General features: G+C 38.7%; 7 protein-coding genes and 1 long non-coding RNA gene across 11 annotated transcripts; 2 read left to right on the forward strand and 6 right to left on the reverse strand.

Annotated features, from left to right (window-relative positions):
- Positions 1 to 713: 713 nt before the first annotated feature.
- LOC131973284 (troponin I, fast skeletal muscle-like) lies at positions 714 to 29,790 on the reverse strand. 2 transcript variants are annotated; one of them, XM_059335245.1, is made up of 7 exons: positions 28,464 to 29,790; positions 5,080 to 5,112; positions 4,628 to 4,664; positions 4,358 to 4,486; positions 3,537 to 3,626; positions 1,737 to 1,913; positions 714 to 955 (listed from the first exon to the last, which is right to left on the reverse strand). In XM_059335245.1, exons 2-7 carry the CDS (start codon positions 5,085 to 5,087, stop codon positions 860 to 862), a joined length of 537 nt encoding a protein of 178 aa, XP_059191228.1. In that variant the 5' UTR covers positions 5,088 to 5,112; positions 28,464 to 29,790; the 3' UTR covers positions 714 to 859. The 2 variants fall into 2 exon arrangements, with proteins under 2 accessions (XP_059191228.1, XP_059191227.1); XM_059335244.1 differs by lacking the exons at positions 5,080 to 5,112; positions 28,464 to 29,790 and having other exon boundaries at positions 4,628 to 4,764.
- LOC131973276 (uncharacterized) lies at positions 14,297 to 24,518 on the reverse strand. Its single transcript, XM_059335235.1, has 4 exons — positions 23,958 to 24,518; positions 23,784 to 23,864; positions 20,707 to 20,891; positions 14,297 to 19,934 (listed from the first exon to the last, which is right to left on the reverse strand). The coding sequence occupies exons 1-4, from the start codon at positions 24,043 to 24,045 to the stop codon at positions 19,053 to 19,055; spliced, it is 1,236 nt and encodes a 411-aa protein (XP_059191218.1). The 5' UTR covers positions 24,046 to 24,518; the 3' UTR covers positions 14,297 to 19,052.
- Positions 29,791 to 30,520: 730 nt separating the features above from the next.
- On the reverse strand, positions 30,521 to 43,667 carry syt8 (synaptotagmin VIII). Of its 2 annotated transcripts, XM_059335233.1 has the most exons (9): positions 43,631 to 43,667; positions 40,106 to 40,303; positions 39,820 to 39,992; positions 39,463 to 39,558; positions 38,297 to 38,464; positions 38,033 to 38,200; positions 37,278 to 37,395; positions 36,005 to 36,138; positions 30,521 to 32,050 (listed from the first exon to the last, which is right to left on the reverse strand). In XM_059335233.1, exons 2-9 carry the CDS (start codon positions 40,278 to 40,280, stop codon positions 31,814 to 31,816), a joined length of 1,269 nt encoding a protein of 422 aa, XP_059191216.1. In that variant the 5' UTR covers positions 40,281 to 40,303; positions 43,631 to 43,667; the 3' UTR covers positions 30,521 to 31,813. The 2 variants fall into 2 exon arrangements, with proteins under 2 accessions (XP_059191216.1, XP_059191215.1); XM_059335232.1 differs by lacking the exon at positions 43,631 to 43,667 and having other exon boundaries at positions 40,106 to 40,451.
- Positions 35,179 to 38,753, forward strand: LOC131973310 (uncharacterized). Of its 2 annotated transcripts, XR_009394554.1 has the most exons (4): positions 35,179 to 35,276; positions 35,417 to 35,448; positions 37,309 to 37,386; positions 38,047 to 38,753. It is a non-coding gene; the product is annotated as an uncharacterized LOC131973310 (long non-coding RNA). The 2 variants fall into 2 exon arrangements; XR_009394553.1 differs by lacking the exon at positions 38,047 to 38,753 and having other exon boundaries at positions 37,309 to 37,613.
- Positions 43,668 to 49,060: 5,393 nt separating the features above from the next.
- dldh (dihydrolipoamide dehydrogenase) lies at positions 49,061 to 65,311 on the reverse strand. Its single transcript, XM_059336129.1, has 14 exons — positions 65,161 to 65,311; positions 61,076 to 61,151; positions 59,736 to 59,815; positions 56,733 to 56,801; positions 56,438 to 56,507; positions 54,773 to 54,873; positions 54,538 to 54,681; positions 53,107 to 53,208; positions 52,448 to 52,638; positions 52,194 to 52,364; positions 51,373 to 51,562; positions 50,392 to 50,529; positions 50,014 to 50,103; positions 49,061 to 49,307 (listed from the first exon to the last, which is right to left on the reverse strand). Exons 1-14 carry the CDS (start codon positions 65,197 to 65,199, stop codon positions 49,242 to 49,244), a joined length of 1,527 nt encoding a protein of 508 aa, XP_059192112.1. The 5' UTR covers positions 65,200 to 65,311; the 3' UTR covers positions 49,061 to 49,241.
- Positions 65,312 to 70,446: 5,135 nt separating this feature from the next.
- On the forward strand, positions 70,447 to 77,709 carry gpr37a (G protein-coupled receptor 37a). Its single transcript, XM_059335383.1, has 2 exons — positions 70,447 to 71,737; positions 76,876 to 77,709. The coding sequence occupies exons 1-2, from the start codon at positions 70,841 to 70,843 to the stop codon at positions 77,707 to 77,709; spliced, it is 1,731 nt and encodes a 576-aa protein (XP_059191366.1). The 5' UTR covers positions 70,447 to 70,840.
- Positions 77,710 to 114,275: 36,566 nt separating this feature from the next.
- Positions 114,276 to 119,287, reverse strand: LOC131973523 (hyaluronidase-5-like). Its single transcript, XM_059335538.1, has 4 exons — positions 119,195 to 119,287; positions 117,207 to 118,167; positions 117,016 to 117,105; positions 114,276 to 114,859 (listed from the first exon to the last, which is right to left on the reverse strand). The coding sequence occupies exons 2-4, from the start codon at positions 118,146 to 118,148 to the stop codon at positions 114,440 to 114,442; spliced, it is 1,452 nt and encodes a 483-aa protein (XP_059191521.1). The 5' UTR covers positions 118,149 to 118,167; positions 119,195 to 119,287; the 3' UTR covers positions 114,276 to 114,439.
- A 16,992-nt stretch (positions 119,288 to 136,279) lies between these two features.
- On the reverse strand, positions 136,280 to 142,478 carry LOC131973702 (hyaluronidase-5-like). The gene is made up of 3 exons (XM_059335766.1): positions 141,564 to 142,478; positions 139,138 to 139,227; positions 136,280 to 136,819 (listed from the first exon to the last, which is right to left on the reverse strand). Exons 1-3 carry the CDS (start codon positions 142,476 to 142,478, stop codon positions 136,490 to 136,492), a joined length of 1,335 nt encoding a protein of 444 aa, XP_059191749.1. The 3' UTR covers positions 136,280 to 136,489.
- Between the last annotated feature and the right edge of the window lie 1,701 nt (positions 142,479 to 144,179).

Consider the following 144,179-nt stretch of genomic DNA (forward strand, 5'->3'; position numbering starts at 1 on the left):
GAAGAGTTCTGGGTCTTCCCCAGGGCCTCCTACCAGTTGGACATGCCCAGAACATCTCGAACGGGCGCCCAAGAGGATCCTTACTAGATGCCCAAACCACCTCAGCTGGCTCCTTTCTACGTGAAGGAGCAGCAGCTCTACTCTGAGCTCCCTCCGGATGTCTGATCTCCTCGCCCTATCTCTAAGGCTGAGCCCAGCCACCCTACGGAGGAAGCTCATTTCAGCCGCTTGTATCTGTGATCTCGTTCTTTCAGTCACTACCCAAAGCTCATGACCATAGGTGAGGGTTGGAACATAGATGGACCGGTAAATCGAGAGCGTTGCATTCCAGCTCAGCTCCTTCTTCACCACAACGGTCCGGTACAACGCCCACATCACTGCTGACGCTGCACCAAACCGCCTGTCCATCTCACGCTCTGTTCTACCTTCATATATACGTATAATATAAATAAAATTCTGTATTGTGCATGAACGTGCCAAAAAACATTTTTTTAACATCAACAACAATCATTGATGAATTGAATGATATTGCAACAAATAAACAAGAATATAATTTACTCCCAAAACAGTTAATGTCTCTCTCTTATGTGTCTCTTGAAAAGTTCCTTGTATTTTCAAATCTATTACTATTTCACCAGCATGCTTTGATAGTTTTTATGACCGATATGTGCAAATTCAAGGAACCAAGACTAAAACGGCTCCTTCAGTTTCTTTATTCAGTTGAAGTTTTTGCAGCTCACAAGGTAGTTTAATAAATATTTAATGTATTTATTATTTTTCTAACAGTCTGTGTAATGATCGAGTCAAAGAAAATGAAGGACTATAAACATTGCAGCTTTAAAGCAGGTAAGACTTAGAGTTAGGCCTCAGCCTCAAACATCTTCTTCCTTCCGTCCATGCCAGCTTTGTCTTCAATGTTTTTACGCCAGTCACCGACGTCTCGCAGTTCCTTATCCTGGAAACACCAAGACAAAGTTTCAGATATCTGACGACATGAGAGTTGATTTCATAGTCATTCTTTCCTTTTGCCTTTGCCCCAGACCAGTCTTTGTAGAATGATGTGTAGATGTGTTTCAATGGCAGTATGAAAAATAATATTATCTCATGATAAAACTACTTGTGATTAGATTTTGTTTATTACTGCTTGACTGAATTTAATTGACTAAAACCTGTACTTATATGTAAAAAGTTATGTTGGTGAAGGCAGGTGGAGCAAAAATATTGATTAATTATACAGTGTGTTGAGTGTGTTTGTTGTAAAATAAGGATTGATCACAAAACAAAACACATAAACGAATGAAGAAAAAAAAGATCACATGTAATAGTAGCATATGTAATTCAGAATTAATTGGTCAAATCATTGAAGACATAAAAATGACATTTCAAACTCTCTACAGTGTGTAAAGCTTTCACTCAAGATGTTTTTAACGTTTTAAGGTGGAATAAAAATATGATTTTAACTGACAAAGAAGTCTTTAAGAAAGAACAACTTACAACTGTGAGTACACCAACTTTTATGCTGCATCCGATTTCAAAAAAACTTTTTTGCAATTTTTTTTTAGGTTGTTTTTCTTCTTTTCTCAAATTTTCTGCATTTCCACTGATTGGTGCATGAAAAAAAATGCACAGCTGAACTTCACATCATGCACAGTTCTGTGTGTCGCCTAACTCATTATATTTATCAGCTACTTCAGTCAAGAAAGGTGCGTCTCTAAAAAACGAGGCCACCTCCTCACCTCCTCTTTGACCTCCTTCTTGACCTGCTTCAGGTTGGCCCTCAGGTCCAGGTTGACCGTGTGTTTGGAGCCCAGCAGAGCCTTCAGCATGGCGTCAGCAGACATACGCACTTTCCTCAGGACGGGCTTCTTGAACTTGCCCATGAGGTCCTGAACTTTGATCTTCAGGTCGTCGATCTGGAGAGTGTGGACAGTATGGAGGGCACGTTGGTTGAAAATTAAGATTTACAACAAACAGCTTCAGGACATAATTGAACAATATTTAAAATAGTACAGCCCGCAAAGAATATAAACACTGAATAGTAGCAACTTTATTAGGGCCACGGGGCCCACCGAGCACTGTTATTGTTATACTGTGGGTTTTTTTGTTCTCCCTCTGGACACAATTTCGTCCCGCTAGTTATATATCCCGAGTTATATATCAAAACGTGCGGTTTGATCTGGATCGGTGTGCTATTACTTTTCTCTACGGAATACAAATTTTTCGCTATGTAAGTTTTTTTTGCATTGAAGTGAATGAGAAGGCCCCCCCCAAAAATTGGAGATTTTTAAACGTTTACTTCTCCGGCATAATTTCACCTAGAGACTCCATTTAAGCTTTAAACAGTAGACACAAGTCTTGTGTATTAATCCACGTTTCGATAGGTCATATAGTTTTTTATCAATCCCTGTTCAATGACCATGATCATTTTTGGAGAAATTCTGAGATTATAATGGGTGTGTATTGCACGGAATGTTCGTGTCACAGTGTGTGACATCATCGCTCAGAGTGTAGAGGGAGAGAAAAAATTGTCAAAAAATAAATTTGAAAACTGCGCTCCAGCCCGCAAATTCCACTCTAAAGAAATAATTTATACATTTATATCCCGTGGCCCTTTCAGAATTTCTCCAGAGGAAATTTTCTAGTTGAGACTATGATCTTGTTTTTAGATCCCAAAACTTGAGAACTGACAAGTTAAGCAATAATTTTAGCAATTTTTAAACATGTTTTTTTTTTGTATATTTGTCTTTCATTGGTACAATTTAATTACACTGCAAAAAGAGTAGTTCTTAAAAGCCATAACAGTGAAAAATGGAGTGGGACCAGAGCAGGTTATGGGCTCGTAAAAATCTAAAAACTCTGGAACCTATATTAGGTTTTAAAATAAGTTAAATAAGTCTGGACAAGGGCTACACGGTGGTGTAGTGGTTAGCACTCTCCATCACAGTAAGATGGTAAATGGTAAATGGACCTGCACTTATATATCGCTTTTCTCGTCTCTTTGCGACCGCTCAAAGCGTTTTACACTACAGACTGCACTCATTCGCCCGTTCACACACACACATTCATACTGGTGGCAGAGGCTACCCTAAACGGTGCCACCTGGCACCATTGGGAATTCATTCACACATCAAACCACCAGCCCTCCAACCAACGGGCAACCACTCTACCAACTGAGCCACAGCCGCAAGAGGGTCGCTGGTTTGACTCTGGCCTGCGGCTCTTCTGTGTGGAGTTTGCATGTTCTCCCTGTGTCAGCGTGGGTTCTCACCGGGTCCTCCAATTTCCTCCCAGAGTCCAAAAACATGCAGCTTAGGTTTAATTGGTGACTCTAAATTGCCCGTAGGAGTGAATGAGAGCATGATTGTCTGTATTTATATGTCAGCTCTGTGATAGCCTGGAGACCTGAATCCACCCCCCGCAACCCGAGTGTGGATAAGTGGTTAAGGATACTGAATGAATGAAAGACTGAACAATGTTTGGGAGCATAGCATTAGTCTGAAGGTTCTACAGGGGTTAAAAAATGTCAAATAATCTACCTCCTTGTTGGATTTATTGACTTTCATGTCCAGGTCATATCGCTCCTCGTCAATCTTGTCAATCTTGTGGTTGATCTCTCTGCACAGCTCCTGAACACAAACATCAGCAATGCTGTCATCAGACCAAACAGATCCACTGTGGACTTTAAAACATAAAGTATTTTCTGAAATAAAGGCCAGTTCAATCGTTTTATTTTGATAATTTCCGACATATAATCATGCTATTTGCAGTACTTTTTTGTTCTGGATTTCCAAAAATTTTATTGTCCTCTTTTAATTTCCCAGCCAAACTGAATTTTATAGTAATGCACAACTACCACAATATGGAAGTAGCTACAATGTTCCTGCAAATGTTTCACAATAAAAGCTTTGTTAAGAAATAAAGAGATTATGCCCACTGAAACAATGCAGGATCTTTTATTTTGAAAAACAAACAAGAAGTTTGTATTAACAGCATAATGCCATAACAAAAACTGAACCTGGAGGGGCATTGGTAGCATATCAGAAAAACAGAGAGGTTTCATATTAAAATATGACGAAATATACTTAGAATAAGAATAATAAATAACAGCCTCGTCCCCTCTGCAGTTAATTAAAGACCCCAGACAATATTTAAATGAATTATAATCAATCACAATATCTACTAAAACAAATCAGTTTTGATATTTACTGGATTTCTTTAAACACCAGAAAAAGTTAAATTGCATATTTACATTGATTCAAGTAGGATTTCATTTATGTGCATCTTTCTTCAAACTTTACAACACATAAACCCTGCATCATGCCTCATAATGAACTCTGAGCTGCTCTACAGAATGTACCTGCAGCTCCTGCATGTTTCTGGGCATGTTGACAGGAGGACAGTTCTCTGCCATGTACCTCTCCCTCTCCTCCTCTCGCTCCCTCTCCTCGTCCTCCAGTAAACCTTTGGCGATGGACAGCATCAAACTCTGCCGGACGACAGCCACATAGCATCAGATATCCATGTGACTTAACAGTGTGAAGATTGTGAACATTCAATAATCAATATCTCACAAAAAGTTTTCTTTTTTTAGTCAGTTTGGCTGTAAAAGATGTAAAAATAAATGTACCTTAAGATGATGCTTTCGACTAGATGACATCTTTTTCCTAAAGGGTTGAAAAAATATATTTGACATACATACAGGATGCATATTCTCTTGTTGTACAAGATTAATGTTTTATTGTGCGCTGTCCCTGTTTTGAAATAAATAAATTACAAAATTAGAGAATTTATATTCTGAATTAACCCAATGAGGATTATTGGATGTATTGAAAAAATAGATGGTTTTGCGAAACAATATATATATATATATATATATATATATATATATATATATATATATATATATATATAGTTTTTTTTTTTTTTTTTTTGAACAATGTTTCTGTAACACAGAAGTTGTTGGTTGATAGGATACTGAAAAAATTGACATGAGTTTGACATATTGCAGTTCAACTTCAGAGTTATTGGTCCAAAATAAAATGTACATGATATAGAATAATAAAACCCATAATTACTCACTCCGACATCTTGGCGTTTGTTTGGCTTCAAATCCTGTAAAGAAATATAATTTTCCATTTTTAAATACTATATAAAACATAAGAAAAGTATCTCATAAACAAGAAAAAGTCATTAAGTATGAGGTGTAAAAGGGATCAGGTGACGGTGGGGTCAGGCTGAGAAAGAACAAGACTGGAATATTCAATCAAATAATCAATTAAAATTACTTCATTTATCCCTGAGGGTAAATTCAGTTAGTCTGGTAGACTCTCTGTTATAAATGAGACAGCCTGATGGCTGTAGGAGAGAAGGATCTTTTGAATCTCTCTGTCCTGCAACAGAGAGAGAGGAGCCGTCCACTGCAGTTTTTTTGCTCCATAAAGGTTTTGTGTAGCAGATGATCTGGGTATTTCAGGATGGACTAGAACATGTTGACAGGTCATCTCTCCACCACCTCCTCCAGTGTGTCCAACCTGGCTCCAACCACAGAACCAGCTCTTTAGACCAGTCTGTCCAACCGCCTTCATCTCTGTGTGTGATGCTGCCTCCCCAGCAGACTGCAGCATAAAACAACACACCACCACCACAGACTGATAAAACATCTGCAGCATCGCATGTCCCGAGATCTGAGCTTCAAGAAGAAAAAGAGGCGGCTCTGCCCCTTTTTGTAGAGAGTGTCTGTGTTTAGGGACCAGTCCAACTTATTATCCAGGTATACACCTAGATACTTAGAACACCACCTCCATGTCCACCCCAGAGGTATTCACTGGCTGAAGAGGGGGCTTGAACCTGAGGAAATCTCTGATCATTTCCTTATTCTTTGAGGTGTTCAGTAGGAGATAGTTCTTGTGACTCCAGTCACTGAGACAAGTCTCCAGAAGAACTAAGTTGTGATCTGACCTGACAAGTGGTGGCAAGGCAGTAGCTCTGTAAGATTCTTTGACATTAGCATACAGCAGATCAAGAGTTTTATTTTCTCTGGTGGGACAATTAAAAAACTGTGTAAAGCCAGTCAGGTGAGAGGTGAGGGAAACATGATTGAAGTCTCCTGATATTATCAAAAATGCTTCTGGATGTATGTAGAACTTTACATGGAACTTCAGCAGTTGCCTTGGGTGGATGTAAAAACATCTCTTCAACTCAGCTGGAATAGGGTGATGGTGTCCTTCAGACTTGCTCCGTTTCAATGAAAAAAGCTCTTCTCTTGAATAAACTCTTCTCTCCACAGAAGTATTTAATCAAAAATACAACAAAAACACACACAATAAAAATACATAAAAATTCAGCAAAATTGAGCAAGATTACAGAGCCACCAGACTATGCTGCTCCTTGATGAAGCGCATTCCGGTAATAAAGACTTTATTTCTTAAAGTCTTTGTAGTCTATAAAAAATAATAACTCCACTTAGAATAAACTTGACACCAACTGGGAGCATTAGGGCAGGAAAGACCTCCGGGCTAAATTAGGACAGGGATCTGGGGTCCAGTTGTCCCCTCCTGGGCATCCCTGTCATGACAGGTCTGTCTTCTGGAAGATTATCAGGAAACACCCGACACCTCCTCTGTTGGTACAAACATCTCTGACGTGACTGAGAAAGTAGAAGTGCTTTCTCTAAATAGAGACCGGAGAGAACCAGCCAGATCCACAATCGCAATGGAAAATGAAAGGCTCTCTAAAAGTCACAAAATGTCTAAGACAGTATAATTCTCACTTCAGGGTCCTTCATCTGAGAAGATTTTGGTTCATAGACATAATAAGACTAGAATTTTAAGGTTGTCGGCTAAAGTTGAGGAGATATACATAAAGTATATTAAACCTGTAATCAGAATAGTCACTATTATGACTCTAACTCAAATTGAGCTCCATTATATAGTGAATTAAAAAGTGAAAATAAATAAACTATTCCACATTCTCTCTTGTAACCCCTGGAATTCCCTCAAGGACCCCAAGAAGGTAATGTTTTCGGTAAAGGAGAACAGAAAAATTACTGCCCGATTTTTTTTTACAATTGCAAGGTCCATATGATATCAGAATAATCTGAAAAATGAGGTAAAAACTGGGGAAATTAATGTTAATGCCCCCTCTAGTGGGAACAACTCCAACTGCACATTTCATACGAATTTTGGTGAATTCATTTCATGTGATAGCTATGACAAGAAGAGCATTACTTTTTGTCAAAATAACTACAGACCATCCTTTAGAACAGCCTGTCCATGTTGTTTCTACCATCATTTATTATATATTATATATTTATTTGAAGCTGTAATTAGTAAGTAGAAATCAGGCGTGTCACAATCATATTTTCTCTTTAACACAGATTATCTGACAATTCCAATACAGAGTCTGATTAAATTATTTTCTTACAACATTGTGTGGATCAGAAATTTTTAATAACCAACACTGATCAATCAAACAACTACAATCTGCAATGATCCTGTTTCTGCAGATTGATAATGACATTCTTTCTCCCCTAAAACACTGAATATCTTCCAATTCAGCATTGTGTGGATCTAGATTTTAGCAGAAAAACAAACAAAAAACAATCATGAATATGATCACTCAAAAAATGACAGAATCAGTACTGATCCGGCTTCTGGAGATCAACTTGGGACATCCTGACCATAAACCACATCGGTTAAACTGACTTCACTGAACCACAACAAAGTTCACTGAATTTGGTTAGTGTAAAAGTGCTTCCAAATCCCTAAATTTCCATAACCAACATTGATGTTTTGATGCTCAACCATCTTTCAAAACAAAATGTAACAAACAATGTAACAATGTGTGTATCGCTTATAAACAGTTTTTACAAAGGGACATTTTCTTGAATACCCTTTGATATTTTAATATAGTCTTATTGTGTTTTAATCTAAAATATGCAATGAAGTCAATATTAATATATTAATATTTTGTTAAATCAACTGCACAGTTTAAACTTTTAGGTTAAGTAGTTTGTTTTAAAATCATCAAACTGGGATTTACAACAAAAGTTATTGTTTTTTAATTCACATACCAATTAATATAAATATCCATATGTAGGTTCTATGTTGCTCATTAAAACGTGTTATAATTTTAAAGCAGACATATAATGACCTTTATATTGTAGCACACTCCAATTCGACCAAATAATCATCAAATGCCATTACGACTCAGTCTGTAACACAGCCACACTAGTTTTCAATCAGTACCACAAACTGTAAAATAAGTTAGAGGAAATAATTAATATGTTGTTTCTTTATCCTACAATAAACAAAATTGTTATGTTATATATGTTATAGATTTGATAGATCATGCATATATTTATATGGTTAGATGTGAACATTCTGCACTTTTAGCTTTTATGTATTCTTGGACTCTTGACTGTCTGCAGACTATTGTGAACCCAACTCTTTAAAACATTTTAATAAACAAAGCTGTCAGATTAATAACTAAGCCAGTCTGAGCTTTGACATGTAAATCTATTCAAACAGTCTGTGATGACACAGCCATAAACACTGGGACTATCACTTTACAGCTCCAATTTCCAGACTCCATCTACACGAACGCTTCATCCTCAAAATGAACCACACTAACATCCAAAAACTTCTTAGTTGAGATCATCACCTTCATCATCATACAGCAACACAGCAGTTAAAACAACATCTTTGTTTTCACAAGAGCTCAAAGAAAACAACAACACAACTTATTTACTAAACTGTATGATGGCAGGGGCAAAATCTGAATCAAATTTGTGCAAAAACGGAGAAGAGAATAAGATGTCTTACCTTTGAGGACAAAAACAGGATGGAGTGAGGGATTTTGGAAGCAGCTCAGTTTTGACATTATAACTTGGTATATATTGCATTCCCCAAAGGCAAAGGGAACCCCGTCTTTCTCTTTATGGAAGTCAATTTTCTCACAGACCAATGGGCTAACCAGCACCTGAAATATTATATCTGACCCTCCCTTCACCCTCAAATCTCCTCCCTATCTGACCATTATAAATAACTCCTTCTAAATTATTTCTCTGATTGGATTAGTCCCCTATGACCCCCCTACCCTCCACCCCCCAAACCAAAGCTGTTTAAGACTGGGAAAACAAAGAGGAGACATCCACAAGATATATGAACAATGCCAATGAATAAAACTGTATAAAAAGGTTATTATGGAAATCAGGGAGCGACAGTGATGAAAGCTAAGGGGAAAGCAGCTGGGAGGGCATTAAAAGGTCAGAGTGGAGTCTCAAAGGTGGTCATTTAAGACACGCTAAAGTGGATGCTATTAAGAAACTGTTAACAGGAGATGGCCAGCAGAGAAGGAAGGAGAGGAGTGAGGAGGCGGAGGGAAACTCCACGGATGAAGATGACGCAGGATAAAAAACAGAAACAGTCAGAGCTATGGGAATAAAAAGAAAATAATAAAGATAATTAACAGAAAAGACTGATGCTGAAGATCTGTTTAACCCTCTGGAGTGCATCTATTTATTGAAAATACACGTTTTATTTACAGTAATAACTTTATTGACATATGATATGTAGACAAGCTGAGAAAGCTAGTTGAAAGTGCAATCATAGGAGCTTTCACAGTGTGCCATTTATGTTTCTAAACCATTTTTAAAATTTTCTTTCTACAATGAAAAATATTACTTTTTTTAAATTTACATGCAAATAGACGGTTTTGTAGTTTAGAAAGAGATAAATCTGACTGATTGCCAAGTTTGTAGGGAGAAAAAGGAGCCATGCATGTGATGTGAGGACAGACTGAAAGATGCTAAACAGAGACAGAAATGAATGCATAGGAAGTTGACAATTTGAACCAAAATCTCCTGGACTTCAGAGGTTGAAAGGCTTGTAAGAATAACTACAGGACTTAATCGTTCACACAACAGCAATTTGTTTAGTTTGAAAATAATATGACTGACAGCAGCAGAGCCTCTCTCAATAAATTTTGTTTATATTTATCGGCTGAAGTTACTGGCTGAAGGATAAATGAGGCAACATGGACAGAAATACAGCAAATAGTAGTAGCAACAGTGTCTTAGAAACACTCATAAACCATAGAAGTGTTTGTTGGTTGCTTAAATTGAAGTTGCATAAATAATGTAGGAAAGTTTCTTCCGTCATGGGAAAAATGCAACAAATACATAAAATGAACTAGAGGAAACTTCCAGAGTGCAGGCCTCCACCAAAACCATGCACTATCTTGTAGAATAATTAAAGTTATATTAAGTTAAATTAAATTAAAGTAACTAATTTGTGTATCTGCCCCGTGATTGGGATCTGCTCCAAATTGTAACAATCCGTTTTTTTCCTTGGCCAATAATACAAAATTCAATAAAATTGGGTCAGTGGTTTTTCGTTGATCCTGCTGACAAAACTGAAATCATTAATCTTGATGGAGGTAATACAAATATACATATATAGCATAAGAACATAAATAAATACAAAAAAAGGAACAAAAGTAAAATAAAGAAATAGCACTGGCAATTAATTTCAAGATTCTTAATATCTGAGCAAAAGCAGGAAATAAACTTTGTGTTTTAGTGCTCAAGTGATGATCCAAATATGTTTTTTTTTATACATATATATTATCATATTACTCTAATGTATGCCTGGTGGGAGTAAGAGCAGAAAAGCATTTGCTCAGTTGTTTCTCTAAGAGGGGCGAGTTAAACAGATGGAGGGTTCGGTAATGGCTGCTGGTGACAGACAAACTGCAGCATGTGAAGCCACAAATACATAAATGACAAGGGGAAGAACGATAGACCCTTAAACCACAACCACAGTTTATCTTGAAATTAAAATAGTTCCATTAAACTGGAATCTGTTGCTACTTACACAAAGCATGAACTACTATCTTATTTTTGCTACATGTGGTTTGGTTTTTATGGCTTTTGAGGGCAATTAATCAGAGAAAAATGTGTGAAAATTTAGAGTTAGAGTTATGATAAAAAAACATTTAACAGCATTTCAACCGTAGCTCAGGGCTAAAGCTAACGAGTGTGGTTACAGAGACATGGTGAGAGGATGCGACCAAAACTAGAAAGAAAAGACGTTACCTAATGAAGTGGATGGCAAATTATAGTGATGACAGTATCAAAGCAGAACTCTACTAGCCTGGGTATACCCATACTGCCTTGCATACTCGAATTTCATTTCAAACCTCCACACAGTCTGGCAACTACAGCCGTTTCTTAGCCCTGTTTTAGGGATCCAATCACAGAGCGGGGAGGGACGGCAAGACGATGACACTTACTACTCAGCAGACGGAAGCTTGTAGTTTTGTAGTTTTCTTACAGATCCAACATGGCTGCAGCAGACGCAAAGCTCTCTTTAGCTGTAGACGGCGTTTTAAATAGTTTAAAGTGAAAGTTGATTTTAAAAGAAGAACAACGTTTGGCTTTAAACTCCTGTTTCACCACAAAAAAGGATGTTTTAGCCTTGCTTCCGACAGGATTTGGTAAAAGCCTAATCTACCAACTAGCCCCGCTACCGCTCGCTGCTGTAACGGCGTGATCTCGCTACGAGCCGGGGGACAGCGGAGCCGCAGAGAGACCCGCAGCAGCTCGTCTATTGACCATAAAATCAGTGGATGTGTGTGGCTGAATGACATGAGGGGGAATAAGGTGTAACAATAAAGAATCTTGCAGAAAGCGAGAACTGGAGAAGCAAAGCAGCAGCAACACTCTCTCACAGACACTGACACTGACACCGACACACACACACACACACACACACACACACACACACACACACACACACAGACAGACAGACAGACAGACACAGACACAGACACAGACACACAGACACACAGACACAGACACAGACACACAGACACAGACACAGACACAGACACAGACACACACACACACACACACACACTGCCAGTAGACTGTGAGCTGAAACTATAGAGCAGCCAGAGCCAGAACATGCTGCAGAAAAATGTTGCAGAAGCAGAATTGAGCATTTTAGTCTCAAAGTAGAGATGGGCTAGTCCGGCTATGTAAACATCAATTTCTGTCACTCTACATACGTCATCTGGTATAACTGATACGATTGGCTAAGAGCTACTTACAGACGCTTTTGATAGACATTCTTAGAGCCCAATAAACGGCTCCGGAGGATCGTAAACCACGACTCCTCTACGGAGAAATGAACGGCTGGTTTCTAGACTAATCTCATTTGTGATTAGTCTGGTGTTAGCCAGGCTAGAACTCTACAGCACTCAGATACAATTTGAGGGTTTGGGGACATTTCCACATACGGTATCAAACTCAGGGAGACTCATTATTTCTTCTTTAAAAAACATCCCGAACTGATAGTCACATGGTGTCACTGGGGGAGGAAAAGGGAAAGGAAGTCTACAAACATGCAGAAAAAGGGAAAACGCCGGACACGGACGGAAACTCTCCCACTAGTCGTGTTTTTCAGTGCTCTTGCGGATTGTAAACTATGTTAATAAACAATTTATTAAGCTATGGTTTTAGCTACCTTGTCAAAACCGCTGGTTAGCTTGAGACCGTCTGAAACTAGAGTAGAGTCTGGAGTAGTTGCTTTGGCATAATGTTGGCTTTTTACTTCTGTCGGTTGCATTAACCCTCTGGAGTCTGTCATGAAGTCATGAAGCACCAAATCATGACTTCGTCATCACATACAGACTAGAAAACAAAGCAGCGTGGAGCCCTACTGTAAATTCACCTCTAAAGTTCTGGCTGTAAACTCCATGAGGCCAGTTTCAGTTTGATGATGATATACCAAGTAAAACTGGAGACAAGGTCAAATAGATTTAGTATAAAATGATAGAACTGGATGTAACCCTCTTATATGTTAGATTTGCAACATTTGTTCACATTTGCAACATTTAAAATTCTTCATTGAGCATGATAGTGTTTTGAAAGTTAAAAAAAAGGATCCAAAATCACATTTTATGTTGGACTAAAGGACTAAAAAAGACACAAAATGAATAAAAAGACACAAAATGAGAAGACAGAATAGCCAAAAAAACCCCACAAAAGACACAAAATGACTATAAAAAAGACACAATATGAATAAAAAAGACACAAAATGAGAAGACAGAATAACAAAAAAAACCCCACAAAAGACACAAAATGACAAAAAAAAGACACAAAATGACAAAAAAAAGACACAATATGACTAAAAAAGACACAAAATGAGAAGACAGAATGACCAAAAAAAACACAGAAGACACAAAATGACTACAAAAGACCCACAAAAACACGTCATTTTGTTTGCTTTCTATAGTTTCATTATATTCGAGAAAAGGGAGACATCTCTCTCTCTCCCTCTTCCTCCCTTTCCTTCCTCAAGCAGAATTACTACCAAATATTTTATTCACCAATTAGGTGTCGCAAAAAATATACGTTCTGTAGTGGGGTAGAACATCAGCTTTCCGTTTGCAAACAGTTTCTTAACCCAACAAAACTCTCAGATCCTTTGCCAACGACCATTTTTGGTTGACTTAGTGCAAGGTTATAATAGTTTTGGATTTTTCATTAGTTTTAGTTTTAATTTCGTTGTCAATTTTTGTTTTCAAATTCAGTTAGTTTTTTTTATTAGTTTTTAGAGTTTGTTTTGCTAGTTTTAATTTTTAATTTATTTATTTTTTGAAAACGCTGAGTTTAGTTTAGTTTTTATTAGTTCTAGTGTTAGTTTGTTTTTTTGTAATGGGCTAATGGTGCCAGATTTAATAAGGTCATAATAAATGTTGCCTTTATTTACTTTGTCTGATCCATCTCAACTCCAATAAGTTTACTAAGTCATAAAACCAAATATATGAAATAGATTTCATATCAACCCAAAGGTTTACGTATGAAAAAAGTTGACGAAGACGAAAATGAAGGACATTTTCACTATAATTTTAGTTAGTTTCAGTTAGTTTTGTAACCACACAATACAGTTTGTTAGTTATCTCTTTTTTTAAAAACTCATTTTATTTCAGTTAACGAAAATGTTTTTTCAATTCTAGTTTTCGTTATTTCGTTAGTTTTCATTAACTATAATAACCTTGACCGGGTGGCAGGTGAAACAAATGTCCGGCAGTGTATTTAGTACAGTAAGTGAGACAACGCATTCGGAGTGTAGTTGGCACCAAAACAACTGTTATGTACATCCTATTCTTTAATATTTCAGCAGTACAAATTAAATCTGACTTAAGAAACATGACATGAGCAATACATCGCTTCACATTTCTGAATATCATATTCATTGAGAACATTCTGGGCCACTGAGAAATCACCTGAGAGAACGAGTTAGAAAACCTATTGAGCTGGATATAACGACTGACTTTTTACAACAAAAGATAAACCAAAATATGCTGATACTTTGTCTACTACAGTGCCACGTATGAACATATGTAGAGAGATATATCCTCTTTTTCAGTCTTATCAACAGCTGTATTAGTGAAACACCGGTACTGTACACTATGACATAGCAAATATATTACAGCAACAACCACTTTGCACAAATGTCATGTTCATACTTTTTTTGCTCAAAATGAAACATCAAAAATATTCAACATTTCCATACATATTGAGATAAGTTAAAGTCATACAAAGTGTGCAAATGTCACCGTACGGTCACAAGACAAGTCCAAATGAAGGCACCATACTTTTAGTTTCCACTCCGATACCACAGCGCTCACAGGATGACTCAACTGTGCTGCTGGGCTTAATGTCACCAATGTTACAAATGTCCTGTACAACTGATTCTCACTGAGGCTGCCCATGAACTAAAAAAACATACAAATGAAAATGTAATTTAAATAACTGTATTATACCGTTTGTCCTTTTAGGAAATCATTTCAACATTTGCGTGATCTTTGTGGTCTGGTTTTGTCACACATTAAAATCCTTGTCTTCCAAATTGTTTAATTGATTTTACTGAAATAGTTCAGTTCAGGAGAAAAACAGTGGAGTAATATGCGTCTGGCTCAGGTTTGCGTTGAAAATATCTTAAACTATTAACTGAACCAAATTCTAACTTTAAGCCACTATAATGAACTGTTAGCTACCCATTAACCAAACTCAGCTGCTTAACGTAGCTATTACTGGATAATTTATCTAATTTTAAACTGCTCAACTTTATCATCAGCCTTCCAGAACTTTTTTTGTTATTAAATTGTAGGACTCAATAGGATTAAATAAGTCAAAGCGAAATTCATAATGTTGATATTTGACTTTGGCTTGTGAAAAAATCTATTAGCATGTCTGTAAGTTTTCTTTAAATCTGATATTTCTGCACAGTAGATGAAGATTAAGCTACACTAACATTAGTAGTTGTATAGTATTTGTAGAATTAGATTACAGTTGTGATTGCATAGGATAGTTTCCAGCTCATGTGGTCCAAACTGTTGTTCATTACTCCGGAGCTGCTTAACAACTGGCTAACCAGAACTAAACTTCTAGTCGCTTAAATGAACCATTAGATAATCAGAACAAAACTTTTAGATGCTAAACCGTGAGCTAATCACAGGGTTCGTACCCTTTAGCAGTGGTCAAATTCAAGCATTTTTCAAGGACTTTTAGGGTCCATTTTCAAGCTTTTCCAGTATCTTACACCTGTTGTAAATTGCATGTTTTAGATGAGTACTTACATACTAAAAGGGGGAGATTTCACTTAACCATACCAACAGCGATGGTATAACACTTTTAGGAGGAACAGTCTTCATTTCAGATAGGCTACTCATTATTTTTACATTGAACATGTGATTATCTATAGTCAGACTGCAAGAGAAATACAGTAAGTATTTCAAGCATTTACAACCACTTTATCCAAAATCCAAGCACTTCTTGAACCTTGAAAATACATTTAAATTCAAGCATTTTCAAGGATTTCAAGCACCCGTACGAACCCTGTTATCAGAACAAAACTTTTAGATGCTCAACTGAATTGTTAGCTAGTTCGATCCAAACTAACTGCTAAACTAAGTCATTAGCTTGCCTGACATGTATAATGGCTAGCCTGAACCATTGGATTGCTTCCTATAACTGGTTTGGATTATTCTGACTGTCATCTAAATGGACTTCAGGCTTCTCAGCACCACATGTTCCAGAGTATTCAAATTGCATTTACCTCTATGCAATTTCCTTTGCATAATGAGGCCATATCATAAATTGCAGGGAGCTGGATGCATACAATGAAGCTCTCCTTAAAACCCTCCCGTAAATTAGAGAACAAGCTCATGAAGCTAACCTGACCAGCAGCTAATAACAGCATCCAAGTTGTCATTTAAAAGGGGATTTACCTTCCAACTGTGGAAACTGAGGAAAAATATAGTGAAAACACTGATCCTCTTCACATCCAGAATCATGCTGCCCATTGTCTCACTTCCATTATTTGGTACCATCAGTGACATTGTGCTCACCTGGACAAACAGAAATTAAGCAGAGGAAGAAATGCTGCAGAGTTCAGATAATCGGATGTGAAAATAAACCTGACGTCCTCAAACAGCTGGTTTTAGATCATCAGATTAAATGAAAAGGAAAAATAAAATAAAAATAAAACTAGGTTAGGTGGGTAAGTAAATACAGGGAAAATATTTAACCTCAATACTTTTCTCTGTAATGACTGAATTATCTGTCATGTATCGAATGATGGCACTACTGCTGAAACTAATAGTTCATCTATTATTATTATTTAGTCAATAGACTATTAATTAATCTTTCAAGTGATTTATTAAAGCAGACATACCAAAGGATTGGCTGATTTCCTGTTCAAGATCAACTAAGTTAAATATTTTAGAGGTTCAGACTTTTGGCATTACATTACTAGACCCTTGAACACATCACTTGAAACTGTGAGGGGCATTTTTCACCATCATCATTTTACAGACTAATGAAGTCATTAAAATAACAATCAATAGCTACAGTTGGGACTGTTGAAATTGTTATGTTTTCGATTATACAATCACTGATTTAAACGTTATATTTTCTACAGTAAGGTTGCAAAATGGGTTCTGTGAACAGTAGTTGAAAAAATATTATTTAAGATATTTGAAAAGGATCATGTCGAAATTGATGGTAAATGTTAAAAGATTGAAAACAATAAAAGATAATAAAATAATGTAAACTTATCAGAGAAAATAAAATAGTGTGAACAATGTAAACACTTTAATTGAACCATTACCTTAACCAGGATGTTTTAATGAGCATGTAAACATCCCCCTCATATGTGAAATGTCATCAGCCACACTCCAAAAATAACAATAATTCAAACTCTATTAAAACAAAAAGGCAATAATTTGCATTTTGGACAACCCTGTGAGTAGTGCAAAATCCTCCCTTGCAGTGTAAACCCTGGATTGCAGTTTAGTGGCACCGATACAACAATACTGATGATTCACAGAGATGCACATCACCCAGCTTAATACACTACGGTTCAAATTTACGCCACAGTGTGAGCACCACCGAAGAGATTTAACCAAAACTGTGGCTGGAAATGGGGCTACAGTCTTCCTCACAGAGGACAGGTCGGGCTGTTCATCTTCCATCAAGTATGACCTTGGAAAACGCAAAAATAAAAAAAGGTAAAAGAACAGAGGCAGTTCAGATTTAAAACGTGTGTCCGTGTGCAAATTTCCCTCTTGCAATAGAAGCACATTTATAAGTAATGCAATCCAGTCAGTGGTGACAAATCACGCGTACGTCCTCCAGTCTTCAGAGTATCAGCAGCAACTTTGAGCTGCAGTTTTAACAGGAAAATTAAACTCCTACAAAAGCCAGTACATCCAAACAACCATTTCACCAGCAAAATTGATTTTTAGGAGGAAAAACAAAAGCTCCAAACGAATGGTCAACTTCCTTGTCAGATCTTTGCAGATTGTGTCGTAATCTGTGTGAAACTGATTGCAGTTCACACCTGGCATCAGATATATTCCTAAAACGCATCTCCAGTGGCTGCAAGTGGGGTGTTTTTTTTTCTCCAATTTCACAAGTGAAACCGCACCAATAAAGCCAGAGAGCAAGATTAGCAGGCTTGAGAACTCACCGCAGGTACAAACTCAAGGTACTCTGTGGTGTTTTTGACCATTAGGGGTGCCCTGTCCCTGTTTTGTTTGCACATGGAGACACAGTAAAAATTGTCTTTGAAGAAAAGTCCAAAAGGCTCACTTAAAAAAAACTTGTCTTGGTTATTTAGCATCTCAACTTGTTTCTCTTGATTTATTAAGGATGGCTAATAGGATGAATACCCTGTATATTAGCAACAGTAATAAAATCTAAAATACATACATGCCTCCTTTGATGAATGTAAGTCCAATATTCACCCTGTTTTTGGTTTCTACAAACTGAGAGAAGTATCCGTCTCTTTAGCTGCTAATTGCTTCACTATGTTCACCAGCTAGTCTTTAGCTGTGTCTGAGCGGATCACGTTCTGAACCAAAACATTAAAGTTAAGGCCAGACAGCCGAAGAATGAGCTGAAAATCATTCTGTGTATAACCTAGACTGACAGTGGCCCTTCCAACCCTCTTGGATATATTGCACGAAGCTTATGTGCTACACACACTGATAACCAGGATGCATTTTAATGCCAGGTGTGGACGGAGTCGCAGACTAACCTAATGAGTAATTTCCCACTCTGTACTGGAATGACATCAATAATCTCCTGAGATCTCCCGTTAAGAAATTCCCCTGATATAAAACACCACCATGACAGCATAGCACAGAACTGAAGCAGGACTATATCAACTATACAGCAAACACTATTACATTGTTATACCAAGAGTCTGTGTATATTACAGCAAAGTCTACGGTGGGTCTCCTGTTTTGAGAGCAGGAGGAGGGGGCATCACAGCCAGGTCACATTTACAGGTTTGAAGAAGAAATACATCAAATTCATAACTGTTACAACCACTGAACTCAAGTGCAGACAATAATATCCAGATGACCAGTCTACAGGGGAAAGTACAGCTGCCCTTGGTGGCTTTTGGAAAATATCTAAAGGGAGGGTGGAGGAATAAAGAGTCTTGAGCAGCAGCCAAGCATGTGGGGAAACGGAGTCAGGTCCATGCCACTTTGCGTGAGATGGCCTGTTTGAAGCACTCAGGGTCAACGTTGCCTCCGGGCCGCAGCACCCTCTCCAGGCTCACCAGCACATTTTGGTGGCACTCCCTGATGTTGACTGGGTACTTGGCCCTCAGCAGCTCGTAAGCGGTGATCAGCCTCATGTTCTGCTTCACCATCAGGTACTGGATGATGCATGTCGGCGCCAGAGAGAAACCGTCTCGACAGTGGACCAGGACGCGCTTCCTCTTCTCCGTGGAGGCGTCGATGCACTCGTTGATGTCCTCGAAGCAGCACTGCTTCATGGCTGGGCCGTCTCCCAGATCATCCAGCACATCTCCGATGTCCACCTTGAGGCGGGACCAGCTGTGGCGGGCGCCACGGGAGCAGGTGCACGGTATGAGGTTGAGGCCGGGGCCCGGTTCTCCCGGCACGCTGCTCATATCGATGATGCTGTCGATGTTGTTTCTACACAGGGTGCGCCCGTTGTACGCCGCGTTGAGGTTGCCCACATAGATGTAGTCCGTTACTTTGGAGATGACAGGTTCAGAGTACTGGAAGTGTTCGGGGCCGCTGGGTTTGGGCTCAGGTGTATCAGGGCCCCTGGCGCCAGCCGGGCCCGTGGCAGCTCTTCTACTGTAGTTACGCAGCTTCTTGGAGCCTGAGCGGGACGGAGGGTTGGAGTCAGACTCAGAACTGCTGTTCCAGGGCGGAGAGAAGAGGGAGAAGCGGCTGGAGGATTTGCTCTTGTTGAGGATCTCCACTGGGCTGGACAGGCCTGAGTTGGATGCTGTGGTGGAAGCAGAAGCGCAGAACAGGGACGCTCGCTCAAGAGATCCTGTGCTGCTGGCAGCCCCTGCACTGTGGGCCTGCTCCATCTGCAACACACCAAGGTTATCATAGTTAACCAAATAACCAAAACTAGAATTGAAAAAACATTTTTGTTAACTGAAATTTCAAGAGAGAAGCACAAGTGAAATTATCGGTGCCGGCACAGCACTGTAAACTTTCGATGTTGTGCTTTCAGTGTGTTCAAGTGAAAGTCTTCAATTCGTGATTCCAAATCACATTTTTTTTGCAGTGGCGCTGCAGAATACAAATAGGGGAAACACTGCATAATCCTATTTGGTTGATATGAACTAATAAAAGCTAAACCTAAGAATTTTCAAAAAATAAAAATATACTAAAGCAGAAACTATTATGACATCTCAAGTGTTTGACGTCCTGGCAGTTAAAAAAATAAAACAATCTCCTTTAATGAAGTAGCGGCGGACATAATATAGCTACTCAATGAATATAGCAGAAACTTCCAAACCTCAGCTTACAATGTTGATGCTTGGCACAGAGTTTGCTCTCTGTGGCTTCCGTTGCGGTCTTTTGGATGGTGCTGCTGCTAACACTTAGCGGCGGATGGTTCGAACATTGAATACCTCTTTAGATGACATTTATTACTTTTTAATGGCCTTATTTACATCTCAACTTCTTTGGAATCAGCATTTTATGTGCTCCAACAGTATTGAATTAAATTTCACGCCATGTATTTTTAACAATAACCTGTATCCCCTCAATAAATAACATATGTAGATTTAGTCTTTAAAAGCTCCTACAACCCCATCCATAAGTCTTGACCCGAAGTTTGTCTGGACATACCTGAGCTTTGAGGTTGTTCTTCCACTCCTGCGTCTCCAGAGCTTTAAAGCGTCCGCTGCTGTCGGAGGAGACCGACATGCAGAGGGGCCGGTGAGCTCTGGGGGGAAGCTGGGGGGTGAGGGCCACAGGGGCGGGCCTCACGTCGGCGTGCTCGCTCCTACTCATCATCAGATTTGGACAGGAGCCTGGGTCACACAGGAGAACATGTCTGAGATCAACAGAGCTGAGATCTGTCCTTAAATCAGTGAGGGCTGATCAGGTCTAATTAAAACATTTAAATGGGGTATTCGAACCTTGCTTGTTTTAGAATTGTTTGGAATTATCATTACACTAACTGAGGTCGCTTTCACACCCATCTCCTTTGGTCCGGACTTTAGGACTTTTCAGTTTGATCCGAACCTAAATTCCAGGTGTGAAAGGTGCCGCGGACCAAAGGACCAAAGTTTGGTCCGACCAAAAGAGGTGGTCTCGGTCCGGACCAAATGAACCAAGGTCCGAACCTTTTGCAGTGTGAAAACAACTTTTTTTATAATTCGGACCTTCGTATCAATGACAGGAAGTTTTTTTTTTTTACTTTGCCATAACCGTCAGGATTGCGAGAAGTTTTCTCCTCCTCTCCTGTCGACGGTGATACAGTTTTCGCATGATGAGGAGGCTCATCTTGCGAATAGAAAGCACTCTCACGTATTGCTCATTAAGCTGGTGTTGCTGGTAGCAAAAGACCAGCAAAAGTATTACCAAAGGTAAAAGGTGGCTCGCTGGATTCATTTTGTGTAAACACGTTAAGGAAGTAACACTGATGTCGGATGCCAGCCGGCCGGCCTAACAATGCAGCGTAACCAAAAAAAATGAGCAACAGGACCAAATGTATACAATGTAACAGAACACGGACCTTGGTTCGGACCTTCAGGTGTGAAAACGCCCTGAGCCTGCCCTTATGTATTTTTTATGTATATTCCGACATAAAACTTAAAACGGAGCGTTCCCCAGCCCTTTCACATCTATTTCTTTACAAGTCTGGTAAAGCTGCTTTAAACTAACTAAACAACAGAAGCCTGTGATGAAAAATCAGATGAGCGCTGGAAGCAACGTGTGTTTTCTCAATTTTTACAGTGTGAACCAGAATAAAAAAACTTTATTAATTAGCCAATTTGTTTATTTTTCACAGAAAATCTCACTTAAAAGGTCCTCATACTAGCTGAAGAAAATGTTTCTCATACAAAGGGTACGAGGAATCTTGAAGAATTTTACAAACCTTCACGATAGTGTTATGTAGAATGTTATTAATAGGCCTTCAAAAAAAAAAAAAAAAAGATTGCCCAGAATAACTCTTTCAGAAATAAACTCATCCTTGGCTCTGTGAATTGAATGAAACACGTTAGAAAAGAAGATGAGACTTCTATAGATACTTGCAGTTCAGAGATTATTTTACAAAAGAGATCAAATGAAACTATAAATAAAGTGATTGGTGTTTTTATCGATTCATACAAACAGAAGGGATCTTGGCCCATCTCGGCTTTCAATCAAGCTTTGGATGTGCAGGAAGGAATCAACACTTAATATAAAAGCAAAATGGGAAACAGAACTAAAAATCCAAATACAAGAGGAGTGGTACTACATGTGTGAGACACAATGTACATCTACAAATTCATTAACATGGAGGGAGTTCTGCTGGAAAAACCTAACTCACTATTTTATAACACCAAAGATAAAATCTAGGCAACTCGCTGTACAACAGGACTGCTGGAGATTATGTGGACCATGCACACATCTTCTGGAATTGTATAAAAATGAGGACATACTGGCAAAATGTTAACTCAGTTGTAAAAAAATGTCTTGGGTTATGAAATTCCAAATACTTGTCCAGTGATGTATCTTGGGAATATTGAGAAGGTTGTAATGAAAGATCTGTACTTGACTAAAGTATTACTCGCAGCAAGTAAGAAAGCGGTCACTAGAAACTGGCTCAATGTGAACACTCCAAAACAGGAGCAGTGGTTGGAAATTGTCCAGGAAATCCTTGTTATTGAATGTGTTTGAAAAAACTGGGAGTAATGGAGACATGACACCATCTGAACAAATACTAAATGGATCAGTGGACTGAATAGTAGCATCTGCAGACAGTTTGTTAGTGTTATTGTTTATTGTTATTATTCTCACTTTAACCTGTTTGCTGTATTGTTTTCGTCTATATACACATGTCAAAACTCAATACAAATTTAAGTTATAAAAAAAAGAAAAGAAGATGAGATTAGTCGGACTGAAATGTTCTGTCAGAGATAGGCCTCAGTTCATAGGATGCTGCATTTAGTAGCTTTCTGCATAAGGTCCCCATTCTAGCTTAATCATTAGATTTAACCCATAAGAATATACTCAACACCCTGGTGTGGTGGTCATGTGACTTTGACAAGAAGTGACTTCTCCAAAATGTGTGTGTGTGACTGGAAACAGAAATTTGAAAAAGTTGCTAATTTCAAAAATGTTATTGTTACAAGGCTAAGTTTAAACCCATTCAAAAATTCTAATCCGTCAATAGGCTGTCCTGTATTGCATTTAACTTGTTCTGACCATATTTCCTGAACAAATTAAAGTCACAATTTTGATATATGTTATGGAGATGCAAACAAAAAGGCAAATGGTTGTTTTTATTTATTAACAATTTATAATTATTTTGTTACTTAAAAACAAATCTGAAAAATAATGTTTTGTTAAACAGCACTATTAATGTCACAATTTTGATATATGTTGTGGAGATGCAAGGAAAAAGGCAAATTTGTGTTTCTGTAAGCAGAAAGGGTGTCTAGTTTTATTTTAAAATAAGAAATATAAACATGAATACGCCCAATGTGACACATATGTCACATCACAGCTCTTTGACATTTAGGGGTAGTATTTTTGTATAAACATCAGAAATGTGTTCTATCTGGTCCACTTGGTCCGTGGTATACCCCCATAATTTTCCTTTAAGGATTACTGGGTCTGGGTTCTTATGGGTTAATAACATCTTTTAAATCCCGAACAAGATTATATAAGAGGATGTAAATAACACTTTATGTTCCATGGATGGTTTCACCTACCAGCACATTCTGACCGGTTGATGCACTGAATCTGCAGTGTGTTGTGGGTTTTCAACAGGCTGTGGAGAGTTCTCACTATACCTGCACACACAGAGGTCACCTTGCAGTAAACTCAAGAAATGATAATGTTTGTCATTTTCTAGAGAACAAAAAAAAGAAAAATCAATAACTTACCAATTCTTCCATTCTGCTTGCAGAGCACCTTTTTATCCAGCAGTTTGTGTGCACTCGGGTCTTTGGTCCACACTTCCTCGGGTTCCATGTTCCGCCCTCTGCTGACAGAGGCACAAAAACGGGCTCAGGCGGCTCGTCATCTTGGGCAAGCCGAGCAACACTTCAGCTCCATGGGACGGACATGGCTTCAGCGGCCGGGGCGTGATGGACGCTGCTCTTAGCATCAGTTAGCCGCTAACGGGCAGGCTAACTTAGCCAAGAAGCCAGCTAGCTCACTGTGGGTGAGTCATGTTGTGGAGCTGGTGGAGGGGCGCTAACCGTCCGTTGTTTCTGCCCCCGAGGGTCGGAGTAAGGCCGCGGCACACTAAAGCATCCACACCGGAGCACAGGGCGAACATGACCCGTTAAACTGTTTGCGAGCTAACCAACCGCCAGTACCGGTTCACCCAATACGCACACTACGCACGTTGCGTAGGGCCCCGCAAACTAATAAAGGCCGCGTGAAGAAAAAAAAACGTGACGACGTGACCGTCCGTCGCGCTGCTCGCGCACGTCACATTCCCAGTGCATGTGCATCAACCTAGCAAGAAGAAGCGGAGTTATCTCTCGGGGAATGAGAGAAGGAGAAAGAAACAGCACGAAAATGAAAAACAGCAGTCAGGTAACTCTCCTCTCCGGCTGGGAGAGTGGGAGGGACGGGACTAGTCCGTGTTTGACCTACATTAACAGGGCGGTGAGCCCTGGGGAACCCCAGTCTCCGTGTGCATCTTGCTGGCTTCTATCATTTTAGCTGTAGTGTAGTTACAACTGCACTTACACAAAATGGAAAGTAATGGATAGATATTGACTAAGATTTAATTATGTTTGCTTGGATAGCCCACAGGCAAATAGATGCAGATATCTTAGTGAATAAATAAATGTGAAATATTATGACAATGGTGCTAAATAGGCTTAATAATAATAATAATAATAATAATAATAATAATAATAATAATCTAAATCGCCTACATTTGAAGTATGTGAAAGTAAAACAAGTGCAGCCAACTTGATGGAGCTGAATTAATAGTAGCCTTATCTATATTTTACAGGTGCTATGCTTAAGTTGGTAAGCAGTGAGCAGTAAGCAGTGAAGGGACAGAGCCAGAGGACAGACACAGATGAGCCATTTACACCTTCAACCGGCACAGATGAGTCAGATGCAGCCGCCTCAGGCTTTTTGATTCAATTTCATTTTTCTTTGCTTGTGACCCCTGGCAATCTGTATATGGATGTGTGTGTGTGTGTGTGTGTGTGTGTGTGTGTGTGTGTGTGTGTGTGTGTTATATATATATATATATATATATATATATATATATATATATATATATATATATATATAAATATTATTATTTTACTACTATTGTTATTATTTTCATTTTCTATTTATGCATTTATTTTTATATTATTTAGATGTTTCTCAAATATTATCAATGTAATGTCTACCCTGCTACTTCTGTTACTACACTACTGCTGTATATGTTCAATAAATGAACGTGAAAAAGAAAAAAAATGCAGCCGCCTCAGGCAGTACAAGCAGCACAGGTCCAGCACAGCCACCGTTGTCAAGTACAGACAGGGGATGAACAGGCAGCCTCGGCTACTAGTCACATAACCACGTGTGCACAGCAAGCATCATCATTGTGGCGTTCAGTTAGGAGGGCCCTTAGCAGAGTTTTGCCGAGGGCCCAATGGAGGTCTGAACCGGCTCTGCCAGCCGCCGCTGGTTATCATCACTACCCGCTGTCCGCTGCTCCTCTGCGGCCACTGCAACTCATTGAGCTTAAACACAAACTACCGCCGCATTTTGTGGCCGTCCAGCAGCTTTGCAACACCGGCAACTGTCGGTGACAAAGAGCCTAAAATGTTTTTTTTGTTTTTTCAAAAGCTCCGGTGACTAGATGGCCGGCTAACAAACGGCTTCACCAGCCCAGCAGCAGCCAGCCCCCTGCCGCGCGGACTCGAATGCGGTTAAAAGTGTGAGCTCTTTTTTCCCCCTGAGCTCAGCCTTTCAGGTTGTGTTAGGCCTCATTTACAGTTTCTAACACAGGGGTCTCAAATTAAAATTACCAGGGGGCCGCTGGAGGCAGTATCAAAATGACCCAAAAAAGACACAAAATTACCAAAAATTACATAAAATGATCAAAAAAGACAAAAAAAATGACCAAAAAAAAGACACAAAATTACAAAAAAAAAAAAAAGACAAAGTTATCGAAAAAGGCACAAATTTACAAAAAAAAAAAAAAAAAAAACCACAAAATCACCAAAGAAAGACACAGAATCACCAAAAAGGACACAAAATTATTTAAAAAGACACATTTTTTTTTTTTTTTTAAAAGACAAAGAATTACCACAAAAAGCAAAATTACAATGTCCTCATGTCACCTCAAGCTCAACCCGGGAAAGACTGAGCTACTTTTCCTCCCAGGGAAGGGCTCTCCTGAAACAGTAATTAAAGGGACCTTCCACACACAAAATGAAGTGCCATTCATATAAAACTCACGGGCCGCACTAACATTAAACTTTCATAACAAAGATAGGGGCCCACAAAATATCGTCACGAGGGCCGCAATTGGCCCGCGGGCCGCGAGATTGAGACCCATGTTCTAACGCTTCGACAGCTAGTGACACAAAAATACCATTAAAAAAAAAAAGACACAAAACAACTACAAAATGGCTCAAAAAGTCTCAGCATTACTAGAGACACAAATATAAAACAAATCAAACGCAAAAGGCACAAAATTACTAATAAGAGACACAAAATGACTACAAATATAAAAAAAATAATTATCCAAAAAATTGAATAAAATAACAGAACTATCAAAAAAGACACAAAACGACCAAAAGACACAAAATTACTGAAAAAAAGATTTTTAAAAAATGTATAAAAAAGACAAATCTATTGCAAAAGACACACAATTACCAAAACCCCCACAAAATTACTAAAAAGAGACTATCAAAAAAAGTCTACAAAAGTACACAAAATGACTAAAAATATATAAAATGACAAAAAAGAGACACAAAACTATATATATAAAAAGACACAAAACAATGACAAAATGACCTCAAAAAAGCAGTTTAACTTCATCCATTAAAAGTGTGTTATGGTAATTTACAGGGGATAACAAAACAAGGGGTCTCAGCCCATCTCTGCTCTCTATCTAGCTCATTTTTGCCCTGAGCTCAGCCTTTCAGGTTGTGTTAAGCATCATTTACTCTTTATAGCACTTCGACAGCTGGTGTGAATAAGTTAATGAAATTTTCTTAGGCATGGGTTGTGAATTACAGTTAAAGAGAGAACGATTTGTATGCACTTATTGAGAGGAAAACCACCTTGAAGGCTAAAATCAAAATTAAAAGTCCCTTGATATGATCACGGGCATCTTCCAGAAGAGCGGAGCTAGTTAGCTTCTCAATGAATCCAGTTTCAACTGAGCTGAACCAAAACTAACATCTCTTATGTTTCAAGCAAATTTGAAGAATATTATACAAATAATAATACTGAAATGTAAAATTCAGTTCGAAATAAATATGTTTAATATGATGCTATATTTAAGTCAAGATTAGTTTGAAAATAATATATCATACAACTATTAATTTAAAAATATAAAATTATAAAAATAAAAAAATCCATATTTATAAGGAAAAACATGGTCAGGAACCATGCCAACTTCCCTGCATTTTATTTGAAAATGTATACAATATAGGACCATCTCATCTAATGTTTCAAACTAAAAAAGGTATTCAGACCTCTAAGTTATTTTAACTATTACAATTTGACGCATATGACACAAATTCTGGCATTGAAAAATGTAAATGTATTTATTTTTATTTAAAGTTTTGTTTTTGCTTTTTTTCCCTAATGTGTATGTATGTTTGTACCCGTCTATAAACATTATCTACAATTTTTAGAATTAATAATTATTACCTCCAACAATAACAACTAACATTTAGAGAGTGTGACTTATTAAAATATAATGCATATAATAAGCTAGCCAGGGGAACAGATGAACACAAATCTATACCCTACACCCTTATTGTTTTGGCTGCACCAACAAGACAACCAACCTGCCACATTTCATCCTATCCAAGTTCTGGGACCATGAGTTTGTTTTCCTGTTTTATCGTTGCTCTAACAATCCACATTATCTGGAACCAGTCAAAAGTGATGATTTAATGGATATTTGTAGCAACGATGCAATAACATTTGTTCACTGACTGATCATATTTAAAGAGCCCAAGATGTGAAACCTTACTTGTTTAATTTTACCTGACTTCGCCCTATTTACAAAAGCCATTTCCTTTAAATCCAAAGTCTAATCTAAATAAAATACAGTAACATTTAAGTTAAAAAGCGTGTTACATAAAGGTTACATGAAGAAATCATTTGACATACAGGTCACACATTCATCTTAAAAAGCTTAGACACATTTAATATAACCTCATCATCAGCGTGTTAAATACACTCACTGTGTGTGTTGTAGTTTTCCAGCTGTTTCTCAGAGTGTCAGCAGACCGACTGAAGCAACAGCAGCTCCGTCTGAAAACAATTAATCTGGCAGCTGATCTGGAGCCTGTTTCTTTTTCTTCTTCTTGTGTCTAATTGGATGGACGCTGCCTCTCTCCAGGTATCCTGGTAACCCACCGACTCGCTGATGTCACTGCTCTCCATAATGAAGTGTGAGTGTATCTAGCTGCCTTTGTCAATAAGCAGGCAGGGAAATTCACAGGAGATAACACCGACAGTGAAGGCCATGTCTAAGGACACATTCAGCCTCCTCAACAGCCTCGGAACAGATTATTAGCTAAATTAAATTACTTATACTCATATGAATGAAATCAAATGAAATCCCTGAAAGAGACACAAAAAAAAAAACACAAAATGACAACAAAATCACATTAAATTACCACAAAAAACACAAACTGGCCAAAAAGAGATACAAAATGATCAAAAAAGACACAAAAATACCATAAAAAGACACAAAACAACTACAAAATGACCCAAAAAGGCACAACATTACATGACACAAATCAACTGCAGAAGGCACTAAATTACTAAAAACAGACACAAAATGAATACAAAAGGACACAAATTTACCAAAAACAATTGAATAAAATAACAGCGCTATCAAAAAAGGCACAAAATGACCAAAATACACAAAATAACTGAAAAAAGAGATTATTTTTTTTAATTTATAAAAAAGACAAATCTACTGCAAAAGACACACAATTACTAAAACCATTTTTTTTTAAAGAGACTCAAAACTATCAAAAAAACTACAAAAGTATACAAAATGACTAAAATATATAAAATGACAAAAAAGACACTATACTATAGACACTATACTGTAGTCAAAAAAGACTACAGACCTGTCTCTCTCCTGCCATTCCTCTCCAAAACTCTGGAACGGTCTGTCTTTAATCAACTATCCTCCTATCTGCATGGGAACAAGCTCCTTGACCCCCACCAGTGTGGTTTTAAGAAGGGCTACTCAACAGAGACTGCCCTTCCCGCTGTGACTGAACAGCTTCACAAGGCGAAAGCAGCTTCTCTCTCACCTGTGGTGGTTCTACTTGACCTTTCTGTGGCTTTTGACACTGTGGATCACCAGATCCTCAAGGATTCTCAAGGACCGAACCTTTCGTGTAACTTGGAGGGGTTCTGTATCAGCTCTGTCCTGGCTCCCAAATGGTGGAACGAGCACCCCATCAACATCAGACAGCCTAGACATCTTCCACCGCAGGCTGAAGACCTACCTCTTCCAACAATACCTCGGTTAAGTCATGGTCACCTAACATATTAAAAAAAAAATGCTCTTCTTCTTTTCTCTTCGTCTCTTCTTTAACATAAAGCACTCCTGTAGCAATGTGTTGGCTCTTAAAGTTATGTACTTACTTGATTCCTGTGGTCTAAGTCTAGTACCTTCAGGTTAAATGCACTTATTGTAAGTCACTTTGGACAAAAGCATCAGTTAAATGACATGTAATGTAATGTAATATAAATCTTGAAAAATATTTTTCGTTTTTAAAATCTGCCTTAATGTCAATAAAGGTTCATCTTTTGTTTTTGTTTCTGGTTTGTCTTGAAAAAATGTTGGTCAATGTCATATATATTTCTAATTTCAAAGAGTGAAAAGTGTTGCAGGGAAGTACAACAGTTAGTATTGTGAGTGACTCCTGTGACCACGGTTATTTCCTTTCCAGGTAAGATGAGATCACATGTCAGCACCAGGTGCAGACAGTAAGTAGCTCAGGAAGTGTTTAATGAGTCTGATCTCTGGAGGCCTGAAGCAGCAGGAACACACACCTGCTGAACTCAGCTTGATTGGTTTCTGATCTTAATTTAAAACCTCCATGTATCTGGGGAAAATCAGCAAACGCAGAGCTCCTAACTTCAGCGCGCTGTTGGCCCTAACGAAGCAGTGTACAATAACCGTTGCTTACCAGGAACTAAACAGCTACAACGACTACAAAAAAATACAAATTGACCAAAAGAGACACAAAATGACCCAAAAAGAGGCAAAAAAGCTATTTAAAAAAATACAAAAAAATGACGACATAAAATTATACAAAAAAAGATATAAAACGCCTAAAAAGAGACAAAAAAACATTATAAAAAAATCACAAAATGTCCCGAAAGAAAGACCAAAAATAGCTACAAAAAGACTACGAAGAGGCACAAAACTATCAAAAAAGACATGACATAAGACATTAAACAACAATAAAAACACAAAATGATGAAACAAAAAGATACAATATGACTAAAAAGGTGCACACAAAACCACCAAAAAGTCACAAAATGATCAGAAAGAAAGACAGTTGTTTGCCAAAAAAGAAAACAAAATGACTAAAAAGAGACACAAAACTATCAAAAACGACAGAAAACTACTAAAAAACACAAAAAGACCAAAATAGACACAAAATGACCACAAGACACAAAATGACCTAAAAACAACGACAAAAAGACATAAAATATATATATATTTTTTAAAACATACACACACACAAAACTACCAAAGAAACACAATTTGACCACAAAAAGACACAGAATGACCCTTAAACGACCCCAAAACAGACACAACACTACCAAAAAGTCACAAAATGACCACAGAATTCATAAACTGACAAGAGTTTATGACGAGTTCAGTGATTCACCTCGCTCTTTTGTCCACATGGGGCACTTCAGTATCACTTTAAAGTCCAAAATGCTGATATTTATTTTGTGTACAGCTGAAAATAAAAAATCCTTTCCATGTCTGAAAGTCTAAAACTTGCATAAAATAGAAATACTCAAGTCAAGTACAAGCACCTCAAATTTGAAATAAAGTACAGTTTTTAAATAAATGTGCTTAGATACACCGACTGAGCAGCAGGTCGAGAAATAAGCGTGAACAGACAGAGAGGTAATTTAGTTAAATTAAAAAATGTTTTTTTCTTTTAATGGGAAATATCATTACAAAAATTCCAATAATAACAATTTTTAAAAATGTGTTTTTTTTGTTGTAATATATTAAGTTGTAGCTTGTCAAAGTACTTCAAATCCTATGCAAACAATCGTCACTTTGCCAACAGCCTGATTGTGTAAGAAGATATCCTGATATTAAACACATTATCACAATTTAACACAAGTTTAAAGGGATGAAATGTTTTCTGTGTGATACAGTTCTCACAGGACAAGTGCTCAGGTTGGACATTAAAATATGATTTAGAACTTAAATGTATACTAAAATATAATTATTAATGTGAAATACAAAGCAATCATCAAGGTTTAGGAGAAAATGATAATTTAAACGTCCTCGTAATGATGCAGTTTGTTGCCATCAGAAGGGCAGTTTGTGCTGGAGGGGGATCTTCTTCTTCAGGGTCAGGGTGGAGTTCACCTGCTGGGCCAACAGCAGGTTGTGCCACTGAGCGACCGGCCGCCGCGGGTTGGACAACATGTCAGCCCAGTGCCGCAGCTGGTTCCCTGAGGCGTCGCAGCCCAGGAAGATCTTCCCCATGGCGTCGTTTCGGGTCACGGCGTCGTGGTCCCACACGGAGATCACCAGGTTCACCCTCTGTGGATGACAGCAGTGGTACATGACCATACTCAGTGTGTTTACATACACAGTTTAATCGAGCTATGCTTAAAATTCGATTTTGTCTTCTAATCTGACTTCTGTCCTTCTCCCAGTTTACATGCAACTGAGAAAATGGAATAACTGACGGGAACGTGTCCTCCTCCTCAACACTGGGTGGTGATATGCGTCGTTTCAGCGGGTTAATACTAGAGATAGGCTCGGTGCAACATCAGCCATTCTCTGGTGAGCTGCTGCTGATACCAGAAAAAAGAAAAACACATCAAATATGTGGATCATCTGAGGCGCCACCACTTCCAGGCCTAGAACAACATACACATTGTTTGATATCCAACTGTTAATATGTTTTGTTTGTTTTGTTAATAAATGTTTCTTATTTGTTTAAATTGAGACTTGTGTAACATTTGTTTTCATTGTGTCATTTTTATCATGTAAATGGAGGGAGAAAGGGCAATATCGGCTTCAAGAATCAGCCCAAAAAAATCGGCAGCACTTATCGGGGATCGGTTAAGACGGATGTCAAAATAATCGGTATCGGCCTTAAAAAACCCGTATCGGTCAACCACTAGTTAATACGGCCCCCTTTCCAGTTGACCCATTATGTCATAATGAACAAGTAGAGAAAGGTCGGCATTTTCGAACAACAAGAAGGGGCAGACACTCCGTCAGTAAGGTTAGCATGAGCACAGCCTTGTCGTCTGTCCAAAAATGAGCATTCCTCAGAGCTTCCATGTTGTTGTTCTGGTGGATCTTCTCTTCTCCTGGCTTTCTTGAATGTTTTTGTTCCGGGGTCATACGTCAGCACGGGGGGTGGGGCATGTGGAGCATGCGGATGGAGCACATGCGTTGTCTTGTCATATATGCCAGCAAAAATCGCACTCCAATCGCATTATCCGGGTGTCCTAATCAGAGTTGGAGAACTCCAACAATAGTCGGACTAACACGTTCACATGCACTTCAGTTGTCCAGTTATAGTCGGATTAAGGCAATAATTCAGCTTTTCTTCAAGTGTCATGTAACCATGGGACTATGTTTTTATCACATTTACAACATAAACTTCCATAAAGTTGGGATTTTGTCTAAAATGTAAATGAATTCATTACAATTGTTCAACTGAAAATTGTGCATAGAATATATTAAATGTTCAAACTGATAAGCGTTGTTGTGTAAATATACACTCACTCTGAATTTGATGCCTGCAATACATTAAAATAACGTTGAGACAAAAAAATGACTACAAAGAAATAAAATATCCAAAAAGGGACAAAATGGGGGAAAAAAAACAATACAAAAAAGAGACATTAAACTACCAAAAAAAAACATAATGACTAAAAGAAGACTCAAAATGATTACAAAGAGACACAACATGACCAAAAAAGACATATCATGACCGAACAAGGACGCAGAATTATTATAAAGAGACATAACACTATCATAAGAGGCGTGTTTCCATTGGGGTAAAAAGTGGCTGCTGGGAAAGTCTCAGGCCACGCCCTCTCAAATGTACTCTCACTCTGCCTGTCTCCATCAGGGTTGTCAAAAGTATCGATACTCAAAAAAGTATCAATACTAAACCGTTGTATCCGGATACAATACTCATTTTCAAAAGTATCGAGTATCTGAAGCTTGTTATCATAGTTGCAGTTTCTTTTTGCACAACTGTTTTTTATTATAAATATTTAACCTGTGGTTCTGTTCATTTTTACATGTTGCATTTTTCTTGTTAATAAAAATATTTCTGTTAAATGTAATTATCCTGACAACCCCAGTCTCCATTAGAAAAAAGCCCCCAGAGGGATTTACGAGACTCTGGAGGTGACTTATTTTTCCGATCGTTGCTAGTCGCTTAGCGACAGTCTCAAAACAACAACAACAACAACAATTGAAAGTGTCTTTGAGTTCATTTTACCATGTACTTAATGGCTTTTCTACTACTGATGCGCAGGAGGTCAGAGGTGTCTGTGACTAAATTTTAATTTGCACTCGGATAAGAGCAATATAACTTTTTACACAGATTACATATATCCCCTCACTGCAGACGTTTCTTCAACCGCGCTTTCTCCCCTCTGTGTCTCAAGTGTAAAGCTGAAGTGGGAACTTTAACTCATTGTTTCTGGTCTTGTCATGAGAATTTTTCATATTGATATAGAAATTAACCCCATTTTCCTGATTCTAGGTCTTCCAAGTGACTATTTGAAAACAGCAGTCAACAAAAGATTGTATAATATTCTAACGTTTGCAGCTAGGAAAAATATCCTTCTGCAGTGTGTTGATCTGATCCCTTTAGAATATTTTACCAACGTCATACATCACAGTGTAGATTAATTCTACAGTGTGGCGCCCATTTTTGGACTATATCGGACCGGGCCTTTCCTCCACTCTATGAAAAGGACTGAGGTGCACTTGAACAACATTTGTGTAATGTAAGACTGATCCACCACCTTGTGTATAATGCCATATGTTCATCTCTTATGTAAGTCATGTTTGTCATGTTTTGTTTGTTTTGTTGTGTGTCTAGTTTTGTAGACAATGTTTGTTTTGTTGAATGGAAACAAAAACTGCAATAAAAACAATGGAAAAAAAAGACACAAACTACAACAAAAAATACAGAATAACTAAAAAGAGACACAAAAACTACTAAAAAGGCACAAAAGCACTGCATAAAGACAAAAGAAATGACAAAAAAGACATGAAATGCAGGCAGGGGGAAGAAAAGACTGGGAAAATGCTGGAACGTTCTAAAAACAACTGTTGGGAACAAGCCACAGGTCGGTCTATAATAGTATCGTGATTGGGGGTAAAAGGCGTGTCTTTGAAAAGCTTGCAGGTATTTCATTCAAAATAAGTGCACATTTACAAGCAAATAAGTTATTAAGATAAAACATTAAATATGCAAGGACAACATTTCCTGATGCTGTTTCACATTAAAGCATTTAACTGGTGAACACGGGGTGGCTTTTATTGTGAAACAATACCAGTTAAAATGTTTTACTTGCACATATCTGAGTCTCTTCACTAAATAGATTCTTATTTAAAAAATCAACTATGTAATGTGTGTAGCAGTAGGTCACCAGGAAGCAGCAGAGACCAATCAGAGGAGGAGCTGGAGGAGAGGCTGATTAACAGCAGGTGTGACTATCACAGTCACTCTCTGGAAATCCTTTGTATGTGCACATGGCTGTGACTGGTGACTCTCTGTTCTGTGGTAAGGTGGACTTTTGGGTTTTTTAGCATTGTTTTAGAATCAGGATAGCATTTTATTTATAAGTGTAATGTAGGGGTGCATGCACCCTGAGGTATTTGTATTTTAATGATTCTAATTGTGGGTCTGTCATTTGTTTGTAGGACTGAAACACTGACTGTCTTAAAGTGCAGAGGTATGCAAAATATCAGCATTTAAACCTTGTACTATATGTCCCACAAACTAACAGTGCTTTGTTTGTTCTTAGGCATAGCACTGACTGCCATTTATTTTATTTTAGTATTTTATATTTTAGCCATATAGATTTTATTGTTTTTATTTTAGATTTGAGTTGCTTAGTTTTAGGATTTTAACGTTCTGTCTTTCACTTTAGATGGTGATATGGTTTGTGGTTGCACATTGAATTAGTGTGGTGTTTTTATTTGAAGTGTGTTGGGTTTATATTTCTTTTGAATATCTAGTATACTCCCAGTGTCCTAGGCAGTGGGTGGTGGGTTTCCCAGCCGTGATATGACTGTCTGTCCTCTTGCCTTTTCTTGACTGTTTTTAGAGTTTTAGTTATTGTAAAATAAATGGCATGTGTTTGACCCACACTGACTGTTGTGGCCTCCTTAATTGAAGCCCCTGTGTGTTAGATCAATCCGTAAGGTTACATGTGTTTATTCAAAACACGAAGATTAAGTAATTTAATCGAAATTTAAATCCAGTATGTGTCAGGTTGCATTTCTCACCTGGATTTGTTCAAATGTGACGTCAAAGGTGAACGACTCGTTGTAATAAGGGTTCAGCGTCTTCTTCTTAATGGACGTCTTCCTCTTCTTCCACTTTCTTTTGTCCAGAGCCAGCTGCACTTTCACATAAGGATCTATAAACACCAGCCACAAGTTAAATTGATGCACATAAAGTGGGAGCAAAGAAAAATTGATTTTTTCTTTAATTAAAAAAAGGTGAAATATGTCTTTACTTCTCTGAGGAGTGTCTGAAACTACAATGGAAAACAGAAAATACATATTAAAATATGTATAAAAATGATCAAAAATGTTGCAGTGTTGAATTAATTGAAAATATTTGGGGGATTTTCACCAAATGTATGATTAATCTTTGATCACTGGCCAGACTTTTATTTGAATTTAATTTAAATATGTTACCTGAAAGGTTTTGAAGATATAAAATTAAAAACATTTTTAAAAAAATCTGGTTGGAGAAAGTAAAGATTTGTCTTTGCTGTAATCCACCACTGTTGGACCTCCAACATAACCACCACCGACAGCAAAAATTAAGAGTTAATTTGCAAAAAAAAACAGATTATTGAAAATTAAAAAACCAACACCAGCTTGATTAATATTCCCTGAATTGAACAATTACAAAATTACATTTTTTTTTAGATATCAAATTAAGTCAACCCATCACCAGTTCGATTGATGTTCCATAGATTGCACAAAAAATAAATGATTTATGATTTTAATGGTAACCAGGTGTGGCCGGTGATGAATTACCTGGTTTGGCTACTGAGACTTCTCCTCACACACTAACATGTTGTTGTCTAGTTTGTTGCATTAAGCTTCAACTTTAGAAGATTGTTAATGTTACATTTACTAAACAAATTAATTAAAACAATTCAACAATGGAAGAAGGAGGGCAAGGCCAAGTGTCTTCAACTTGCATTCTATCCGATGGCCAGCAGGGGGCAACTCTCCCGGTTACAGAAAGAACTGTATTTAAGTCAATTTAAAAATTACCCTGTTTCTCACTTGATTTATTACCTCAGGAAACATTCTCATAATGCTTTTCTGGTCTCAATCTTAAGTCTTCTTTAATACAACATGATGTTTATTTTGTCTCTATGTCTGTGTGTGTAACCTCATTAGATGAAATTTTTACATTCTAATATAGTAAAAACTAGTTCATTATTGCCCTCTGACTGATGACAACCCTGACCTAACTGTTGGGACATCTTTTGTTTAGCTGAATGATTTCAATTTTGAGATCTTGTGTCAGTCTGACCTGAACTTCCTCCAATGTCCATGCTCTTCAGGTTTTTGGCCTCCAGGATCACCACTGTCAGTTTGCTGGCGGTGGGAACATAACGCAGGGAGAAGCAGATCTCGCCCAGGTTTTCTTCCTGCAGCACACAGACATCTTTACAGCAAAGATCATCAAACAATTCAACAAAAAAGAATATATATTTCTCTCTATGGAGAGGTTTAATTGAAAAATAAAACAGATATCTCTACAGAAGATAACTGACTTTAGCTCCACTGACAAACTCACATATAAACAGTGAGGCTTTGATTTTATTTGTAAAATAATAAAGCCTTAAATTTTTTACGATAAAGTTCAGTCATTTCTATTGGTTGTGTTTTTTTTGTAATAAAAGACTGTGGGGTTGTTAAACAGCACCATAGAAACTATTTTTAGCCCGTTTCCAAACTCGTCGCTCCATTTCCCAACCTAGAAACTGAAAAATAAAAAACATTCATTGTAAACCCTTCAGATCTATTTTCTTTCTGTAGTTGTGTTTTTTTGTAAAACACAACTACAAATCAAACAGCTATATATATATAGATAGATATAGATATAGAGATATATATAGATAGATATATAGATATATATATATAGATATATATATATATCTATATATATAGAGATATAGAGATATATATATATATAGATAGATCATTAAGGAATATCTTATCTTTCTAGCTGCTGTAACTCGCTGCTGTAACTCGCTATAGTGTGAAAAAGGGAACAGTAAAAACCTCAAACTTTGCAGGCTCTGCGAGATCCTGCCACTCCTCGATGACGTGGTTCCAGTCAACGTTGCAGAGCTGCACCCTGAGCTCACCGATGATGTCGTGTTTGGTAAATCTGTTGAAGTCAAAAACCTTCATCACTACCGTCGACTTCAGGAGGGAAGACTTGGATATCTGGGGAACAGATGACCAAGCAAACAAACCCGGTTTCGCTTTAAACTGAAATCAAACAAGGCAGAGACTTAGGAGACTTATCACAACAACTCATACCTGGAACTTAAAATGTTCGTTGAAGGCTGGGTTCAGCGTGCTTCTGAATACTTTGGTCTCAACGGTTTTAGATTTGTCTGGGAGGAGGTAGACTTTAACATACGGGTCCGAAGTTCCTCCCAGGTCCATGGCCTTTAGGCTGTCAGCTTGTTTGATCCCAACTGTGAGCTGTAAGCACAGACAGTACAGTTACAAACAGGAACTAATGTCAATAGTCTGTAGAGGGAGCTGTGTGAAGTCTGATGTAACAAGATTTTGCAACTTTTCAGACACATTTAAAAAACTTTAATCATTTTTTCTTTTTTTTCTTTTAGCAACTTCTGAAAAGCGTCTCAAACACAAAAATGCACATATTTGCCCTGTAAATGAGATAAAAACGATTTTTTTCTGTCACACAGTAGTTTTTCCATCAATAAATTTCTCTGCGCATTTTCAAGATTTGCTGAAGAAAAAAAGCTTGATGGAAACACCAAAATTCGATAAAGCTTTGCAAATAAAAGTTTTTACGCCAGCTTGAGGTATTTTTTTTTTGTCTTTTTGGAAAAAAAGTTAATGCGCTAAAGGGGACATGGAAAGGATTTTTCCGAATTATTAATAATTAACTCACGTGACTGATCAGTTGTTTCCTCTGACATGAAAGAACAATTATAAGTTTCCCAGTTGGATCAAATTCCTAAAGACTTCTCTCTAGTGGGACCTCTTTTTTGTTCTTGTTTTCTCTTTTCTTCCTCTCCTGTTTACTGATGGATTAGCCTACAGCAACACAGTACACTGCCATCTTCTGACCAAAGTACGTTAACGCAGCTCTGTTTATTTGCTCTAAACCAGTTGGTGGAAACATCCATATCCCATTTCTTCAATGCGACATTTCAAAATTCTCTTCAAAATTTGTTTCAACTTTAATGTAAACACTGCTAGTGAGTCAATGTTTATTACATTACATTATGTTTACCTCTTGTAGGTATTAAATTCAAACCGTGATTCTTTTGAACTAAACTGCTTAGTGTAGCCGATTTAATGATCATTCAATGAGCAGATAACAACCTTCTGGACCTACTTAAGGTGGAGGAGGCTCCTACTAGGACTTACCTATGAGGATAAAAACATCTGATAACACAGATTTAACCTTCAGAATGGGTCAACGTGTCAACGAATGGTTAAATCACCTCAGACTGAGCAGCGTTGTACTCCAGAGAGTAGAGCAGCTTTCCTCTCCGCTGTTTGGTCGAGCCGTAGTCCACATCCGACACGTCTGGCTGAACCTGCCGGAGCAGAGAAAACACATCCAGGTCAGATCAGGTACAAACCTTTTTAGGGGTCGATTAGAACCATCAGATTTAACTCCATACTTTTTTAATTTATAGGTAACGATAAATTGCAAGACCTCACACTAGTTACAGAGCAACGATGTCTTAATGTCACCTGAGGGGAACTGCAGATTAATCTGATGATACTCATACTTTTCAAGTTGTAATTAACGTTTTTTAGGTGATAATTCGCCTCCGGAGGGCGCTGTCACTCACCAGAGCTGTAGTGGTTTTCCCGTTCACCCCATTGAGGTCGATATTCTCCTTCTTATTCTTCTGCCGCTTCTTCTTGTCCCCTTTGCAGCAGCACTTGACGCAGATGCACAGACAACAGAGAAGAATCAGCAGAATGCCGACCGCAAAAATGGTGTAAATCGCCCATCGAGGCACTGCAGGAGACGAGATGTGATATTTATTATCCAACTCAAATGCAGTGGTGGAGGAAACATTTAAATCCTAAATTATTTTCTTATAAAAAGACTGTTTTGTAAAGGTTACTCACGGGGGATCTTGTCCAGAATGCTGTTGATCCAGTGGGAGACGGCGGCGGCTGCCGGGTTGAGGGTGGTGTTAGTGTGGATATGGGTGGTGAGGAGAGGGGGCAGGGTAGTGGTGGCGTGAGGAGTCGCATGAGGTGACGGATGAGATGAATTTGATGTATGGTTTATGGACGGCATGATGAGGGGGATGGAGAGAAGAGCTGCGGGAGCAAGAGGATAGAAAAGAGTCTGACGCAGCAGCTTTATACACAAATAAATGAAAAACATGTCATGTAACGCCAGCAATTCACCACAACACACCAGCAATTCACCACAACACGCCAGCAATTCACCACAACACGCCAGCAATTCACCACAACACACCAGCAATTCACCACAACACACCAGCAATTCACCACAACACACCAGCAATTCACCACAACACGCCAGCAATTCACACAACACACCAGCAATTCACCACAACACACCAGCAATTCACACAACACACCAGCAATTCACCACAACACACCAGCAATTCACACAACACACCAGCAATTCACCACAACACACCAGCAATTCACCACAACATGCCAGCAATTCACACAACACACCAGCAATTCACACAACACACCAGCAATTCATTAAAACAAGCCATCAATTCATCACAACACACCAGCAATTCACCACAACAATCACTTTTATCCAAAGCGACGTACAAATGAAAGTAATACAACACAAGCAAGGATGAAGTCAAGAAACATAGCAAGACTAAGTGCCATGGGTTAAGTTTGAGTCCATTAGGACTCAGATCGGGCAATTGAGGACACATGAACCTTGAAGGTCAGTTTTTTTTAATGTGTGTTTTTTGTAAATTTGTGTGTGTGTTTTTTTTGTGTTCAAAATAAAAAAAGAAAGAAAAATGAAAAAAATAATCAGGTCATATAGGTGAGGATGTCTTGAAAACAATGATACCAACATGGCATGGTAAACCTTTTGAGTGGTTTATACAGGCAGAATGAAAAAGAGTCCAAAACCCACAAAATAGCCCCAGACTCCAAAGGGTTAAGTCATGTGAATGCTTAGACTTCTAAGGATTAACACAATGTCTACAATTAGTCCTTACGGCCACAAAACAGCATGAAACCTAGTCAACCTGGAACGAAAATACCACAAAACCTTACTGACCTGTCTCTGTCTCTAACATACAACACAGTCCTTAAATATATTATGAATATAATATATATTATTTAAGTAACATTTTGAATTAAGTACTTTTTTACACTGCGGTATTTCTACTTAAAGTATTTGAGTACTTCTTCCACAAAACCCAGTGTTGGAATGTATCTTGGTACATTTAGTCAAGAACTGAACTGAAATTTTGATGTACTTCAATTGAGTTTTTCCACATTAACCAACGTTATACTTCTACTTCACAACACTTTGGAACCAAATATTATACTTTTTAGTTTTATCTGATAACTAACAAAATAAAAGCAACTTATTAATTACAATGTATTATTGTATATAAATTAAGCTATCCAGCTGAATATAGAGTAATTTAAACGAGCTTCACTTTTTACCTGATGGACACATTAACACGTCTATAATTATAATCCATTAATATAATTTAAACATTGTTCTGAAAAGATCCATTTTGCATAATGACAATTTTGGGAGCTTAAATATATTTTGATTTTAATAATTCATTGTTAGCCTCATCCATTTTTACTTCAGTAAAGTTTTAAACTGATATTTTTAATTTCACTACAGAGTATTTTTATTTTTACTGTAGTAGCGTCAGACACTAGAGTCAATAGACTGAACCCCAACTTTTTATCATGTCAGCATCTCACACCTTAATTGATTATAATTTACTGTCACCTGTCAGCTGCTTACTTGAATATTATCTTAAGTCTGTAAAATGTAGCTATTATTCTACTCTTAGAAAGAAGAAGGTGGCAAAGAAATGTAGTGAAAATTCCCATCCTAAAAGCCTTCTTTGTCACACTGTGTTGCTCAGAGTTTTCCTGGAGGTTTCTCAACAACAGTGACGTCTAAAACCAAACAAACATCAGAGCCGTCAACTCTGAACATGACTGAGTGGAAACTCCACCTTCAGGCCTCCACCATGAACAAACAGCAGTAGCACATTAACATCGGTCTGATTCACCGTCTGATAACAACAACAAAGCTTCGACACTGTTAGGAATCCTTCTCATAAAGTCTGGAAGAAATATTTCTTCAGAAGCCTTGATACTATTCTTAACTTTAAGACCAAGTCCTGACACTCAAGCCACCCATTGAAGAAGTAAAGACCAGGTGAAAAAGTCCTCTAATTATAAGAAAAATGAGAAAATGATCCTCTATATTAAACAAAATAAAACTTCTTTAAACAATCTTTATTCAGGCTATTATCAGTGGTGGACTGTAACTAAGTACATCTACTCAAGTACTTTACTTAAGTACAATGTTGAGGTACTTGTACTTCACTTATGTATTCCAATTTTATGCCCCTTTATACTACATTTTAAAGGCAAATTTTGTACTTAGCTGACAGCTTTAGTTACTTTTCAGGTCAAGATTTAACATAAAAACCTGATAAATTAAAAGTGATTAAACCGTAAACAGTATATTAAGTTGATAAAAATGAACCCTTTCTTGAGAAAATGAAAACAATTCTTACATAAATGCATCAATACAAATAATCTAATAATATATTTAGAATATATAAAACAATTTGGCAATTTTTTATCACAGTAAAGGATCTGAATATTTTTCCTCCACTGTGTTACATTTCCTATTAAAAAGTTATTCACTGGAATTCAAAAGGTATTCAATGAATTTTGTTCAACATATTGTTAAAAGGCATACATGTCTAGGTCTGAGTTTATGTAGATATAGCTCTTTTCTTTCTCCTAACCTTAAAGAAGTTTTTTTTGGTGGCTAAACCAAACCGTTTAGAGCATTAAAAAACGTGTCACATATGTTAGGATATCACACAAATTAAGATTCAAAAGTTTTCATAGGAAATCATACAAACCCCGTCATGAGAATATCTTTAAATCCAGACAAAGACAAAAACTTTAACAGACAACATCTTGGAAATAAATGTTTCCTCCTGACTGCACCAGTCTCTGTGTTCTTATTGTTTTTTTTGTTTTTGTTTTTACAAAAATCAGCTTTTGAGGAAAGTATTTTAAAGTATTTCTTAATGATCTTCTGGGTTTTTAAAAAAATCAAAACTGGTTAATTATCTTTTAGGGAAACTGACAATTTCCTCTTTACACTGTTACATAAGAGGCACAAACTGGAGCTAGAAAGCAGCAAGCTGTCTTTAAAAAAGGATCAACAGTTAATCAGAAAAGTGCAGGAAGATCCTCCAAGTTGCACTCAAACCCCCCAAAATTAAATTCATTAAAAAAAATAATCAAATCCTCCTGAAAACAAAGAAATTATAACAAAATGCAACTTATTAGCTTTTAAATCTGCATCGACAAAAAGACAAAACACCCACTGAGCACCTCATAAATAAACTATATTTTACTCACTAATGATGAGTTTTACAGAAATGTCGACATGTCTGCTCGCCGGCTGATGTGTTTCTGGTCTGAACAGCTCAGAATAAAAAGCAGGAGAATGAGTGAAGAGGAAGGAGGTGACGTACAACAGAGACTTTCTCCTGAAAACAACAAACTGCTTAATCAGAAAAGGGAAATGTCTCCTCCCTCCATCTCCATACAAACTGGTTTTTACTGTAATCAGCAGCGAAAAAACATCAACAACAGAGTCCAAACATCTCTCTGTCTGCTCAAACAACCAACAAGGCAGAGAGGGATAGAAGGAATAATCTGATCTTTTGCTACTTTAAGGAGTATACTCATTTACCTGCATTCAAAATATTATAGTAAAAGGAAAAAAGGTTTAAAATCAAAATAAAGTACAAAAAGTAAAAGTAGTAATTTTTCAGGCTCATTCCAGGATAATGCATTATGTATTTATTTTTATTATTTTGCATTATAATTATTGACGAATTGCTTGTAAAGGTGGATCAGATTTTAATTACTTATTAGTGCATGTATATTTTCTTTTAATTTATAATCTCTAATGCTAACAGACTAGACTTTTAATGTATAAACTCTAAATGGACTAAAGCTTTAAAAATGTAGAGGAGAAAATACAGCATTTATTTCTACACTGGGGTTTCTGTTGCATGTAAACCCAATCATTACATTGTTTGATAATAATAATTGTCTTTTCAGACACCTTTTTGATGTTTACTCAACAATTACAATCACTCATGTGTAAACACTAGTGCAAATTATGAGTGTCTTCCAGGCGAAACTGTATAAAAAATTTAAACAATACACAGTTTTACCTCTCACATTCATAGTTTTACCTCTCACATTCACCGTTTTACCTCTCACATTCACAGTTTTACCTCTCGCATTCACAGTTTTACCTCTCACATTCACAATTTCACCTCTAAAATTCATAATTTTACCTCTCACATTCACAGTTTTACCTCTCACACAATTAAATTTTATCTCTCACATACACAATGTGTGTGTGGGTGGGGTGGGGTGGGGGGTGTAAATGTATTACATGAGAGGAGAGAAGGAAAGAAAAAGGAAGTTAGGAAAGACAAATAACTGGGAAAGACAAATAACTGGAAGACAGAGAAGACAGAAGGGAAGATGATATAATTCAGGAAAAAAGAAAGAAAGAAAAGGAAGGAAATGGAGGAGGGAAACATTTGAAAAAGCTGGAACAAGTGAGAAGGTTGATGGCTAAAGAAAGACTGACAGACCAGTGAAAGTGGATGTTGTCTTTTTTGGGATTAAACCACTACGAAAAAACAAGTTGCTGCAGTTCAAACAACCAGAACCAGTTTCCACATCAACACACACAAACAAAAAAAACAGACACCAAGAAAACAACATTTAACTATTTCCTTTACAGACACACAAGCAGATAAGAAAGTAAAAAAAGAGTAAACAAAAAGTACCTGAGAGTAACGATGAGAGTTTCCGCCCTTATATTTAAATATCATTTCTTCCTTTTTTGTTCAGTCTGCTTTTTTTCCTGTGTTTTGTTGTTTTTCTGTCCTGCTGAGTGTCACTCAGCCATCTTCGACTCTTAAAGTGTGTCGACTTCAACCTGCAGCAGCCACCACACCTGCTGAACACACACATTAACACTAACACACACTGCATACAGTCGATAGTTTAAACAGAGGTGGAGTCAATGCTACTAGAATACCAGTTATTCAAATATGTGTCATCTCATGAAACAAGAATCCAGTGCCGAGGCCTGCAAAGGGAGAAGTGCACATTTAATATAAGAAGAATCAAAAATGACTTATGTATCATGAACTTTTTCAGTCAGAAAGAAACTGTTAAAACAGACATTATCATCACAATTAGAACAAAGTTTAAAATTTAGATTTTTCTGTCAAAATCACTTTATTCTACATGTCTCATTTAAACATTGTAAAATAAATTAAAGAGTGTGGAATAATTAGATCCTGTTAAAAAAAACATTACATTCTTATTAAAAGCGAATTCTTAATGAAAGAAGACTCCAAAATGTTTTATATATCATGGACTTTTTCAGAATTTGTGTGTTGACATGTTTTAATGCTCTGGAAAGAAAAAAAAGCTAGTAGGTTGACTTCAAAAACGTTTAGATTTTGTGAACTTTTTTGTGCACCTATTTCCACCTCAAATGGGATCTATACATCATAACTTTCTTCCTATTTTTTGTTAACAATGTGAATATGTAAACGCTGGGTGGGATATAATACATTTGCACTTCTTCCAGCTACGTTTTTAGACATGTAAACACATTTATGTGCCATTTTATTATTTCTACTGTACTATGCTTTTCATTATTTTAAAAGCCTTGTTTGCATGATAATCTTTTCCTTTTACAAATTCAAAATGAAATTTTAAAATGCCAAAAAAGTATCAAAAGTAAAAGTATTGTTGATTTTAACCAGATAATACACTGTTATGTGGCTTAATTAATAACAATAATAATAATAATAATAAAAGTGTATTGTTTTTTTATGTGAAATTTCAACCTGAAAAGTAAATAAAGCTGGCAGATAAATGTAGTGGAGTAAAAAGTTCAATATTTACCTCTAAAATGTAGTGGAGTCAAAGTATAAAATTACATAAAATGGAAATAATCAAATATCCAGAGAAAATTGTAATATTTACTGTATATTCTAATGTAGTTGAGGCCGCTTGGCCAAGTATTCAGAAATGTAGTGGAGCTATTTTAAGGTACAAATGTTGGACTTTTACTTTGAAATATCTTTAAACATTTAGAACAAACATTTGGAACATCATTCATTCATTCATCTTTGAATTGATGAACTGAAAATGCTTAATTTTGTGTCTGTATGTAGTCAGAGAAGTGTTCAACTCATATGCATGAGTCAATGTTGCTTTATTTTCTGCTTTGTCTTTCAGAGCACTTTGTGAACGCTGTTTTTAAGGTGTTATATAAATAGTTATTGCCAGGATTTTTGCTTTTGCCCGAGCAACACAAAACTTGGAGAATTTCTGTAACATTTCCTTATTTTATATGATCCATTTAATCGCATCTCCATCGATGCATTTTGAATATACAGTAAACATTTTATTTTGTAAACCGGTTGTAGTCACACTTGTGTCCTTCAAATAACTTCAAATACTTCACCAAGTTTGTCAACCTTGACTGTTTGGAAGCTTTTACTAAAGGCTGAGACTTCTTTTGAAGTAAGTCAATCATCTTGTTTTCTTGAAATAATGGCAAAACTAACTTGCGATCCTGAGATAATGGCATGAAATAAATTGCAACCACTGCTGTTCCTGGCTTCCTTATATTTCTGCTGTGAACAAGAGGGACTAGAGCACTGGGGTTAACTTGTGAACCGGGCCTCAAGTGGCCATGTGAGGAACTGATGTTATTGGCACTTCCATGAAATCCCGGCTTGTTTTCTAGCCATGTTATCAGCCTCTTCAAGGATGGAAATGTTTGTCCAACACTGGTCCAGACTCAATGTTTTCTTTTTTTTTAAAAGCACATTCAAGACCTACTTGTTTAGTCGAGCTTTTAACCCGTAGATCCTCCTGAAATAAAACCCTGAGTTCTTCAAATACACAAAAACGTGCGCAAAAAAAACAAGCTATAAATATATTATAAAACTTAAAAAATATACACTTTTATCAGCTTTTGTTCTTACCAAACATATTTTTTTAAAGAATTCTAACATCTAATTCTAACATTTTTCACCCTAAATTACCATGTTTTTACCATGAACGACTCCATTTTATGATCTAAAAAACACAATAAATGATTTATTTTCAATATACTTCATGTAAACTGGATTTTTTTATGGTTTAATTATTGGAACTGATCATAGGTGAAAGATTAGCAGCAAAAAAAATGTATATGCATAATTATTTTTGTTGCAGTAATATTTCATAAAATACTCACGTTGGTACTCCGAGTACATTAATGTGCGCACAAAAAAACAAGCCATTAAAATATTATAAAACATTAATAAAAAAAACATTTTTTTAACAAGCTACTGTTAACACAGTAACACACATTATAAAATTATGAACTTCTAACATTTTTAACTGAGATTTCTTTTTATTTATAGTATTTTACTTTACAGTGTAGTCTTTAACTAGCTTTCGTAATTATTTTTAAATTTCTATTTTCTGTAGTTTTTGATCTGAGCGAATAGCTGCAGAAAAATGGTCACCTTCAATCAGTAAAAGAAAAGTTTCAAACTGCCATCTTATTCAACTGATAACTGCATTTATTGGTTTAAATGGTGAGAAAAGCAAGAGCAGGCCAGAGCCAATCACAGCGAAGCAACCAGAGCAGGAAAACAACTACCCGGTAACTACTAAACTGAATCTACAGATCTGCCTTTAAAGGGTAAATCGAAGCTGAAATTCTGCACAAATCAATTCAACACAGCAGGTGTAAACATATACTGTGGAGTGTGTAAGGTTTGTCCTTGAGCTCAGATAGATATTCAGCATACTTCCCTTCCTTATAAAAGAGTTTACATGTTTTAAATCCTGCATTGTGTATATTCATGTTTTACCAGCATGAAGTCCTCTTCTTCTTCGCTGCTTTTTGTTGATGCACTGCTGCAAAGAACAGCATAAATAAAAACCTGATGGATCTAAAACTCCACAAAGGAACCTTTAAGTTGTCAAAACCATGTTGCATTCAATAAAGTCAAACGTCATAATTCCCAAACTAGTCAAATTAAAATGAAGCTTCTCTGAATAAATGTTATTTTTGTTTTGTCCGCAACTTTTTTGTGCACCTCTTTCCACCTCAAATGGGACTTACCTTGCCAATTACAGCTTTATAGAAAAAAAAATACTGATTTGGGGCAATAAATCATGTCATTTTAAAAGACATGATCATATACATTTGTTGTAAATTTCTCAAAAAGGTACTGATTTTTATACCAAATATCCTGACGCTCCAGATTTATAACAGCTCCTGTGAAACCAGTAATGTGTTTGTTTTGACCCACAAAAAGCAACTTTAAGCATCGATTTAACCTTTAACTCTTAAAAGCTGCTACAGTTTCCTGCTCTGGTTACACATTATAGTTGTGGTGTTGAAGTCTGTAAAAAACAGAGAAAAAAAACTTCCTTTACAAGAGAAAGCGCAGCCACCCAGCCATAAAATATCTATATATCTATATATAGATATATATATATATATCTATATATCTATATATAGATATATATATATATATATAAATATATATCTATATATAGATATATATAAATATATATCTATATATATATAGATATAAATATATATCTAAATATATAAATATATATTTATATCTTTATCTATATCTATATATATATATATGTTTGTAAATGAGTGAATAATATGTTCTCCTAGTATTCGTTTCGGAAAGCAAAAAGACTGATCTGCAGTGAGCATTTGTTTACCGCCCAAAGCCTCTTTTCTCGTTTTATTGAGAACATTTAAATAACATTAGGACTAAATGTGGTACAGTGTGGATGTACATGGGGGATCCCAGTGGGCTGGATGAAGGACACACACAGCTTTCTGCTTCTCTTCTTGTTATGTACACTAAAAGGTGGGACAGCAGCTGGTGGATCAGAAGTTGATGGCTTTGCCGAAGGAGGCGGCCAGGTTTGCTTCTCTGAAGGCTTCTGAAACCGTCTGCAGGAGGAAGAAAGACACAGTTTGAGTTTTAATTTAGGGCATTTCTGCTTTTCTTTTACTCATTTTCTGCAGATTGAGCCTTTACTCTCTTCACTACTACTTTTTCACCGACATTTTACTCAACCCCTGCATTTAGCATTTAAAAGCAGCATATGAACATTTAATAAATGAACTATAATATGCGTGTTAAGCATATATAAGTATATAAGTGTTAAGTATTGCATCTGTCAACAACAACTGCAGGCACTGATAAGCAGAGGCTGCTGTATAGACAGATACTGGATGCCGTAATGTGAGATTTGTTGACAAAAACTGTATATTTTATCAGTTTACAGCTATATTATACTGTGTTATAAACCATCAATTAAATGTTTATTTAATGCTAAATTCTTGCCCCCTGCTAGGCTGTAACTTCAAGCCAGATTTAAATATAGATCTCAAACAATTAGTACATTAATCGATCAACAGAAAATCAACTATTTACAATTAGAATTACTTGTTTGTCTTTTTATACAGCTAAATTATCAACTGTGAGGGTTTGCTGCTTTTCTTTGACTTATGTAACAGTAAGTTCAATACAGAAATGTGGTTTTATAGAATCTGTGACATAGTTATTCTCCTTGATTTTACTGTCATGTTATAGAAAAGCTGCAGCACTGTATGTGTATGTGTGTGTGTGTGTGTGTGTGGTGACAGGACATACAGGATGGGCGTGGCAGACTCTGGCGACGTCCTCACAGGAAGCCCCGTACTCCATGGCCAAAGCAGCTTCATTGATCATCTCTCCTGCCCCCTGCAGGGAAACACGCAAACAAACCGATATAAACAAAAACCACAGGAGAAGCATTCCAGCAATAAATGAGCCTCCTGCCCAGTCGTCACTGCACCTTTGTGGCAACCAGGAATAAAATGGGATTCATTACTTTGTTTACTTTCTTTTTTGTGATAACAATTTGGGTAACGGGAATCATTGTATTTCTCTGGTATTGATGACTAGCGTTTACTAAAATCCTTGGTATCTAACGGCTGATCCTCTGTTGGTGACTAAAATACATTCACTGTGTGTTCTTTCTCTGCTTACAGATCCGAGGATGTGAGCTCCCATCATCCTGTCCGTCTCCTTGTGGCTGAGGATCTTCACCATGCCGTCAGTGTCGTTGTTGGTCTTGGCTCGGCTGTTGGCTGCGAAGGGGAACTTGCCGACTCTGTACGGGACGCCCTGAGGAGGAGAGAGGAGTGGGACTGTGAAAACACTGCCAGACACTTTGGATATCAGTGATCCTAACAGCTTCAAAATACCCTCTTTTGATCATGCATGTTGCTTTAGCTTAGCTACAAGAATCTTGTATGTGACATTTGTTCCCTTGTCACCTCTGAATAATCATCTGTTTCATCAGGCATGCAAACATGCAAATAAAGGGATAGGGGAGGGGTTGAGGGGGTAGGTAGCACAGATTGATGTGGATTTTACTTTTTGCAACAAGTTATTTCAACTCAACTTCTGTCATTTCCCCCTTCTCAAGTAACATAATCAGACTACTGTAACATGCATCATTTTACACTTCATCAAATGTAACTCAGATCCGTTTATACCTTTGCCTAGAACACCAAGTCCTTTTTCCTAGAAGCTGTTTACTCCTGTTTTTTCCTATGCTGAGGGTTTCCCTGTACAGCAGGTTCTCTGAATAAGGCAGGTCTCAGACCTACAGTTGTAAACTTGATTTTTACTGTGGTGTGCTTTTATGAAATGATGTACTTGAATGGGTGATGTACAGTACAGTACGGTTATTGCTGTATGCTATTTTATATTTTTCCATCCTTGAAATGTTTTTTTCTTTATTGTCTCACTATTTATTCTGTTGTTTTGAGACATGTCTATGGTGAAACCAAAGAGGAATTTCCACTCAGTGGATAATAAAGTTTTAATAATCGTAACCATGTTTGACAGTCGTAGCCTTGCTGTTATTATTTTAGGCAGGCGAGGATCTGCACAGCGTTGTCTGGAGACACCTAATGCAGTTTACACATGCAGCTGTATTATTCTCATCCTCCCCACTCTCACCTCCTCTTTCAGCTGCTCCTCTGTCTTGCCAACCCAGGCCACCTCGGGGTGTGTGTAGATGACAGAAGGAACACAGTTGTAGTCGATGTGCACGGCGCCACCGGCCATGCCCTCCACACAGATGATGCCCTCGTCCTCGGCCTTATGGGCCAACATCGGCCCAGCGACCACGTCACCGATGGCATAAATACTGAGGGAGCAGAGGCAGAAGCAAAGGTTAAAGGAATGGATGCTCGGAGATGGTGAGAATGAAAAGTAAAGATGAATAAAGAAGAACATCTTAAAAAAGTGTTGACATCACTTGAAGAAGAACAGAGAAACTAGACTAACAGTAACTGCTTTTTGTTTATTCTAGTTTCATGTGCCTCTTTTTTTATTTTTATTGTTCTATCAGAATTACATCAACCATGACCAAGTTATTTTGCGATAATTATCTCTATCGCTTTGATACCCAGCCCTATATGCAGATTTGATCTTTTTCTTCATTTTTATCTCAACATTGTGTCATTTTTTTATTGCATTTGTGTTGTTATTGATTCTAAGTTTAGTTGTAATTAATCAAGTTAGTACATTTGTTTTTTAGCGGCCCACACGTAACACATAGCACGCTAATTTTTTTTCTTTAACAAATTTAAAAGGATCCTTATCTTGGCCTTTATAGCTTCATCAAGCTTAAATTAACACAAATGTTAATTGGCCTTACAGATTTGAGATTAGATTCTACTGATGTTAAAAGGAGAATTACAGCAAAAAATGTGCAGGATGAACATATTAAGAAATTCAATAAGCTGTACACAGGTTTTGTGTGGACTCGGTGGTACCTGGGGACTTTGGTCTGGAAGCGGTTGTTGATGGGGATGCGGCCTCTGTTGTCCAGCTCGATGCCGACAGAATCCAGACCCAGGTTCTCTGTGAAAGGTCGTCTGCCGATACAGACCAGCAGCACGTCACATGTCAGAGTCTCATTCTTCCCTCCGGCCGCTGCCTCCACTCTGAAACACAAACACAGCTGCAATTAACACTTAAACCTCTGATATCTAAACATGATCCGAAGAGTCAGAGCCGTTTTACTCACGCCACATCGATCTTCCCGTCGGGCCTCTTGGTGGCTCCCATGACTTTGGTGCCGAGCTTGAACTTGACGCCCTGCTTCTGCAGGATGCGCTGGAAGTTCTTGGAGATCTCCATGTCGATGCCCATGCCGCCCACGTGGCCCAGGAACTCCACCGCTGTGACTTTAGAGCCCAGACGCTGCCACACTGACCCCTGCAGGACGCGAGGACAAACACTTTTGAGAGGCCAGAAAAAGTGGATTGATAACAGTGAGTAGTCAAATTTCTATCAAATGTTGCAGATTGGCAGGAGAGTCTATCTGGAGACACCAGATAGACGTTGTTTTTGTGCACTAAACGAGATACTGAAACATTTTTTCTTCTTCTAAGACAAGCTGACATGAAAGACCAACTATAAGTTAAACTATAAGCTGATTCCAATTCCTGAAGACTTTTCTCCATTTTCTCTCGTGGGTGGCCAAAGTTGTCTGACTAGCAACCTCTCATTTTATTGTTGTTTTGTTGAGGCTATTTTTATTTGATGATTTATTTAAAGTGCTGATTTTGAGCTCCATGAAAGCTGAGCTACTTTTATGACAATTGGGTGAGTTTTAGGGTTTGATTGGGCAACTTTTTGTCAGTCAGATGTTGCAACAGCGAAGGCGAGTGAAGAGATGCTGACCAGCTCCACTCCGATGACTCCGGCTCCGATCACAATCAACTCCTCTGGAACTTTCTTCAGGGACAGAGCTCCTGTTGACGACACAACGCTTTCCTCATCAATCTGAAAAGACAAAGAAGAAATATCAAGACTTTAAACATGTTGAAACACACTTACACATTTTATTTTCACATATGTTGTTTCAGTATGTTGAGAGAAAAAGTGCTCTTTATACATTTAAGACTTTAAGACAAATGCATGTTGGTTAAACTTGTTTTTTTTTTGGGTCAAAGTTTAATAAAATGTGTCATTGTTAATGTTTAAATAATAGCAGTTAAAAAATAAGCCTCCTGACCTGTACAGTTCCTAGTGTTTATAAAGAACAATGACTAAAATTGTTAGTGTAAATTAACACAACCTTAAAATCTAAAGCAGTAATGCAAATATTAATATAAATTCAGCAGTTATATGAACCCAATAAACAATGAATATGTTTATTTTAAGAACTTTATATATAGATATTTGGCTGATAATACTTTACTTAAGTAAAGTTTTGAATGCAGGACTTTTACTTGTAATGAAGTATATTTACAGTAGTGCTGGGACTTTAACGCGTTAATTAAGATTAATTAATTACACAAAAATGAACGCGTTAAAAAAATTGACGCATTTTAATCGCAGGTATTTTTGCACCGTGGAACGTTTCTCACTGGATGAGTTTCAGGGGGAACGATTATACTGGAGCACCAACTAGCGTTCATGAGTTCAGACAACAACAAACCACAGTGAACATGAAGGAAGAAGCTGATGAGACGCTTTGGTTGGCCCCGTGGATGATGGGACATTTAGTTAAAAACCAACTAAACTAAAAACCAACGGATGGAAGCGTCGATAAGAGCATGGTTGTGTTGCTATGCAACAAGGAATTCACATAACACCGCAGCACATCCAGCCTCAAGTATCACCTCAATGCAAAACATATAGCAGCTAGCGGCTAGTGTGCTAGCTAGCGTGGATTGTGTTTTACTTCAAAAACCAAAGTATTATAGTTTACAGAAGGTCTACCTACCTATAGGCTACCTGAATTTCTGAAATGTACTATATTTCTAAATATGCTATTGCTACACTTAATGGCAAAAATTGCACTGGTCTGTTGGACTTGAACAAAAATAAACAATATTTTTGTTGCTTAAGCTTATGTATTCAGTCATTATTCAATGGTATACTAAAAATCCATGTGAAAAAAATTACTTCTCACTGTTCTAATATGTATTTTAATCGCATATTTAATATGCGATTAAAATGCGATTAATTAGATTAATTAATTACAAAGCCTCTAATTAAATAGATTAATTTTTTCAATCGAGTCCCGGCCCTAATATTTACACCATACTATTTTCATTGAATCCTTCTTCAATTTGCTAGAATATTTCTGATTTGAGGAAGCTGTACCTGGATCCCGGGGAAGGGCGTGACCTCGGAGCCTGTGGCGAGGAGGATGTTCTTGGTGTTGATGACCTGCTCGCTGCCGTCTGCTGCTACGGCCGTCACCTGGTTCTTACCGGTCACCCTCCCTAACCCGTTGACGTGAGTCACCTGAGGGGAGCGGCGATCAGTTTACATTCTTATAAAGTAACGAGTGAACAACCATTAAAGTTACAGACAGGGAGAGAGAAAGAGGCCTGACTTTGTTCTGTTTGAATAGATGTGCGATTCCTCCAGTCAGCGCTTTCACAGCTCCGCTTTTCTGAGCCATCATCTTCTCCAGGTTCAACGAGATCCCTGAAACTGAGAGACAAGCACTTCAATCAGCCACAGAAAAGGGCAGTGTTTGCAGGAATATAAGCGTATAATAATTACTGAGAAACAGAGCACCAACTACTAGAGTTGAAAATTAATCCTAAGCCCCCATTTTTGGTTTCTAGTCCTATTGAAAGATATGACTATTTGTTCTTTTGTACCGGGCATAAAGTGTGTTCCACTATTAAGTAAAAACTTCCTTGGTTATTACATAAAAAAACAAATAACAGAGTTTTGTTAAACAATAAATTATGATTATGGGACAAATCAACAATTCAAACTGGCATTTTATATGTTTTTACATTGTTCCCCCCTCTTTTTTGCATTTTATTTTCGTTATCTTACTTTTTGGTCTTTATCTCCTAGTTTTTTTTTTCTGAAAAGCACTTTGAATCCTTGTTGGTGAAAATGCAACCCAAGTAGTTCATAAAGCCAAAAGTTGGCTAAAAGTTCTTCAGCCTCTCAAATGTGGGAATTGCTGCTCTTCTTTTTCATATTAAAATTAATATTTTTAGGATTTATAATACAGATCAGACGAAAGAAGACATAAAAAATCTTAATTTCACCCATTTAAACCGGGAAAGCTTTACCGCATTTCTACCATTAAAACCGGGGGCACTGTTGCGTTATTCTACCATTAAAGCGGATACGTCGTTTTGTAGGTTTTTTTTCACCTATTTTCGATCTCTTGGCAAATTAAATGCATCAGAATACATGTGGGAGTGTCGCAATGCAAAATTGGACTTTTCCAGAACTTTGAAATCATGTCGGAAGACGACTATAGTGGAAGGAGCTCAGAAGTAAGTGACGGAAGCGATCTTGATGAAAAGAGCACCAATGATTTCCTGTCTCTTTCAACTCTCCTGTTCAATAAAAGGCGAAAAGGCCTTTTTTTCCTCTATTTGCTGAGTTTGTTGATTTTTGAAAAAAACTTTATTGAAGGTTTGGACAAATAAACTCAACTTCTCATGAAAGCCACAGGTATAAGTTCTCAGATACTTTTTAAATTTCATTTCTATCTGCTACAGAGGCTGAAAAATCTATTATTTAGTAAGCGTTGACACTTCTGTTGAATTTCCAGAAAAAGGTTCAGGTTTTAGGGGGTTACTTTAAAATCGCCCAGAGGTTTTACAGGGATTTTTTCCAGGCGTTTTAGGCCTTAATGGGTTAAAAGCTTAAAAACCAAAGCCATTTTTGGTTTGTAGACCAATTGAAAAATATGACTATTTGCTAATAAATCATTTTACATTTTCTGCACGCAATTAATGGTATTCCGCATTAAAGTATTTTATCATAAAAATGTAAAACTTCAGGATAAAAAAAAAATCAGCTTCAAATAGTTTTGTAAAACAATTGAAATTTGATTATCATCATGATGCAATTTCATGATTCAAATTGCCAATTTAATTCATTTTTTTACTCAAGTATTTTTGTTCTAGCATTTATACATTTACACGCATGTTAAATGTTCCAAACCTGTCAGCCACGTCAGAGCCTGAACTCACCTACTGAACTACAAAAAAATGATTCAAAGTTGAGTGAAGTTTCTTACTTTCGATGCCTCTGCTTTCAAAGTCCTTGCCGTGAGCCATGTGATACAAGTAGGAGTTGTTCAGCAGAGCCTGCACACACAATATATCTATTAACACAGCTGGTAGAAAGCTTGTTTTATTCTTTTATATATGTGTTTTATTGCTTATGTTCAACTAGGTTTCAATTTTCTGTAAGATCTAGACAATAAACATCCCTTAAATGGCACCAACTGCCTGCAGTTTGTAGGGTTTGTATATGTACTAGTTTATACAACGGATGAAATATTTTGATTAGGAATAAAACCAGTTTATTACCTTGGAGGGGATGCAGCCGACATTCAGACAGGTCCCGCCCAGTGTGGGATTTTTCTCAACACACACTGTCTGTCAAAGAAAGAAGGTACAGTAGATGTTTATAGTCAAATATAGAAAATACATTGTGCATTAGTTGGTTTTGGACCATTTAGGATGCAGAGAAAAACATGGCGTAGGTGAAGTGTCCAGGAAGAAATAAACAGATTATAGATGTCCTGTTGTAAAGATGAAAATTATTCTATTAAATTTAAACACAAACTACAGACTAAAACATAATCAAACTTTAGCTGCAGTTCAATGAGTGTGTGCAACATATCCTGCCATCAGTTGTGTGCAACATCATTTTTTTTTAAATTACTTTGCAATGACCATATAGGACATCAGCAACTAGAAAATTTCCTCTGGGGAAATTCTGAAAGGGCCACGGGGGCAACTGCCGGTGTGTGCACACTGATGAGATTATTCAGAGATTTCAAACTATGCCCTTTAACCTCAAAACGTGTGTGTGTGAAACGTGTATCTGGAGGAGTGTGCGCGCTTATGCGCACATTTGTGTGTGCGAAAATCGCATAAAGTTACCTGTGTGTGTGTGTGTGTGTGTGTGTGTGCGCGTGTGTTTGAAGCATGTGTATGCATGTGTGAGGAGTGTGCGCGCTTACGCGCATGTGTGTGTGTGTATCTGTAACTGTAATCACATCAAAGATCAAAGGCAATCAGAGCAGAGCAATCAACAGAATTAACCCATTAACGCCTAAAGCGCCTGGAAAACCTATGGGCGATTTTCAAATGACCCCCTAAAACCTGAAGTTTTTCTGGAAATTCAACACCTACTAAATAATAGATTTTTCAGCCTCTGTAGCAGATAAAAATGAAATTCAAAAAGTATTTGAGAGCTTATACCCGTGGCTTTCATACGAAGTTTGATTTGTCCAAACCTTCAATACATTTTTTTTTAAAAATCAACAAACTCAGCAAATGTTACATTTGACTGAATAAAAAATCCTATGCATAATACTAATACATGCCCATTAGCAAGATGCAAACATGATATGACCACTGGAAGAACAAGACATAGTTCTCATTAGCCTACTCTAATAAAAAAAATATATATAATAATAATAATAATAATGATAATAAATAATAATAATACATTTTATATATTGCACTTTTCAGGGTACTCAACGACGCATAAAGTAATATAAGACATAAACAGTCATGATTTCTTATATCATCATCACAATCAATTAGCCTATTATTATTATTATTATTAATATTAATATATTAATAATATTATTATCTCCAGATGGCCACAAATCTGTCTGTTCTTTGGTGAAAATATGTCGTCTAAAAACATATTCCTCATCCATAAATCCCGGTCGATTGGTTCCGAGGGTTCAAAGTCCGGATCAGCAATTAAATGATCGGCGCTGTTTTAATCAGATCTCTTCCGTCACTTACTGCTGAGCTCCTCCGCTACAGTCGTCCTCCACCATGATTTCAAAGTTCTGGAAAAGTCCGATGTTGCATTGCGACACTCCCGCATTCTGATCATGTTCTGATGCATTACATTGGCCAAGAGACCGAAAATAGGTGGAAAAAATACAAATACTACAAAATGACATATCCGCTGTCCCGGCCTTAATGGTAGAGTGACGCAACATCGCTCCCGACTTTAATGGTAGAAATGCGATAATGCTTTCCCGGCGTCAATGGGTTAACTGCCACCTGAATGTTTCGGAAAGTGACAGCATCCAGAGGTGGACAGACTGTAATTTCTGGCCTTGAACAGAAAGCATTTTTGGCAAAACCATAATACCTATCATTGATCCGACTTCACTTTGAGCGTCTGAGTTCTTCCTCAACGTCTACATATGTTGTTGTTTTTTTAAGAAAAATGAAAAAATAGCTTTGTTAGAGCGATCTGAAAAAAACTGTTACATCTCCTTTTCAGAAATCTTCCTGCATTTTTAATATGGGAGCCAATGAGGCTGTCGGTGCATTGGTCCTACGCCCAAACTATAACTCTGAAAGCTTTACCAGAGGATTGTGAGTGAGAAGACAAATTTTCCTACGTTTCTATGTATAAATTATTTCTGTAGAGTGGAATTTGCGGCCCGGAGCGCAGTTTTCAAATTTATTTTTTGACATTTTTTTCTCTCCCTCTACACTCTGGCAATGATGTCACACACTGTGACACGAACATTCCGTGCAATACACACCCATTATAATCTCAGAATTTCTCCAAAAATGATCATGGTCATTGAACAGGGATTGATAAAAAACTATATGACCTATTGAAACGCGGATTAATACACCTATATATAAGACTTGTGTCTACTGTTTAAAGTTTAAATGGAGTCACTAGGTGAAATTATGCCGGAGAAGTAGACATTTAAAAATCTCCAATTATTGTTCTTTTTCGCTCATTTTTTTTCGGCCATCCAAGTCATTTCAATGCAAGATTTTGGGCAGTTTTTCGCGATTTACGTCGCGAAAAATTCATATTCTGTAGAGAAAAGTAATCACACCGATCCTGATCAAACCGCACGTTTTGATATATAATTTGTCCTGCAACTCTTCAAGTTGTAGAACTAGTAGCGGGACGAAATTGCGTCCGGAAGAGGAAGAAGAAAAAATCCACAGTATTGCTGTATGGGACCAGTGCTCGTGCGATTGCCCCGTGGCCCTAATTACCAAGCAAGCTCAAGGACATTTTTCTACCACTGAAGAAGCTTCATCAAGTCTTCATTTAGAATCTAATAGAATCTATAGAATCTAATGAGACAGTATTTCATGGATCCATGTGCTAACATAAACCAAGTTTCCAAGTTTAGACAAAAAAAAAATTCCAAGCAAACAAGATGCACAAACTGATATTCTGCAACATGGAAGCTGCACAAGAACAGAATCTCTTATTCTGAATCAATCCAAGAAATCATTAACATCTTTTGCAACATTATTTCAGCATTATGCAGAGTTTACACCAAAGTAATGGAAGCTTACCTTGAAGCCAAGCTGTGCGGCTTTGATGGCGGCGACGTAGCCGCCTGGACCGGAGCCCACCACCGTGACGTCTGCATCAACTACAGACAGAGAGGCAACACAGAAACTTTTATCATGAGTTCAAAACTGTAGCTCAGGGCATACAGATAAGACACTGGCCTATTAGACGTCTGTAAAGAAACACAGAATACAGCAGTAGTAGTTTTGAAGATGTGGGCTGAAGTAGGAGTAGAAGTCTACTGCTACAAGGCTTTTATTGTGAAGGAACCACAGGAAATAGGTAATAGTGGTGAAGAGTTGAAACCTACGTTTGAAGAACTCTACATAATACATTCAAACAGGGGATTGGAATTTATTAACATTTATTATTAACTTATTTCATCTTTTGTTGCACTTATACCCCACTATTCCCCCATCACTCTACAGTAGGTTATCAATAAAAAAAATGAAAAAAAATACCTTAAAATAATTTAAAAAAAGTAACTGTCATGATATTAAATTCGCCTACACTGGCAGACAGTGGGTATTATGCACATTTTTATATCTTTACCTTGTATTACCTTTTTCTGTGGAGTTTGTTTCAAGTTATATTCAGCATTTGTTAGATTTGATTATTAGCAAAACTAAAGCTATATAAGGTGACCTGATCTGCTCCATTCCTTGGCAAGTTGTATTCACAAAACTGTCGCAAGTGTGAAAAGAAAAATCAGCAGACGAAAATATAGAAAATCTGAAAAAAAGGAAAGAAAATATTACTATATGTTAAATACTAAAAAAAAGAAGAAAGAAAGAAAGGGGCCTTCGCAAAAAATGAAGGTGGTGAAGTCAATGTGACATGTAGTTAGGTGGTCGCTTTATTCATACCATTAAACATTTTTAAAAAGTCACACTGCTATGGTTAACAGAGTGTTGATTTAACATCAACTTTTATTTTATTTAAACTATTTAAGTATCAAACTTAGACTCTAATTAATTTAGATTACAGCATTAAAACTATTATTCAATTTAGCTCTAACAGCTGTTTTTCCTTGTGTGAAGAAAGGCAAAGCCTCTGTACATGACTCACATAATCATCATTATTATCATCATCTGAAACACCTCTGAATTTTGTTTGTACTTGCATGAGGTGTAAATGTGAAAAACAAGCAATGCACATCCGGCTTAAGTTCATAAGAGAATGGAATTGACAAATAAAGAGCTTGCACACTGCAAGGCCCCAATGAGCATGTATACATTAGACATAGGTGATGTTTCGACACACAACTGCTTCATCAGACTAAAGTTCATTAGAGAACACAGCACTAATGAAGATAGATGATAAGATTTACAAGTTATCTTACTTGCTGCTTTGTCAGCGTAGGTTCTGACGGACAACGCTGTGGCGCCATGCAGCTTGCAGGGAAGTTGGTGGCTCCGCTGTGAGTCAAAACGAGAGTAAATTAGTAAGGAAAACTTTTAATAAGACAGGGTCATGAGCCAAAACTAAAGGCTCTACAAGAAACAGGTGGGCTTAAAATAAGCAGCAAGTGAAAATGTGTTTTCCCAAATAAAATTTGTCTAATTTGAAAAAAAAAAAAGTTTTTCTATCCGTGGTTTATCGTACCAAAAAAACAGTTTAAGAATAACGAACGACTTCAGAGAATGAAAGCAAGACTACAGTGTAAAAACACTGTTACAAGTTTGAAAAAATGACTTCAGGAAAAGTACAAAAGTATTGGTATCAAAAAAACCTTAAGTCCCAAAAGTAAAAAATACTAGCTATGCAGAATGGCCCATTTCAAAATTATATTTTTCTACTCTCCTGCACAATATAATGTGTTTTATGTGTTCCCTGTTGAATTAGATTCAATATTTTGTCTTCAAATAGTAATTTCCATTAAGATTTATGAAATCTTAAAAGGCTGTCTTTTTAAAATGTTTTTTGTTCTTATAAATCTCAACTTCAGCTATACTTACAGCTCACCAAACTTGAAAGGGGTTTGTCTATATATCATACATACCCAGATTTATATAACATGTTGTTCCTAAAACATGACGATTATTTTTTATGGCATTTGTATTTTCTGATTTATGAAATTACAAAAGGAGATATCACAATTTCCTTCTGTAAAAATGTTCAATCCCATACATCAACAAAGTCAAATCATTTTTAAATTTACTTTATTAAATGTTCAGATTTATGTCCTGGAAATATATGCAAATGAGTGCATATTTAATGAGTTAACGCTTCATTTAGATATCTAAACATAACATTTAAAAAATGTTATATTGCAAAAAAAAGTATTCTTAATGTAAACAACAAACTGGGGACGTTTCGTGATGATATTGATAAGTTAAAAAACAAACAAATAATTAGGGCTGCAACTAACGATTATTTTCATTATCGATTAATCTGTCGATTATTTAAACGATTAATCGATTAGTTGTTTGGTCAATGAAATGTTGAAAAATATCAATCAGTGTTTCCCAAATCACAAGATGACATCATCAAATCTCTTGTTCTGTCCACAAACCAAATAGATATTCAGTTTATTGTCATAAAAGGAACAAAGAAACCAGAAATATTCACATTGAAGAAGCTGAAATCAGAGAATTTGGACTTACTGGGCCTCATTCATGAAACGTGAGCAGAACGAATTTGTGTGTAAACCGTTCGCAGACGGAAATTTACGTGCATCTCCGCATTCATCAATATTTTAGTAGCTCCGATCTTTTCGTAGCTACTAACGAAATCTACACATGCTGCTGACCACACGTAGTGCTTGTGTAAATTTAAGAACGCATATAAATAATGCTCGTCACTGTTGGAAATTACAATTTTAATTCATAATGCGTTCTGTTATGTACACAATACGCAGATGCCTTTGAAACATGTGATATAAACATGACAAACGATTAAAAATATAACATATTTAGTTAAATTAGTTGGCAATTGGCGGGATTAAGATTCAGATTAAACTCATAATTGTGAATTATCTATAAATTGACTCAATAGATTACGCGTTATTTTCTACATGTTAAATGATGATAATAAAAATATAGGCTAATAATAAAATCACAAAAAGGATGTAAACCATTACCATATCTGGATCAATTCTAATTAAACCTCCCACAGTATAAAAGGCCCTCAGTCCTAGTTAATGGTAACCATGGCTGAACTTGCACTTCTACATGAGTTGGCGCAAGGCGCTATTTGGAGAGAGCGGTACTTCAGGGATCGGGCAGATCTGTTGGCTGAGAATGATGAATGGTTGATTAGTCGTTTCAGACTACCGAGACCAATTCTGTTGCATTTATGCAACATTATGGAGCCTAATCTGACGAGGCCAACAAAACGCAGCCATGCCATCCCTGCACAACTACAAGTGCTATCTGTGCTTGGCTTCCTAGCCACAGGGACGTTCCAGCGGGAGATAGGTGACAGGTCCGGCATTTCGCAACCATCCATGAGCCGCATCCTGCCTGCAGTTCTCAGAGGTATCATTAAATTAATGCCAGAGTATATCCAATTTCCATACGGCGCACAACGGCAGACAGAAGTAATGCAGGGGTTCAGTGCAGTTGCAAACATGCCAGGTGTTATCGGTGCCATAGACTGCACACACGTACGCATCAAGGCTCCATCCGGTGATGCATTTGCTTACATTAACCGGAAAAACTTTCATTCCGTGAATGTGCAACTGATCTGTGACGCAAAGTGTGTGTTGTTAAGCGTTGTGGCACGGTGGCCCGGTGGGACGCATGACGCATTCATCCTGCGTAATTGCGCAGTTGGCACGCGTTTGGAGGATGGAGCTGTGAGAGACGGCTGGCTCATTGGTAAGAATATAGCCTGCATAATCACATGTGTGTGTTATATATGGACTTACCCTTCTATATCCATAGGGGATAGGGGTTACCCACTGACGCCGTGGCTTATGACCCCACTGGCCAGCCCGCAGACACCACAGGAGCTGTCACACCACTACTAACAGATGAAAATAAAAATTTTTTTTGGACTCCACTTCTCCCAAAATAATTTCAATCTCCGCTTCGGAAAAATTCTTTTTTCTTTCTCGTTCTTTTTTTCTTTGTGCCATGACTGACAGGTCGACAGGATGCCTCTACACACCTCCTTATATGGTGGTCATTAGCAATTCATGGGCGGGGTTCATGCTAATTGCTGATTATCGGGAGCGCGCTGCCACCTTACGATGGATTGGCATTCATGATCATACACACGTGTTTACGATCAGATCTGAGTTTCCCGCGGCGTTCATGAATCCGGAGTAGGTTTTTAGTAGCGTAGGCTTTTATGTGCAAATCTACGCACAAATCTACTAACGTTTCATGAATGAGGCCCATTGTCTTTAAAAAACTGCTCAAACCAATTATTCGATTATCAAAATAGTTGACGATTAATTTAATAATCGATTTATCGATTAATTGTTGCAGCTCTACAAATAATCACCTGTAGTGTCATCACTATAATGTGCAGCTGGTAAACGTTAATGTTGTCTGTTTGATTTGTTTGTAGACTTCTAGATGGTTTAATCTATAATACTACTACTAATAACAACAACATATTATACTGTATTAGTTGGTATAGAATTTGTAATAAAAATCTGAATCTGAAGTGTAACTAAAGCTGTCATTTATTGAACACTGTACATATTATGAACACATTCATCCATCAGTGCTGCGTATTGAATCAGCAACCACTTTGCAGCTAGCTAGTTTATAAGTTTTCAATATGTGATCTAGAGACGACAAGAAGGAATACAGCTTCTCAAAGCAGCAGAATAATTAGGAATAGTGTTTAATTTAGGTGGAGAAAGATGTGTGCCGAAAAAGTTGCTGAGCCTCTGACATAAGCAACCCTGAGAGTTAACGTCAGGTCACCGTTGCTAACAGCATTAGCCTGCTAACATGGCAGCGGGGAGAGAGCTGTCAACAGTAGCACCACTTACTTGTGTTTGTGATTTACATTTATCAAGACAAACAAAGGTAGACACCTTTAACTTAAGCATACAAATATCACTTAACGCGCTCTCAAAACACGTATTTGTAGACGATATATGTTAGCTAACTTTGACACGGAGAACATTCACATACAAAAAATGGTAATTTATATTGAATGTGTGCCTTTTTTGGAATTCTACTCATGCCGAATTATAAACAGACCACTCTAAAATACGATGCTATATCAGAAATATGTCAAGCAACGTTATATTTGGCCAATAACAACAACAACTCTGAAACGCTCTGTTTTCGGGTAGAGTCTGGCGTGAGGCTCTCTCCATAGCTGTTAGCTCACCCACTAGCCAGGCCCGGGCCGTCTGTCTGGAAATACCAGTACTCCCAGCACCCAGCAGTCACTGGGACCAGTTAGATGTCCCTCCGGACAACACATGTAGGTTAGTGGATAAATGTTATCCCTCCTTACCGTGGCCAGAGAGCGGTATAACTGTGTCCAGCTCTGCATTTTGTCAGTGTCTCCTCACCGGATCTGTAACCTACAGCAGGCCGACCAGCCAAGGACTCCTCTCATTGCGCATGCGTAGTATCAGTCCATAAAAACACGCCTGTGAGTCGCCGAGAAATGACGTTTCATGTTGACAGCTAGAAAGGAATGGAAGGAATTCTCCAGACTTGAACTGGAAGAAAATATGGTGCCTTCCTTGTAAATATCTGATTACAAATAAGATTTTAAAAGTGTCTTTTAAAATGATTCATAGGTTAAGTATCTCTGGGTCTTGTTCACGAGTGAGGGTAGAACGGAGTGTGAGATGGACAGGCAGTTTGGTGCGGCATCAGCAGTGATGCAGGCGTTGTACCGGACCGTCGTGGTGAAGAAGGAGCTGAGCCTGAAGGCAAGCTCTCGATTTACCGGTCCATCTATGTTCCAACCCTCACCTATGGTCATGAGCTTTGGGTAGTGACCGAAAGAACGAGATCGCGGATACAATCGGCTGAAATGAGCTTCCTCCGTAGGGTGGCTGGGCTCAGCCTTCGAGATAGGGTGAGGAGCTCAGACATCCAGAGGGAGCTCGGAGTAGAGCTGCTGTTCCTTCGCTTCGAAAGGAGCCAGCTGAGGTGGTTTGGGCATCTGGTAAGGATCCTTCCGGGCGCCTCCCGTTAAAGATGTTCCGGGCACGTCCAACTGGTAGGAGGCCCCGGGGAAGACCCAGAACACGTTGGAGGGATTATATCTCTCTCCTGGCCTTGGAACGCCTTGCAGTCCCCCAGAAGGAGCTGGACGTTGTGGCTGGGGAGAGGGACGTCTGGAATGTCCTGCTGCCCCCGCAACCCGGCCCCGGATAAGCGGACGAGAATGGATGGATGGATGGATGGATTATCAACCTTATTGTTCTTCTTGCAAAATACCATACACACAAATCCAAATTCTCTAATCACAAACCATTTTTTTTTTTTTTTTGAGAAGGAGCTCAAACAGTACATCACAACAATCAGACATTCAGCAAACAAAAAAGCCATCAAAACACTGAGCTCTGCACTCTTTATAACATACTTACGAACTAATTCATCATTATTTTATATACTGTGACCCCCTGGCATTGTTTTTGTTTTGTATCAATGTTCTGTGTTTTTGCTGTTTGTAATACCTGACTTTCAATAAAGTTTTACAAAAAAAAAGAATGGAAGGAATTTGCAATAGTTAATGTGTAATATGATACCATTACACTGGGAACCTTTTAGACATGTAGTTAGGCCTGTATGGAGCTAGTCAATCGTTTTGTACTTGAAAACATAAAATCTGAAACTGAAATTTCAAATTTTGATCTTGAATTTTGAGGGAAAAAAAGAAAAGAAAAGAAAAGCTTTATGTGTTGGAAATGCTGCCATTGACACCTAGTGGACTAGAGTGGTAGTGTCTGGTTTCTCAGTCAGTGGCTGAGAGGAGTGGATGGTTAATGGACAATTTATTGCTGATGTTAATGCTAAATTAAGTTTTATTTGTTGAGGACACACCATGTTTGATGAGCAGTTTATTGTACCAATTCACTGTTCATGGTTAATGGTTAATTGTCACGATGCAGCAGGTAATTTCCAGCCTGTTTCAGACAGTTTTTATCTTCAGCTGCATACCTGACATTTTTCTGACATTATTTAGTTTCAGTAGTCAAACATACACATTTTTAACATAGTGTTTATTGTATTTAGTTGGTGGTTTAATGTCAGTGAGTTTGTGCCTCATTAACATTACATTCAAGTCACAAAGTAAGCATCTGAATTTCCCAAAAATAAACATATGATTCTTTAAAAGTAATTTAACACTTGAATTTCCAAAATCATCAAAGATTTTTTTTTTTTAAAAGGTGGTAATAAATTTCCCTTTTTTTTTTACATAAAGATAGCAAGGGCATGTATCATTAGGAAACACAATTTCTTGTTTGGTCTACAATGTTCACATTTATTTCATTACTTGCTGTAGAAATGACTGACATGTTGATCGATCACCTCTCAAATTGTTTGTGTTTAAGGCTTCTTGCGTCAATTCAATAGCTATGGGTAGGTTTTTAGTTAAATTAGAGTGTGCTTTCTATCATTTAATGTCAAAGAATTGTATTGTCCCAGAGATACTTCAGGCAAAAGCAGGAGCCTGAACGTTTAGAGACACAGGTCCAATCTGTCAATCTAATAAACATGGTGGAATGGTGATGGTGGGAATAGGTGAAAGGATATAAAGAGGCCGATAAATGGGAATGTAACTTTTTAAATCTTAAGATAAAATAAAAACAATGAAAAAGCCCAATCTAAATATAACACAGAACAAAGACTAACTGGCGTATCAAAACATCTTAAAAAGAAAAAATGAAAATCAGCATATGAAGAAAACAAAAATACACAGAATACGCTTAAAATCTAAATTTTATTTGCATAAAAAGACAAATAGTTTTCTAGAAAATCAAATGGTTGTTTCTGCTCAGTGGAAACACCTGAAACGTGCAGCATGGACACATCATCAGTGATGAACCCAGGGTCAAAGGGTGTTTCAGGTCTTTGATCATCAGACACCCTCACCTGGGCGACCCAGCCGGGTTGATCATTCCGCAGCGCGCTACACCAAAGATCCCCTCTCTTGATCCACAACCACCTTGAGGCTTTTTCTGCTGCTTCACTGATGTTCTTGGTGGCCTTTCTCTCTAGCAACCCACGAATGCAAGGAGCCTGAGTGCTCTATGCAAAGATTGGCCAGGAAACCCCCTACAGCCCACCTTGATTGGCATGCAGCGGACCCTCCAACCGTTCTCTCTGCAAGTCCCTACCAATTCCAGGTATCATGACGTCCCAAGGGACTGTCAATTCTAGGAGCACCACTTGCTTTGAGGAGTCTGACGATGGAACCACATCTGGTCTGAGCGACGTCCTTGCAGTGTGCTCCAGGAACTTGAGCTGCAGATCCACCTTAAGCTGCCAGTCGTGAGCTGCAGCTAGCAGCCCGGATGCGACCTTGCATGCTGCTTGGGGTTTCTCACCAGCCTTGTTGAAGGTGATATGCCTTTTCACTGGGAGGTGTTGTTTACTTTGTTGGATCCCTCTGCAGATGGTGTCGGCTATTGCTCTCAGCACCTGGTCATGGCGCCATGTACAGAATATCTCCCCTCTCCCAGGGCTTTTGGGCAGCAGCTCAAGATGTGTTCCAAGGAGCCTCGTGCTGAACACAGCAAGCATGCTGGTGTCTCTGCTAGTCCCCAGCTATGCAGGTTGGAAGGGCTTGGGAGGACATCGTACACTGGATCAGAAACTTGAGTCTTGCTGGTTGCGACTTCCAGATTTCTGACCAGGTGATCTTCCGTGTAGATGCATGCCCCCAGTTTGTCCAAGCTCCTTGCTGGCCACTGTTCTCTTCTTGGAACATCTCTCAGGGCTTTGTCGTAGCGGGGCCTTGTGATGCTGCCTAGTCTCGCACGGCCGGTTGCGAAAGAGCATACCAGGATGCTGTGCCTCAGCCCCTCTTCTGCATGATGGACTGCACCCTGAGCCTGCCACTTCCTTACTCTTTTAACTACAATGCGGAGGGTACATTGATGAAACTCTGTGGTGTTTTGTTTTTTAATGGTGACAAACCAAAGCATGTTTAGGCTACATAATTTATCACAAAATCATCATTAAACATAATACAACCTGCGACTGTGAAATTCTTTAACCAGAATGCTAGCCCAGGATATTAAATGTTGTTGTCTTCTGCTGTTTACCGTTGTTGTTGTTATTATTATTATTATTATTATTATTATTATTATTGGACACCGGAGCGTCAGCGTCTCCTTCACCAGCGGTTCTGACCCAATAGAAACATTTCCAATCAGCGCTGCCACACACTCCTCTGAATGGGACAGAATTATTACTAAATGTAAAGAAGTGAATAGTATCTTTCCATAATAATAATAATAATAATAATTGCATATTATAAAGGCTATTAGGCTTAATATATCAGGATGTATAAATGAAATATTCCAACCTCACCAGGAGTTTAATGCTCCACTGCTACTCTGCTGACAGCACCACTGATTTCCTTCCTTTTCACTTTTTATGCTGCCAAACAAAACCAGTTTGTTGTGTTGCAGCTGTTGGACGTCAGCGTTTCACTTTCTGACTCTGAGAAATTCCTCTTTTTTTTTTGAATAAAACTTACTTTAAAACATTGTTTACCTCCTTCAACCAAAAAGCTGTGAACACTTTTAAGTCTGTGGTCAAAATGTAAAATATTTACCGAACTTGTTTGAGTATATAACCACTTTTATTTCATAAACCTCCGTCGCTGCGTATTTCTGTAATGTGTCTATTACCTCCTGTTGTTATTTGTAACGGTGCACTTTGCTAATAAAAATGCACACCTTCTTGCCATGCGCAAGCCAATTACGAAATTTTAGGTAAGAGCGCGCGCGCGCTTCTTGCTTTTATAGATAAATGTTGCAGATCAGAGAAGTGCAGAAAGAGAGTGTCGCTGTAATCCCCAGACTTCCAGCTAGATGGCACACAAGACCTGTAACTATTTGCTCTGACGTTGAACTCAACGTTTACTGTATTTCTTGGACTTTTCTTTAAACTGCAGAGGCATGCTGGGACATTTCTGCTGTTTGATTCAAACTCTTAAAAGTAATTAAATAATACACTCTGTAGGGAAATTATACAAATCCCATAAATTCACAATGAATTCCTGCGGGATTATTTAGAAATGTGTGATTTCCCCCCCCTGTAAACGTATAACGTATTCCTATAATATTAAGTCTGTTTTTTATAAAATATTACTAATACTTATAATATCAATAAAAGTTTACAATAGCCTACTTTAACTGAATTTTCTTAAATATGAAAATGTGGCTATATTAAGCGTTTTTAACATACATCAATATACTAGTTATGCGCAAAAAAATGCAATTAGTTTCAAAAGAGTAACGTTTTTCTTTGTTTTATTTATTTAGTTTAGCTCGTTTTTTATTTATTTTCCCAAGTAGAGAAAGCATCTACCCAAGAGAGAAAAAAATAAGGAAAGTCAGTGTCACTTTATAATTTCTGTAATTCCTGATAATCCAACACAGTGTACTACAGTATGTGTTCAGTTTATTATGAGAGCAGCTTCGACAGATGACTACTCTCTCCTCCTCCCTCCCACCTCCCTCCTCCTTCTCTCGGATCCTCTTCTCTCAGACGGAGCTTGGTGTCTCCACCGGCCACATCTCACCGCGCTCTACCCCGGTATCCGAGCGCTCTGGAGCGGATATCCGCGCAGAAACTTCTAGGCAGGGAGGTGAAGCTGCTCCTCCACCCTCAGTTGACGAGGATCAGAAGGGTTGGTTAACTTTTCCAGCCCAGTTTGAGGGATTTTTTGTGTGTTTCTGCTGTGGATTTTGGTCTCTCTGGTGATGCCTCCAGACCGGAGCCGCTCTGGGACGCACCCAAACCCGACAGGTGCAACTCTTAAAAACATCCAAAGACTTTGTGGAAGCTGGTTGCACGTATAGATGACGGATAACGGATAGTCTGTGGCAGTTTAAAGTTAAATATGTCTTCTTTTTGGACTGTTGATCAGACACTAGAGATGGATCGATCATTTCGGAAAACGCATCAGTTTGAAGGTACGGGTTGAATAGAAACACACGATGCTGCTTCCATTCTCGAGGTTACTGTGCTTGTGGTTGTGCAGCGAGGCCGCCGCGACTCAGCTCCACTGGCAGAAAACAAAGACGACTTTCAGTCCTCATCATGAATCCACCGCCGGTGTCAGGAATGTGCAGGGCTGGAGATGGCGTACAGTCGTCGGGGAGGACAATGGGGGGTCGCATGGGGCGAGTGCGCAGGCCTCGTTGCTGCATACTGTAAATCCATCATCCTCTGGCCTACTGGGGACGCAGAAACCCCGGCGCGCTGCGCGTAAACGCGACGCACAAAATGGAACGCGGCGCACCCAAAAGGCTCCCGGAGACGAAGCTTTACGCACGGATTTATACCAGAAAGAAGTGCTAAAACCAACCGCGCATGGACGCTCATGTAGCCCCGGGAGGACCAGGCACAACTCGCGGCAGGGACGGACCGCAAAACCCAGCAGGAGGAAGCGGAGCGAGCCGCTGCAGGACGGAGCCGCCATGGCGCAGGAACAAGGTGCCGGACCCCCATTGGGACTCAACGCCAGTGATTATGAGGAGTACTCCCTGACGGAATTTCCCGACACCACGCCGTTTATGCCGGTGAACCCGCGGACCAGGCGGAAGCAGGTGAAGAACCCGTTCTACCCGGTCACCGCTGAGTCGTACGGGGCGTACGCGGTCATGATCGTCGCCGCCGTCATCTTCAGCGTGGGCATCATCGGGAACGTGTCGGTCATGTGCATCGTGTGTCACAACTACTACATGAGGAGCATCTCCAACTCGCTGCTGGCCAACCTCGCGCTCTGGGATTTCGTCATCATCTTCTTCTGCCTGCCGCTCGTGGTGTTCCACGAGCTCACCAAGGACTGGCTGCTGGGGGAGTTCTCGTGCAGGATCATCCCCTACCTGGAGGTGAGATGGGAGGAGGAGGGGGGGTTCTGGGTCTGGGGTCGATGCTGCTGATGGTACAGACAGAAACTGACTGAATGAGTGTGCATCAGTGGAGAGGTGAGCGCAGGTCTGGCCAGGGCTGGAAGATGTATTCAGATCATTTAGTTCAGTAAAAGTACTAATACCAAACTGTCGAATGACTCAACGACAACTAAAAGTCCTGCATTCAAAACTTACTGAAGTAAAAGAAAAAGTTCCAGCATCAAAATGTACTTAAGTAAAAGTAAAAGTAGGCCTGTAAACAAAACAAACAATAGCTACTCAATAAAATTGAGGAAACAGTTTGCACGCAATATTATTTAATAAATCTAACACGTTACAACTGTCATTTAAAACCTGTCATTTAAAAATGGACTAATTCTATTGTGTTGGATTCATTCAAATTTCTCTTGATTTAGAATTACATACACATAAAGATGATATTTAATGTGATCAAAATAAGTAGATTCTATCTCAAACATTGTTATATTTAAGTTACTTAAACAACTGCCTCAAAATCAAAGACGCATTTATATTTAATACATTTTATCAGATATATTAAGTAAAATGAAATGACTACAGAATAATTTATTACAGTGTACTCGTTATGCAGAATGTTATTATAAATGTATTATTGGATTATTTGTTTTGATGCATCTATGTAAGCATTTTAAATTGACCATGTTTTTCAAGGTAAATATCGACTTGAAAATGAAATAAAGCTGTCAGCTAAATGTAGTGGAGTAAAAGTATAAAGTTACATTAAAAAAATTATACTTATGTACTTTACTTGAGTAAATAGTAACATTCCACTGCTTGGTCTGCGACTAAAGGCTAAATTTCAACCAAAGTTGAAATGTTTGGTTCAAATATATAGGCTATTTCAACCAGGCATCAATTATATAAGTCAGAGGACTAATATGTTGTTTTGCAAGTGACAAGAAAGTCTAGTCCCATGCCAAAACAGGCAATTAACTAATAAGTAACAAGCCAATATACACTCCCTGGCCACTTTATTAATGAGCAAGGTGTACCTAATAAAGTGGTGTGGTCACTGGATATTTCCTCTTTATTGGACCATTCTCTGTAAACCCTAGAGATGGTTGTTAGATCAGCAGTTACTAAAACATTCAGGCCACGTTCAAAGTCACCTAAATCTCCCCATTCTGATGCTCACTTTGAACTCCAGCAGCTTGTCTTCATCATGTCTACATGCCTAAATACATTGAGCTGCTACCGTGCACTCCAAAAAAGGTGTGTCTAAAAACAAGATAAAAACACTAAATCTGAGGGAAATGATCTTGCTGCATGGACAGATAATTTACCTTGACAAGATGTCTTAAATTAAGATTATTAAATCTAGAAGTAAGCATGTTGTATGCTTAAAATAAGAAATTAACTCTTAAAACAAGATAAATTAAAGCTGCAAGCAGCGATGAACTGGCCCGAGCAGAGTGACCTGACAATTATTTGTTACTTACCAACTTACTAATTTCTTATTTTAAGCGTTCAACATGCTTATTTCTAGATTTAATAATCTTAATTTAAGAAATCTTGTCAAGTGAAATTATCTGTCCATTCAGCGAGATAATTTCCCTCAGATTTAGTGTTTTTATCTTGTTTTTAGACACACCTTTTTTGCAGTGTGTGATTGGCTGTGATTTGTGTTAACCAGCAGTTGAACAGGTGTACATAATATAATTGTCAGTGAGTGTGATTTGAGGGTTTTTTTTAGCCCTCTGCAGACTCAGTGTTTAGATTAAACAGGTTCAAACCGTGATTTCTCACTTCATTGCATGTTCAGCTGATTGTCATAAAAAATAACATCCATTTGTAAAGAGGATCAAAAATTAGGATTAATAGAGTCGTTCCCTCAGACATCTCACTGGATCCGGTCTAGATTTTGCAGCATGAGGTTATTAACACTCTGGTGTCACCATTTTACTTCTTCAGACTTCACGATGTAAAAAAAACCCCAAAGCAGAATGTGTCCTTCTTTCAACTTGATGATGATTGGCCAAATAAATCCAGGGATTAGGTCAAATATATTTAGTTTAAAAATATAAAACTAGATGTTATCCTTGTTTTACCTCTTATATGTTATATTCTAAATTCTTCATTGAGCATGATTGCGTTTTAAACATTTAAAAAAAAAAGTAATTTTTCATTTCTGATTTTATGTTTTTTTCCTGTGTTTTATGTGTTAAAAAGTCAATTCAGTAAGTCAAAGTGAAAATAATAACCATCAGGTCAAATAGGTGAGGTTGTGCTGAAACAATGATACCAACATGGCATGGTAAACATTTTTTTAAAGTGGTATATACAAGCAGAATAAAAAGTAAAAAAAACATCCAAAATAGCTCAAAAGTCTAAAGGGTTAGGAAAAGACTTGGGAGTGTAACTCTCACCTTAACTTTATAATAATAATATTATTTAATAAATGTAGCACTTTTCTTTACAATTTTATGATTTATAGAAAGAAAGAAAAAAACAGCGGAAACAAACAACACAGGGATTATAACCCCTGAGATGATATTTATAAGTGCAGGTTCACTTTATATGGTTTTCATGTTCAACCTTCATGTTCAGATTCAGAGAATTGGGAGGAGTGGCTCCAGACTGCATTCAGGGTTTAAATAATCAGGTTTAATGTCACCGAATGTGGAAACTCTTTAATCTGATCGGTGTCAACAAGACGACACCTGCTACACATGTGACATCATGGCGTCCAATCAGAGTGAAGATCAGGATTAATGAAGAGTCTCTCAGACTGAGATTAGACGGCGGCGACCCCTCACCCACCCGCCCACATTAAAGCAGGATATTAAGACTTTTGTCCATTTTTGAATCATTTTCGCTCTGCCTGTATACACCACTTAATATGTTCACCATGCCGCATTGGTATCATTTTTTAAATTCTAACATATAAGAGGTAAAATGAGGATAACATCTATTTTTTATTCATATATTTTACTACATCTCGTTTTATTTTGCCTATCATCATCAAACAAAATGGCAAGGAGTTTCAGCCAATACTTAAGAAAAAAGCTGAATCAGGGTGTTAGAGCTATTTTGTATATTGTGGAGAAGCTGATAAATAATTCAGATTTGAATCATAGTTCTTTATTGAGGTTGTAGGAATGCCTATTGGTTAGTAGTAATTGCACTCTTCTTATTGGCTGAGACGTGTGTAACGTCATAATTGCGTACTTTGTTTTAATTAGGATTATGGAGACGAGGAGAGCACACTAGTTTTTGACCGTAGTCATAATTATTATTATTTTTTGGATTGCTGCAGTTTATTGTTTGTCATGCTCAAACGAAAGGTTTTCAATAAACCAAAAGAAAAAATTTTCGGCTTAAGACACGCGTCAACTACATCCTCACGCTCCATAATTGAAGTGTGCGTTTTAAAGTAAAAATAGACGGAGCCACACTAACACAGGGTTCAGAGTTGCTTAATTTTTACGTCATGAATAAGTCATGTTATTTCATCACACAGGCAAGATCAGCGATCAAGATTATTTATTTATTTTAATTATTAATTTTGAAAATGAATATCGATCACAATGCCGTCCACATCCTTTACTGTATTTTTACTCAGGGGCTGTTCTCCCTGGATCGCTTTAGGCCCACTAAAAATCTTTAAGCGTCAGTATACAATGTTTTTTTTTTACAGCATGACATTGTTCACATGCATAACTCCAGGTCCATAGAGGAAAGGTTATCCCAGTTTGGTTTGGAAGAACCTGACTGGTCTTTACAGAGTCCTGATCTCAACCCTGTTGAGCTCTTTCAGCTGAACTGGAACACTGACTGTGAGCAAAATCTGATCAGCCAACATCAGTACTGGCCATTATGAATAGTGGACGCTGGATCAACATTCATGTTGATCCAGCGGTGTAGGTAGACAGGAAGTGACATCATGTTGTTTATAACAGGCACCCAACAGCCCACCACACACAAACAACTGGTTTTCTTGTCTGTTTCCCTTCAGACACTGAAAAGTGTTTACAGCTGCTCGGACACTGTGTGTGTGTGTGTGTGTTGTTGCACAAGTATATTTCACATTGGACAAACCACAGCTGAAAAAAAATTCATGAAAACTAGTTTTGACACAAACTGTCAATGTAAATAAGGCTGCAATCGAAAATATTTTCAAACAATGAGATCAATGCATTTAGTATAATGATCAAAAATGCTTTGTAATATGTGGACATCGAAAGTTGAACATCATTTGAACTGTCTCTACTCAATATTATTTTTGTCCATCCATCATTTTCGTTGTTTTATGTAAAAGTAGGTCCCCATTAGTCACCAGATAAACTGTGTAAAATATGCTAATTCATGTAAATGATGTACCCTAAAAGCATGTTTACTGGTTTTTCCGGATGTCCCCATAAAGCCTGATTAAAACATCACTTCCATCATTTGAGAGGTTTGAAGGCGTGTATATGCTAAATAAGCTATGGCAAGTTTACTCTTTTTTTTTTCAGCTCTCTACAACCTCTAGAAAGGATGGTCCCCACAAGTGATGATTTAAACTGGCGTCCCCATGATTTATGAAAACCAGTATGTGTGTGTGTGTGTGTGTGTGTGTGTGCTTTACTTCAGTATTTTTATTTATTTATTTATCCTTTATTTAACAAGGAAATATCCCATTGAGATTAAGAACCTCTTTTTCTAGGGAGCCCTGGCCAAGAGGCAGCAAACACAAAATACAGTTACATATTTACATAAGACACAGACCTTAAACGTTTATGAGAAACAAGTGTATATTGTGGAATTGGCCTCAATAACTCACAGTTTGGATTTAAAAGTGCTCAAAGAAATGAAGTCAGTTAGTTTCCAGTCTTTCTGCAGCATATTCCAGCATAAGGTGCAGAGTAAACAAATGAAACTCTTTTACCCAACTCTGTACGAGCAGAAGGGACAGAAAGCAACAGTTGATCTTGAGAACGAAGAGAATAAGATCCAGCCTTTCTCACAGTAATTAAAGTGCAAATGTATGAAGGTGGCAGTCCCAATATTGCCTTATAAATGAAAGTATAGCAATGAGTAGCCCAGTAAAAGTTTTCTGTGAGAAGTGAAACATTCCCTTCTCTTCTTCCTCTTCCCAGGTGTCCTCTCTCGGGGTCACAACCTTCACGCTCTGCGCTCTGTGCATCGATCGGTTCCGCGCCGCCACCAACGTGCAGATGTACTACGAGATGATCGAGAACTGGGCGTCCACCACGGCCAAGCTCGCCGTCATCTGGGTGGGCGCTCTGCTGCTGGCGCTGCCCGAGCTGCTGATCCGACAGCTGGTCACGGAGGACGATGACCCGCCGGACGTGACGCCGTGCGAGCGCTGCGTGGTGCGGATCTCCACCGACCTCCCGGACACCCTCTACGTCCTGGGACTCACCTACGACGGCGCTCGCCTCTGGTGGTACTTCGGCTGCTACTTTTGCCTGCCAACGCTGTTCACCATCTGCAGCTCGCTGGTCACAGCCCGCAAGATCCGCCTTGCCGAGAGAAGCTGCGTCCGCGGCAGCAAGAAGCAGATCCAGCTGGAGAGCCAGATGAACTGCGCCGTGGTGGCATTGGCCATCCTCTACGGCTTCTGCATCATTCCAGAGAACATCTGCAACATCATCACCATATACATGGCGGCCGGCGTTCCCCGGAGAACCCTGGACATCCTGCAGCTGGTCAGCCAGATGCTGCTCTTCTGTAAGTCGGCCGTGACGCCAGTGCTGCTGTTCTGCCTGTGCCAGCCGTTCACCAGAGCCTTCCTGGACTGTTGCTGCTGCTGCTGCGATGAGTGCGGCCCTCCCCGATCCGCCGCCGCCGCCACCAGCGAAGTTGACAACGAATGCAACACCACCGAACTGGAGCTGTCCCCGTTCAGCACCATCCACAGGGAGCCATCCACCTCGGCGGGCTACAGCGTTGTGGGGACACACTGCTGAGGTCAAAGGTCAACAGCTATTCCTCCAATGATGGTCCAATGCGATCAGGAGTTTGATTGGCGGACGCGTTGACACATCAGGCTGTAATTTCAAGAGTTTTTAAGAAAAAATGTTTACCGACGAACAGACTGAAGACGTCCCTGTTCGTCCATTCACTGTTTACAGAGTTTATATATGAAAGAACACACAGTCAGTATTAGTTCATAGCATTTATTTGTTTAGTTCTTTTTAATTAACTAACCAGAATTTTTCACTGAATCTGCACTCAGTCTTACTTTTTGTTCACTGTCACTGATTTTAAACAGAAGCTGAGAGCAGACATGGAGCGGTCCCATCACATGATCCTGGTCACAAACAAATGTTTCCACGTCTTGAGATACGTGATAATGCAATTGCTTTATTCGACTACAATTGTTTATAATATCGTTATGCAATTAAAAAATAGGGCTGAACAATTGAAAAATGATTTTGAGTGATTTTTGCGTCACTTTACCAATTTTCAATGAAAAAATATATTTAAAAAATAATCATGGAGTGATTTTGTTTTTTGGAGGATCGCCACTAAACAAAGGATTTTGTCTGCAGGATATCATTTGTAGGGCGGGACATCTCTGCAGCAACACACACTTGGACACATATTTTGCCTTTAACAAATATTGCATGCCCCTTCAGTTTGAATATTGCACCAGTCCATTTTGTGATTTTATTAACATTTTGACTAATTGCCCAGCCCTATAAGAAATTTGTTTTATTTTAGTTTTAGTTTAGTTGAATGTGTTTAATTTAACAGCAGCTGTGAACTTTCCTGTAAAAAACTGCTCCATTTAAACCCCAAATACAAATGTATCATTCACTTTTTGTCAGGAATGTTGTTCCCCATACATGTTTAAGGTTTTTGCACGTTCAGCGGACTGCTGTACTGTGCTAACTAATGGATTTATTAATTTGGCATGTAGCATTCACACTGTCTCCATTTTCCCTGTTAATAGTGCCAAATGACTTTGTTGTTTTTCGAGGAAACTTTCCAGAAGTTACGCACTCCTAAAGTAAAGTGTTGTGTTGGGGAAAAAGGGCATGAAACATGGTCGGCCATGTCTGCTATTAGCTCCTGCAGTTTCGTTTGTTTCTTTCTTTGTGTGAGTGAGTCGTGTCGAACAGTAATATATTGAAAAAGGCTGTTGATGCTGTTATGCGTTTGCTGATGATGTTGAGAACACTAGGTGTTTGATAGCAGAAAACCTGTATTCTGCTCAGTATGTAATGTGACAGTTATTGTTTCTGTTTCTATTGTTTTTTGTTAGCCAAGAGAAGTGTCACCATAATTAAAAAAATATTTTAAAATAGATGTTTCTGAAACCCTGTTTTGCATTTAGACAGTGGATTTATCTGTGCAGCTTAGTTCCTTTAGTTGAGAAGCTAAACTGGAGCTGTCACATCACAAATTTGAAAAACTGTTTAAATTTTAAATAAAAAAGGCAGCGCCGGGCCTTTTACACAGAATTTTCCACCATTGATCAGTGGCGGAAATAGTATTCAGATCCCTAACTGCAGTAAAAGTACAAATACCACACTGTAATATCAAAATAGTTTTATGTATCAAAAGTAAAAGTACTTGTTATGCAGAATGGTCCCACTCAGATTATTTATATTTTAAATATATTATTAGACTATTTGTATTGATGCGTTTATGAAAGCAGCATTCTAATAATCTCAAGAGAGTACTCATTTTAACTAAATATACTGTTATGAGGTTAAATAATAATAAAAAAGGTTAAAAAAAAAAAAAAAAGTCCAATTACTTTAAATTGATGGTTTTTATGTTAAATATTGTCCTGAAAAGTGACTTAAGCTGTCAGCTAAATGTAGTGTCGTAAAAGGTACAATATTTACTGCTAAAATGTAGGGAAGTATAAAGTTACATAAAATGTACTTCGAAATTGTACTTAAGTACAGCGAGTAAATGTACATAGTTAGATTCCACCACTTCTGTTGATTAATAGCAAATCTTCCTGTAAGTCGCTTTGGATAAAAGCGTCTGCTAAATGACAAAATGTAAATGTAAATCTGTAATTAGATGTTTCTTGCAGAAGCACGCTGGGAGCTTAACTTGCCCCCCAAAGTAATTCATGTTCACATCTTTTACCTTCTGACTTTTTATCAAAGAACCAGATATGTTCTCAAACAATAAGTAGTTATCTTTAGTACAGGGGATTCAAGATCATTAAAGGTAATCAAAGACATCAATGTGAGTCACATAAAACTATCTATAGCATGAAATCGGACATCAGACACTAGCAGTTGTCTAGTTTCCTACAGCTACACTATGAACTATGAGTTTTAAGTATTGAATTTGGAGATAGAGCAACTTTCTTTATGCAAAATCATAATCGTTGCTTCAAAAAGTAAAATATACAGTGCTTAACAAATGTATTAGACCACCTGTCATAAAAACATAAATATTTTAGAAATCTTTCAAAGGCTTGTTTAAAAATAAAAAAAAATATTGTTATATATTTGGCAAATAACAAACTGAATTTACCTTTTTATTCACAAATTTGAGCATTCAAGCAGTAAATCTCTTTTTTTTCTTTCAGAAAGTAAATAACTATAATTTGACATCTTAATCAAGAAATAATAATGTGCTTCACTTGTTACAGGGTTTTTTTGTAAAACAGTATATTTGAAAATTCATGGATAACAATAATAATTATATTTTAGCATTAAAAATATCATTTGGGTTAAAGGGCTTCTACATACTGCTGTATTAACCATACAGAAACATAAAACATGATTTTGGTAATTACTAATGCTGTTAATTTAGGACAGCTGTGGTCCAGTTCATTTGTTAAACACGGTATGTACAGAAGAAAACATGTTAATCAAGTAAAAAGAAGCAGAGAGAGAGTCTCCATCATCGTCCATCCAAAGACAGAGCAGCCATTGTTTGTACAGTTCAGACTCAACACAACATGTCCTCATCTACTCACAGTTACAGTCCAACAGCTGAACTCTCATCATGCACGGACAGAAATCAGAAACATGTCAATGCAAGAACATCATTTGTCATGCACAGTATTATTTTCCCGAAACGACAAAGAAAAAAGGCATCAAAACAAATGTTGCAGTTGCAGTTTATTTGCTGTGTCACGCTCTGCACAAGTCTCAGCTGGTTTTCCTCTCGCCATCGCCTCGTCATCAACAACGCTGCCCAGCCAGCGAGGACACAGCACGCCATTGTCCTCGCCTCCCGCTGTCGTAACGACGGAGGGAGTCTGCCTCTCAGCTGGCCGCCACAGTGAACAGCACCACAGTACCACAGGCAACCCTTTAAAGCTTATTGATTCTGAAAGAAGTTGTCTCTGATGGTTTCTGGCCTGATCCGGTGCAGTCCGGCCTCTGCAGAGTCCTGTTCAGGGCCGTGCACAGGGTTTCAGAAATACAGACGTGCAAAAACTGAGCCTGTGAAGAGGATTAACTGGGAGGAGAGCAGCACACCTCTCCCTGTAGATTGTGGGTTTAATACTGTTATTGGCTGCAGATTTACACAAACTCTATCTTTTCAGGTAAACCTTCACTGCATCCTGTGCCTAAAACAGTGTTTTTGTAGTGCTTTGCTCTACAGTAGAATGATAACAGGTCCACACTCTTGGTCTGGCTATTGTCCCTTTCAGAGCGCCGTTTCAAGCCACGATATTTACACCTCTGTGACGTTTGTCCTTCAGTCTGAACGTCCCAGAGACGTAACAGGGGGACCAAGTCATCCCGGCTTTGTTCACAGTTCATAAGAGAGGTGTTAAAACTGACATGCACAATAGGGGTGTTTCCACTACAGTCCAATACCCGGAATGAGGCGGGTCTCACTCGCCAAAACGCCTCTAATTTGAGCCGTCCGGAGCGGTCTTTTGACGGGACTTTTTTTGTCCCTGTAGAAGAGCAGGGCCATTTTTCTCCCCTGAAAAAAACAGGTTTCTGATTGGATAGAACGCTAAGCAGGATGGGACGTAGTACTCGACGCCACAACAACACGTGTCATTTGTGAAAGCCGGCGAAGCAGTGTTGCCAACTTAGCCACTTTGTTGCTATATTTAGCGACTTTTCAGACCCCTTAGCAACTATTTTTCAAAAAAGCGACTAGCAACAAATCTATCTACTATTTTTGGTGTCATTGGAGACTTTAGGAGATTCGTTCTTACTCTTTTTAACGAGCTGGGGGGGCCGGCAACTCATTAAGAAGAGTAAGAACGAGTCGAAGTGGCACAGTCCTCCTGCAGCAGTCTCTCCCAGCTGCAGTCACAGAGCTGGAGGGGGTGTTAACCCCTTAGGGTCCAGTCTGCAAATTGCCAATAGGCTAACAGTTACCTCTGTAGCAGTACAGTGTGTATGTGCTGCTGCTGTAGGAGGTATTCACTTAGTGATCTCTGTTTGTTTACAACAAGCATGGGACAATCTGTGCACATCTGTCACTATGTTTATGATCAGCGGAGACTCTGTGCATAATTAGCCATGCTGCTTTGTTTATGATCAGCTGCTGATGTTGTGCATAGTTAGCGACGGCGGCCACAGTTGCCTCTCTCGTGTTTAATCCGTCATGTATGTGATAACGGATCACAGTGAAAACTGTAGTTAAGTGATTAAGCTACGGTCGAAAAACCATACGTACCTTCCAGAGTCTCTAAATCCCTCTGGGGGCCTTTTTGTAATGGAGACAAGCAGAGTGAGCGGACTTTTGAGAGGTCGTGGCCTGGGACTTTCCCGGGGGCCACTCTTCCCCCTAAAGGAAACACGGCTAATATTTGTGTGACCATCACTCAGGTAATAAGAAGGAAGTGGAGTGTATCATCAGAAACACGCCTCTCACTTGAGAAACAGCACAATGAGAAGTTCTTCCATCACTGTTTTGAATGCTGTATTGTTCTTCTATTGACTCTGTTTTGCTGTCTTTAGGTCCTACATCATTTTATTTTTTATTTTTACCAGAACCAAGTTAATGATGCTGACAAGTTCTGTTTACTTTATATACATTTCATTGAAGCCCTCTGAGCTCCCTCTCTGGCTGCTGCTAAGGGTGCAACATTGTCGACAAAAATCGTTGATAAAATTAGTTGCTGAAGAATTAAAGTGTTGATTATTTTTGTAAGAGGATTGGGGCCAGGTAGGAGAAAAAAATAATGAGAGGAGCATTTTTTTTATTATGCAGTTCTAGAAAAAGTAGAAATGTTGGGAATAAAGTCAGCTTTTTGTGTAATGCGAGCTACCACCTGATTTTCATCAGTGTCATAAAATGAGCAATAACCACAATATTTAAGGGTGTTGTGAACTAAAATTCCCCGAGATATAAATGAGCTATTATTGGTAGTAGCTACCACACCTATTGTTTTGAGAATATCTGATTTTATGTCATTTATGTCAATTTTTAAACATATTTTTTAGAGGAAAATCAGATTGTAGCTTGCAGTCTTTACTTTACAGACCTAAAAAACTGACTTTATTCTCGTCAAAATTAATTTTTCTCCCTCTGCATTTTTTTCCTCCCACCTGGCCCTAATCCTCTGTCCCATCCGACAATTACTCGGTTACATCATCAAGCATGTTTTTCACCTGACATAATTTTCTGGACCTGAGTTCTGAGGGGTAAGACATCTTACGTCATCACTATCTTTGCCGAGAGTTGTGATTGGGAAGCAACAGGAAGACAAACAATGAAGAAAACACCATCACGTCCCAAATCTTCAAAAGTATGGGAGTCACCCTAGACCCCAAAAGAGAAGATGGCTGTGGCTCAGTTGGGAGAGTTGGTTGGCCCCCAACCGAAGGGTTGGTGGTTTGATCCCTGACCGTCGCAGCCTACATGTCGAAGTATCCTTGAGCAAGATACTGAACCCCAAATTGCTCCCGATGTGCTGTGTTCATCGGTGTGTGAATGAATTCCCAATGGTGGCAGGTGGCACCGTTTAGGGTAGCCTCTGCCACCAGTATGTATGTGTGTGTGAAAGGGTGAATGAGCGCAGTCTGTAGTGTAAAGCGCTTTGAGTGGTCGCAAAGCGACTAGAAAAGCGCTATATAAGTGCAGGTCCATTTACCATTACCATGGCTGCAAGATTTGCAAAGCAGGAGCAGTCGGTCATGCACAAACTTTTGAAAAGAAGGCACGTTGGACTCCAGGTAAGGTAATTAGCTTCTCAGCTCGCTAACTGAGCTGTATTTAATTAACCTCTTCAACCTGAGACTCGCCATCAGGGGGGTAAAAGCAGCAGCTTCCCCAAACCTGTTCCTGTAATATTATTTTATTAAATTATTCTTATATTATTCTTTTGTATTAGAGGCAAAATCCGCAGCAGTTAAATAAAATACTTACTATTGAATGAAGAAGTCATATACACTCAAAAGTTTGGGATCACGCAAGAAAAGCACATTTTAAAAATAAATAAAATAACAGACCTACAGTCTAGACATGGTTAATGTGGTGAATGATTATTAAAGCTGGAAACTGCTGATTTTCTTATGGGATAGCTATAATATATTGTCAGCACCCATCACTCCTGTGTTCCAGTGCCATATAATCTTGATCCACATTTATAGTGTTGAAAGGCCGATTGATCATTAAAACACCTGAGCATTGTGTTAGCACAGCTGAAAACTGTTTTGTGCTGATTTAAGAAGCAATAAATGATCCTTCCTCAGACTAGTTGGGTGTCTAGAGGTCAAGTTAGATATTTTCTATGGGTTAAAATGATTGAATGCTGGTGCCACAGGAAGTCTTTGTGGGATTGTATGAGATGCCAGGGACAATTGGTGAGCAGATAGCCAAACTAGCTGTTGATGTACTCTTGAGACTGAATATTCCAAAGTCAGGTTTATGTGGTCAGACGTATGATGGCGCTGCAAATATGTCTGGGAAGTGGTCTGGGGCACAGGCAGTGTTGAAGAGGGAACAGCCATTGGCTCTCTATGTGCACTGTGCTGCACACTGTTTAAATCTCATAACACAGTCAGCTTGCAATGCTTCTCCCCTAGTGCGTGACTCATTGCAGTGGGTCCATGAACTTGGAACACAAAATAACCAATCAGGGAAGTTCAAGGGGATATTGGCTGGACAGGCAATAGCAGAAAGGCCTACTAAAACAGTGAAACCACTGTGTCCAATTAGATGGACAGTGCATGGACAAGCTGTCGATACAGTTCTTAGTCAGTATGAGGCCGTGCTGACAAGCTTGGAGGAAATGGCCACTGCTGGTTCTGACTCTGGCATAAGGGCCAACGGTCTTCTAGATCGCTTCCAGAAGGGTAAAACTGTTCTTGGACTGTTGGTAGCATCAGAGGTGTTGGGAGAGCTTGAGTGCTTAAACAAGTCATTGCAAAAGCAGTCCCAGACAATCGGAGGCATGCAGGCTGCTGTTTAGTATGTTAGCTCAGCTCTTCAAAGAAAAAGGGATGAGGAAAAGTTTAAAGACGTCTTTGAGAAGGCAGTATCAATGACAGAGTCCCTTGGTATTGAGCCGATTGTCATCCCTCACCAAAGAAAACCCCCCAAAAGGTTCACTAGTGGGGCTAGTCAGCATCAACCCAAGACACCAGAAGAACACTACAGGGCTGATTTTTTGGACAACATAGATGTTCAGCTCAAAGAACCGTTCAGCCAACCATATTTGCAGACCTCGAAAAAAATGGAAAATGTTCTCCTTAGTGGGGAAATGGATGATGTCATTGGACAGTATCCATATTTTTGTTATTCCTTAGTAGTAGACAGTAAGAAGTTTTTGTTCAGTTATATATCATTTATTTACGCTCAGTGTCTTTGGTCCCGCATGGCATTCTTAGCTAAAACATCAGAACCAAGTGGCCCTCCCCAACGGCTAAGTGTCGTTGATCCCGCATGGTAACTTCTAAATTAGATAGAACAGGACATTGTATGAAACAGCAGATGCCTACTATTAAAGTGGATGATGTCCGTCCACTGATTCAATCCTTTTTAGATAGGATTTCAGTGGAAGAGTGGGCCAAAATTACGATAGGTGAGGCCGATTATGCAGCAAGAATTGTGTTAGCAGAGCTAGTGTTGGATTTAATTGCATTAGTGTCCAAATCAGCTAAGGCAACTCATGGCCACCATGACAAGGCAGCTGGCCTTACTGACAGACATGTTATTTCCAGTCTGGGTGATTCAATCGCTCAGGCCTTCGCTCAGGTACTGGATGTAACTGCTGTCGACCAATCCAGCGCACGGTCCTTGAAGGAGTATATTTCTCAGGAGGCTGTACACAGTGGAAACAGTCGGATGGAGACTCTGGGCACATATGAGACTGTGGTTCCTGACCGCATACCTTTAGCAGGCAGAATTGAGACTATGATCCTTCATGTCTGCTCTATGTTAAAGGAATCCATGGGAAAGATGAATGCTTTCTGCACAACTAGACCATGGAAACAGCGAAGTCGGGACACTGCAGAGAAAGATGGGTCTGTGAAGTCATCCACCCTGAGAAGGTGGGGACAGAATCAGTGGACAGCTTTGTAAGCAAAACGACTCAAGCTGTCCAGGAAATACTTAGGAAAGAGGTCCGTGAGATTACAGAACCTCTTTTGGATTATGTGGCTGACCATGAGTATGCTCTGCTGGAATCTGACATGTCCCTAAGGACTGATAATGTGTCAGGTGTTATTGCTGAGAGCATTGTTGAGGAGGCTAAAATTCGGGAAAGCATGGAGGCTGAACTTAGGGCTGCCACTCAAGAATCCCACAGCCCATCCTCATCACAGCAGCCTAGTCCCAGCCCAGATTTGAAGAAGACAGGTGGCAGCCCCCAACTCAGGGAGAAGAAGTTCTACAGCTGTTTGAAGAACAAGGTGAAGACCTTTTTTGCCACACGCTTTACCAAACTGTCCATTAATAGAATCCGGACACAACTGAAGAACAAGTTCTGTCCCGATTCTAAAGTCCAGAACAGCGAGTCACTGCAGTCTTTCATTGATAGTATTGACACACTGTTTAAGACAGAGAATGGTGACAAACTAGGTGGCAATGAGCGTGCTGTGTTCAGTAGGTTACAGAGCATTTCAGAAGGACATGAGTCGATCTTCACACAACAACTTGGTGATATTCTCTACAGTCACCTTTCAGAGGAGTTGAATACTCAAGATGACTCAAAAAAGAAGAAGCCACCACCTGAGACCCTTTATGAAGCCATATCCTGCAAAGCGTGGCGTTTGCTGGGAATGATGCGCTGGTGGGTGAAAATGAAATCTGAGATACACAGTCAAAGAGTGGTAACGGCTTTGGCGGCTATTGAGGCACTATCACCATCACCCACAGTGTCACTGTCTGAAAACACACCCCAGACACTCTCAGTGACACGGTCAGAAGAAGCTTCGCTCAAAGGGACAGAGTCTGACAGCATATCGCCATTTTTCGTAACACAGTCTAAGACTTCTCCAGCACACAAAGTGACTGTACCTGAAAAGTCTCTATCACCAACACCCAGAGTGATAGAATTAAGAAAGTCAGTGACAACAAGGAAGTCAGTGTCACCAACACCTCTAGTCACAATAACTGAGGAGACTGTCTCAACACCACCTTCAGTCAGATCCTCTCAGGACTGGGTGTCATTGACAAGTGATGCTGCAAGAGTACAGACAGTGAAATACAAAAAACTCAGTGTACTTGTTAGTAAAGTGGTTAGTCGCATCTACAACGCAGCCAAGATAACCAAAACAGCTGACAAGCCAGAGCACATCATTAAGAAGCTGATTGAAAAGACATGGGCCGCAGTTGGGGGAGAAGATTTTGAAATCACCCCAGAAACATTCAAGACCCTGGACAAGGACGTTTTCAAAAACTTGTGCAGGAAATGGGGCTCTAAAGAGGATGTGCTGGTGTCAATAGAACTTGAAGAAGCAGTATTTGAGGATTACATTGCCTGCTCTATCCATTATTTACTTTTGACACCACCAAAGAGCAAGTCCAGCAAGTTCTTTTCCTCTTTCTGCAAACTCTTCAAAGCCTTCACTCGTTTTTGATGTTGTAATGACATCAAATGTCTGTCGGGTTTAAAATAGCTTTAAAAACATCAGCTTCAGTTGGGTAGAGACTAGTGAATGGTCTCCTTAAGGTTTACTCTGGGTGCTCCCGTTTCATCATGATTTCCATCAACACAATCAAAAAAAATTATTTATGGCCAACTTTGGGTTTACTGCAGGTTGTGCAGGTTTCCTCCCGTTTTACGACAACACCATAAAAAAATATAACTGTAGGCCACCTTAGGGGTTCATCCAACTCACCATCACAACACTTATGAAAAATGAATGAATTAATGGTCATTCAGGGTTTACTCCGGGTTGCACCGGTTTCCTCTCGCTTTACATCAACATCATAAAAAATAATGATAATTGGGACCACCTTAGGAGTACATCCCACTTACAGTACTATCACACCACAATATTACATATAAATTAATATGGCCATTTAGGGTTTACTCAGGGTTGCACTGAAACATGTAGTTACTCAAAAATTAGAGTCAGGATTGTAACAAGCTAATCTGTTCACAATACTTTATTACATCAATCAATTCATTTTAGCCTATAACTTGCTGTAATTTTATGAAAAAGATTTAACCCAAATCTGATTTTTATGCTCAGATATGACTCAGATCTATTTTTTGAAATTCTTTTTTTATGACATCGTGAAAACAGCCCAAATGACATGGAATCCCATTTTTTCATATCAGACCTTGGCGACTTTGGCTATTGATTGTTTTGCTCAAATCCAATTTTTTAGTGGTCAGTTTAGCAGAAAATGTGCAGTGTAGGTCACAATTAGAAAACATCAGACCTGTATCCAATTTAGGACCACATATGAAAAATGCCCAAGTCTGATTTGAAAAAATAGGATTACAAGTTATTTGTACTTTTCACACTGTCCAAAAAAATCAGATCTGAGTCACATATGAGCAAAAAAATAAAATCTGAATTGGGCTGTCTGAACGTAGCCTTTCATATGTGGTTCTAAATCGGATACAGGTCCGATGTTTTCCAGTACAAGGAGGCAAAGTTAAGTTCACATCAGCAACATTGGGTTACTGTCCTGAAACATGTTATCCAATCAGAATCGTCCGTCTCTATGGAAGCCCGGTTAGTTAGCTCATTAATTGGTTAGGACTTCACGAATCTCGGGGAAGGCCAAGCTATGTGTTTTGGTTAGGAGAGTGATGGGAAAATTGACCAATCACGGTTTGATTTTAAGTGGGCGGGACAAAAACAAAAGATCGTAGGCCTTCGTGAAGTCCGAACATCGGGCAGAGTGGTGAGGGCGGTTGAGAGACAGTTAAATGGCGGAAGACGAGAGCGACTTGTGGCTAGCTTGATAGCATCGCCTTTTTCAAGGCGGCCTTTCACAGAAAAACTTCAAATAATAAAAAACGGAAGACCGACTCCAGGACTGGAAATAAAAGATAAAGTTAAGAAAGTGGAAAGGTATTTCAAGACCGAAAATTATCAGCGATATTCATGGATGACGGGCTGTAAGAAAACAAACAGGCTGTACTGCTGGAGTTGTTTACTTTTCTGACAAGTCATCCACCTGGGTCAGTGGCGGATTTGTTCAGCCTTACAAATCTGACAAAGTCAGCCCACCGGCATCAAGATTCTGCAGCACACCTGCAATCGACGGTCAGTTTGAAAACTTTGTTTTAGAGGACTAATTCATCTGACATAACCTGGCCATCTCTCTGTCTCTCTCTTTCGGGCAGCGACACGCTGTCATTCATTCATATTTCAGCGCTGACAGAGATTTGACTCCATACAGCAACAATAATGATAATGATAATAATAATAATAATAATAATAATAATAATAGGTGTGCCCCCAGACCTCCCATACAGTGGTTCAGTTTGCAAGCAGTCTGTGTGTTGTAGATAGATAGATAGTGTGTCTGGCACGTGTGTGCCAGACACACAGAGGCATGCGTAAAACAGCAATTATGAACACTTCATGCAGTTTAGTTATTTTTTTTATTTCTTTTGGAATTTTGTGCGTATTATGGAGCCGTTTTGGTCCATAAGTAAGTCTTTTTCCCCACATGATTATATTTTCTAAAGTTGCAACAAGCAGGGATGGCAAGACTTTGTGTTTGTTAGTTTTAAAACATGAAAAATGCAAAAACAGGAGCCGGTCGGACTACTGAAGGCCCAGCTGTAGTGCTCACGGTTCGCCACTGAGCAATATATTGCACATAATTTGAAATCCAGTTAAAATACAATTTTAGTTCCACTGCATGTCTTTAGAAAAAATTAGGAGTTAAAGAGCAGGCCCCGAATCGAGCCGTTACTGGCTGTGGCTGTAACACAAGGACTGCCAAATGACCACACTGAACCACCATGCACCCAGGTCTGTTCAGCCTGGGGTGGGCCACCCTCAACTGAAGGTGTCTTGTAATAAAAGGCCGAAACACCCAATGAAGTCAGGGTACACAACTGAAGATGTGTGATAATGGTGGAAACATCACTAAGTGGTCATCACTGAACCTAAAATAACACAAGATGACATCTCCAACCTCACACTAGACAAGTGCTGTGCTAAATCTTCAGGGACTGTAACACCTAGTCCTATTAAGCAATCTGAAGATATTCTACTGTACTGTACATTCTGTTACAGCATTTAAACCCAGCTCCATCAGCCACAAAGTCTTGCCCTTCAACAAGATATATGTTGCAGGTAGAAATATATTCTATTTCTACTTTACTGTAAAATGTAAAATCCAATTATCTGTAAATGTTCACGAGTCATGTGACCAAGACAGCCAATCAGCTGTTGACAAGGTGAGTATTCCACAAATAAACATCAGGTTTTTTTTTTACAATTTCACAGTAGCCAAATTATTTGAGTGGATGCAATAATAAGCCAAGCACAGGTTCTGAAAAAATACTTTATTGAGTTGAACATTGAATTAAAAGGCACACAATAATGACATAACAATAGACTTAACATTTGTACAAGGAAATACAAATACAAATTTGAACAGAGTTTCTAAATTATGCCCTGGAAGAATAATACAAATAAAGTTAAGAGCAATAATCAAAACACTTTTCAAGGGATAGTGATCATTTTTTCCTTTTTTTTGCCTGGACCACCAGTGATGCCACATGTCTCAGCCTTGCCCTCTTCTCTCCTTCAGCAGTCTGTTTCTTGGCCTGCTGAGCACTGACAGTTGCTTGAGAGCCGTTGTTATGTATGCTCGCGCATCAAGTGCATATATGAAAAAAAAAAATCTAGGAGTATATAGGGCATATACCTGCGCATCACATAGACCACACCACTGCTACTAAGGTGTTCTCTAGTTGAGCCTTATTGATAGAAAGTTGGACCACCTTCAGCCTTGCCAGTCCTCTCACCTCAACAGCATCCACACGTCCTGGAAATACAAGTTATAGAGAATTTAGAAAGAAGCAATATAACCAGTGTTTCTTTTCTGTGATTTACCGTTAGCTTTACAAGCTCGAAGCTAACTTCAGTAACAATATCTAACTAACAGTAGCGTTAGCTAATCATTTTCCACCGGAGCTTTAGCTGGCTAGCAGCTAACGTTATGTTCTCTCGCTAACTTAGATATACCAGAAAATATAAAAATGATTGAAACCATCACTCACCAAATTCAGTACGGTAAATCCAACTTCCAGCGTCTGCACTCTGACTCCTCGATGTTCAAGCTCTGGTGACGGTGGATATCACCACTCGAATTCAGTCAAGCATCAGGCAGCACGAACGAAGCGAACTGCTCGCCATTCCCGTTAATATTTCCATGCTGCCAGCCCACACCGCCCGCACCCCCCCAAAAAAAACAAAAAAAAACCCATGGAATCACGTAGGTCACCTGGTTTGGCTTCAAAACGGTGAATTTCGCCGAAAGGTGAGTGATTTTCATGCCTGTTAGTTAAATCCATTCATAAATACAAAAAAGTATATTAAGTAGTTAAACTTATCCCTGCCTTGACAACAGTAAATTAAAGCTTACATAAATGCATCAAAAATAATAATACAATAATATATTTGGTTCATTCTGCATAGCGAGTGTGAGTACTTTTACTTTTGATGCTTTAAGTACATTTTGATGCTGATACTTTTGTACCTAAGGTAGGACTTCTATTTTCTCCGCGAGTCGCTGCAAAACCGTAAAAGCGTAAATCTCAACAGACTAGATTGCACCAGACAGGAAGTCCGACTCAGAATCAATGTAATACACTTCCACCCTCTTTCAAAATAAAACACAATGCAGCCTAAAATTACTTCACATCAACATTATGTTATGACCAAGGCATCAGATCAGCAATCAATCAATCAAAGGATCTCAGAGGATCGGCGATACGAACAACAAGAGACTGATTGTTGAAGTGGAACATCACACAATCATTAATGACATAACATATTGTTTTTTATAAGTTCCGCGGCCGTAACGCGCCCGGTGTGAATTGATGCCGGGCAGAAGACGGAGCAAAACCGCAGTGGAGCCGTTCCGCGGCTGTGACGCGCCCGGTGGAAATCCCCAGTAAGTGTTGCAGTCAACCACCTATCGATACAACTATTGGAGCCCATCAGATTGTGCTCTTTGTTCAACAAAGGGCTGAAAACACACTCAATTACCATTGCTTAAGCCTTTTTAAAAGCCAAGACTGCCATCTAGTGGGGTAAAAATATAATCTCGCGTAGCAAATGGTTCATGAAGCTTCATTGTCCCTTCACTAGAAATTAGTATATTTCTTGCTTTATTCTAGTGAAATACTTGCTTACATTTTGTCCTTTTCTTCCTCTTCTCCTCTCTGTGCAGGTTTAATGGCAAAATAAATTCTATTAAAGGTGTCGCCAAAGTTTTAAACTAATCTCAACCTGCTATTCTAGGTGTCAGCTTCTTTAAAGGTCAATACACTAAAAGACAATTTTCTGTTAGATAATTTAGCTACTATGTTGTCTATTAAAATACAACACAATAACCTTGCACAATAACCCCCACTGCACTTCTATTTCTATTTCATGCCATCTACCTCTGTATCCAGGTGTTCCAGATAGTCCATACGTGGTACTCTCCACTGACTACGAGTCATATTATCTGGTCTACTCGTGTGCTGACTACTTTGGCCTTTTCCATGTGGACTTCGCCTGGATCCTGGCTCGCACTCGGACATTGACTGAGGATGTCATAAGCCGGTTACATGATGACCTAACTTCTGCTGGTGTTAACATCAAGTGCCTCACAATAAATGATCAGACTGGATGTCACCAGATGTGAGGTATGACCAACCAAATGAAAAAGTGCTGAATACTTCTTTTGAACCATGTTGAAGTAAACCAATGTAGTTAGGCTATGTATGTGATTACTTTATCTGTGCCAAAAACCACTGAAAAATCTCTTTAGTAACTAGATGTAAACTGTAATGCAGGGGTCATCTAGCTGAAGGTGATTCTACAGCACACAGACATATTATCCAGCGTCATATCTAACTGGACCCCCCTGAAATCTGATTGGACCCCACAGGTGCCACCCCAGATGATTGACATATCGCGGCCTTGTCGAAAGGAGCCAGTTGCATTTTTAAATCAGTGATGCCTATTGACTGCTAAGTCCCTCCTGTACAGTAGTTGGCGCTATGTACCACAAAGCGTTGTAATCCACGTTCATTAGGAGGAGAAGAAGAAACGCCACAGAGGAAGAGGCAGATTTGAACTGGAGTCAGTTGCCGTTGCTGGAGCCCTCAAACCAGATTTGAACAGGAGACGAAAAAGACGAAAAACGAAAGAGAACACTAGCCTACATGGACAGTGAAATCTTCATTCCAAAGTAAGTTTTACGGTGGTGTCCTAATGAGTGACTGTTTAAAATAACTTTTGTGTTCAGATAGGAGATCGTTTTTTTTTTGTTTTTTTTGCTACAAGCAGAGAGGCACGCTATCAAGCAAACGTTAACGTTAGGCTACATCTCATGGCGTATACAGATGACCAGTGTCAGCTTCCAACCGCCGCTCAACATTAACGTCTACAATGAATTAACTTGCGTTGCTAACGTTATATATATTCACGTGTTTCTCCAATTATTTTAGAGGACTGAAACTAGCAGACAATCATCCAGCTAGCTGTTTCATGCTCTGTTACCTTAAATGAAATGTAACGTGAAGACTGTAGCTAGCCTGTCAACTAGCTGAGATGTCTGAATATTAAAACTACGTCTAGTGGTCTATTTGCCCTGACATTTTTTAGGCTTGAAGGGGGGATTTAATAACATTGTGTGATTGTAAGTGATGCTAGGAGTAACAAGACTGTCTTATTTTTTTATAGGGTCAGTTGAGAATGAAAAGACAGGGGACAAGATATATGACTTATTTTTAAAGAGAAGCAAGTCAGGCAAAGATGAGGGAGGCAGACAGACAGAACTCAGTCCTGGCAGCTCCCATCCTGGGACTAGTCAGGAGAGAGAGTGTGAAGCACACAGCCCATCTTCACCAGGTCAGAGCATCTACAGAAGCAGTCACATGCTCAAGTTACAGGGTTCCTACGCTAGTATGGAAAGAATGGAATTTGATTTTATACATTTCCAGGTCTGGAAAAGTATGGAAAATGGAAACTATTGTATGGAAATAATATATTTATCTAATGCCTATCTGGGTTATCTGAAGATATTTGGGTTAATTCATTTGCATGCACTACCTAGCTACAATCTCCTGGAAATAATTTGGTGACATAATGGCATACAAATTCAGAATAATGAAAACAAATGATTAATTGCATAATCTATTCACATGATACACATCTAATTACTCAAATGTCACAAATTATTTTATTTATTTATTTTACTGAGAAATCTGGGAATTAGGGTCTGGAAATTTAAAATGTGTAGGAACCCTGAAGTTAAATTTTTAGATATTTTTGAAGTGTTGGTTACTGATAATATGTGTTGCTGTTGTTTTTTTAATGGTGGTTGTATTTTTGTTTTGCTTACACTAATATTTTCATTTTTACACAATGTAGTTCCATTGAGGGAGGACACCGAAGACGAAGGTGGCAGCTCCCTTCCTGAGACTAGTCAGGAGAGAGCGTACGAGGCACAGCACAGCCCATCATCACCAGGTCAGAGCATAGACAGAAACAGTCACATGCTCAGTTCAGTAATTAAGTTTAGTTTTAGATATTTTGAAATGTTGGTTACTGAAGAGTGTTGTTTTTTTAATGGTGGTTGCATTTTTATTTTGATTACTCTATACAATGTAGTTCCATCGAAGGAGGACACAGAGGCGTCTAATTCTGATGAAGATGTCGGTGAGCCAGAAGAGCCAGACCCAGAGTCAGCTGTCTCCAGCACTACTTTTGCTCATCCAAGAGGACCCAGTGGTAGGTCTACTTACCTGAAACTTTGCAAGATTGCTGTGGTGACACCAGTCAGCACAGCTTCCTGCGAGAGAAGCTTCTCTGCATTGAAACTGATTAAAACTCACCTCAGGAGCACAATGGCTGATGAAAGGTTAAGAAATAGAGAGTGGTCAAGAGTTCAAAATGTTCAAAAATGGTGTCAAATTGTTTGTTGATATATTGATGCCTTTTGTGTGTGTGCATTTTCGCCATTTTTGTAAAAATGAGTTGTTGTTGTTGTTATTATTATTATTAGTAATGAATTGTTGAAAATGTGTTGCAAAGTTGTGTTTTATATTTTCTACATTGTTAATAAACTGCAAATTATATATACATAAATCTCATCTCCTGTGTGGAAATGTGTTCAACATTTGACACTCCGATTGCAATTGAGCAGTCGAGAAACAAATTCATTGTTATAGTCTGTGGACCCCCTGAAATAGCCTTGGCCACCCCCTGGCCACCCCAAGGATAAAAGTCTAGCTCCGCCACTGCCTACCTAATGCTCGCAGAGAGCCGCGGCTGAGACGTTGCTGTAACGTTCCGCAGCGCGCTCGTTGGAAATGCTCTCATTGATTAGAGTGGCAGCGATTTGCAACGCCGACCGCAGCGCTGCCGTTCCGCGGCTGTAACGAGCCCGGTGGAAATCAGGCTTTAAACCACTGGCAGGATGTAGCCTTGAATCCTGTTTGTTGTGACAGCAGAAACTGTTATGTGAAATTACTTTACACCGTGTTGTAGTTTGCTTGTTGGAGTTGTTGTTACTGGGGATTTCCACTGGGCCCATTACAGCCGCGGAACGGCTCCACCGCGGTTTTGCTCAGTCTTCTGCCCGGCGTCAATTCACACTGGGCGCGGAACGGCAGCATAGCAAGCCAGCCATGTACGCGAGATAACGTGAACACGCGATAATCCTGAACATACGGGAGACCGCGAGATCCCGTGATAAACTGTGTGTATAAAGTAAACAACGACAACAATCAACAGCTTACTTTGCTTCTCTGACGTGGAAGATCTGTTGATCTGACCATCTATCCTAATAAAAACAATGTGCTATGTCATAAATGATTGTATGATGTTCCACCTCAACAATCAGTCTCTTGTTGTCTGTGTCGCCGATCCTCTGAGACCCTTTGATTCATTGATTGCTGATCTGGTGCCTTGGTCATAACATAATGTTGATGTGAAGTAGTTTTAGGCTGCATGAACTGCCTCTTGTGTTTTATTTTTGAAAAGGGGCGGAAGTGTTTTACGTTGATTCTGAGTCGGACTTCCTGTTTGGTGAGATCTGCTCTGTTTAGATTTACGTGGTTTAGCAGCGGCTCGCAGAGAAAATAGAAGTCCTACCTAATGCTCGCGGAGAGCCGCGGCTGAGACGTTGCTGTAACGTTCCGCAGTGCGCCCGGTGGAAATGCTCTCATTGATAAGAGTGGCAGCGATTTGCAACGCTGACCGCGGTGCTGCTGTAACGCGCCCATTGGAAATCAGGCTTTAGTTGAGTACTGTGAGCTGCAAATGTGTGTTTTCAGAGACATTAAAAGTTTTTTCAGAGATATGAACATTAAAAAAAACTTAATTCAAATATCTTGAATCCGTGTATCTTCTGTTCAATCCATACCCGTTTGGAAATCAAAACACGAAAAACGAAAAAACAAGTTTGACGTTTCACGTTGTATTTTTTTATTTTATTTTATTCAAGTAAAAAAAATGATTATTTTATTCAAAATATGAATTGATTGTCATTTTTCATTTTTATTTTCCATGTCTCCCTTAACATAAGAAGATGGGAAATGAGACAAACATACAATGAAAAAAATGGGCATTTTGTCACATCTCCCCCGCCGTGTTCTGGAAGGAATCAATGCAGCAAATCGTAGAGATTTATTGACAACCTTGGCACATAGAGTCGGCTATGGCATCACTTGAGCCGTTCCCTGATTATATTATTGATCTGTTGCGAAACGGAGTGACATATGCAGACATGTCTGCCCATCTGGCTGAGATGGGTTTGCACCATAGGTTTGCACATCAATTTTGCCATACCCACAACCACAGAAAAAGAACTGTGGTCAAGCCAATCCCTGTTCCGAAAACACTGTTAAGCCAGCTGCCACTTGTTTTCACGATGCATGTAAGTAAGTAGGTAAGTAAGTACATTTTATTTATAAAGGCAAAAAGTTACAAAGTGCTTTACAAGTTTAGTTTATTATTAAGATCCCCATTAGCTGCAGCAAAGCCACAGCTATTCTTCCTGGGGTCCAACAGTATCAAATATACAGTTAAAAACACAAAACATAAAAAAAATAAAAAATAAAACAAAACAAATTATTACAATTATTCACATATTAATCCATATTACACACATTTCTACATATATGTATACATCATTACAAAATCTACTAACACATACCAATACATATGTTGTATATACACCTTCTTTCTACAGCATATACATTATAATAACACATATCATATATCTATAGAAATATACTACATATATATAAATATACCATGTTTTCTTATTTTGATAAATACTGTTTTATTAATATTTTGAATTGCTTTATGTTAGTGGTGAGTTTGATATTTTTAGGCAGTGAATTCCATTCTTTCATACCTCTAAACAGAAATGTGCGCTTGATGGCGTTAGATCTTGCTTTAGGTAATGTAAAGTTTCCTACAGCTGCATGTCTGGTGATATATTTATGACTCTCTGCACTAAAAGCAAGGTTTTTAAACAAAATAAAAGGTGCTTTTAGGACAGATATATTTCTAATAACAATTAGCAGTGAGTACAATAGTCTGTCTTTGACCAATAACCAATTAAGTTCCTTGTGCATAGAAATAATATTTGTCCTGTAGTCACACTTTAGTATTGTGCGGGCAGCTCTATTCTGTATACATTGTAGTTTATTTAACATGTCTCCAGTGGCATTCGACCAAACTGCTGGGCAATAGTCGAGATGTGATAATATTATCGATTGTATTGCTGTTTTCAAGATTTTTGGATTCATAAAAGTTGCATGTCTTCTTAGAATTGATATCGCTCTGCCCATCTTTGCAATCATATTATTAATGTGTTTTTTCCATGATAATTTGTTATCAACTGTCATTCCCAGCAATTTGGTCTCATGTACCTGGTCTATAGAGATATCATTAATTTTAATATTTAATACAGGGTTTCTATCAATATTATAATTTGAGCCTACAATCATGCAGTTAGTTTTAGATATGTTCAGGAAAAGCTTGTTTACTTTAACCCATTCAGCCACACCTTCTAGTTCCTTATCTATAATAATTTCTAAGTCATTGTTAGTAGATGCTGATGTATAAATGGTTGCGTCATCCGCATACATAATTGTGTTAGCTTTCTCTAATACATACGGTAAATCATTTGTGAAAATACTGAATAATAAAGGACCAAGGCAGCTCCCTTGAGGTACTCCACATGTCATGGTTTTGGTTTCTGAGTAGCTGCCATTAAAAAATACTGTTTGTGTCCTGTTTGATAGATAGCTATAAAACCAATTAAGTGCAGTTTGCTCAAAGCCATAGCAGGACAGTTTTGTTAGTAGTAAGTGATGATCAATTACATCAAAAGCAGCTGAGAAATCCAGAAATACAATACCAACCATATTTTTGTTTTCAATTGCTCTAAGCCAATCATCGGACATGCTAGTCAGCGCCGTTGCCGTGGAGTGAGCCCTTCTGTAAGCGTGTTGAGAGTTACAGATAATGTCATAAGCAGATAAATATTTATTAATTTGTTCAAATACAATGGATTCCATTATTTTTCCTAATACTGGTAATAAACTTATAGGACGGCTATTTGAGCCGGAAAAGGGCATTTTCTTATTTTTTGGCAGTGAGATTATTTTTGCCTGCTTCCATGCTTGTGGACATGTACCACACATAAAACTTAAATTAATTATATGGGCTAATGCAGGAGCTATCTCATCAACAGCTATTTTGAGAAACCTGCTGTCAAGGCCATCAACACCCGGTGGTTTGTCTTTGCAGTTTTTTACGAAATCCTTTACCTTGTTAATGCTTATATTCTCCAGTTTAAACTTGGAGTTTTTTCCATTCATGATTTTATTTCTTATTAATAGGTGAGATATATCATTACTTAGATTAGACATGTTTTCTCTCAATTTTTCTAGTTTGCTAATAAAATAATCATTTAAATTGTTTGCAATTTCATTGGGCTTGGTGATGAACGTGCCATTTGCCTCCATAAAGGATGGATTTGTTTTGTTTTTTCTACCTGTCAGATCATTTAAAACATTCCATAGTTTTTTATTATCATTACCTACCCCCTTAACTCGATTTTCAAAGTAAATTTTCTTTTTTTTTCTGTTAAGTTTGGTAACAGAGTTTCTCATTTTCTTATAGAGGTCCCAGTCACATATATTTCCTGTTATGCTTGCAGTTTTTTTCATTTGATTTCTCATTCTCATAGCATCTTTAATTTCTTTATCTAACCAGGGTGTTTTGGCATTCCTGACAGTAAACTTTTTTAGTGGTGCATGTTTCTCCACTAGAGGCAAAAATAAATTGTTAAACTTCAGTAGAGCAATTTCAGGATTATTGGCTGCTAAGACTTCAGACCAACAGATTTTTTTCACATCACTAACAAATACATCTTGATTGAACCGTTTATATGACCTTTTAAGAATTATTTTGGGTCCAGGATTACTTACTTTGATGTTTCTTACAACTATGACCAGGTTGTGATCACTGCTGCCGATGGGCACAGACAATATCTCATTACACAGATCTGGACAATTTGTATAAATATGGTCTATGCACGTTGATGTTTTAGTGCCATCCTGCTTTACACATATTCTCGTAGGTTTATTTATAACTTGAGTAAGTCCACATGTATTTGTGGCAGTTTGCATCTTGTTTTTCAAAGGGCAGTTATGAGCAAACCAGTCAATGTTAAAATCTCCCATGAAGTAAATATCCTGACCCACAACAGCATTATTATCTAACATATCACATATTGTATCAAGATATTCATTCTTGGCGCTAGGTGGTCTGTAGCAGCATCCTAGTAGTATAGGCTTTCGATGAGGTAGATATGCTTGTAACCATAGTATTTCGATATTGTATTTCATCATATCAGTACAAATTTTCACAGGCACATGATCCTGAACATAAAAAGCTACTCCCCCACCATATTTATTTCTATCATTTCTGTAAATGTTGAAGCCTTTAATCTCTAGCTCAGTATCTTCAATGGAAGAGTCCAGGTGAGTTTCTGAGATAGCAAGAAAGTGCAATTTGTGTTCAAATAACATTTCAGTGACCTCATTTATTTTGTTTCTAAGACTGTTTATGTTAATATGTGCAATACCTAAGCCTCTCTTTGGTTGTTTGTGTTGTGACATGATTGTGTTAGTCATTCATCTCTTAAAGAGTATTTTATGTAAGCATACTTTCATACCCAGCTTAGCATGGAGTGCTGGTGCGAGGATGGATGATTAGCCTGTCATGTCTAAGATAGGCGATATCTCCTCTTTCACGTGCTGCTTTCATCTTTGGCATCAGTTCTTTCCTTTTATGTCTTACAGCGTCCGTGTAGTCCTCATTGATGAATATCTTAGTGCCCTTGAGGTTCTTGGCCCTTTGCAAGACCGCAGCCTTGTCCTTAAAACGCAGGAACTTAACAACTATAGGTCTTGGTCTTTCTCTGGTAGCTTCAGGTTTACCTGTGCGGTGTGCACGTTCCACCTCAATCTCCCTCTGTAGCTGCAACTTCTGCTTCAGCATGTCCTTCACTTTTTCCTCTGAGTCTGCCCAGGATTCACCTGGAGTTTCAGGTATTCCATCAATCACAATGTTATTCCGCCTTGATTGACCCTCGAGGTACTCATGCTTGTCCAGGATGACCTGCAAAGTGATGTTGCAGTGATCAGACTGTTTAGCTTGAGTGATTTTCAGTTCATCAACATCTTTCTGTGTGTATTGTATGCTTGACTTCAGATCCTGCACTTCTTTTGTTATTGCATCCACCCTGGAGTTTGTTGAGTCCATAATGACTTTGACAAAGCTTTTGAATATATCTTGTTGTTGTTGTAATAGAGCATTGAACATGTCTTTCTGCTGATTCAGTAGGTCATTTACCTGCGTGAGCGATACATACTCCTCCTCAGTGTTTTTCTGCTGCTTTGGTCCCATTTTCTGTTGAAACCTGGCCTAACCCTTGTCTGGTGGGGTCTGGCTGTTGCTGGAGCCTGGCCTGGTAGTAACTGGCTGTGGAAACTGGCTGCTGCTGGAGCCCCGGCCTGGTGGTAGCTGGCTGCTGCTGGAGCCTGGCCTGGTGGTAGCTGGCTGCTGCTGGAGCCTGGCCTGGTGGTAGCTGGCTGCTGCTGGAGCCTGGCCGGGTGGAACTGGCTGTGGAAACTGGCTGCTGCTGGAGCCTGGCCTGTTGGTAGCTGGCTACTGCTGGAGCCTGGCCTGGTGGTAGCTGGCTGCTGCTGGAGCCTGGCCTGGTGGTAGCTGGCTGCTGCTGGAGCCTGGCCTGGTGGTAGCTGGTTGCTGCTGGAGCCTGCTACCAGGTGGTAGCAGGCCTATTTCTGTTGTATCTTGGGCTATATTCACTAATTACACTTTTCAGCCAGAATTCAGTTCTCGTTTAACGCAGATTACACTTATTAACAAAATAATTAAAACAATGAAGAGAAAATACTCGTGATTGTAAGGATTTCTGACGGATTGACTACTGCTGCTGCTGTGCTGCTGCTGTGCTGCTGCTCTCTCCAAGGGCATTAAACAACTTACAGGCAAACACAGAAAAAAAAAAAAACACAATACAAGAGGAAAACATAATTAAAGCCTGGACATCTAGTTGACCAGGTACATGTAGTCAACTAAATGCCTGTCTAAACAGATATGTCTTAATCTGACATTTAAAAGAATCCACAGATACCGCAGACTGTAAGGGTGCAGGCAGAGCATTCCAAAGTGTGCTATGGATTCATCCCGAGTCTTAAGGCGGGCCTGCGTGCTCCCCTCCCGGGTCCTGGAGGGTGCCCCGGTTTACCCGTTCCATGCGAGGTACACCACTTCATAAGGGTCTTTGAATCGCTCTTAGGGTTAGGGTTAGGGCCCTGGGACCACTTTGGCTTGGGAGACCCTACTAGGAGCTTTTGCTCCTGACAACACAGCTCCCAGGATCACTTGAGCACACAAACTCCTCAACCACGTTAAGGTGGCGATTCTTGGGAGGAGTGTTATAGTGTTAATGCTGTTCACCAAAATGTTAAGTTAGGATTAATTATCTGAACAAATTATTATTGAGAAGGCACTTTAAAAAAAATAAAATTCTCTGCTTGTCTGGTCCCTTCTATCTCCCTCACTGTTTTCTGACAAACTCTCATTTATTAAAATCAAACATTTGAATGCCTTGTTGTCAGGATGGATATTTATGAACTCCAATATTATAGTTAAATCAAACACTTCAAATAATTCCTACTGGACTTTGATTTGCACCACACTCAGCACAGTCTTGTTAAAAATCTCTGACTTTACTTAACCCCGTAAAAAGTATTTTGTATTTATAGTCATGAATAATGACAAAACATTCTCATCTAATTGTATTCGCCTGCAAATTATCCAAAGGGGACTCTTTGTATGTAAACCACATTCTTCTCTAATCACCCGTTTGGCTTTGATTTGCTCTCTGGCACCAAAGTTGCGTGTTCCAGTCTTTTGTAAATGAGGCTGGCGGCCCCAGTCGCTGCTCCAGTAATTAGACAGACCCATTCATTCAGAAAACAATGGGGCGTCGGGTACACTGAGGCTCTGCTGCTGAACAGGCTGCTCACTGACCTTCTCACAACTGCTCCCAGGACTGTTTTCTGGGATGAGATGGTCGTCCTGGGCGGGCTGGGAGAGCTGCCCCCTGATTGGTGGACAGGAGCCAGGCCTCCACTGCAACCAAAGCAGTTGTCCTGGATGGTGCGGACTCAGATAACCTTTTTTTTCTGCTGAGATGTCTGAACATCGGAACATAAAAACAGTCAGAAAATAAAAATTTCATTACAACAAAAGGTGTGGTGCCAAACAGCCATGTCACGATCTGTTAATAGTTATTGATCACACACACAGGCACACCAGATGATTGGCAACAGCTGTCTGATGGGCCTATAGGGTACCACGGGAATGAGTTCTTAAACCATTAAATAAGTTAGCATGTTAATGCCCTGGGGTCTTTCCTCTTAAACTCAAAGAGGATTTTGAATGTGTTGGTGGTTATATGTCTGACATAAAATCTGTGGTTAACATAAGCTGAAGATATGTTCGCATTTTGTTGTAGTATATGTTCGGAAATTCCCCCACTTCGTCCATCCATCCATCCGTTCTTGTCTGCTTATCCGGGGCCGGGTCGCGGGGGCAGCAGGCTAAGCAGGGCATTCCAGACGTCCCTCTCCCCAGCCACAACGTCCAGCTCCTCCTGGGGGACCCCGAGGCGTTCCCAGGCCAGGAGAGAGATATAATTCCTCCACCGTGTTCTGGGTCTTCCCCGGGGCCTCCTACCAGTTGGACGTGCCTGGAACACCTCTAACGGGAGGCGCCCGGGAGGATCCTTACCAGATGCTCAAACCGCCTCAGCTGGCTCCTTTAGACACAAAGGAGCAGTGGAGCAGCTCCCTCTGGATGTCTTCGCCCACTTGTGAATTTAAAAGTTTTTACATGTCCTTAAAAAGGCGGTTGCTAATAAGTGGCTAAATGAGACTACAGTGGTTGTCGAGGACATAAGACGTCATCATGCCGGATAAGGACGGGAACTTTCTCACTCGTCCGCCTCACAGCCTCTAGTCATGTTTTGCAAACTCTTGTAGAATGTAGATTAGGTTAATAAACAATTTATTAGGCTACAGAATAATAGAACAGTTCACTATAGCATAACGTTAGCTTTTTACTTCTGTCGCTTCAAACATCATTAACGTGGTGAAGATTATGCTGCTGAACAAACATGTCAGCGTCAGAAATGTGTGTTCCAATGCAAAAATCTGGTGAATTCTCTATAGACCCCATAGTGACACTAACTTCCTCCAAAAATACACAATTTAATTTCCTCTCTATTAGGACACACTGCAAAAAAGGGTTGTCTAAAAACAAGATAAAAACACTAAATCTGAGGGAAATTATCTCGCTGCATGGACAGATAAATTCACTTGACAAGATTTCTTAAATTAAGATTGTTAAATCTAGAAATAAGCATGTTGTACGCTTAAAATAAGAAATTAACTCTTAAAACAAGATAAATTAAAGCTGCAAGCAGCGATGAACTGGCCCGAGCAGGATAAATGATCTTGTTTTAAGAGTTAATTTCTTATTTTAAGCGTTCAACATGCTTATTTCTAATTTAATAATCTTAATTTAAGAAATATTGTTAAGTGAAATCATCTGTCCATGCAGCAAGATAATTTCCCTCAGATTTAGTGTTTTTATCTTGTTTTTAGACACCTTTTTTTGCAGTACATGTCTTAATGGTTGTATATATACAGAATACATTCTAATGTCACCTTGTCAGATACTTGCGCTTTGTCACGGCCAACCACATTTTATACAGAATCATTCTTTTGTGTAAATTTTGGATGTGTTAGCTAGAGCTAGAGGATTTTCAAAATAAATGGACATGTTACTTAACAGCTACCTCTGCACCTACAGTATGTGACACATTTATGCAGGTTGACTCCAAATAACAGCATTGACTCTTGGTTTCATAAGACACATGAAGAACAGTCTCCTGGGTAAAAGTTTGGGGATTGGTTGATCCCTCCTGGATCCTCCACAACGTGGCACTCTTTTTACTATGTCTGTTACTCTAAGGGTCTCATAATGCCATTAATAGGTTCACATTGGAGTAATTAGATAACAGGTTAGGAAAAAAGAGCAAGATCAGTCTTAAAACAAACTTTTAATGGGATACCTATGAATTCAAGTGCATGTTTAGGCTTAGGTTAGGGAAATATCGTGTTCTGAATAGAAAAATGTGATTATCAACTGAAACCCCTCTAACCTTACTAAAAGTGCTTCTGTTGCCTAAATCTAACCAGGACAGGACAAATCCACCCTGAAACCTTTTTTCAGCCGTCACAGTGGATGTACGTCTGTACAATCAGTTCACCTGCAAATAAACACAGACTGCAAAAACACTGCAGCAGATAAAAGGCATTAATGGATTTGCATGTTTTAAAGCATTTTAAGGACTTTTTATGGAAGTCTGACCAGAAGATTTCTTTCACTAAAGTGTTGCAATGATGCACCATCATCCCTATTTCCAACTGCTTCAGACTTAAAGATGGAAACTCTTGACTGCAGACCCACATTCTTGTTCTCTTTCTGCAGTGTTACGGTGTTTCTGCTGCTAACCGGCTCTGACTCTGCAGCAGTACTTCATGCCCCCAGGATGAAGAGTCTTAATGGAGGCCGACTGTGGCTGCTGTCAGAGAGCTCCAGATCTTATTCACTCTAAAGATTCCCTGCAGACATCTGCTGCAGCTCCCTCCAACAAAACACTCACATCCTGTCTGTTTCTCCATAACAAACAGAAACTTTGAAGTGCCGCCCCCCCCCCCCCCTTCACAGAGTCTACTGCTGAGTTTCACATACAGAAAAGAAAAAGAAGAGAAACTTCAATCTGGTTTCAGTTTTTGACACAAGACATGTTGCTTTCAACTTCTGTTCAAACAGAGATGTTGTGTTTGTCTTCACTGGTTACAAAGCTGCAGGAATATTAACTTGCCAGCTGAAATCATGAAAAGCACAATCAGAAAACCAAACTTAGGGGCCTGTCAGGACGGGCGTTTTAAATCAGTGCCTGGGCATGCAGTACCTGGCAGAACACTGCAGGGAGCATATTTACATACCGCTGAGTGGCATTAAACCCAACATAACCCACTTTCATTTTTGTTACTTGGCGGCAACAACACTATCTGATAACAAGAAGATATCAGAGCAACCAGAGGAGTCTAAAACCTGAGATATCTGAATAAAGTTGAACTCCAGAACCCTTTCTGCACACAGAAGGCTGGTCACGTATAAAGGTCCAGTGAACGAGACCTTCCCTTGCTTTACTTTTACTAGTGCAGTGCCCGTAGGAAGTATGTATTTGTTAGCATGCTGATAATGAGATAGCACATTATGCAGTACGGTGTACTAAAAGTACATTAACATGAACCCTATTAGCTGATATACAATATTGCATGTAAGTAACTCATATCAAATGATTATGGGCATTACGCTAAGCAACATGAATGTCACCCCTAAATTACATAGTAATGCAACATAAGAGCATGCTAATTGCGAAAAACAGAATTTGCACATTACATGCAGACCACTACAACATCTGCAACTCCATAAAACACTTACTTTTCATAAGGAACCACACCATCCAGCAAATACACATTGAACATTGATATTCACTGGAAACTATTTGAATATGATTGGAAAATCGAACCTTGTAGCGCACTTTAAAACTCCTAAAGATAGGTAGGCTAAATAGACTTCCAGATGAGATGAGTCAGGGTGTAAATCCAGAGTGAATTGTGTTACTGACCAGGTGTAGGCCTATCACACAATGGGGCGGAGCTCCCCTAAAAGGTGTCTGATCAGAAACAGTGCAATGCTGCAACACGTCCTACGTAAATAATGATATTTTGAAAAATTAATTCAAAAACCTTAAAAATCGAGGATGTATACCACATACTGAGGTCAGTCTGACTAACGGTCAGAGAAATGAACTAGACACACACACACACACAGGCGCTTCTTGCTTTTAGAGATAGATAAATACAAATGAATCCTCTCAATAGGTTATAGTTACTAAAGATTAGTAAGTTAGGTCACATCGCCTGCCATCTGCAAAAAATACAATTATACCATTTCCGGTGAGGGGGTCTTTGTTATGAAACAGGGTATTTTTCTATAAGCTGTCGAAAGAGCATTTAAGCAGGTATCTGCCTCTAATTCTTAGTAATTCATTGTTTAATCTGTTAAATTATGAAGCATAACAATTTTATGAATTGGATTTACTTGAATGACAATTCCCCTAATAGTAAATGACAACAGTAAAATTAAATTGTACAAATTGAAGAAACAAGATATAACATGCAAATGAATGAGCTGTTTGTGGTGTTCGTACGTAACTTCAGCTTAAATGTGGCTCAAACATTAAGAAAAATGTTAGTAAAAAGTGAGATTCTTATACAATTGCTGCCTAAATCTTCTTTTCTGAAACAAACACCATCATCAGCGTTAAGTACAGCCCTGATGGCTGCATCAGGCGAGAACATTAATGTGTGCTTAACCCCTCTGAGAGAGATCAGGGTGAAAGGTTAAAGAGAATAATGAGCAGATATGTGAATGGAGAAAGGATCTGAGAGCCCGTCCGCCCAATTATCGCCATGAAAGAGCCTCTTTATCAAACAGTTTGAGTCAGCATCGATAATGTATCTGTTTTGACAGAAAACAGAAGCTTCAGCCGTTTGGCAGATCGCAGCTCGGCTGTTGTTGCTGGGAGCAAATTTCTAATTGTGTTTCTCCTGACAGTACTGGGCAAAATATGGGGAGGGGGGCAGTGGAGGGAGGGGGGTGATGAAGCAGTTTGGGCAGCAGGGCGTTCACTCACAGCCGGTGACCTAGAAATGTTGCTGCAATCCCCAACAAAGGAGAAGAATTGGGACAATAAAGCTCTTATTCGTCCCCCCACCTCCCCTGGACCAAGGCTTCCATCTGACTGAGCAGATTATACAGCCAGGGAGGCCGCAGAGCCCGGCTGAGCCAGGCTGGGCCGGGCCGGGCTGCAGGAGCACGGATGGCGATGGCTCCACCAGGACAAGGCTGTGGTTCAGTGAGAGGCCTCAGGATGGTGATGCTGCTCAGTCCCTTTGAGAGGATATTATGACCCCCCTGACCTCTAGTGTTGGGCCACCATCAGCCCATAAACAACATGTTGTCTTCAATAGGGTATCTGGAAGACTAATGGCTGGATTTCTATCTAACCATCGTCTCATGCCAAAACTTACCTTCATGCTTTCCTTGATTGGTTCACCCCATCCTCTAAAACCTCTTATTTTCAGCCTTTCCAAGTCAAATCGTGCTGTGTTGATTTGCATTTCGATTACCAGTTTTAGTTGCACCTGAGATGAACTGTTTCCAGAGTTGGAAGAGTCAAAGTGCAGCCAAGCGGTTTGCAGGTGTCAGATGGACTTAACTATGATTCAATGCTGAAACAGGATGCTGTTTTAAATGTCATCAAATCAAGACATGCACATCAGTTACAGACACACCTCCAAGCGCCATGTTGGCTTTATCTTCTTTGCTTCTCCTTACTGCTCAAGGAGATCAGAAAGGAAGCGTTGAAGCATCTTTCTTTAGCATTTGGAGAATCTGACTAGCTCTTATCATGGCTTCCACTTAGACACGTATCATTTTGCTCAGTTAGGAGCCCTTCTAAGCAAAAAAAAGACTATTCGACCAAATCAGACTTCTGATAGAAGCCTGCAAACAAACCACTCAGAACCTTCTTGCTGTGAACCCTTGGGTTACACCAGCTCCATCCATCCATCCATCCATCCATCCTAAATTGTTTTGCACCCTTATTCCTCCTTCATTCCTCAGTTTTTGGACTTTTTCAGCCCTGTGTGCTGTTATCATGCAGATTACAGAAAGACAGTGACCCTCCTTACACCTGTCACTAAATGCAGATATGTGCCTCCCCTGACACCACTGAGATCTGATCGCTCTGTCCAGCCTAAACAACCAAACGTGGCTCTCCTCTTTACCATCTTCTTCTGCTGCAGATGTCGGCCGTTTCAGAGGAGCTGCACCGCCACAGAATGTCCACGGTGTAGACACATGGCAATGGTCACACATTTCAAATATCTGTCAAATACAATCCGATTGCAGTTTGCAAATTTAATGCCAGGTGTAAACTGGTCCAGTGGTGTACCAGTACCAGTGGTGGAAAAAAGTATTCAGATCCCTTACTAAAGTAAAAGTACTCATTCTACTTTGTGAAATTACTCCACTACAAGTAAAAGTCCTGCATTCAAAACTTACTGAAGTAAAAGTACAAAAGTATCAGCATCAAAATGTACTTAAAGTTTTAAAGTAAAAGTGCTCGTTATGCAGAAAGGTCTCAGATTGTTTTCTAAAAATATAATTCTTGGATTATTATTATTAATGCATTTATGTCAGCAATGTTTTTATTTTCTCAAGGTAGGGCTCATTTGAATTACTTCATATACTGTTATGAGGTCAAATTTTTGTCTAACTTTGATTTTTATCAAGTTTTTCATGTTAAATCTTGACCTGAATAGTAACTAAAGCTGTCAGCTAAATGTTGTGGAGTAAAAAGTACAATATTCGCCTCGCAATGTAGTTTAGTAGAAGTATAAAGTTACATAAAATGGAAATTTTCAAGTAAAGTACAAGTGCCTCAAAATTGTACTTAAATGTATTTAGTTACATTCCACCACTGCTGAGTACATTTAGGTTAAACTACCCAAAAGTATATAAAGCCATTAAAATGATTCCCACCTTTACCTGCTGCATCATTAAAGTAACAATAAAGCATTATGATTGAAACTTGACTAGGCTACATTTATTTGCCATTTTAATGGATGACTTTGGAGCATTATATTCTGAACACACCAGCTAATGTTTAGCTGTTCTCAGCCACATAACACTCCGTCAAACCTGCAGCAAACACCAGGAAACAAGTCAAGACATGAAATATTCATACAACACACAACAGACCGGCTGTTTAGCAGCTCCGTCACTCAGATACTGGATTCTTCTGAAAGACCAGCTGATGCTGACGAGTCCTGAATATGGATGAGAGGTCCTGAAATGAAGCCAAACATGTGTTGTGGCATAAAATCTTACTGTGCTCAGGAATTCAGTCATTCATACAACTACACAATGAGTTGGTTTCAGTACTGAGCTGTGCACATTCCACACACTGCAGAATGTGTTTTATTTTACAATGAGCACTGTATTTAGTCGAATAAAAATGTTACTTAGTGCTGAGAGGCAGATTTTTACCTCCGGGTAGCTCCAGGCTAGCTGTTGCTGACCAGCTGCCGGCTGTAGATTAATATACCCTACAAAATGAGACTTTTTTCAGTGTTACAGTATTTCTTTAGGATTTCACAGGTTTTTTTTTTTTCATATTATGCTTCTTAAATAAACAACTCATAAACAACAGAGATTACTTAACCCAAAATGGTCTCAAAAAGGGTTTTTTCTTCAATAAATGCCAAATGACATCATTCTATCCAGAAAACCTTTTAGCTTTTACCATATTTTTTTAGTCCCTGTTCCAGGAGACAATATATTTGGCAGCATTTTGGAAGTGGGCTGTAATGAAATGAGAATAATCTGCTGTAGTGTGGAGGAGTTGTGGGTCTCTCAGATCTTTTGTTATTTGTGAAATCGGAACAACAGTAGAGACGCAGCGATGGCAGCCGGCTGCTGCAGGAGGAAAATGTTTCTGACACCAGAACTGAAAACAAGAAATCCCTCTGCCTCGAGGACAGACAGCACAAACAGCTATCAGTGACACGCTGAGGATTACACAGCAGCCTACACAAACAGAGCATCACATCCTGCAATGAATTAATGCACTGTGTAGACTCATATTTACATTTTATGGTATTTAAGCTCATGATGTAATCCGGAGCCTTTTCAGTGTTGCATAAGTTGCTGGCAGTGTTTTTCTTGCATTTGGGCCTGATTTAAGCATCTTATTTTATCCCAAAAGACTAGAAATGTAGAAACATAAAAAAGCATCAATATCTGCTGTTTGGAGCCACTTTGATAGTAATGTTCTGGCCTCTTTAAAAGGGTCTTTAAAAGTGTCAATGCATCTTGATAAAGAAAGAATCAGGTTTTCTTCTTGATTTTTTTAAAGAGACAGAGGAGAGGGCCAGTCTGCACAGAAGGAGGACTCCTCCTCCCGACTTTTGCATATTTTTTCTTCAAATCAAACTTTATTTATATAGCGCTTTTTATACATGAAAAATGCAACACAAAGTGCTTTACAAAAAAAAAGAAGAAGAAAAACAAACAATAAAAATGACAAACCCACCCCTCCCTCCCCCACATACACATCTGTAGTCATGTACGCACACAAACACACACTCAGACTCACACACAGCACATATTGATTGACAGTGTAGAGACTTGTTGCATGTGTTGAAATTCTGTCCAGTGCATGCATCAGTATTAGTATGACTTTTAATGTCTTCCTGTTTTTGTGTGTTTCAGTCAACACCTCTTGAAGCCTGTGTTGCAGTGTGGAGCTCTGACTTCCCCTGCAGGACAACAACCTGCAGTGTAGCTCCGAACTCATTCTGCTGCAGCTGAACTGACGACTATGATACCACGTGGTGGAATTTAACTAATGAAATTTACTCTCTTGCTGTAGTTAAGAATACTTTTTAAACTTGAGACTGGTGTTGGATAGTTTCTCCTCAACAATGCTGTTTCACCTGCTGTAACCCTGCTGACCTCAGTCCTCCCATTCACTGAAGTCATACAATAACACAAATATACCAAACAATCAAAGCAGCGGTAGTGTTGTGTTCTGCTAAAATTACGTTTTTTGTGAATGGAGTCTGGTGGCTCTGGACTGTGTTTTCTCTTCCAGGTGATTCTGTGATTGCAGGAAGTGATGTCACTCTACTGTCAAACCAAAGCACAAACCACAAACAGCATTTTTCATCAGGAAAGGAGCTTCACTGAATTTGGACTCACAGAGCTTACCAAACAGTTGGCTGAGTGTCAGAGGTCAGGATACTAACATTGACTTTCTGTTCATAGTATGATTTCTTATATTAAGTTGTGATTAAATCTTGGCACTAAACTTAGCCAAATGTATTTCCTGGATCCGACTTTACTGCAGTTTCAGCATCCGATGGAAACTCACAGCCACAATTGAAATATAGTTGAAAATAGTTTTACTGACATTTTTCTTGTTGTAAAAGCATAACTACATAATTTAGATGAATGCTCAGTTTAATTAATGCAATACTCTACTCATTGTCTTTTAACTGAATGTGCTGAATAATGTTTTTTAAACAAGGGAAATTAAGAAATTAATATTTGTGATAAGGAATAAAATTCATAGTTCTTGTTTTGTGCAAAAATGTATATACCAGTTGGGCATACCTGTCCTACCAAGCCTAACTGTAGAAACTACATTCATGGGCGGAATTGAGTTATAATTAAAAATGAACTCCTTGATGTCTGTTTTATCTTGTGACAAATTTTTAGATTTAAATGTTGCTTTATTTAAGAGAAATAATGATATAAAAATTGCAGTAACTAAAAAAAATCCAACTCAAAACAAATTTAAACATAAAACCAAAGCAGACTGCAGTAACTTCACCTTGACTGTGATACAGTGTAGCCTTGTATTTCTTTATTGTGTTGAAGAGTGAAGAAATAATATAAATTATAAGTTTATTTGAAAGGGAAATTATTATCTAGATAGTGATCAAGAAAAAAAGTGAGATCAAATTATATTAAGACTAAAATATAGCATCACTTCATAATATTAAGTCTAAAATACACAAATCTTTGAATTTTTTAAAAACTTTTAAATACACTTCCTACAATATCAATTTGAAAATGTTTATTCACTGAAAACTAAATATAAAAGCTGAAAGAAGACAACAACATTACTATTAGAACCTTTTACAGCAAAACCAGAGTGCTTTAACTACATTTTTGGGGTCAAAGGTCAAATAAATCGTCATGATTTTTTAGCATAAAAATGACATCAATACATGTAGAAATAAGTGTCATATCATTTACCTACCTATAACTAATGTGGTGGGCCAGTTAAATAATGTTAAAAAAAAACATTAATTCAGTTTTTCTCAGTTTTACACTTTGCATAGTTACTGTTAGACTTTGTAGGGCAGTACAGAGCTCAACTGAGTGGGTGTCTCCCAAAGTTACAGTCTTTTTATCACAAAGTTCTCTCTTTGTGTTGTTTGCTCAGATGTAGTGCATGGATAGTAACACAAAGAGGGAATTTCATTCTAAAAAACACTGGCCTTCTGTAAAGGCTGCTGATTTCTTCTCCATATCCTTCTCCTCCTTTGTCTGTGCTGCTCTACCATCTTGTGGTCATCTACCCTTACTGCAGTTCTACTGTCCATCTACTGCAGCAGGATGACAGTTAGAACCACAAACACACTGGTGTAATTTGGACATATTTAAGCTTGTGTTTGCTTTTTTTTTTGAGTCATTGGTCAGACATTTCACATTCAGCTTATTATAACTGAAGTGATGTGAGAGACTTTGGCACCTCCTCTTGGCTCTGTTTTTAGCCTTTAGAAAAAACAGCCTGTGATGGGAGATTTTGCCCAATCACAGGTCAGAAAGAGTGCGTTCCTATTAGCTGTGTTACAGATACAGATGTGGGTGTACGTCCCTTCAGATGGTGAAAGCCTGGTTCAATTCTGAAAAAATCCTGCAGAAAAAGCTCCTATTAGAGCATTGCAGCATCTGCCAACACTGCACAGCAATAAAAAAAAGGAAGTCAGAGTATCAGAAGTTAATAAAAGAGAGTGTTGTAGAAATGTCTCTGCTGCTGGTGAAGAATGAAATGGAAACTTCTGCCGGCCGAAGGTTTCTTTGCAAAGAAAAGGTCAATCGACGATCAATCAGCAAGCGGTCACAGATGAAAAAAGACCCCAGAGATGGGGAAACCTAGACATTTTATACTAGAGGAACGCCCCTAGGGTGTGGTTCATATCCCCTTGTCTACTGGAAGCATTGGCGCCATCTCAAGTGGCTGAGATCGAAATTACTATTACAGAGAGTCTCACCATGAAAAGAATAAAACATGGGTCAATATTGGAAAATCATTTCAGCTGAAGATCAAATCCACCTTCTTTCAAAGCCAACAAAGAAATGGTTAAAGTTTTAGCTTTTCAAGTTAAAAGTCAACTTAGTTTTGGAGCCTTTGTTTTTTTTCACCCCATGAACTTTACTGACCTGCTGCATTTTAATAGTGGGAATCACTGAAGTGTCCTAAGACCTTGGTTATAACCATATTCATAATGATACAATCAAAATATAATTGTTCAAATATTCCTTTATTTTGAATCATGCTCACATGCATATTACCCAAAAGAAAGCCGTGTGAATGCGACTGAATTCAAAATATATTTATTGTAAACTGTAAAAACAGTCAGAAACAACAAACAAACAGTCTAAAATCACAGTGGAATTGTCCTTAAAAACCTGCAATTTATCACATATATCAGCTTTGCATTATCCACATTAAATTAATTTCCAAATCACGCCAATTATAAATTCATATCCACATCACGAAACATTTCAGACAGAGCAGCGTCATCACCAGCAGGAAGGGGCGGGGCCTGTTAGCACCTTGATTCCTCGTGGTTATAACAAACTCCTGGATAATGTTGAGGGTCAAGACCGATCGACACGGCGTCTCGCTGTAGCACATGCAGTCGAAGCTGTCGTCAAAGAAGTTGATGTCGTCCTGCGAGAGGCCGCCCCTCACGGTCAGCGGGCCGTCACGGCCTCGCCGCTCAATCTGGTAACGGCGTGGATCAAGGTGAAGAAAGACGTCTTCATCCCAGCGCTTCCTCACACAGCGACCTCTGCCCTGGCAGAGCGCAACGCTGCAGAGTCGTGCTGCTGTGGAGACATTCAGGACGTACGGGTTCATGACTCGATTCAGGTGGCGCCAAGCGTCAAAGCACGAGTCCTACAGGACGTAAAAGGGAGACACTACAGGTGAATAGGGTCATTTTTTACTTATAGATATCACTATGAAACTTCCAGTTTGTTTTTTACACTTAGACAATATTTTTATGTTTAGAAATGCAAATGAAGTGTGAACTAATTAAATATGCACTAATTTGCATATATTTCCAGCACATAAATCTGAACAAAGCAAATTTCAAAGGTTATTTTATGCTGTTGCTATATTAGATTTTGAGTTTTTTTACAGAAGGAAATTGGGATATCTCCTTTTATCATTTCATAAATCAGAAAATACTGTCAAAAGCCATTAAAAAAAAATAAAAAATTCATCATGTTTGTAGAAACAAAATGTTATTGCAATTTGCAATTTTGCAAATGCAATTTTATTCATATTGAGAATGGATAAAAATGGTCATAAAACCCTCCAGGATATTACATCAATATGCCAAGACCTTTGGAACAACCTAGAAAAATCCATGCTGTGATATAGCTTCAAAATATTTGGAGATTTCTGTATTTTCCTCTATTTGGAAGACGAGCAATTCTGTTCTCTAAACTGTTGAGAAGCCCCCTTATTGTCAATATACATAGGAAAGCTGCACATCCTCTGAATGGTAGTTTGTGGTTGTAGTTTCATAAGGCTGTGATAAATCTAGAAGTCACAGCAGCTCATTGTATACAGTGAGCTTGAGACTCAAGAAATGCCCTCATTGCAATGAACTGGCTACTGCTGATGATTAACATCATCCCATATGAAGAAAACTGTACTCATTGAATCAACAAGAGTCTCAGCTTTCCACTGATACCCAGTTTATGTAATTCAAAGCCTGTTTAGTGACCACAGTATGCAGAAATTTTTAAATACAGGAGGCAGAAATAGCAAGTTTTAATGCATGAGAAAATCTTTGTGGTTTCTGCCTTAAACTGTTATCAGCATGAAATAGACATGTATGTAAAGACTTGTGGGAACCCAGAGAGCCCATTTTCATGCAGATGGCATGATATCAGGGATCACTTGACCGCTTTGAATATCACCATGCCAAAGGGAAAAATAGCCCAACTTTGCAGCGTTATTTCGGCAACAAGGCTGTTTTCCAAAAAATTAGAGCCCCACAAATAAACTCTATCTCAGGAGGTTCAATAATCAAACCAAAATCAAAATTACTTTATCTATCCCCGAGGGGAAATTCAGTTAGACTGTTAGCTCTTGAAAAATGAGACAGCCAGATGGCTGGAGGAGGGAAGGATCTTTTGAATCTCTCGGTCCTACAACAGGAGAGAGACAACACACAACACAGTGCTAATAGAGCAGTGATACTTCTGAACATTTATAATCCATCTGGACAAGATCCAGAATTTATGGAAAAGATGTTGTCGTTACTAGTTTCAAAGGCAAAGGGAACAGAACGTGCAGAATCATCTGGAATATTGTGCCATGTATTTATCATGACGTTTTGCCTCAAAAGTGAAAAGAGTTCAGAAACACCTCACTTTGAGAAAAACTCACAAATCGCAATTACGTAACGTAGAAAAAAGAACTAAAGTTTAAATTGGTCACAAGCCTTGGCCATATATTTGGCCAAATGGGCATTTTGATCAGTCACACAATTGTCATGAAATTAATGTTTAAGTTTTGTGATTTTTCTTCAGAGCATTTCAGAGTTTATAATGGGTGTGTATTGGATGGAATGTGCAGAGTTAGAGTGGATGGCATCACACAGAGTGGAGAGAGGCTTGGAAATTATCTGAATTTTCTTCAACCTGTCCTCCTTCCCACAACTTTCACTCTTTATAAATAATTTCTAAGACAGTTTGTAGAGAAAATTTGTGCTCTTCGCAGATATTCTACTCTGGAATCTGTCAGACTTACAGATTTGGCTCAATAGGCCTGAATGCGACAGCAACTCCATCCAACTGTCCCATAGAGTCTGATGTTAAATGGGACCATGTGGTGGAAAAATCAAAATGACTTTGATTTGAATCCTTTTTCAGACCCCTTACTTAAGTAAAAGTACTAATACCGGACTGTAAAAGTCCCTAATTCAAAACGTACTTACTAACTAGGTTTTCGCCTTAAATGAGTTAGTGGGTGTTAAATAAAGCTGCAAACAGTAGAAAAAGTTCCCAGAAAACCCCCACAGTGATGTAACTTTCTACCTCTGTGTCGGTGACGTTCATGTCGCCCCAGGAAACAACACCGGCGGCGCCGAGTGCAGCAGCTTCTCCGATGGTGTTCACCAGATCAAACTGCAGAAAAAAAAGACAGCCAGCCAATCACTTTTAAGACCACTCACTGCGGTAAAATACACATGTATTGTTTATAAATATGACTAAAGGGTGTGTCTGACCTCTGACATGTAGTCGTCAACGCTGTCCTTGTAGACGGGGCGGATGTAGGCGTAGATGGGGATGGAGTAGGAGCTGTTTGGGAGTGTGGACACCCTCATGGCTTCCTGGATGCGGTGCCGCACAAACATTCGGGCCTGCAGGGAGTCCCTGAGCACCAACTCCAGGTAAATGGACGGAAAGAGCGCCGTGGACTCTTTCCAAAGCCACAACAGATTGTCATTCCTGTCCTTCTCGATGTCGGGACACTCCCCATTGAAGCCTTCCATGTCCTGGTTGTAATCGTAGTTGTAGCAGTCTGGGTACAGGTAGTAACCCCAAAGCCTGTTGGGCCTCATCCTCTTCCCGATGCGGATCGATCGTAGAAAGTACTTTTTGGCTCCACGTTCAAACACGATCTTCGCCTGGTCTTCCGCGTCATTCTCAGTCAACGACGCATTCTTCTTCTGGACCGTTTCGATGGAAATCTGTCGGTAGATGTCTTTACTGCCCCAGTTTCTAACCCACTGTGGCCTCCACTCCTCAAAGTCAAGCACAGCGAGGCCCGGCTGGTTGGAGGGGATGTAGTACTCGATGTCATCCTCGGCCTGCTTGTTGTGGTCCTCCAGGTCTATCAGCTGCGGCAGGCCCTCGTCGTACATCTCGCCAGTGTCTTCATCCACATAGGGGAAGAGTCCGAAGCGGTCTGTGTAGAATATAGAAATGCTCTGGTTCGTCGCCGTTCTTAGCGTGCTGCTGACAAAGTGGAAGTAGGAGAGGTCGAGTGGTATGCCGAATCGAATGTCACAGAGCTCGGTTGGGGCGTTCCACATGAACAGGAAGGGTTGGCCGGGGCGGATCGGAGGGTCCGTCCTGGGTAACGCTCGGCTGGAGCCAAGCAGGGCCAACAAGGGGATTAACACGGAGGAGAATTGTTTATGAGCAAGAAGTTTGACTTGATTCATTTTGAAACAGTTATGTGGCCTGTGAGGGAAAGAAACAGAAACACAAGTCAGAATAATAAGTTCCTGCAGCTTTTAAACAATCTAGTTTTGCTATGCAGTATTATGTTTCCAAGTGCTCTAGTTTGCGAAAACATAGCTAGGATTAGCTTGATAACAGCTACCTTGTCCTCTTAAGTCGACATAAGGTGCTACAATACTAATTTCTCATGTTTAAATCTAATGTAATGGCCAAAAATGTATTTAATGACCAAATACCTGCAAAATTAACATGTTTAGCCTCAGCTGCACTTTGTTTTTAGAGCTAATGTTAGCATGCTAACTCACTAAACTAAGATGAACATTAGATCTGCAAAAACATGTTAGCTTTGTCATTGTGTTTGCATGCTGACATTAATATCTTGCACAGCCCCACAGAGCTAGTAGCATGTTTGTCTTGATCCAAGATGATTTGGAAAGTCAAATTTTAAAGGGGTTAAAAGTAGGAATATTTTCGGGGTTGTAGCATTTAGATTTTAGATTAGATTAGATTTGCTTTAAAAGTTCCACAATGGGAGAATTTCCAGTATTACAGCAGCAAAGTGGATAGCAAGATAGAGAGGAGCAAAAGGAACAAAATTTAAAAAGTATTTAACAAGTAGACATGTAAAAAGTATTAACAATTTAGACATGTAGAAATATAAAAAATATTATACATTTCAACAAAAGTAAAATAAACATGTAGGACCATCATATAAAATGTAGACAGACTCAACATTTGAATATGCAAGAGAATATTGCACATATAAATTAAATTTAACCTCAAAAAGTGGACGGCTCCTCTCTCTCCGTTGCAGGACGGAGAGATTTAAAAGATCCTTCACTACAGCCATGAGGCTGTCTCATTCTTCAATAATTTACAGAAGAGCTAGCAGACTAACTGAATTTCCCCCTCGGGGTAAATAAAGTAACTTTGATTTGATTTGATTGATTTGAGTTGAGTTATATATTGTACAGTATTTCTAGGCTAACTATGAGGCTGATGACTTTTCATCTGTTCTTCAACTTACCTGGTTCAACAACAGGAAACAGAGCAGTTAGAAGTCCCAGTTAAAAGCAGCAGGCTTTAAAATGTCTGTTACTGTTCGATGTTTAATTTCAAATGTAGGCTACATTTAAATGTTGCATTCTAATCGCATGACATCACATGTGGCTAGCTGCTAGCTTAACTGAAAACACTGCACCAGTTAGCACATGTAACATTAATCCACAATCACTGTATTTATCCAGCAAACAATATGACAATTTATACTAATTTTACTTGTTACATTACTATATTTACTTACTATATTTTAACGTTTGTAACAAAAGCAAAAACAGTTAACCTGACAAGCTAATGCTAAATAAATTAGCTTGCTATTTTTTTTATTTTTATTTTTTGGATTTTTTGACGTGAGCTAAATTCTATACAAATATAAAAAATTCTATTTCATTTTCAAATTGATTAATTTTACCTTCTTTACATTCATACTTTCATACCATAAATTACCCACACAGTGTTTGTCAGCCCAGAAGGTCAGAGGGGCCTTCAGTTCAAGTTAAAACAGAGGTTGGAAAGTTTCTCAGATGAGAGAAGCATCACGTGTTCAGCACATCTGGTGCTTCTTCAGGGGAGATTTATGTGTTTTTAATTTCCTGAAGACAAAGCCTGACTCAGCAATCAGAAAGGAATGAAAACAGCAACTTTAGTCAGTATCTCTGTTGCAATCCTGGCAGCAACAAACCAGTGTCAAATGTCAACAACACCTCCCTCACTGAATGAGACTGTGAGCTTCTTTTAACCAAGACATACATCTTTAGACCCAACTGCTTTTGAGTTGCTGCTTCATAGTTGTTGTTGTTTTTTTTGTTTTTTTTATCATTTTACCTTTTGGAAAGTTAAATATATGTCACTTATAAAAAGCATATTATCACATTTTGTTTGATTGCTTCATTTATTATAAATATGTGTCATTTTTACACTCATTATTATCAACCCAAGATCTTCTTCGCTGTCAGTGTTTCGGTTGTTTTTAAAAAAAAAAAAAAAAAACGGTTCAATGAAATCTTATGATTAAACGACTGAAAGTATGTCTTTACATTTTGTACTAGTCATTTGCAAGTGCCTTCACTGCAAAAAAGGTGTGTCTAAAAACACTAAATCTGAGGCAAATTATCTTGCTCGAGGACAGATAATTTCACTTGACAAGATTTCTTAAATTAAGATTAATCTTGAAATCATCTTGAAACAAGCATCTTGAAACAAGCATGTTGAACGCTTAAAATAAGAAATTAACTCTTAAAACAAGATAAATTAAAGCTGTAAGCAGCGATGAACTGGCCCGAGCAGAGTGACCTGACAATTATTTGTTTCTTACCAAGATAAAAAAAAAACTTTAGATTTAGAAGTGTCAGATAATTGATCTTGTTTTAAGAGTTAATTTCTTATCTTAAGCGTACAACATGCTTATTTCTAGATTTAACAATCTTAATTTAAGAAATCTTGTCAAGAGAAATTATCTGTCCATGCAGCAAGATAATTTCCCTCAGATTTAGTGTTTTCATCTTGTGTTTAGACACACCTTTTTTGCAGTGCAAGACACATATCTTTAGACCCAACTGCACATATATATATATATATATATATATATATATATATATATGCACTAACAAAAAGCTAATTATCACATTTTGTTTGATTGCTTCATTTATTATTTATGTCTTTTTTACACTCCTTATTATCAACCCAAGATCTTCCTCGTTGTCAGTGTTTCGGTTTGTTTTGCAAAAAAAAAAAAAAAGTTTCAATTAAATCTTATGATTAAAAGACCAAAAGTATGTCTTTACATTTTGTACTACCTAGTCATTTGCGAATGCCTTAATTTCAAGTGTTAATTGTACATTTTCTTTATTTTTATTAATGTTTTTTTATTATTTAAAGAAACCCTATTCACCTCAAGATGAACAAACTGAAGTGCAAAACATACTCAAACCTTGAGCTCTGCCAAAAGTTTGATCATAGCATGCAGATTGCTGATATTTTTAGATTATTTCAAACCTATATTTGAAAAATATCAGATTTAAATATTTATACGGAATATATAATATTACCTCAGCCAACATTTATGCTGATATCGATGTGCAATGTGTTTGGTGTTTTTATTCTGATAAAATCAACACTCAGGAATGTTCAATTAAAAACAAAAGGGCCAAAGTGAAACCAGAGGCTTCAGATACATGAACTTCTAGTTATATTTAGCTGTCTGCAGTCTCCCACACAACAATCTTTTTTTACATGGTGATCTTTCCAACTGTCAGCACCAGTAGTGAAAAAAACTATTCAGATCCTTTACCTCAGTAAAAGTACTGATACAGCACTGCAAAATTACTCCACTACAAGTGAAAGTCCTGCATTCAAGACTTAAATATGTAAAAGTACAAAAGTATCAGCATCAAAATGTACTTAAAATATAAAAGTAAAAGTACTGACCTCAGATTGTTTTATATATTCTAAATATTTTATTAGATTGATGCATTTATATAAACAGCTTTTTTATTTAGCAAATATAGGGCTCATTTTTACTTCTTAATGAGGTTAAATTTATATATATAAAAATATCTAATCACTTTAAACTGATCATGTCTTTCATGCTAAATCTCGACCTGAAAAGTAATTAAAGCTGGCAGCTAATGTAGAGTAAAAAGTACAATATTTGCCTCAAAATGTAGTGGAGTAGAAGTATAAAGTTACATAAAATGGAAATTCTCAAGTAAAGAACGCATACTTCAAAATTGTAAAATACAGTACTTAAAAGTAAACTTAAGAGTAAATGTACCGATAGATTGTTTACATTTTCATTTCACCTGCTCTGCTGCATAGACACACTCACTGTTAAAACCGCTGACTCAACACACTGCACAGTCTCAGTTTCACTGTCTTTACGGGGACACGTGGTGTGTAACTACAGTATCTTGAGGCAGGTTACGGACCGACAGAAACAATGTCATAGCTGCTGATGAACTTGACCCCAGTAATGTTTCATGTGCATAAAACACCAATAAACCTTTGAACCCAAATGAGACAGTTAAATGAGACGTAAACACCAACCTCCTCTGGGGGTCCAACTTCCTGCTGTCCAAACTGCACACTCAGAGTCGTGAAAATTACTACCTGTTACTCATAAACGCCAACCTCGCTCTTCTCTGGGAGTCTAAATAGCTCCTCTTTAAATACGCTGTTGCAGGAGTTTCAATTACAGGAAGAACACTTGTGGAAACTTGTCAAGGCAGAACAATTTACGGCCCGAGTTGTTCTGTTCTTTATTGAGATGTCCTGATGTGTTCCTCTCCTTCCCTGCCTGGAGGAAGATATCTGAGGAAGCTCCGGGATGAGGACAATGTGTGGACACACATCCGAGGCCTCTGTCAAGACATGCACAAGAATGCCGTGAGTTTTTAACCTGGTCAGATTTAGCTGGAAATGTACTAAGCTGAAAGGAAATCTACCCAGTTTCATCATCACACATATGAATCACATGAAGACGAAGCTCTGTGGATTTTATTACTCACTCATTCTCATCAACTTCTGCTTAAAGTTAAGATGCATAAAAGATTTTTAGCTGGTTTTTATCAACAAAGGTCTAACAACAGGAAGAATGGATTACAGTCATTGGGGGATGTACACACAGACTGTTTTAAAAAAAAAAAAGCTTGTAAATACACTATAATGTGTGTCATTCTTTTACTGACGTGCTATCCGAAGTAAGAAAGAATGCATCCGAAACCGCTCGGTTGTGTGCGGTGTGTGTGATGCATGTGGTGCATTTTAAGGGTGCACAGAACGGTCAAATATGTTTGAACTTGAAATCCTGTTGCATGGGTTTTTACTTTTTTGTTGGCTGGGGAAGGGTTTGTGCTGAGGCCTTTGAAGGTGTGACAACAGGGAAAAAGTTAGGAAGAATCAGTTTCAACACTGAAATTGTGCAGTCAGATAAAAAAAGTTGTTGTAGAGCTGTAACAAGGCTAATAGTACAGAAGTAATGTAAATAAGAAAGTATATGTTCGTATATGTATAGTTCTTACTTATAGTTATCCTCCTGAGTCTGCTTGTGGAATGTTTTACATTAAGCTCCTGTAACCCACGTCATTTTTGTGTGTCCTTCTACTGTAAATATATTGGGCCGTCGCGCTGACCTCTCCCCTTTTATCACTGTTCATGGGAGAGGTAAGGTGCATTATTCCCTGTGTACATCCCAGGCGGCAACCTCCGGGTCTGAGCAGGGAGGCAAACCAAGAAGTGCCACAAGCTGCATTCTACTGAAAATTCCAGCAGGGGGCGCTATGTTTGAATGCAAAAATATTTCTGTTTATTCATTTCAATGCAAAATGAGAAAACTTCTCACTTGATTTATTACCTTACTTTAGAACCTTAGAAAACACTATGGTCTCAATCGCTAGTAAAAAATCTTCAAGACAATTTGATGTTAATAGTTCTAATTATGGCCCCATTTAGAAGAAAATAGAAGATAAAGAATCGTATGATTTGGGGAGGGGCTACTCTGATTGACAGGTCACTAACAAGGCGAGCCGTCATTAGGAGAGAAGCAGAACAATGCGTATCGATGGCAACATGTCGATAAAGTTATGTATAACGTTATATAGATATAAAAAAGGACGTTTAGCTGTTTGATCTCATAACTTTGACTCTTTCACTGTATTTTCACTCAATGACTTTAAAAATGAGTTTATTTGAACGTTTTGTTCATTAAATGTCTTGTTCAGTGTTTGGTTGGACTAACAGACACTCCAAGTTGCTGTTCAGTTTTTTTGAGTTCAGCAATGTACATTTTGTTTTTGTTTTTTTGCTAGCCAAAACTAACATCCCAGTTAATGCTCCAGTTAATGCTAACATGAATTAGCAGCAGCTTCTCTCAGTCAGGTTGAGGTGTAGAGAGGCTGTAGTCAGTGATCAGATCCCTCACGCTCCTCCACAGTCCAGATATGGTCTGCTCCACGTATCGGAAACAAGATGGAGACACAAGATGGCGACAGGTGTACCGCTTAACTCGATGCTTCCAACGGGCAGTCCACAAATCAACTAAGTCCATTATTTATATACAGGCTATGGTATATCCAATAACCTTAATTGACCATTTTACTGAAATATTCTGTGGTGTACTTTCTGCAGATGGAGAGGTGCTGCACTGGAGAATGCTGGGGGGGGGGGGGGGGGGCATTCGGGACAGTGTGGGTGTGTGGGGGGCAGGGGGTGTAGAAGGGGTGGCAGGCGGTGAGCTAAACCTGTTAAAAAAGTTGTTAAACTGGTTTGCTCTGTCCAGGCTCCCTGACAGCTGCCTGTCCTTCCCCTTCATCCCTGTGATGTGTTTCATTCCTGTCCACACATCCCTCACACTGTTCTGTTGGAGTTTGGCCTCCAGCTTCCTCCTGTAGGTGTCCTTACATGTCCTCACCATCTCCCTGAGTTCGTGCTGCACTCTCCTCTGCTCCTCTCTGTCTCCAGACACGAAAGCCCTCTTCTTCTTGTTCAGAAGTGCCTTCCGGTCACTGGTAATCCAGGGCTTGTTGTTGGAGAAGCAGCGTACGGTCCGGGCTGGCATGGTGGTGTCCTCACAGAATTTAATGTACTCTGTGATGCAGTCAGTCATGTTATCAATGTCCTCCCCATAAGGATCACAGAGTACATCCCAGTCTGTCGACCCAAAGCAGTCCTGCAGTGCCTCAGAGGCCTCATGTGTCCACCTCCTCACCGTCCTGGTGTTCACAGGCTGCCTTTTCACAAGAGGAACATACTTTGGGGTCAACATGACCAAGTTGTGGTCCGACCTGCCGAGGGGAGGGAGGGCTGTTGCCTCATATGCATCCATGGTGTTAGCATACAGGAGATCCAGCGTCTTATTGTCTCTGGTGGGGCAGTCAACATATTGCTGGAAGTTATTTAATGTCTTGCCCAGAGAGGCATGATTAAAATCTCCTGTAATGACCATGAATGCATCCGGGTGCTCAGTCTGTAGTTTGGCAGTGACAGTGCTGATGACTTCACAGGCCACTGCTGCATTAGCTGATGGGGGGATGTAAACAGCAATAAACATGGTGGACGTGAACTCCCTCGGCAAATAATACGGGCGCATTCCCACAGCCAGCAGTTCAATGTCCGCGGTACAGAGCCGTTCCTTCACACTGACATGTCCAGGGTTGCACCACCTCTCACTCACATAAAGTGCAAGCCCTCCACCTTTCTTTTTCCCACTTTTGGAACAGTCGTCACTTGTCTTTTGCAGAGAGAGATGTGAGGAGAGAAAAGGAGGGGAGAGGTAGAGCAGAGGAGCGGAACAAGAGATTGGATCTAGTATGCCCCGGGATAAGAGGAGTCACAAAGTGTGTCTTCTTGTTTGCGGCGATGGAGGCAAACTGTCTTTGTATTTCACTGCAATATGTAAAATACAAATAAAGTCCTGCAGCTCTATGGAATCAGCACAATCATGGCTAGAAGATAACAACTGATAAATGTCTTTTGTAGAGATTAACACAGTTATAATGACATAAATCATAAATCCCTGATAAATTATTTTTTTAAAATATTGGATTAAAGTGGAATTTATGCATACAACATTTTTTCAAGTGTCATGCATATTTGAAGAAAACAATTGGGTCTCCACATATTCTTTATTGTGAACTATTTGCGTTTTTACAGACTTTCTTGTCCTCTCGTCTTTGCTCTGTCAGATTTTTAAACAGATTTTCAGTATTTATTCTGCTGTGACTGTTCGTCTCACTAGAATCAATCATGGCTTCCAAATGGCCCTCATTTATCAAATGAGTATCAGAAAGTGAGAGTAAAGTGGGGGTACAATCATTTCTATCTTTTTGGAGGTGAGCGGAAGGTACGATCGGATCTCACGTCTGCTCTCAGCTTGTGTACGCAAATTTCAGAAGTCCACGCGTCTGAGTCGGAGAATTATTATAAGACTATTGTAACGATAACTGGAGCTGTTAAAACTCTGTGATGTAATGTCATAGTAATAATAATATTTGCATATTATATAGGCTATTGGGCTTTATATTGGGGTGGGCAAAAATAATATCACAATATTTCAGTGTATTTTTGCAATAACAATATTCTTGACGGACAGGTTAATCGTATTTAGTTCGGTGTGAGAACACGGACACCTACAGACAGGTAGGCACATTTCTCTGTCATGCTTGAATTGTTTTGAAGCACAGTGAGGTGAGCAGCTCGGTATATTCATTGCATGTGTTTAAGTGTGTGAATGCGCGCACACGTCTCGGAGGAGGAGTGATCGGGGTTTTGACTGAGTGATGGGTGACAGACACTTTGCTGAGCAGAGACACAATGCAAAATAACTTAATAATATGAACAGTGTAAATATACCTTCAGGTGCTTGAAATGTGACGTTAGCGCAGCACATGAGACTCTGGCGGGCAGCCACAGTCTAGGTAGTTAATAGGAAACCCTTACGCCAAGAAGTAGGAATGTTGCCAATATGATATGCATTTTTTTACTTTAAAAACAATATATTGGTATAATAATGAAGCTACAATATGGCACACCCCTACTTTATACATCACAATGTATGAATTAAATATTCCAACCTCACCAGGAGTTTAATGCTCCACTGCTACTCTGCTGACAGCACCACTGATTTCCTTCCTTTTCACTTTTTATGCTGCCAAACAAAACCAGTTTGTTGTGTTGCAGCTGTTGGACGTCAGCATTTCACTTTCTGACTGAGAAATTCCTCTTTTTTTGGATTAAAACTTACTTTAAAACATTGTTTACCTCCTTCAACCAAAAAGCTGTGAAAATTTTAAGTCCGTGCTCCATATGTAAAATATTCACCGAACTTGTTTGAGGTAACTATAAGTACTTTTATTTCATAATGTTTTATTTCATATTTCTGTAAAATGTCTATTTCATCCCTGTTGTTGTTTGTCACTGTGCACTTTGCTACTGTTGAGAATTTATTTGACCGAATAAAAGAATAAATAAGTCAATACAGGTTAAAATATAAGTTTACAGTAATATTATTAAAAACAGTTCATGTGTGTCATATGTGATTAGAAAGAGACATTTAATTTCATTGATTTGGAGTTACATTAAAAAGACTTCATTTCCCAAGATGCTCTAGGAGCAGACGTAACGTACGTGATTACGTCAGAGTTTCTTGTGTTAGTAGAAGTTGGAGTCACGGCATGAACGCACACGCTGTATATTTTTTGCTCTTCTTTATTTTCACTAAAGATCGTCTGATCATGAAAGTGTTAGAAAAATTGCATGAGGAAACCTTGAAAATTGATAATCTGTCACCGACAGAAAAAATCTGTCACCAACAGAAAAAACCTCACCATTTTTCTGCGCATTCTTTGATGGGAAATGAAGAGCTGGAGACGTCCAAGTTTCTCAGTTTAACAAAAGTTTTATTACAATACGTCAAAAAATGTGCACTTTACAGAGATCTCCGGGTTCAAAATTAACTCATGTCCCTGAATACAAACAGACGTGTTTCAGTTCGTGAAGTCTGAACCACGACTCTGTCCCTGGAACCCATTAAAATAACCTTACAATTGTTTACAAAACATGCTGGTTGATTTCCTCCAGGAAGTTCCGCCCTCTTGATCGCTGATTCGCCAGTTTTAATTAATACAACGGCACGTCAATGCCAGCTGGGCATACAATCTTGCTGCCCCGGACAAGGCCATCCTGGCCTCTCCAGGACATTCAACAAAAAACATTCTGTTTTGTTATTGTCTCACAAAGATATTACGTCTACAGAGTCAAAGGTTTCTCACTGTGTCACATAGATTGTAAAAGTCTAAAAAATATGAACCAGACAATAAAATAAAATATATGTAGTCAAAGTTTCTAAACCAAAATTAACACACAAACATAATCATTGTATCAAATCATATTGTCTGACTTAATATAAATGCATAGAGATATTTATTACAGTCAAGGTTTGACCTTTGATAGTGACCTGCGTCACTCACAGAGAACAGAGACAGAGAAGCAGAAATAAAGCATAAAACCATTTACCAATATAGAAAATAATCAATTATTTTAACAAAAGGAAAGGTCTCGCTTCATTATTTTTAGTCAAGAAGTATTTTCTGCTACAGCTACTAAAGGTGACTTTAAAAAAAAGAAAAGGAAAAATCCTCTTTTTGGCCATATTACGTCCCTTGGTGTCGTAAACAAGCATATCCACGATTTTCCTGGTGCAGCTTCCGGGTTGTGGGCGTGGCCAAAAATGATGGGCGAAACATCCGGTTTGTAGCGGAAGTAGCTATCCAGCCTGTCTATTTACAGTTAAGAGCTCATATTTTAAAAAGCTAATAAGCCTGCGGCTTGGTGCTTTACTTTAAGTATGATGGCGAGATGGGAGCACAACAAAACGGAGATCAGACGAGGTGAAATATCGTTGCCCCTTCCCTCGTCTATCACGGGTTGGGAGGATGAGGTAAAGAAGTGGCCGAGAATAACGTATGCTAACATCTTTAGCTACGTAATAAACGCTATGGATTGTGATGGTGAAGCCATGCAAAACATGAAGAGCGCCGAGGCATACCAGTACCTCCACAGCAATAAAGTAGGGCCTGTGATGATTAAGTCTGTGGGAGAAGACCTGGTGTACCTTAAAGCCAGCGTTGAGCCCAGTCAAGCCCTGACTGTGCCACACCACCAGGCTTGGGTTTTGGCGGAGGTGTCAGGTGAAATACAGACAGGACGCTCCTGCAGCCATGCTGCAGCCATCATGTGGAAGATTAGTTGAGTGTCATCACAGGGTTCCTACGCAAGATGCAAACTGGCACACAAATTCATAATAATGAAAACAAATGTGACGCGGTCCATCAAAATGAGTCGGAAGATAGATAGTGTTGAAGATCGCTGGCTAAAATAGATGGATTAATGTGAGGAGAACTTTGCAAAACTTTTCAATTTAATCAGAGATAGAGGTGCTACATGTGTTGATAACTGGACAGAGTTAATTATGGACTATTTCACTGCACGGGTAGGTGAGGAGACGAGAGGAGAGAGAGACAGCGGGACCTCTGACTAGGACGCGGACGGTCCGGCTAACGTTAGCCAAGATAATGCCGGAGAGAGTGAGTTGGAGGAAGATGAGGAGGAAGATATTGCGCTCATGGATGAGCCGATGGTAGCATACAATGTCTCTGACTGTAGTTATCTAAAGGAGGACAATGTTAAAGAGACTGTGATAGCTCGGGAGTACAAGTGGAGCCGCACTTCACAACGGCGCCGCCTGCTAGCTGCTATTTACCGGAGGAGACGTGAGAAGACGTGACCTAGTTAAAGAAATGACCGATGGTAAGTGCTTATACTTTATCTACACGATCATCTTTTTCTCTGTTAGAAGGGCTAATAAAATCACTAGAGCAGGCTAAGAAAGCAGCTAATCATGCTGTGTGATAACGTCAGTGTGTGTAACGTTAGCCCAGGTGTGGGCGTGTCAGATGTGTGTCTCAGGTGTCTACTGTCTCCTATAAATTACATTTATTAACATAATGAGGAAAATCAGTGTTTCATTCACTCAAAAAAGTGTTGTTTCTGAACATGCAGGCAGTGATTATCTTATCACCACACAACTGAGGCTAATTATTAAACACTAATATACAAACATAATTTGTAGGAGACAGGGTTGCTGTGAGACACAAAGGTGAGGAGATCTTTAGGCTATAACAAAATAAACAGCCTAAAGTATGGTAAAAGGATAGTAAAAGTATTGTTTAAAAGATCTGATATGGTGAATCATAAACTGTATGGTGAATATGTTATATTTCTGAATATGTATTAAATCCTGTGCTGCAGTCTGTCTATCAGTGAATGCACTGATCATATTGAAGCAATAATAGAGGAATGATCAGGCCTCATTCAACAATGATTCAATGTGATTTAGCCAGCCCAAAAGGTTTGTGATGACTGTATTTTTTATTTATGCTATCTTATTTTATAGATGAAAACATTTAGTCCATCTTGTGAAGCTCCATACGACTCTGTCAGAGAATGTAGTGTGAGAAGCAGCAACACCAGAGGACTGCCTACTTCCTTGATGCATGTGACAGTTTATATGTGATAGCTAGATGTCTGTGTGGTCAATTTATAAGGGGGTACATGTTCAGCACAGTTATAGCTAGCAAGAGCTAGATGCATTTGTTTTAAAGGTGCACTATCTGTACAGCCTCTCCCTCTGTATGCAGGTTGAAAATGCAGTGAGACAGGGAAAGATAGGCTTGGCATGCACTGACAAGCAACGATGTTGGAATTCAGGGAGAAAAAGGAATGCAGGGCTGAAGAAAGCTAAAAACATCAATTTCAAACATTACAAGCCACACCATACTGTCCCAGACCCACTGCCGTCATCGTCATCATCAGATCCAACTTCATCTCCCCATATTTTTAAGAACCATGCAGAGTTCAACTCTTATGTTGATGCAAACACAATGGCCCCACTCCTTCAGCTTCCTACGATTGGTCTCCTCCAGCTGTGTTACAGAGCCAGGACAGGTGATGCAAGCCAGGCTGTTGAGAGTGTCCTACCTTTTTCCCACATACCCCACACTAAACATGGCACAGAGCTGAGCTGTGAGAAATGTCGGATGTTTTATGAAACATACATAAACCTGACCCCCAAACAATCTAAATTACTGACCCATGAGACCCAGACTCAAAGTCAATCACAAATGTGGCATGATGCCAGAATGCTGCGTCTTACAGCAAGTACAGCTAAAAAAGTCCCTAAGCGCCTCACAACTGACCCAGCAAAGTTCATAAGTCAACATTTATATCCAACATTCATGGGTAACACAGCAACTAGGACAGGTCAAGCCCATGAGGAAAAGGCCATCCAGATGCAGGAGGAAAGAGGCAACTTGGTGGAGAGGAAAGGCCTAATCCTGCATCCTGACCATCCATGGTTCGGAGCCAGCCCTGACGGAGTCCTGAACCAGACACAGCTGCTAGAGGTGAAATCTCCACAGGGATCACTGGCAGCATTTCTGCAACGGCCTTGCGGAGACGTCCGACCCCTGCATGATGGATGCCTGGATGGTGGGCAGTTCCATCTGGTCAACAATGGACAGGGTGGATACTACCAACAGGTAAATCAGATTATCCACACAGCCAAAACCCACTACTACTATTATTATTATTATTACTATTGTTACATTTCTTTTTTCCAGATCCAGTTGACCATGCTGTGCATGGGACTGGAGACCTGCAAGCTGGTGATGTGGACACCTAGCGAGAGCCTGGAAATGGATGTGCCTTTTAATAAGGGCTATGCAGAGAATGAATTGCATACATTGCAGGGTTTTTACTTCATGCATATGCTACCCAGGCTGGTAGATGATTTCCTGGCGAAGATAAAGCTCTGCCTGAGGTACTTGGAGCTGGTGAAAATTTAGAGAAGAAGAGGAAAGGGGTGTTAAATCTTAAGTGTTTTAGTGAGTTTACAGAATTTACAGTTTGTAAATAGTTCTGATATTTGTTCAAAAGAAATACTGTACTAAATTAACATTTTCATGAAATGTTCTGTCACATTTTTTCGATCAAATTAGATTCCATAATGTGAAGATGTTCAACCACAATAAAATTAATTAAATGTTGACACAAAAATGTCTGACAGCAGTTTTCTGTTTATTCTGAGACAAGACGTTTCATTGATTACATTGACTGAACCAGTTTGATTGAACATGAGAAATGGTACAAGAAGGAATACTGTCTTATTTACAAGTAATAATAATAATAATACATTTTATTTAAAGGCTACTGTCTTATTTACAAGTAATACAAATAATAATAAATTGTATTTAAAGGCTACTGTCTTATTTACAAGTAATAATAATAATAATAAATTGTATTTAAAGGCTACTGTCTTATTTACAAGTAATAATAATAATAATACATTTTATTGAAAGGCGCCTTTCTTGACACTCACGGTCACCGTACAACATCAATAATACACAACTCAACAACAGCATAATAATAAAAATAAAAATAGGAGAGAAAAAAAAATTAAAATACAGCAAATAAATAAACAATAAAAGCAGCCGAGAGAAGTGGAGAAATGAAAGTAAAAAGTAAGTGAATCCAGAACCCCCACCTCTTCCCCTCCCTCCCTATCTGCTGCTCTGTGTCTCCAGTCACATGTTAGACTTCTGTCTATTTGCTAGAGATAAGCTCTCCCCTAAGATTGACAAGAGCTGCACAAATTTTGAGTATCTCGTCAAATTTAGGCACAAGAAGAATAGGCACAGTTTGAGAGAGGATTTTAAACACCTTCAAACGTCTAATGGTCCGTTCAACATGAATGCGGACATTAGAGATGCGTCGCGTGCGTGTGACCTGTTCATTTGTCAGCTGGCCTCACTTGCGTGTAAATGCTGGTAAGACCTGGCGCACCTTCCTTTCATCCAGCAGATCTCTAATTGTGAACCCACGGTCTGCCATGACCTGATCTCCAGGACGCAAAAACTGTAGAAACCCTGAGCTCTGTGTAATAAACCTATCACTACACTTCCCACCGTAAGCCTCAGAGATGAACATGATCAATCCAGATGGAGCAACTGCCACAAGATATTTTACAGTATTACTGGCATAATAATGGCTATATGATTAGGTCCTTGCATCCTTGTTTGTAGCTTTCTGCAAAACACTCTCTGAACAGTCAATAATACAAGTAGTGTTAGGGAAACACTTCTTAAAAACCTGTGGCATAGTAGCTTTTATCGTATCACGGGGCAGCCATGGAATGAGAACGGTGGTGTTTTCAGCAATGACATCAATCCAGAATTTCACTGTTTTGCTGACCTGACTGACAGACACTTTAAAGTGTCTCGCTAAATCACAGGTAACTAGATTGAGTTTAAGTTTCATCAGAGTCAACAGAATTTGGTCAGCCACTGGCATTTTTGATGATGTGGGGGCAAAACTTTGTAAACAAGACACAAGAGTTTTAAATTCAAGTAGAGGAATCCCTGTATACAGTAAACTGTCTGCATCATTTTTAAGTGTAATGTCTGCAACTGACAGTGACCCCTCTGGGGCTGGTACAGTCGTCACGCCACTGAGGATGGGTCCTTTGGAGTAGATATGGTCGCTCATGGCAGGGTCTGCCCACTGTGTCTGGGCATCATGAACAGTCTTTGCAGTAGGACCTGGCTCTTCAAAATCCCCCACACCGGTCTCATCTGAAGTTGAGTGGGAGAGGAGATTAATTCCAGAACCTATTCAAACTCTAGTCACAAAAATAAAAGACATACATATGATTCAAAACTCAACACACCTGTTCTTAGGACAACTTTGTCAACCCCCCCACTGAGGTGACGTCTCTGTCCGTCCGGTGGCATTGGACCTGGCTCTTCAGCCTCCACCACACCAGATTCATCTGCAGGTGATGATCAGTGTTATATAACATGAATGCCACTGACACCAAATAATAAAACATTGATAACAAATTATCACACAGTAATATCTAAAACAACAATCTCTGATCTATTTCACCCAGTTACACTCTCCTGAATGTCTGACAGAGAGGGGAAGGGAGAAGGGGGATCAGATGGAGACAGATTCTGATGTGTAAATGGCTTTAAATTGACTATTTCACTTACTTTACTGTATTTCACTGCTATGTATAAGTTACAAATAAAGCACCTTCACCTTTACTTTAAAACAGAATGAATTTCAGTGTGTATGTGTGTGTGGGGAGAGAGAGAGAGCTGTGACTACTTTTAAACCATGAATGGATTGAATTACCGTACTTTCCGGACGATAAACCGCTACTTTTTTCTCATGCTTTGAGCTCTGCGACTTAAACAAAGATGTGGCTAATTTACAGATTTTTACGAGCTAAGGAGCTTCATGACGCCAAAACATTTTAACTAGTCACATCAGACCAATGAAACTGCTCAAAAACAGGAGATAACCACACTACATTAACACAACTTAGAAAGCCTAACTTTAAACTATTTAACATACCTGTGGCATTTCGCTGGACTCTCCTGACGAGCCGGCGTCTTCTCTTTGCCGGTGGTCTGTCATATCCAAGAAACAGCGTAGGATAAGGGTTGTCATCCGATGGCTTTTTGTCCACAAAATGAAACGAACATACATACAAATTCTTTGGGGTTTTTTTTAGGTTGAGATTTTTCAGCCAATTAATTTTTGTTTCCTCATCTTTTGGGAGCCGATGGAAACTGTAGATCTGCGGACACGGGCAGTCAGTTTTTTTCTTGTGTTCATGGTCTGGTTCAAGACACTCAGAATTAAGCCACTCGTTTAATTTTCTCTGGTTGTATGTACAACCACGGACAGCACACGATATCCCTGAACTCCGGGACATCTTGTTTCTTCCCCTTTAGTTTTTTTCTTGTTTCTTTCTCGTTTCTCTCATAGACACTATAATTTCTGTATATTATATTATTGTCTCTCTGCGACTTCCGGTGCGCACCGGAAGTTTCGCACATAACTGTTGCTAATGGCGACCCTCAGTAACCGCTTCAGGAAAATTGTGGATATTAGGGCGTGGTATTTAAATGCCGATTGTTTTCGGCTGCCAAATTTATCAACAGCCGATCATTTTTACGCTGTTATTGGCGAGATACAAACGTTTGAAGAGTCTCATGTGAACCCTTTCGTAAGACGACATATACGCTCAGATCTGCGATCGTTTCTACGCTCGTTTGATAAATGAGGGCCAATGTTACTGGGGAGAATTTAATGTTTTTAACAGGAACTTCTTTTTCCAAACAGATCACAAATTTAAGCTTCACTTTGGTTACTTTTTCTAACAGTAACTTTCGTAAATCATGATCTGTTCAAAGAGATGTGTTTTGACCAATCCTAGACCCGCCTTACCCGAAAGCACTACATTCTTGTCCACAGACGAGCATAATTTTTATTTTATTTTGCCAGGTACAGATACAGATAATAGCATCATAATGACTGCACTTAGTCCAGGTGTGCCAAGGTGTTGACACGGTTTTACTGGCGCACCTAAATGGAAAGGATCCATCACTGACGTTGTGTTGTGTTCTTGCTATGACAAGTACAGCAGTGAGAAAGACCTGCTGCTCTCACACTTTGTTAAATAGGCCTTTAAATTAACAATATTGATTTTATGTTTCCGCGCACCTTCAACATTTAGCCAGAAAAATCCCAAAAGGCTGAGTTCTGTGTTTTGGGCTTACACATCTTGTAATGAAGAAAAAGTACCTTGTTTTGATTAATATCTTATCACAATGTAGTTTACATGTTAAATGTGTCTTGATTTATGCTGTGATGATATAAAACAGGTGCAGGATTCACTGTGGGGACCAACGTCTTACTGCAAACACAAATCAGTACTGTATTTGAGTCTGGTCTTGAAATGTTTTTTTTCTTCATGTGTTTGGGGGGTTTGACTCGAGCTTGTTTCAAGTCGCCAGTCTCGTTAATGTCTCAGACATGTGAGCATTTGTTTCGAACTTGTCTTTTTTACAGGTTTTGATTTTCTGATTTAACTTGGTTGCACAGCTGTTTTTAAACTTGAGATGTTTTAACTCTTGCTGACTTGAACTGGTGAGTATTTTGACTGTTTATTTGATTAATTGGCAGATTTCATTCAGACTTGTCACATCTAACTCCTGGGTTGTTTTACAACCATTGTTCTTATTTAAAGCAAAGTTTCATAGCTTTCATAACTTGTAGTGCAATAATATTTCCTTTTTAACATCATTTTTTAAAGTTTTGTAATTTTAGCAACAGATGCAACATTTAGTGTAGATTTTTTGTATGATATTTCTCAATCTAAAGTGCTCTGCTGACAAAATCTCTGAACTACTTGAACTTGTCTAAAACTTGGTTGAGTGGTTTTGGTTAGCACACTGCCTAAAGTACATAAAATACAAAAAAATACTTTTTCTGTCCTTGGAATTATAACATTATCACCTTTTGTTTTCGGTCTCTTTCCTTATTAAGCTGATTTTATAAACCTGTTTCTCAGTTTTTACTGATCTTATCAGTGTAAAACAGAAACAAAACAGAAAAAAAATCAAAAATAGACTGTTTCAGAAAAGCATTTATTAAGGTGTGTTTTGTTTTTGTTTTTAAATGAAAATAAATCATGATTGTGTCTGATGTGGGAAATTCTAACATGACATTTAATAATTGCAAAATGTTAAATATTTTTCAACATGATATTTTTGAGATTTCTGGTGTTATGGTGATGAGAGCATATAGTAATCAAATTGTGTAAATGCAGATCAGCAGGAGGCTGAATTCTGGAAACAGCTTAAACCCAGATGAGTTTGATTTTGGTGGGATGCACCAGTCTGGGCTCACAGCTGCGCCCCGCGTAGCACTGACAGGTGAAGTTTTGGGCCCAGGCGTCGAGGTCTTCAGCAGAGGGGAGGCCGACCGCCACGTACTTCCTGTTGGCCCGCAGGATGCTGAAGTGGGCGGGGTTCAGGTGCAGGTAGTGGGCGGAGTCGTAGTTCTTCCTGACACAGCGACCCTTCCCCTGGCACAGGACGTCGCTGCAGAGCATGGCCGCCGCCGTCACGTTGGCGGTGTACGGGTTGAAGGTGGACGCCAGGTACTCAGATAGAGCCTGACAGGCAGCCTGAAGACAAGGGGCGGGGTTTAATAGTTGTGACTGGAAAGTAACTACCTGTAGATCTGAGGTCTGCCCAAATGGTCAGCTCCTTTAAATCAGGAGTAAAAACACTATTGTTTACTGCAGCGTACTCTTAACTTTAACACTTATCTGCTCTACTCTACTGCCCTTACTTTTTAACTACGCAATGTTTGACTTGTGCTTTTTATTATTTTATCTCTTTTCTTATCCTGCTGTATATGTATTTTTATTTCCATTTCCCTGTTTTAATTGACTGTTTTTACTGTTTTCAATTGTGTCTTGCTGTTTTTAATGTTTATGTAAAGCACTTTGAATTACCTTGTGTTGAATTGTGCTATACAAATAAACTTGCCTTGCCAACTGAGTTCTAAGTAAGTAACTAAGTTCTACAGCTGTGGAACTCCCAGGCAAGCTCAGCGGCTTCTTTTAAATCTCTTCTAAAGACTCACTTTTATCGATTGGCCTTCTCTTAATTTCCTTTTATTATCGTTGTATGATTACCTTGTTGTGAATGGTGATTTTAAACTTTTTAAGTCCAATGTCATTTCTTTTTGTGGTTTTATTTTGTTGTTGTCAGTTAATTGTATTTGATATGTTTTATTTCTGTTGTACAGCACCTTGTTACTCGTTTTTGATAGGTGCTATATCAATAAAGTTATTATTTTATTTACTCACATACTTAAGTTCAAATTTAAGGTAGTTAAACTTTACTGGAGTATTTCCATTTTGTGTTACTAACTTATATTATTAAGTATGATTTGTCATTATAGATAAGAGGAAAAAAACTTTATTGATCCCTGAAAAAAATTCATGAGCTAGCAGTGCAAAAAATCATTAAAATGAGGTCAACATGCAGTTTAATCCAATGATAATGGGCTATTCTGCAAAATGCCTGCTTTTACTTTTGATTCTTTAAATTTATTTTAATGCTCAGACCCTTTTAATTGATTATAATTTTTGAATGCAATATTATTACGTGTAACAAAGGTTTTTTTTACACTGTGGTATTAAGTCTTTTACTTAAGTGCGTCTTTGAGTATCTTTAAAAGTGCTGTATAAATCATATCAGTTATTGTTATTATTGTTGTTATTATTTAAGACATGGATACCTGAAAAATAGTCAGTTACCAGTTGAGTATTGTTTAAAAATGCAAAATGTATCATAAGGAGAGATGGTGTTGAAAAAAATACCCATTTTAAAAAAGAGAAACACATTTGTCAAATACTTTAATTAGAAATTTGGACTAAATTGGACTTTACTCTATTTACGATACTATAGAATTAAGTTAGCTGTCTTATGAGACAAAAAACAAAACAAAAACAGAACAAAGTTGACTTATTAAGATGACACACATGGGTTCTTTCACATCTGTGTGTTAAGATAACAAACACTGCAGCGTCATGGCTGTCACTTCCTCCTGAGAAAGAAAACTGAAGGAAGGTTAATTATTTGCTGATTAACGCCTGATCATCTGTGTTCCTCTTTTCTGACCTACAAAGACTATTACACACACAATGTGTTATCACGGCTGCAGATATACACAGACATTTTTAGTCTGTGTGGTTATTTCTATACTCAAAATGAGTCCCTAAAACTGCAGCTCAGTGTTTGTTAAAGTCTGTGAAAACAGAAAAGGTAAATTAATAATTAAAAAGACTGGTGGTGTTGTCTTATTGTGAAGGGATCCTTTCATGGCAACTTTGTAAACATCAGTGGTTGAATGTAACTAAGTACATTTACTCAAGTACTGTACTAAAGTACAATTTTGAGGTACTTGTACTTTACTTGAGCATTTCTATTTTATATAACTTTATACTTCAACTTCACTCCATTTTTAGGCAAATACTGAAATTTTTTGAGAGCTTTAGTTCATTTTCAGGTCAGGATTTAACATAAAAACATGATCAATTTCATGTAATTACATGTTTTTAATTAAACCTAATAACAGTGTATTAAGTAGTTAAAATAATGCTTACATAATTGCATCAATAATTATAATAATACAATAATATATTTGGAATATATAAAACAATCTGAGTGAGTCTATTCAGCATAAAGTACATTTTGATGTTGTGAGTTTTGAATGCAGGACTTTTACTTGTAGTGGAGTACATTTGGTATTAGTTTTTTAGTTTTACATTTGGTATTTCACATTGTGGTATTAGTACTTTTACTTAAATAAGGGATCTAAATACTTCTTCCACCACTGGTAAACACACACATTGGCATGTGAATATGAAATACAGATGTAGAAAGTAAGCCTTTATGACTGGGAGGAGACCAGTTCAGCCAGTGTGTGTACCTTGTTGTTGTAGTCTTTGGTTCCTCCCCACATTACGATTCCTGAAGCCCCCAGAGCTGCAGACTCTCCTACAGTGCTCACCAGGTCCATCTGAAAGAACCACACAGCAGATCTGATAAATACTTTCCACTCCTAATAATACCTTTTTTTCTTATATTGCTTTAATTTGTTTCAGTTCTGCAAGATGCTTTCTCTGAAGGCCAATGTATAAACACCTAAACTCCATTTAACCGAAATTCATATGGATTTGGCTGTTTCTCCGGTTATAAAGCAAACAAACCAATCAGCAGCAGAGTCGCCAGACAAAAATATTGGCACTGTATGTTTCTCATTTGTTGATATTAAATGTTTTCTTCACCCTTTTGTGTCTGTTTGAGATCTTTAAAGCTGTCACCCAGTGCATTAGCAGTAGGGAATGAGAACGGGCTGCAGCGGTTTAGGTTCACAAAGGTCAAGATTCAGCGAATCTGTGGTTTGCAGAAATGTATGTAACCCTTATTTCTTGTCGGGGTACAGTTCTCCAGTCAGCGGGCTACAAGATAACTACACACTTAATTCTGAATCTTCTTTAATAACCAACATCGGCACGACAGCATACAGCATTCCACTTCACGGGTCACAGCACAAGACAAACCCCGTGAAACTACCACATCCGCTTGACTACCCCTCACATACAATGTCCCCCAAAACAAGGGCAGGTAGTGTGGGAGCGGGGGATACTCAGGTTGCCTGAGACTTAAAATTCTGACCTGACCTGGGTCATACACTGACAGGACTGGTCATTTACGGTTAGGAGAGGTCAGAGTAGGAACTAATAAACTTTGGGCAAGGGGACAAGTAATGTCAACGTAAATATAACACATGAAAATGAATACATAAATAATAGTGAAAGTGCCATAAATAATAATGAACTCATTATTGTATATAATATAGGGCCGGGACTCGATTAAAAAAATGAATCTAATTAATTAGAGGCTTTGTAATTAATTAATCGAAATTAATCGCATTTTTATCGCATATAAATGTTTGACCTGAGAACAGTGAGAAGTAATTTTTTTCATATGGATTTTTAGTATACCGTTGAATACCACATTAGCGTCCACGCTAGCTGCTATATGTTTAGCATTGAGGTGATACTTGAGGCTGGATGTGCTGCGGTGATATGTGAATTCCTTGTTGCATAGCAACACAACCATGCTCTTATCGACGCTTCCATCCGTTGGTTTTTTATAACTAAATGTCCCATCATCCACGGGGCCAACCAAAGCGTCTCATCAGCTTCTTCCTTCATGTTCACTGTGGTTTGTTGTTGTCTGGACTCATGAACGCTAGTTGGTGCTCCAGTATAATCGGTCCGCCTGAAACTCATCCAGTGAGAAACGTTCCACGGTGCAAAAATATTAATGCGTCAATTTTTTAACACATTAATTTTTGTGTAATTAATTAATCTTAATTAACGCGTTAATTGGTAAAAATATCCTCTAAAATTTTGCCATGTGTGGCAATGAGATGTGTAAGCATTTGCAGTAATCACTTTCAAAATGTTATTTTATCAACACGAAAAGCTTTAACTGCTCCTACTGCATGAATAATGACATCAGCCTTGCGAATCCTGCAGTGGTTTGGATCGCTGGTTGTGCACGTCCTCAGAAACGTTACACGCCCATGAGATTCAATATGCACATAACCACTAGGGGCAGTGTAGGTTTGTATGGACCAAAAAGCAAGTCTATTTGAGCCCATATTGCATCCAGGTTTGCAGGATCTATGTAGCATACAGTGGAGCTCCTGGATGAATGATTGAAGTCCGGGTTTGCTGAGAGCTGCATTACTGAAGGATAACTAACTTAACCTAGTGTTAAACACACAGTGAGTAGAATCTCCTGAACAAATTATTCAAAAATACTCCTTGTTCATCATCATTTATAACCCACAAGTGTGGTGTGATTCTGTACACTGTAAAAAAAAAATCTGTTTTATTTACGGTAAAATATCGGCAGCTATTGTTGCCAGAACTTCACCGTAAAAATAAATATTAGCAAAAACTGTAATTTAGACTGAATAATCCCGTTATTATAACTGTGTGTTTTCCACAGTTTATGACAGCAAAAGTAAAAGTTTTGTGCTATTTTTTGATTTATAGTAATTTAAAGTGCCTAATACGATGATATTAAATCTTTAATTTTGCGCCCTATTTCTGATGTAATTTGACAGTGTTTTACTATAATTTCTACAAACATTTTTTACAGGGTATCTGCAAAGGATCTGCACTCTTTTTTATTGTATTGTTGTGTTTATTTGAATATCTGGGTATAAGCTTTTGCCTGGGTAGCCCCCAGGACTCAATACAAATGTAGCAACCAGGTGTCGGATCGTGAGGAATCTGAAAGGGACAAAAACTTCTCATTGGGCCTTGAAGGAATCACCTGGCTCTGGAATTTCTGGGTCTGGTCCCGGTACAGAGGCCTGGAGTAGACATAGATGGGCACCGTGTAAGGACGTTTGGGCAGCACGGCCACCCTCAGTGCCTCCTGGACTCGGTTGCGGACATACAGCGCAGCCTTGGGGGAGTTCCTCAGGGTCTGGTGGAGGTAGACGGACGGGAAGAGGGCAGTGCTGCGCTCCCACAGCCACTTCATCTGGTCGTTCTGTTTCTGGATCTTGGCGGAGCACTTCCCAGTGTAGTTGGACTTGTCCCATCCGTAGTTGTGGCAGTCGGGGAACAGGTAGAAGCCCCAGCGGCGGCTCGGACGCTCACTGATGCCAAGGCTGATGGTCTTCTCCATGAAGCGACGCCCAGCGTGCTGGAACTGGCTCTTAGCCAGTTTGGAAACTTTCTTTGATGACAAAAACGGGGCCATCTGCAGAGCATAGGCGATGGACAACTTCTTATAAATACGCTTTGACCCCCAGTTCTGGTCCCACAGGGGGCGCCAGGACTCCCAATCGATGACAGCCAGCCCAGGAGAGGAATCCTGGGAGATGTAGTGATCAATCTGACTCCGTGCCTTGGCCAGGTGCTCCGTCAGGTTGCCGTTTTGGGGGACTCCTCCTCTGTAGCGCTTGTGTTTCAGGGCGTTGGCTTTGGGGTAAAGGCCGAGGCGGTCCTCGTAGAAGATGGTGAGGAACTGACCAGGCACCAATGAGGGCGTGGTCACTGCCTGGAAGGCCCCGGTGTCCAGCGGGATGTGGAGTTGCTGGCACTGCTTGGTGGGGGCGTTCCATATGGCCACAAAGGGGTGGTCGTGGATGAGTGGCGGCTCAGTAGGGGGCAGCGCCAGGATGGTGGTCAACGATACGATGATGCATAGAGCGAGGCAGGACAGGGAGGACGTGGCCATTGTGACGGCTGTGGGCAAATGGAGGAAAGACAATAAATTAAATCCATGACATACTTACCCATCCATTCCACCGCAACGTTGTATATATGCTATATTAAGGGTCATCCCAAACACGTTAATGTGGACAGGAAGAAGTGCAAAACCTTCCAAGAGCGAGTCTACCAGTGCAGACTCTCAAATAACCATTTGTGGGAAAAGTATGCAAATCCCTAACTGTAGTAAAAGTACTAAAACCACACTGGGAATTACTCCACTACAAGTAAAAATCCTGCATTCAAAACTTACTGAAGTAAAAGTATCAAAAGTGTAAGAAAATGTACTTAAAGTATCAAAAGTAAAAGTACTCCTTATGCAGAATTCAAATTCAACATTTAATTCAGATTCAAAATTGAATGCAGAATGGACCCAGTCAGATTGATTTATATATTCTAAACATATTATGGGATTATTTGTATTGATGCATTTATGTGAGCAGTGTTTTACTGTTGCTGAGGTAGGGTTAATTTCTTACGAGGTTTAATTTATAAAAAAAAATGTCTAATCACTTGAAATTTGTGTTTTTCATGTTAAATCTCGACCTGAAAAGTAAGTAACTACTTAAAGCTGTCAGCTGAGTAAAAAAGTACAGTATTTGCCTCAAAATGTAGTAGTAGAGATATAAAGTAAAATAAAAATATTTTTTATTAGTCTGAACTTGGAAAAAACATTGTTAAACCAAATGGAGACTCTCCTAAATAAAGACAAAGATATACATAAAATATCAATATAATAAATGCTAAGTATATGACAAATATAAACTATATTTTTTTCCCCCTATTTTTTTCAGACTCAAATTCTATAGGGACAAGGTTTTCATTCGACATTATGAAGGCAGCTCAGTCAATTGTTTGTATGAAATTGGGAGATACTCTGACATTAAGTCAGATTGTTAGAATTTTATTTAGCAGACGTTTTTAACATCTTTTCAACAACTGAGAGTAAACACAAGCAAACATCTAGTCAGGAAAAAACACATGAGCAACAGTAATAAAGTAATTTTCAAAATTTTTGATTCAACATTATTATTACATTCCAATTATAATATTAATTGAAAAACATATTTTCAACAGTGTTTCCTACCTGCTGCTCTCCTCTGAAGGACTGTTGGCTGTTTCTAAACGTCTCCTCGCCTTCGTGTTTTTGCTGTTTCATGTGTCAGAGGAAACTGTTTCTTCACTCTGATCGTTATCTGACGTCTGAGCTCAACTTCAACAGACTAGATTAATTTAATTTACAGAATAAGGCGTGTTTCCATTAGGGTAAAAAGTGGCCGCTGGGAAAGCTACAGGCCACGCCCTCTCAAATGGCCGCTCACTCGTCAAAAAAAAAGGCCCCAGAGGGCTTTACGAGACTCCAGATGTGATGTATGGTTTTCGATCATTGCTAGTCGCTTAGCAACAGTTTCGAACATGACGTCACAGCGTTCGCTGCTGATCATAAACAAACCGGCATGGCGAACTTTGCACAGCATCCGCCGCTGATCATAAACAAACGGGAATGCTAACTGTACACGTGGTGTCCACCGCTGATCATAAATTAACTGGCTTCGCTAACTGTGCACAGTGTCCAGTGCTTGTTGTAAACAAGCAGAGATCGCTAAGTGAAGTTTCAACTATAGTGGAAACACTTCTATATATATTATACAGTTGGGTAACATAGGTA

This window comes from Centropristis striata, chromosome 6, assembly GCF_030273125.1.
Source record: "Centropristis striata isolate RG_2023a ecotype Rhode Island chromosome 6, C.striata_1.0, whole genome shotgun sequence".
Classification (NCBI taxonomy): Eukaryota; Metazoa; Chordata; class Actinopteri; order Perciformes; family Serranidae; genus Centropristis; species Centropristis striata.

Bases quoted from the DNA above. Each gene is read 5' to 3' on its own strand.
- LOC131973702 (XM_059335766.1), bottom strand. From the start codon at position 142,478: ATGGCCACGTCCTCCCTGTCCTGCCTCGCTCTATGCATCATCGTATCG. The intron at 139,228-141,563 runs GTGATTCCTTCA...TGGTTCTTTCAG, and splicing joins CCCAGAAATTCCAGAGCCAG to ATGGACCTGGTGAGCACTGT. The intron at 136,820-139,137 runs GTACACACACTG...CCTTGTCTTCAG, and splicing joins CCAAAGACTACAACAACAAG to GCTGCCTGTCAGGCTCTATC.
- dldh (XM_059336129.1), bottom strand. From the start codon at position 65,199: ATGCAGAGCTGGACACAGTTATACCGCTCTCTGGCCACG. The intron at 50,104-50,391 runs GTAAGCAGAGAA...GTTTCCCTGCAG, and splicing joins GAGCTCACATCCTCGGATCT to GGGGCAGGAGAGATGATCAA. The intron at 49,308-50,013 runs GTATGTCCTGTC...TTCCTCCTGCAG, and splicing joins GAGTCTGCCACGCCCATCCT to ACGGTTTCAGAAGCCTTCAG.
- LOC131973523 (XM_059335538.1), bottom strand. From the start codon at position 118,148: ATGAATCAAGTCAAACTTCTTGCTCATAAACAATTCTCCTCCGTGTTA. The intron at 117,106-117,206 runs GTCAGACACACC...TTTTTTCTGCAG, and splicing joins TTGACGACTACATGTCAGAG to TTTGATCTGGTGAACACCAT. The intron at 114,860-117,015 runs GTAGAAAGTTAC...TACGTCCTGTAG, and splicing joins TGAACGTCACCGACACAGAG to GACTCGTGCTTTGACGCTTG.
- LOC131973276 (XM_059335235.1), bottom strand. From the start codon at position 24,045: ATGGAACCCGAGGAAGTGTGGACCAAAGACCCGAGTGCACACAAACTG. The intron at 20,892-23,783 runs GTAGGTGAAACC...TGTGTGACCCAG, and splicing joins CAACCGGTCAGAATGTGCTG to GCTCCTGTCCAAATCTGATG. The intron at 19,935-20,706 runs GTATGTCCAGAC...GGTGTGTTGCAG, and splicing joins AGAACAACCTCAAAGCTCAG to ATGGAGCAGGCCCACAGTGC.
- gpr37a (XM_059335383.1), top strand. From the start codon at position 70,841: ATGCTGCTTCCATTCTCGAGGTTACTGTGCTTGTGGTTGTGCAGCGAG. The intron at 71,738-76,875 runs GTGAGATGGGAG...TCCTCTTCCCAG, and splicing joins GGATCATCCCCTACCTGGAG to GTGTCCTCTCTCGGGGTCAC.
- LOC131973284 (XM_059335244.1), bottom strand. From the start codon at position 4,708: ATGCATCCTGTATGTATGTCAAATATATTTTTTCAACCCTTTAGGAAA. The intron at 4,487-4,627 runs GTACATTTATTT...GTCGTCCGGCAG, and splicing joins GTCGAAAGCATCATCTTAAG to AGTTTGATGCTGTCCATCGC. The intron at 3,627-4,357 runs GTACATTCTGTA...GTTTGTGTTCAG, and splicing joins GAAACATGCAGGAGCTGCAG to GAGCTGTGCAGAGAGATCAA.
- syt8 (XM_059335232.1), bottom strand. From the start codon at position 40,370: ATGTTTTTCATTTATTTGTGTATAAAGCTGCTGCGTCAGACTCTTTTC. The intron at 39,559-39,819 runs GTGAGTGACAGC...CTGCTCCGGCAG, and splicing joins GGAAAACCACTACAGCTCTG to GTTCAGCCAGACGTGTCGGA. The intron at 32,051-36,004 runs GTGAGAAATGCA...TGTCATCCACAG, and splicing joins TCACATTTGAACAAATCCAG to AGGGTGAACCTGGTGATCTC.